General features: G+C 46.6%; 1 protein-coding gene across 1 annotated transcript; it reads left to right on the top strand.

Annotated features, from left to right (window-relative positions):
- Positions 1-63,687: 63,687 nt before the first annotated feature.
- Positions 63,688-124,900, top strand: LOC147667238 (uncharacterized). Its single transcript, XM_086948822.1, has 2 exons — positions 63,688-63,824; positions 121,248-124,900. Exon 2 carries the CDS (start codon positions 122,150-122,152, stop codon positions 123,890-123,892), a length of 1,743 nt encoding a protein of 580 aa, XP_086804948.1. The 5' UTR covers positions 63,688-63,824; positions 121,248-122,149; the 3' UTR covers positions 123,893-124,900.
- The last annotated feature ends 19,279 nt before the right edge of the window (positions 124,901-144,179 follow it).

Genomic DNA, 144,179 nt, shown 5'->3' with positions numbered 1-144,179 from the left:
ATAGCGGGCGATAGGACCTCACATCCGTTGCGTCCCTGCCAGGCTTTAGGAGCGGTACAATCAAGGCCTCACGCATGGACCCAGGCAGTCCCCCTGCCTCATAAGCTTCCGTGTACACCACCAGAAGCCTGGGGGCCAGGCTGTCGACATACTGTTGATAAAATTCAATTGGCAACCCGTCCACCCCGGGCGTTTTATTACGAGCCATATGTTTAATGGCCACCCGTATTTCAGTGAGCGTGATCGGGCCGCCCAGCTCCTTCGCGTCCTCTTCGTCTAGGACCGGAAGCTGCCTCGCCCCTAGGTACTCTGCTATTTCCTGGACCTCCACTCCCAACTGACTCTGATATAGTTCCTGATAGTACACCCGAAAACACTCCAACACCGCTGCCTGGGAATACACCATCTCCCCCCGTGCATTGCTAATGCTAAGGATCGGGCAACCCCTAAGTTCCGGGTTAGCAAGTCTGGCCAAGAGGGTGCCCACCTTGTCCCGTTCTGCATGTGCTCTGATGACATACTGCCTGTAGTCGTAACACCTCAAACGTTCTGTCTCGGTGGTGACCGCTTCCTTCGCTTCCAATAACTGGGTCTGTAAGTCCGGCCTGGCCGGCCTGCGGCGCTCCAAATCCCTCAAAGTCTCTTCCGCTTTCATGAGTGCATTCAACACAGTCGTACAAGCATTCGAAAACCTACCCAGACACACCCCTCTCACCACCACTTTCATTGCATCCCATTCAGTGGACCTACTCGTGGCCGTGCCCTCATTCTCGCCAAAATAGCGGTCAATGCCTTGCTGGACCGCGTCGCTGAATACTGAGTCCTCCAGCGTCTCCGGCCGGAGCCGCCATGTTGGTATCGCTGAGCGCTCCCGCTGCCACTGAATGTGTACCAATAGGGGGTTATGATCCGAGACGTCCTAGCCAGGTACTCCGTATGGGAAATCAATGGGGCTAGGGACCCACCGCAGAGCACCGAATCTATCCTGACATGCAGATCGTGGAGAGCAGAGTAAAAGGAATAATCCCTGGTGTTTCTGTGCTGCTCCCGCCAAACATCCAGCAACCCCCATCTGTCCTGCCAATCCTTCCTGTGCATGGCCAACCTGCGCACCGGGGAGTCTACCAGGGGGGGATGGGACCTATCCAGAGCCACATCCGTGATCGAATTAAAGTCCCCCCCTAACACTATCGGGCCCGCCAGGAAAGAGGCCAAGGACCCAGAGAGGCCATCAAAGTATCGAGCCTGATCAGTGTTCGGCGCATACACACAGCAGAGAACCACGTCCCTTCCATACAGCCTCCCCTCCACCGCTACGAACCGACCATCAGGGTCCACCACTTGATTCAGCACCTGGAATGGTATCCCCGCCCTCACCCAGATCAGCACCCCCCTGGCATACGCTGAGTAAGTGGTGCTGAACACCTGGCCCCGCCATCTTTTTTGCAATGCAGCGCACTCTTTTTTGGTCAGATGAGTTTCCTGTAGCATAGCAATCTGAACCCCCCTACGCACCAGGTATGCGTGTACTTTGTGGCGTTTAACCATAGTTCGCAGCCCCTGGACATTCCACGTCAGGCATTTCAAGTTAGGTAATGTCCCCATACCAACATCGAGCAGTCCGATCCAAATAACAAAGGTTCACAACCCCCCCCAAAGCAGTTGCCCCCCCCGAACACACCCTGAACAGAAAAACACCCCAAACCCCACTCCCCAGGACAGAGCCTACGAACCCAATGTCAGCCCCCATCCAAACCTTGAACCAACTTCTCACTCTCCTACCCTGTGGTCTCCACCACAGTGGCCTTAAGGGCCCAAGGGGGGTAAGTTACCGCCGACCCCAGCTAGCGGAGCCCGCGCCCCGCGCCTTCATCCCCTACTATGCACTCAGCCCCCCCTCCCGGCAACCCGCTCATCACCAACAGGATACCACCCTACCATTAAGTCTCGATCAAGTCCCAATACAGTCTCAGCCGCAAAATATCCCATCAGATGTCTGGGGGGTCACCACCGGCCCCTTCGAGCTTTCCGCTTCTGAGAGGTCTTCTCCCGTTCTGCTGCCTTCCCCGCCCGAGTCCGTTTCTGCCAGTTCACTGTTCTGTTGCGACCCCGTAATGGCCGCCGTCGCTGCGAGCGCATCCCTCTTCTCCGCCGCCATTTGAGCCTCCCGTTTCTCTCGCTGGCGCCTGTTGCGGGACCTGATGCGCTGCGATTGTCTGATCCGGGGTGGCTTAGGCTGATCTCGCCTACTTTTATGCGACATGTCCGTCCCCGCTCTATATGACTCCAGCCACTGCCAAACTTCGTCCGGAGTCTGAAAAAAGTGCGTAGTTCCATCCAGTATGATCCGCAGCTTGGCCGGGTAGAGCAAGGAATATTGGATGCCTTCCTCCCGGAGCTCTTTCTTCACCGCTAGGAACGATGCCCTGTTCTTCTGGACTGCCTGGGTGTAGTCCGGGAAAATCGTGACCTTACTGTTTTCCACCTCATACGGGCCCGACATCCTAGCCCGCTGGATGAGGAGATCCCGGTCTTTATAGTGGAGGAGCCGCACCACCATCGGTCGGGGGGGCGGCCAAGCCCTGGCGGGCGAGCAGGCACCCGGTGGGCTCGCTCCAGAGTGAAGAAAGGAGTAAGCCCCTCCGGCGCCACCACTGTGCGAAACCAGGCCTCCATGTAGGCCACCGCATCCTCCCCCTCAATCCGTTCCGGCAGGCCTACGACCCGCACGTTGTTCCGTCTGTTGCGGCCTTCGGCATCCTCCGCCCGTCGTTCCAGCGAGTCCAGCCGGGCCAATATGTCCGTGATCTTGTGTTCCGCGGTCACCACCGATGGCTTCAGGTCCAGTAACAGCTGATCATGGTCCTTGACCCTATCCGCCAGCTTCGCGTGGTCAGCGCCTCCTTGGTCGAGGTGATCGCATCGAGTATGGCGTCCAGACGTCGGTTCAGCCGCTGCTCCTGGTCCAACTCCGGGGAGGGAGTCTCGCCCATCCGAGACGATGTCGCTGGGTCCCCCTCAGCGCGCTCCTCAGCCACCAGCCCTCCAGCCGCCGCCATTTCAGGGTACTGCGTCACAGGCCCAAGAGCCCGTCTAGTTTCTGCACTCGTAGTTCAGTGCCAACTCCCCGGCACTGAGCAGGGTCAAATGCCGCCGCCGATGCCCTCAGGACCAATGACCAGCGCAGCGAGCACTGTTCAGCCGACCCCCTCGGAAGCCTGAGGGGGGAAGGAAGGATGTAGAGATGGCGGCCAGCGAGGGTCCCCAAGGTCTGGGCGGGGCGAATCACTGTCCCCCGATCACTGGATGCAACACCGCTGGCCCTAGTGTCTCGATCTATCGGTTGGAGGACCTCCTGCCAGTCGGCAACAACTCGGCCCAAAGCTGATGTCCGGGGCCGCCCGACCTCCTCGCCGCCATTTTCTTCTCACTCTCGGCAACACCTCGGCCGTCACCCAGCTCAATCTCCTCGGGGCCAGCAGTCCCCCAGCGACTCTCCATCTGTGCCCGGCTGTCCCCTTACACTTCAGAGGGCAGGAGCGTCGACCTCGGGTCGCCCAGGGTGCAGAAAACAGGAGAATTAGCGGGATTCCGTGCGGAGCTGCGAGCTCACGCCGCCATCCCGATCGGCGTCCAAGCCACGCCCCTTCAACAGCAGTATAGACAGCCTTTTTTAGAGAGCGGCCGGAGAGGCCGAGGCAAAAGGAGAGGCAACACCAGAGTAACCTGGCAAGAGGACGACTCGGTAGCGAACCACACCGGGAGCAACCAGCAGCCGGGCCCGAGCGGAGTATGAGGCTAGTGACTAATCTATCTGCTAGAACACTAACTCCCGCGGAGATCCAAGTATTGGAAAAAGGGTTAGGTTTTGTACCTACAGCTAAACCTGACAAATTTAAGTTGCACTGCGAACTGGCTGGATTTTTCCGCAAACTGAAATTGAAAGCGTTTTTTGATGGAAAAACGGACCCAATGGAATCAGTTAGGAAAGGTGACACAGGATTGAGACCTAGTTCTACTTTCATTCCTCCTCCGCACACAATACTAGCGGCCATAACTGCTTTTGAGCAAGCCGTTTTCAAAGACCTAGAAAATTGCCAGAACCCGAGAACATTCGGAAATTTCAGTACATCTGAATTCCAGGCATTACAACAATTAAAAAACGACACCTCCATAACTATAAAGCCTGCAGACAAGGGCGGAGGGATTGTTATCCAGAATACAACCGACTATGAGAACACCTGTAAAAATCTACTTGGGGATGTCAGAAATTACACTCCACTGACATCGGATCCAACTGCTGACCTCAGAAAAAGGATCACCTCCCTGGTAAAACAAGCAGAGGATCAAGATCACCTATCCAAGAATGAAGCAGCATTTTTGAACAACACGAGTAGTGTTATACCCTACTTTTATACGTTGCCGAAAATGCACAAGAACAGACTACCACCACCTTGACGTCCAATCGTCTCAGGGATCGGTTCGCTTCTAGAGCCTTTATCACAATTCTGTGATTACTTTCTAAAACCATTGGTACAGTCTACACCAACCTACCTTAAAGACACAAAAAGCTTGTTGCGTCTGCTAGCGGAGATTACCTTTCCTGAAAACTCAATCACCCTTGTGACATTAGATGTAGAAAGCCTCTACACAAGTATCCCACAGGACGACACCATCGAGGTCCTTACTAAAGTACTTGATTCAACTGCCTGGCAATACCAGACACCGAAAAAGTTCATTATTGAGTGTGCCACCATAGCACTGAAAGAGAACTTTTTCTCCTTCAAAGACCAATTGTACCTACAATGCTCTGGTACATCTATGGGCAGTACTTTTGCGCCAAGCGTGGCGGGGTTGTATGTAGCAGACTTTGAAGCCAAGCATATTCTGCCATCCAATGCAACCTTCTTTTCGTCAATGCTTCTGTGGAAGCGTTACATTGACGATATTTTGCTCATCTGGAATGGTAGTAATACTGACCTGGAAAATTTCCTTACATGGATTAACACCCTAGACCACAACCTAAGGTTTACCAACACCACGAGCAGAACAGACATTGTGTTCTTAGATGTGGTCATCTCAATTAGTGGAACGACACTTACCACTAAAACCCACAACAAACCAACCGCAAAGAATAACCTCCTGGAATTTAGCAGCTTCCATCCTCGCCCGCTGAAGGAAAACCTCCCTTACGGACAACACCTCAGGCTAAGAAGGAACTGCAGTACGACCACAGACTTCAAAGATCAATCAATCAACCTCACAGAAAAACTAAAAAATAGAGGCTACCCGATATCTACCCTTAACAAGGGATTCAAAAGAGCCAAAAATCAACCAAGGGAGGCACTCCTTGAAGAAAGAACTAACAATCCAGAACAGATCCCACTCACCTGTGTCACCACATACAGCAGTCTCTCAAACATCATGAAAAAGAGCATAAACAAACATTGGAATATTGTAAAAACCTTGAAAAAGGATTGGGAAAAACCCCTCTTTTCATTCAAAAAGGGACGCAGTTTAAGAGATGCCCTGGTCCACACTCGCCCAAAAGAGAAACCACCAAACACGATACCGTTAGTAACGACATCATGGGGCCTTCCAAAAATTACCGGACACTACCCCTGCTCGGACTGTAGTGTGTGCCATTTAACACAAGCTACTAAAACATTGACACTGGAAGAAGGTAAAGTGTGGACCCAACGTGAACACACTAATTGCAACTCGAACAACGTGATCTACCTCATCACCTGTCCCTGCCAGCTCCGTTACGTAGGTATGACCACAAGAAAGGTAAAACAACGTATCTGCGAGCACCGGAGCAACATAAGGTGCAAAAAAGCAACAACGAAACTGAGCCGCCATTTTCTAGAAAAAAACCACACTACCAATGATATGAGGTGGACTGTCATTGAAGCGATCGATGGTACTAAGAATGTACAAAACAGACTGTTCGAAAAGGAACAGCGCTGGGTATATCGTCTGGGGACCAACACCAATGGCCTCAACGACGATATCCCCTGGAACACAGTCCTATCATGAACCCCATGGCTTCCATCCTCATATTTCTGAAACTGTATCTGAAAACAAAATACAAAGGTGGTCTGAGTAGATCTGCTCTGAATACTGAAAAAACCGGTGCATTTTTACTATTAATGCTTCATTATTGGATCATGTCTGATAGCCAAGCATAAATGCTCTTGAATTTCCCCAATAGTCTGTATATTTTACACCTAATGCCTCACAATTATCCCCTGAATCATAGCAGTGCTAAGTTCTTTTCTAATCTCTCTATAGCCAAAGGTACTTGCACATCTAAATATCATCGCTTCACTATCATCATCCGTTGTAAGGAAACGAGTGCTTTGTTGCCCCAGCAACTGTAAGCTTGACAAACACTGACATGTAAACCTTGAACGATAGGCCCGCTACTCCAAGCCTCGCTTTGAAAGCTAAACGCACTCCGCCCACATGGGCGTGTGCGTCCCAAGCCTCGCTTTGAGCGAGACACGCCCAACCCGGAATCGCGCGCTGAAACGAAAACACCGCGCTTTTAAACGCATTCACCGGCCCCGCTCTCCATCGTCGGGGTCCGGTTTTGAGGATTCTTGCAGGTTGAGAAGCGGGTTGAGAGCGCTGAGGGCGTGAGTCTCCATTCTCAGCGGAACGATTTTTATGATCGCCACAAGCTAAGTAACTGTACGCTTAGGTTGCAATGACATTTAACTCTTTCCTTTCTTAAGATGTGCCAGGCGCGCTCCAATCCTCCTCCCAAGACCCATGGTGCTAGTAGCGCCCTATTTTAAAGTGAGATACCCTCCATATTTACCATTTTAGGGGGGTCACCGACCCTTTGGTCAAATTGATCCCTCCTTATGGAGAATTCACATCGTGTTTTTACTCCCCCCTCTACAATTGTAGTTTTAAACCGCCTCTAGCACTTCACCTCCTATGGTATAATACTACAACATCCCCAAGGGCTACTTGGATGGTGCATAACATATCATTTATTGTGTGCACACAAAAGTTTGCCACCATCTTAGGAGCACTATGATAACTTTACCCTAGCATATACTAATTGTGTGTATGTCTATATTTGTTTGTCTGTATATTCTCTCTTACAGGTGCTGATACACCCCTGAATTTGGGTTTTTTTTAGAATGAGCATTTGCTCTTCTATTTTTTAAGCACTTTTTTCACTTTTCTTTTTTCACTTTCACATCCCCAGGTTAGGGTGGACTATTAGAGTGTCCATACCGCCGGGGTATAGTCCTGAAGAATGCCTTGGTGAATACATACCACTAGTACGGCAGAAACATGTTGACTGATTAATTTAACCACGTGGTATTTAGCTGAATTTAACCAAATCCTAACAACCTTGGCACTTAAATTCAGACACATATACCACCTACACGTGTCTTAGGGATCACTCATTAAAGTTTTTTTGATACCCTGTTAGGCACTCTTAATCTCTATTTTTCACAACACGTCCTCCCCACACGACCAGCTCCGCAGTCTTTCTGGCGTCGCAGCACACCGAAGAGACACTCGGTCTCTTCGGTGGGGCCCGATGATGAAGCATGACACTGACCAGGTCGGTGTGTGAGGGCCTTCCTACTCAATCAGAGTGATTGTGTTAAAACCCTCCTATCTTTTGCTCCATATTCCTGGCAGTCTTGTGACTGACCAGACCTCTCTTCTTTTGTTGTATAACATTTAACCGGGGATTAAGAGAGTGTCCTTGATTCTCCCTACCTCTCCCTTTGTTGACATATATGGAGATTGAGAGGAGCAGCACCCACAACTCACCCTGCAGAGCCTCCACCTTCATGTCTGGAGATTGAGAGGAGCAGCACCCACAACTCACCCTGCAGAGCCCCACCTTCATGTCTGGAGATTGAGAGGAGCAGCACCCACAACTCACCCTGCAGAACCCCACCTTCATGTCTGGAGTTTGAGAGGAGCGGCACCCACAACTCACCCTGCAGAGCCTCCCCCTTCATGTCCGGAGATTGAGAGGAGCAGCACCCACAACTCACCCTGCAGAGCCTCCACCTTCATGTCTGGAGTTTGAGAGCAGCGGCACCCACAACTCACCCTGCAGAGCTTCCACCTTCATGTCTGGAGTTTGAGAGGAGCGGCACCCACAACTCACCCTGCAGAGCTTCCACCTTCATGTCTGGAGTTTGAGAGGAGCGGCACCCACAACTCACCCTGCAGAGCCTCCACCTTCATGTCTGGAGATTGAGAGGAACGGCACCCACAACTTACCCTGCAGAGCCTCCACCTTCATGTCTGGAGATTGAGAGGAGCGGCACCCACAACTCACCCTGCAGAGCCTCCACCTTCATGTCTGGAGTTTGAGAGGAGCAGCACCCACAACTCACCCTGCAGAGCCTCCACCTTCATGTCTGGAGATTGAGAGGAGCAGCACCCACAACTCACCCTGCAGAGCCTCCACCTTCATGTCTGGAGTTTGAGAGGAGCGTCACCCACAACTGACCCTGCAGAGCCTCCACCTTCATGTCTGGAGATTGAGAGGAGCGGCACCCACAACTCACCCTGCAGAACCCCACCTTCATGTCTGGAGTTTGAGAGGAGCGGCACCCACAACTCACCCTGCAGAGTCTCCCCCTTCATGTCTGGAGTTTGAGAGGAGCGTCACCCACAACTCACCCTGCAGAGCCTCCACCTTCATGTCTGGAGATTGAGAGTAGCGGCACCCACAACTCACCCTGCAGAGCCTCCACCTTCATGTCTGGAGATTGAGAGTAGCGGCACCCACGCCTCGCCTTGCAGAGCCTCCACCTTAATTTCTAGAGATTGAGAGGGTCATCAGAGCTCCTTCCAGCTGCTAACAGAGGTGATCGATGGAATTTTATCAGCTTGTTGCCCCTCCACCTAGTCAGCCTATTCTGGAAGATAAAAAACATACATCGTCTGGAGTGTTGATCATCATGTTGACCCTTCGAAGGCTCTCCTTTCCTTTGTGCCTGCCCTAGTGAATGCTGGCTCGGCCCGCCGTTGGTGTGTCTGATGGCCGAGGCCCCATCTCCCAAAGAAGGGTGTGAGCACTGTAAACAGAGTGCTCTAGAACCAGTTCTTGCTGGTCCCCCCAAGCCCTGTGCTTTGCAGATAAAGAGATGTTTAATATAAATATAGGGGCTGTGACCCCATGAAAAGTTGTGCTTTTTGTGCTTCTTTGGGACCTGTTGCTGCTAGGCCCTAGGTGGAACCGCCACAAGGGACTGCCTCCCTGCTGGAGGGCCCTGTGTCCTGGCCTGTGGGGGAACCGCTTTGTCCCTTGAGGAAATCTTTGTGGGGGCTTAAGCGCCTTGTGAGCGATGTGGCCATCTCCTTCATTCTCCCAGGATAGGAGAAACTTTGGTTGCAGGCAGCGCTGGGCTGCCTGCAGGAAGAGAGTGGGAGCCCACCCCGCATTTGTGTGTGTCTTGAGGCGGGAGCCCAACCCGCCTTTATGCTGTTTACCGGAGCCTGCCCTGCTGATTTATACTTAAAAACTGTGAGCCCACCCTGCATCAGTGCCATTAGTGCGGGGGCACACCTCGCAATTACCTTTATTATTTACTGCGGGAGCCCACCCCAGTTTTCAAGGGAAGAGCGGGTGACCACGCCACAATGGCTTTATCTGAAGCGGGTGCCCACCCTGCACTTGGCCGGGAGAAGACCGGAACCGCCATGGCCTGGAAGCCAGGCAACTTGCCTGGTCAGGACGGTGTCTTCCAGAGACATTGGCGGCGGCGTCAGTCCGGCGAGAGCCCACCCCGCCTTCTGGAGCCGATCGGCAGAGGTCCCATCAGCAGGAGGAGAGGAGCCCCGAGCGGAGATGGAGCCTCCAAGCCTACGCCAGTGAGAGGAGACCGGGAGAAGAGGCCCGAGAGTAGGGCCGATCCCAGCACACTGCCAGTGCCCGTCCCCAAACCAAGTGAAGTCCCGAGAGAGAGCCCGGTTCGAGAGAGAGCCCGGTTAGTGGGGCCGAGTTGAGAGTCCGGAGGGGAAGTGTATCGGGGCACATTGTCGGTGCCCTCCCCCTGTGTCGTTCCTAAGGCACTGTGGTGCCCGTGCCTCTATTTTCCACAGCTGCACGGAGAGTGCCAGTGCTTATTTCTCTCCTGGGCACAATTGTTTCTGAGTCCAAGTGGGGGCTCAGAAGGCACAGTGGTGCCAAGCTTAATTCCCCAGCTGCCCTGCGAGAGCGCCGGCAGCTGCAACCTGGGGCACATTTGTTTTGCCAAGTCCCAGTGAGGACCCAGGCGGCACAGTAGTGCGAGGAGTCAAGCCATCATTTCTTTGGGGGCATTTTGGAGACAGGAGTGAGATACACTCCTTCCACGCCCCAACGCAATTGCACACTTTGATTTCGCTGCCTTTGCAGCTAAACACTAACATTCTTGACAAATGGCCTATTGAGCCTGGGGGTAATTTTTAGAGTGATATGCCCCATGATTAGGGCATACTGTGTTTATGCTTGTGAGGTTGGCGCATAATGTGTTTTACGCCGAATGTGATGCTTATTGCATAATGTGATTTATGTTGCAGGATATAATGCTGAGTACAGTATTTTGCCAGTAATTGCTGGTTGTGTTCTACATTTACTATTTGTGCTTTTTGATGCTTCTGGCAATGGCCCAATTGGCCCTGTCATGTGTACATAATCCCCTGTAAGCATTGCATAGTGCCGGTTGGCACAGTGTATATGATGTGATTACTAGTCTAATGTGTTTTGGATAATACAAAGGCTATTTTAATATATAACCTTGTGTGGAGTTTCTTTTGTGGTGTGCCTAGTGTGTTACTGCTGTGTGTGTGTTGCGCAAACACTTTTCATATTGCCTCTGGGATAAGCCTGACTGCTCATGCCAAGCTACCAAGGGGGTGAGCAGGGGTTATCTGCCGTGTGTAACACTCTTGCCCTGACAAGAGTGGTGGTTTCTGCCTGGCTTAGGCACAAGCCCAAGCAAACCAGAAATCCCATCATTAACAGACTTGGTCTAACATTTCTGAGCCCCTCCACAATTACCAGCTTTGCTCACTGATATTGTAAACTGTTTTTTGTTGCCATTATTTTGATGATATACAACAAACAACAATGCTTTGCTGTAGACTTATTCTGAACTAAGACAGTTTACAAACCATAGAATGAAATGGAGTGTCTATATCGAATGGAAGTCCCTCAAGGAGTCATGTCATATGTCTTCACTTTGTCTTGATGCACTGCTCGCTTCTTTATTCACATGAGCACCTTTTCACTTCTTGCGCACTTTATATCATGATTATTGCTGATCTCATTTGCTAAATTCTGTGTTGTCCAAGTCAAATTAGGAAATGTTAAAATTGTACATTTCTAGTAAATGGCCCGCCTGTGGAGAGCGGTGACATCCACACAGTCATCGAGTTGGTATTTTTCTGAAATCACTCTACAGTGAGGAGTTGTTGCTTGTTATCTGCTGTTTCATCAAGTTCCGGGTCTAACACTTTGGGCATACCTTTGTTGTCTTTATGTGTGTAACAATAAAGGGTATGGCTCCAATAAAGGAGGTCATTGTTCAGTTATTTTAACCCTCCCCCCTGGGGTGAAACGTTTAATATTTCATCACCATGCTTTGACCAATATGGCCAGAGGGCCTTGACGTTGAGAGATGCCTATGTGAGAGTAAATTCCTTGCCAAGGACTTCCATTCCCAGAATGCTCATTTAATTATACAACTTTCTGTCCCGTGGGCAAACAGTTGGAGCAGTAAAGTCCTGTTCATTTTTATTATATACATGTCCAAGTACATAGTTCAATGTCATGAGACTAGCTATAACAAGGCACCTGGCCGTCTTTATTCCTCGAGTCTGTTCCGTGTTCTCAAAGAATTACTAACATCCAGATAAGGCAGATTGGGAGTTTATACTTTGGGATGGACTTCCACTCACAGAATGCCTAAGGAACTACAATACTTTGGATTCCATGGTAACAGACTCTAGCATTTCAGTCCCGTGAATTTTTATTTATTGAATTTTTATTATTAACACACAACTCAGTGTCAAGAGACCATCTAAAACACTGGTCCCTCCTGGTTCTTCCTTCACGTCTGCTCTGTGACCTCAAGGAACTACAATACCCAGATATGGCAGGTACGATTGGATGTATTGACCTCAAGGAGCTACAATCCCAGATACGGCAGGTACGATTGGACGTATTGACCTCAAGGAGCTATCGTCCTCAAGGAGCTACAATCCCAGATACGGCAGGTACGATTGGACGTATTGACCTCAAGGAGCTACAATCCCAGATACGGCAGGTACGATTGGACGTATTGACCTCAAGGAGCTACAATCCCAGATAAGGCAGGTACGATTAGACGTATTTACGCTCAAGATCTTGGCTGGCGTCTAAATGTCGGTGAAATCGAGTTTCACGATCGTTTTAGAAAGGGAACTTTTCTTCATATTACGGTAGGCGGAATTGTCGCGTTTAATGGCTTGGGACTGGAGAGCCATAAGTGAACGGACGGACTCTGAACGTATCTCTCTTTTTTAACAGCACAGAACTTTGTTGAAGCATACACTCGAGAAAGGATTATATGAAGCAAGATTTGTCCAAGCGCCGGCTGGCGCTGGAGGCATGTGAAAGCTGTCTCGCATTTGGGAAGATCGAGAAGGGGTGTGCTTTTCAGAAATTACAAAGGGAGTTAAGCCTGTGAGTTTGTTTTTGGTCCATGAACAGGATGCCGCCATCATCCATTATTTGAATATTGAGTCAAGCCAGTCATGAACTGCTAGAGAGGGCATTTATCAAGTAAGTGTAAACAACATTTGGAATCTTTCTTAGGTGGCTGACTGATCCATTCACGATATGACAAACATGTGCGTCTCTCCCTCTTTCTCTTTCCTTACAGTATCCTCCTTATTGCACTACAGGGACTTTTGACACCTTTACTCCTTTGAAAACAGACCTTGTGGCTTTTTCAAAATAGGTAAGGAGGCACTGAGGTGATATATGAGATGCGAGCGTTCTTTTGATTTGAATAGGCAACTATCATATTTTTCTTTTTTGTTTTGCAGTGGTTTCTGGTCCTGAAGAGAATCCCAAGAATAAAGGGATTTGAAACGCGTAGACCATGTTTTTTTTTTGCCAAACAGTGGTTTTGTAGATTAGGCTTGTTTGTGTTGTGCCCAATTAATGTAAATATTCCATTGGTTGTATACTAGTATAAATGTTGTACAGGGTACATATATAGAAAAAATCTTCTTATGAGTCAACCACAGTTTTGTTTGGCATGTTAGGTGCTTTCTAGTTGGAGTATTTGTCTCACTCTTTTTTGCACCAAGTCGGTTGAATGTGTATGGTGTTGCATTGAGTGAATGTGTTTTGCAAGTGTGTGAATGCAAGTGTATTTATTAGTAGTTTTTGTGTTGAATTTTACCCACAATGTATTTCTGTTCATCACATTGAGCCATGTGTTCCCTTTTGGATAAAAAAAATTGAAAATATTATGTGCTATTGAAATAAAGGCTACTAATGAGCTTTCGGGTGTATTGTTTTATGGTTCTTGCACCTTTGGTTGAAATAATCTAAATAGTGGATCAGTATTGGCATTTTTCTTGTTGGTTGTTTGTTGTCTTAATAACATCACTTTGTTGAGGTGCATCAGTGAGTTACAGGCACTTAGCGTGCGGCCATCCTTCACATTATTCTTCCTGGAGGAATTATTCCTCCGAACTACATCGCCCCTCCTTCCCAAGGTAGTGACCTCTTTTCATCTGAAGCGATCTGTCCCCCTTCTCACCTTCTACCCCCAAAGGAGGCAAGATGATATCAGTAAGAGCCCCAAAAGGAAGTCTTTTTTTATTCTGACCTTAGGTGTGGACTGTAGAGGCTGCAAGAAGGGCACATTTGCCCAGAAGAGGACCATATCTCATTGCATCATCTTGTGCATCACAAAGGAACTGACTGAGGGATGACGTCGAGGAGATGGGGCGTCAACGACGCTGCATCTCCTCGACGCCGCAAGCTGTCTTTATTTTCGCTTTTCCAAGGTACTGTTCTTTGTGGGTCTGTTTTGAGTCCGCACCCGAAGCCGCGCACCTTGCGATCAATGCCGTACTTTGGGATTTCTTTGACCTCGATGACGTGATAACCCCAACTGGAGTTATCTGTTGCTAAAAACTGCGTTTTAGTGAATAACCTATTTTTGAGCTACTTCTACTATCTTATTTCTGATTACGGTATTGTGGACTTTTGTTATTTGAGTCTTGTGTTAAGTCTATATAAAGAATACTTATTTTCATAAAACCTGTGTGGTGTCCATCTGTAGTGTTTTCACTGTATTACTGTATGTGTTCACAAATGCTTTACACACTGCCTCTGAGATAAACCTTCCTGCTGTGGAAGTGGTGTGGTGCAGCGGCCAGGGTGCCTAACTCCAGTCTACGGGGTTCACGGGTCGATCCCAGGTGCTGGCGGCAGGTTAGCCAAGCACCCTATGACTCTGGGCAATAGCTCACTTAATCTTCCAGAGGATCCCCAGCGCTGGTACACCACTTTGAAGGTAGCTGTGCGCTTTACAAATACTGGTATTTCATTTCATTACATTTCATACCAAGCTACCACAGGGTTGAGCAGGGGTTATTTTAGGAGGGTAGCCCCCTTCCTCTGACTAGAAGCAAAGGTCCCTATTTGGACAAAGGTGCAAGCCATTGTCAACTAGAGACCCCCAGTTCTAAAACCCACCTTTTCATCTACTATGGTTCTTTTGGCCGTTACCCACAATGGAGTGACCCTTACTTTAAATAAACCCTTCCTTTGAATAAACGAAAGGGAGTTTCACCAGCGGACGAACAAGAAGTGACATATACTCGCTAACTTTCTTCCTCATGGCCAACTCCCAACTTTCACCACAGGCAACAGCTTGTTGCAGAGTCTCTTTAACAAACTTGACAAACCTTTCCACCACACCATTGCTTTGTGAATGGTACAGGGACGGCTTCTTATGCTTGATCACCCGGGAACTCAGAAACTCTTTCATGACTAAGGTTGTGAACTGAACACTATTGTCTGACAAGAGTTAACTGGAAACCCTCATATTCAAATAACTCTTCTAGAAACTCAATCACTCACATTCAGCACATTCACGCACCAACCTCTCTACATGTACATCCATGGCAGGCCACCAATATGCTTACTTGATCCCACTCAGTCCTCCAGAACAGAGTCCTCTGCATCAGCACTTGTCAGGGGTGTTCCTGTGGCTGAGATTTACTGTGCAGTGACATGGGCTTCCCTCCTCCACACCTTCACTAAGCGTTATTCAATGGATTCAGAGGAGAGGAGGGATGGCCAGTGCAGACGTTCAGGGTCTTTAACAGCGTTATTTAACACCATAATGACTCTTGGTGTTATTCCAGAATCATGGAAGTCTTCCATAACTGTACCGATTCACAAGAAAGGGAGGAGTTATGACCCCTCCAAGTATTGGCTATTTTCCCAATTAGACAGCATTGGGAAAATCTTTGGAAAACTCTTTCGGTCATGACTCGAGACCTGGACAGAGGAGAACAATATTCTCCCTAACCTTCAGGCCGGATCCTGAAAAGGTCAAAGTAGAATCGACCAGGCTCTGAGGTTGTACATGATCTGTATGAAGTATGTGTCCCTGGAAACTCCCTGCTCTTCTTGGTCTTTGAAGACCTAAAAACAGGATTCTATTCTGTCGCCGCTCCATCCTTCGGAGTCTTCTGGAGGAAGGAGGTTCCCAAGCAACTATTTGAGTATCCAAAACGATCTGCCCCGCGGAAAACATTCCAGAGTAAGACTCAGTGTAAAAGGAGAATGCACAGAGAAGTTTGAAATAAACATTGGCGTTGGGCAGGGTTGCATACTTGTCCCAGCTTTATTCAAGATTCACATCAATGGAACTGATTCTCTCATGAATCTTGGTCTCCGTGTTCCGATATTGGAGAAGAAGAATATTCCGATGACGATGCAGTAATATTAGAGCGTACTGAAAAATCAATGCATCAACTTTTGGAAGGCTTCGAGCTATTCTGTAAGGTACAGAAGTTAATAATCAATAAAGAGAAAAATATATGATAATTCTTCCTAAATCAAAGTTATTGTTGACATTCAGGATTTATGGTAAACCAACTAAGCGACTTAAAACATGACTACCTCGGCGTACGAATGAATGACCATTTATATTGGAAAGCTCATGTGGGGAAGTTGGAAACACACATGACGCCACAATTCTACATTTTGCTAACTCAAGCAGCGAGAGACCAATAAACTAGCACTGACAAATGCACAGGTGGCCTGCTCCTATGGTGCTAACTGTTGTATTTTACGAAAGTTCAGGCTCTCCATAAACTGGAAACATCTTCTTTGTGTCAACGACGCCGCATCTCCTCGACGCCGCGAGCTGTCTTTATTTTCGCTTTTCCAAGGTACTGTTCTTTGTGGGTCTGTTTTGAGTCCGCACCCGAAGCCGCGCACCTTGCGATCGATGCCGTACTTTGGGATTTCTTTGACCTCGATGACGTGATAACCCCAACTGGAGTTATCTGTTGCTAAAAACTGCGTTTTACTGAATAACCTATTTTTGAGCTACTTCTACTATCTTATTTCTGATTACGGTATTGTGGACTTTTGTCATTTGAGTCTTATGTTAAGTCTATATAAAGAATACTTATTTTCATAAAACCTGTGTGGTGTCCATCTGTAGTGTTTTCACTGTATTACTGTATGTGTTCACAAATGCTTTACACACTGCCTCTGAGATAAACCTTCCTGCTGTGGAAGTGGTGTGGTGCAGCGGCCAGGGTGCCTAACTCCGGTCTACGGGGTTCACGGTTCGATCCCAGGTGCTGGCGGCAGGTTAGCCAAGCACCATGTGACTCTGGGCAATAGCTCACTTAATCTTCCTGAGGATTCCCAGTGCAGGTAAACCACTTTGAAGGTAGCTGTGCGCTTTACAAATACTGGTATTTCATTTCATTTCATTTCATGCTAAGCTACCACAGGGTTGAGCAGGGGTTATTTTAGGAGGGTAGCCCCCTTCCTCTGACTAGAAGCAAGGGTCCCTATTTGGACAAAGGTGCAAGCCATTGTCAACTGAAGACCCCCAGTTCTAAAACCCACCTTTTCATCTACTAAGGTTCTTTTGGCCGTTACCCACAATGGAGCGACCCTTACTTTAAATAAACCCTTCCTTTGAATAAACAAAAGGGAGTTTCACCAGTGGACGAACAAGAAGTGAACATATACTCGCTAACTTTCTTCCTCATGGCCAACTCCCAACTTTCACCACAGGCAACAGCTTGTTGCAGAGTCTCTTTAACAAACTTGACAAACCTTTCCACCACACCATTGCTTTGTGGATGGTACAGGGACGCCTTCTTATGCTTGATCACCCTGGAACTCCGAAACTCTTTCATGACTAAGGTTGTGAACTGAACACTATTGTCTGACAAGAGTGTTAACTGGAAACCCTCATATTCAAATAAATCTTCTAGAAACTCAATCACTCACATTCAGCACATTCACGCACCAACCTCTCTACATGTACATCCATGGCAGGCCACCAATATGCTTACTTGATCCTTTCCTTTGTCATAGCAATGCCTATGTGCGAGATGTGAGCAGTCTTTACTAGCTTATCCCTTAGTGCAAGGTGTGCAATCAACTTACTACCACGCATGAGGAGACCATCCTCCACCTTCAGATCTTCGATAACTCGCCAAAAGCCTTTGAGGACCTCTTCACAGTCCTTCTTCTCACATCAACCAGCTGTGACCATGGTTAGGACTATCCGCAAGTCTAAATCGGTGATGTTCCCTCCACCCTCTCTCGGAAATCAACCCTTCACTAATCACACACACATTAATTCCTTCCTCCAGTTCTTCACCTCCAAACCCCTCAACATCACCTGTCGTTTCACACTCCTCACCCCTGAGTCTTGGCAGACAGTCTGCTAGAACTGTAGAGCCACAACCCACTTCTGTATCCTATGGGAGACAAAGGCAATGCCTGTTAGACCTGGCACCATTGGCGTGGGTCTCCTTTCCATGTTTTTTTTTTTTGCAGAGTTTTATATAGCGCGAACTAGAACCGAACCGAATCGGGTATCAGAGCGCTTCACATAGCACCAGTTGCATTACATGAGGAGACACATTCATTTTTTGTTAGGCACGGGGAGATTAAGTGATTTGCCCAGAATCACAGGATGTTTGGCGTCATTAGCGAGACTCGAACTAGTTGGCCAGGTCCGAGGTCGAATGCCCTAGCCCTAGGCCAACTCCTCTCCTCTAACTCCTCTCCCCTCTCTTTTACTGTTGCCTCATGTTTTTGCTGGTGTTAGATGCTTTGGGCACTGTGCCACTGCAGTCCAGTGCTGCAGTGCGAGTGCTCCCTACTGTAAATTGATGTATTGATTAGTGGCTCCATTATTGGATATTTGGTTTACTTGCCAGATCCTAGTACAGTGCACTGTGTGCGCCCAGGGCGTGTAAATCCAAATGCCGCTAATGGGCTTGTGTCACCCACAGAAGCGGCTTGTAAACGTGTCTAAGGTCTGCCATTGCAGAGCCTGCGTGCAGTCTGGTACTGTCATGCTGACTGGGCAAGTGCACACCACTTGCCAGTCCTTAAACCTTCCCTTTTCTTCATATCAGTCACCCCCATGGTAGGCCCAAGGGCAGGGTGCATTGTAAGTATAAGGTAAGACAAGCCCTGATGTGTGTGACAAGTCCTAATAGTGAGTTACAACCATTTTCGTTTTTCACTATTGCAAGGCTACCTGTTCTCAATAGGCCAGAATGGGCTGCTAGATTATTTCATGTTTATAATCCTAGCAGACTCAGAGAACATGGTAGAAATCCGAGTTTGGTATGCCTGCACTCAGAATAATAAAATACATATTTTTTTTAATTTATTTTTTTTATTAGGCAGCTTGAGGAATACACAAAACAAATTCAAATACAGTACATATAAATTACATCAAGACGAACCTAAAAATCTATTCACAGACGAAAAAAAGAAAAAGAAAGAATACATTGGGAAGAAAAAGATGAGTGTGGAATGAGTTTCGAAAAGAAAATACATAAACCTCAAGAAAGCAATTATCAATAATAACCCTGCAAACACATTAGCTATTTAACCAGTGCTTAAAGGGCCCCCAGATCCTCAAACCCTTTTCACGCCGCCTCTTACCCCCTCTCAAAAACACTGCTGATTCTAAATTATGAAGGGCTAGTACCCCAGCCTTCCAATTTATAAAAGTAGGTGGAACTGGGTTGGTCCATTCCGAAGTTATGCATAATCGAATAAGTGACATAAAAATACACGAAAGCGCTATCTCATGAAAGGACCTGGATACAGACATATCTGACTCACAGCCCATAATAACCAATTCTGCAGAATGAACCACATGTATTTTAAGGGATATGTTAATGAAAGATTGTATATCTTGTATAAATAAGTCTAACTTGGTACATGAAAAAAACATATGTGTGTCGTTAGCTGCCAAGAGACCACATCTCGGACACCCCTGGCAATTAGTACCTCCCCATTTTGATATTTTGACAGGAGTGAAATACAAATCGAATAGGGCCATATAGCTTTGGGAACGTAAGGACCCAGAAATTAACACAGAGTTAGAGAGTTCTAATGCGTAAGCTATGTCTAAACCACCCTTCCCTAACTTAGCTTCTAGTTTTGCATTCTGTGCAGCAAGGTCCTCAGGGAGGGTCAATATTAGAGTTTGGTACAGATCACCAATACGAGCCCTCCTTAAGATCAAATCCATCAGTAGGCTTCTAGATGGCACAGTTGGAACGGTACAAAGAAGCTGGGTTAGATAGCTACTAACCAGAAGGTCCTTAAACAAGCATTTGCAATGCAATAGGTCTCGCATTAGGAAAGTGTGAGCTATTCGAATTGTTAATTGAATTTTTTTTATTTATGTGTTGTTTTAGAAAATAGATAAATAATAGAAAAGGCATTTATAATGCCAATAGCTTAAACTTTAATGTGACAGGTATGTGGAGCGTATGTATGTTTTATAGAGTACAGTAAATGTGTGATGTGTAATTATGTGTACAGAGTGGCTTTATGTTGAGTGCATGTATGTTGCATTGAGTAGAGTGTAAATATGTGGAGAGCAATTTTGTGGTACCGAGTGGTATTTTTGTGGTAGTATTTATGTTGTATTGAGTGGAGTGTAATAATGTGGCTTGTAAGTGTGTGGCACTGAGTGGTTTTAGGGGTGTATTTAAGTTTTTATTGAGTAGAGTGTAAATATGTGGTATGTAATTATGTAGCACTGAGTGTTATTATGTGGGGTGCATTTCTGTTGCATTGATTGAAGTGTAATTATGTAGCATATAATTATGTGGCACTGGGTGGTATTGTGTGGAGTGTGTGTTGGATTCAGTAGAGTGTAATCATGTGGCATGTAATAATGTGGCATTGAGCGGTATTATTTTGAGTCTATGTTGCATTGAGTGTAGTGTAATTATGTAGCATATAAATATGTTGCACTGAGTGGTATTGTGTGGAGTGTGTGTTGCATTTAGTAGTAAATAATAATGTGGTGTTTAATTATGTGGCACTGTGTTGTATGCTGTTGCATTGAGGTGTGTGTAAACATGAGGTGTGTAATTATGTGGCACTGAGTGGTATTATTTGTAGTGTATTGTGGATTGAGGCAGTGTAATTATGTATTATATCAGTATGTTGCATTGAGTGGTATTGTGTGGAGTGTATGTTGCATTCAGTATAGTAAATATGTGGTTTGTAATTATGTGGTACTGAGTGGTATTTGGAGTGCATGTTGCATTGAGATCACTGTAATTATGTAGCATATAATTATGTGGAACTGTATGTGATTATATGTAGTGTATTTATGTTGCATTGAGTAGAGTGTAAGTATGAGGCGTGTAATTGTATGGCACTGACTGTTATGGGTTTTCAAACCGTTATGTACATAAGATGCATATGTCTGCATATATGTATGCATGCATGTATATTTGTATTTATAGTGTTATGCAGATGTATATATATATGTATGTATGTACACAGCAGTGTGTGACTGTGCAGTGTGAGACATTGCTGTGTGTGTGTTACATTGCTGTGTGTGTGTGACAGCGCAGTGTGTGTGTGACAGCGCAGTGTGTGTGTGAGGCAGCGCAGTGTGTTTGTGAGGCAGCGCAGTGTGTGTGAGGCAGCGCAGTGTATGTGAGGCAGTGTTGTGTGTGTCTCACAGTGCAGTTTGTGTATGATAGGACAGTGTGAGTGACATATATGTATGTACACAGCAGTGTGTGACTGTGCAGTGTGAGACATTGCTGTGTGTGTGTGACATTGCTGTGTGTGTGTGACAGCACAGTGTGTGTGTGAGGCAGCGCAGTGTGTGTGTGAGGCAGCGCAGTGTGTGTGTGAGGCAGCGCAGTGTGTGAGGCAGCGCAGTGTGTGTGAGGCAGCACAGTGTGTGCGTGTGAGGCAGCGCAGTGTGTGCGTGTGAGGCAGCGCAGTGTGTGCGTGTGAGGCAGCGCAGTGTGTGTGAGGCAGCGCAGTGTGTGTGAGGCAGCGCAGTGTGTGTGAGGCAGCGGAGTGTGTGTGAGGCAGCGCAGTGTATGTGAGGCAGTGTTGTGTGTGTCTCACAGTGCAGTTTGTGTGTGATAGGACAGTGTGAGTGACACAGCAGTGTGTGACTGCCTAGTGTGAGACATTGCTGTGTGTGTGTGACAGCGCAGTGTGTGTGTGAGGCAGCGCAGTGTGTGTGTGAGGCAGCACAGTGTGTGTGTGTGTGAGACATTGCTGTGTGTGTGAGACATTGCTGTGTGTGTGAGGCAGCGCAGTGTGTGTGTGAGGCAGCGCAGTGTGTGTGTGTGAGGCAGCACAGTGTGTGTGAGGCAGCGCAGTGTGTGTGTGTGAGGCAGCGCAGTGTGTGTGCGTGAGGCAGCGCAGTGTGTGTGTGATGCTGCACAGTGTGTGTGTGAGGCAGTGCAGTGTGTGTCTCACAGTGCAGTTTGTAACAGAGCAGGGTGTGTTTGTGTGAGGCAGGGCAGTGTGTGTGTGTGTGAGGCAGGGCAGTGTGTGTGTGTGAGGCAGCGCAGTGTGTGTGTAAGGCAGCGCAGTTTGCGTCTCACAGTGCAGTTTGTGTGTAACAGCGCAGTGTGTGTGTGTGATAGGACAATGTGAGTGACACAGCAGTGTACGACTGCGTAGTGTGAGACAGCGCAGTGTGTGTGAGGAAGTGCAGTGTGTGTGTGTGTGTGTGTGAGGCAGTGCAGTGTGTATGAGGCAGCGCAGTGTGTGTGTGAGGCAGCGCAGTGTGTGTGTGTGAGGCAGCGCAGTGTGTGTGTGTGAGGCAGCGCAGTGTGTGTGTGTCTGAGGCAGCGGAGTGTGTGTGTGTGTGAGGCAGCGCAGTGTGTGCCTGAGGCAGCGCAGTGTGTGTCTGAGGCAGTGCAGTGTGTGTGTCTGAGGCAGCGCAGTGTGTGTGTCTGAGGCAGCGCAGTGTGTGTGTCTGAGGCAGCGCAGTGTGTGTCTGAGGCAGCGCAGTGTGTGTGTCTGAGGCAGCGCAGTGTGTGTGTCTGAGGCAGCGCAGTGTGTGTGTCTGAGGCAGTAGAGTGTGTGTGTCTGAGGCAGCGCAGTGTGTGTGAGGCAGTGCAGTGTGTGTGTGTGTGTGAGGCAGCGCAGTGTGTGTGAGGCAGCGCAGTGTGTGTGTGTGAGGCAGCGCAGTGTGTGTGAGGCAGCGCAGTGTGTGAGGCAGCGCAGTGTGTGTGTGTGTGTGAGGCATCGCAGTGTGTGTGTGTCTGAGGCAGCGCAGTGTGTGTGTGAGGCAGCGCAGTGTGTGTGTCTGAGGCAGCACAGTGTGTGTGTCTGAGGCAGCGCAGTGTGTGTGTCTGAAGCAGCGCAGTGTGTGTGTCTGAGGCAGCGCAGTGTGTGTGTGTGAGGCAGCGCAGTGCGTGTATGTGTGTGATGCAGCGTAGTCTGTGTGTGAGGCAGCGTAGTGTGTGTGTGAGGCAGCGCAGTGTGTGTGTGAGGCAGCGCAGTGTGTGTGTGAGGCAGCACAGCGTGTGTGTGAGGCAGCGCAGTGTGTGTGAGGCAGCGCAGTTTGTGGGTGATGCATGGCAGTGTGTGGGTGATGCAGGGCAGTGTGTGTGAGATGCAACGCAGTGTGTGTGTGAGGAAGTGCAGTGTGTGTCTCAGTGCAGTTTGTAACAGCGCAGTGTGTGTGTGAGGCAGTGCAGTGTGTGTCTCCAAGTACAGTATGTGTGTGAGGCAGCGCAGTGTTTGTGTGACAGCGCAGTAGGAAACCTTTGACATTGCATAGGAAAGGCTCTGTGTGAATGTAAAAGGTTTTTTAAGGGTAATGCGTGCGAGCCAGGAAGTCTGTGGCTGAGATGCAAACAGTTTGTGAGGCTCAGCAGGAGCAAGTGGGAGGAGGGAGTGGGAGAGGGGAGTGATATAGATCAAAGCACTCTTCTGCTGTCAGTGGCCGCAGGCTGCCAAACGGAGAGCGCGCCCGTCACACTTGAACTGTGTGTGATCCGAGACCTAAAAATAAGTCATGGAGTGGCAGGGAACTACTTTTACTTCATGGGGCCGTCAAGTATTTTTTAACAGTGGCATGTTACTAAAGGCGGGGGCTGAAATGTTCGGACAGTGACCCCCCACTGATGTGACAAACTGCAGCAGCTTGGTAGCTCTGATCACCAGAGTGAGATGCTGCTGACAGTTACTGCCACTTTGCTATGCTCCATGCTATATACAAAGAGTACTTAGTTATGCTTCTTTGTCCACGGTCCTTTTAGGCCCCTACTCACTTTTTTGTTCAATTTATGACACTTTTTAGCCCGCATCAAAGTGGGTACTTTGCAAAACAATCTCCAAAAAATAGAGAGTTTCCCAGAGACCAGAAAGGACTGGGTATCAAGTATTTATCAAAAGAAAATCCTTTCTGTGTATTAATCTTTCCTTTGGTGACCAAAAGGCCTACACATTCAAATCAATACCAGTTTTATAATTGTGGTATTACAGAGATATTAGGTAAATATTCGTACTCCACACTAGAAAATCATTTTTTTACTCTCAAAAGTTTATTATACAGGAACATTTATATTAAAAACCATTGTTTAAAATTTCAGACAATTAGTGTTATAAGTAGGGTGCTCTGGTACATCTTAAATACTGTCTAACAATTCCGATTTACGGTATCTACCTCAGAGTCACTCCACATTAAAAAATCGTGCATTTTTATGTTCACAAATTAAATACGAAATACATATAAAACATATACATTTAAAAGTCCCACTGTCGACGCGTTTCGGTGCGTTGGTTACAATTATGGCACCTTCCTCAGGACGGACGAGTTTAAAACCAAAGATTATTTTACTTCTTTCTAAAAAAAAAAAATACATATAATTAATACACTGTTCCTACAGAGAGTTTATTCTAGTTGTGGATAGGTCTAATAAAGTTTACTCTTTGTATGTTAACTGCCCTTACTTGAAGTATAGGGATTGAGGTCCTTCTATTGATTTTCAGGATAGCTGTATCTCCTTGTATGGTTGCGAATAGGTTCATTCACTACGAGGTCTTTTTGGGTCATTGACTTCTATATAAGCATGGGCGAATTTTGTGAATCTTGCGTTCGCGAATTTTGCGGATTTGCGAACTCGCAATCCGCAAAATCTGCGAATTCTCGCGAATTTGCGGATTTTTTTTGTTTTGTGTTCGCACGGGTTTCTGCCAGTTCGCGAGGGTTTTTGTACAATTTCGCAAACGCGAACTTACCTGTCGGGTCGCAAGTTTTGCGAACTTGTTGTTTCTACGTGTCCAGCCTGTTTGGGACACTCTTCTTCATCACTGCCACCCTCTGTCACCACTGCCACTCTCTGACTACTCATGCCACCCTCTGGCCCACCCATGCCACCCTCTGTTTCATCACAGCACCCTCTGGTTGTCCAGTGTACATTATTGTGGCAAAGCAAAGCACACCTTCCCTGCCTCAAGTGACCTGAATTAATTTGGGGCTGATTAATGTGTCACAGAATATTTTTTTAGCTGGCACCTGCTTCCTTAGTGCTTCCTGATTAGTGATATTTTGCACTTGCTAAGTGCTTTCATTGTTGCAAAATTAGTTACAACACCTGCCCTGCCCCAACTGACAATAATGAATTAGGGGCTGATTAATGTGTCACTGGATTTGAACTTCCAGCCTGGCTCCTGCTTGTCTCCCTTAGCTGTAATTCAGGACCTTTGTGGCATATGTGTAACTATTCTGAGGGTCAGAGCAGGGTCACAAAATAGTTGCAAGTAGGCAACTGAACTCTGGAGGGGCCCCTCAGGAAGCACTACAGGAAATGGCTACTAATGATGAGCTTGAACTTTTGAACCTGGTAAGTAGTTTCATTTTTGCTAAGATCGTATTTCTGCAATTTAGCGCTTATTCGCGGGGCGCGAAGTTGAACTGGGAAGCCGCGAACTCACGCGAACAGTGCGAGCAAGCCATAAAATCCGCTGCTCGCGGATTTGCGGATTTTGCGGGAAATTCGCGAATCTCGCGGATTGCGAATTTACCGAAAATCCGCAAAATCCGCGAGCGGAACGGATTTTCCACCCATACTTACTTCTATAATAAAAGATCATGGAATTATACACCATACTACAGAGACTTGTGGCCTATTTTTACATTTATCAGGGGCCACTTACTCATAGGGTTCTGGTTGACACTTAATTAAATGGTGTCTGTCGAGCAGGTGCGTTGTATTGATGTGCACCGTCTGTATTAGGTTGTCATGCCGTGCCAGTAAAGTACACGTGTGTCAATGTATACTTTAAATAATGGGTAAACAACTGGCGGGTATATATAGGGATAGACTGATACATACCAATAGCTTTTGCGTCTAATGCGGACAATCAGGCTGTTGTTTCTTTCACCCCTCCCAGTGGTATCTTTGTACCTATGCCAGATGACATGACATTGTGATTTAGTGCATGTATATGTGGGGATTATAGATTGTCGATTCCCTGTCTACTGGTTCATTGTTTGAAAAATAGTACATACTGATTAAGGGCTATACTGTCCCTTTTTCGCCTGATATGCAGCGTTCTCTCCTTTTCATTGAGCGCTGTAAGATGCACTGTGGGGTGGGGGGATATTTTCAGTACAGTCCTCTCCCAACCTAGGCAGTAAGTAAGTAGTATTTAGATTAATGTCATGGCCCATACCCAGATACAAATTTATTATTAATAATATTATTCTTTTCATTCCCCTGGTTACCAGACTAACTGCCAGCAAAAGTGATTTCGCCTAATGCTGGTGTCTGCTCGGTGGTCTAATTCACTTGACTATGCTGTTTAAGCTAGGTGCCTCTCAAAGCCTTAAAGATGCATTGCCCCGTTTGTTCATTTAATATATCATTTGCATTTATTCACACTCCTAGTCTCAGCAAGCACTTAAATAAAGTACCACATTTTGCCCCTTAAAATTGTGACTTAGAGTCTATTCTAATATAGCGTAGGGTTGTTCTTGCTACTAATTACTCAAAAATTCTAGCCCCCTCTATAGATTGACTACCAACAGCCAAGTCCTCACCTTCAAAAACGGACACTCGGCGAACCTGCTCCTGACGGCTTCCTGCTTTCACCGCAACTGACGAAAGCAGTGAAACGCGCGGGCCGTAAATACCCTTTTGATTTGCTAATTGGATTTTGTATTGTCTACCTAATTGGCATTTATGCAATTAGCGGCGGAACTATTATGTGAGCGCCATTTTAGTAGTTCTGAATATCACTCTATACGAACTACAAAAACACGGGTTCGAAACTTTTGCCCAATGATTTTCTGGGAATTCCGAGTTGCGGTCCCTCCTTCCTCGTATTTAATATATTTTATTTATTGCCAAGGTTCATACATTCTTTGGCGTTTCGTTAAGGGTAGAGGTGCTGAATACGAGCTTTGCGCCATTTTAGTAGTTCTGAATGTCACTCTATAGGAACTACAAAAACGCGGGTTCGAAACTTGGGCCGAATGATTTTCTGGGAATTCCGAATCGCAGTCCCGCCATCCTTGTATTTAATATGTTTTATTTGTTGCCAAGATTAATACATTCTTTGGCGTTTCGTTAAGGGTAGAAGTGCTGAGTACGGGCTTTGCTACTTAATAGCAAAGCCCTAGTGTAGGTGCCATTTTAGTAGTTCTGGATGTTAATCATCCAGGAACTACCAAGACGCGGGTTCAGGCCTCGGACTGTCTATTCTATGACTTTCTGATTTATACAGCACCATCTATATAATTATTATTTTTTATATATTTGTTGTCATTTGTTGCCTAACCCTTGCCTATCTCGGCATTTCGTCATTGTTTGCATGCATTGCTGTTTGGATATGTAAAGCACATTTTTTCAGAGCCATTTTCATAGTTCTATTCTCCCGTGTTTTTAATTAAAGGATTACTGGATTGCCAGATGAGTCCTCGCTTTCTATTATGGTGCTTTTGGTATTTATGGTATTCCTAAAGCTGGATTTTTGTTGTGTTCCTCGAGGTGCTGTTTAGTAAGGGAAATCTGACATACAGGTATAGGGCTACTGGCAGAACGTTATATATATTGTTTAATGACCATATTGCTATCAAGTTACAAGGATGTATCTTTTTATGATCATCGAAATAATGGCTATCTCTCATCCCATCTTGTACCTATACACATGAACAGTGACCTTAATATAGAGCAACACTGAATTACAATTTTTAATCTCCAAATAACAAATGAATTATTTTCACATTTCTTATTATCACATCTTACAACAATTACATTGGCATCTTACTCTTCTAAATAAACGTATGCTCAAAATATAATTACAGTGATTTTCAGTGGGAGTGGTTCTCAGGCATTTAATCGCTTATTATTTGTTTTCAACAGTGTATATGCAGGAGTCACTAATTTTTAGTTTCAGATGATATACATAGGCAAAGATCTACAGTGTTATCTAATCATTCTATCCCATTCCTCACTGCCATTTAATCCTTGGTAGTATGATTTGAATTTGGACATATAGAACTGTTCTCTTTGTTTTCGTTTTTTATTTAAGTCGCCTCCTCTTATTGAGATTTTAATCTTTTCCAGAATAAACCACTTGATTTCATCAATGTTGTGGTTTTCGGCTATCCAGTGCTCCACCAACGGAGTGTTTTTTCTTTCCTTTTTTATTGCAGATCGGTGTTCCGTGAGGCGTAGACGCATTTCGCGTCCCGTCTCCCCAATGTAACATTTGTTACATGGGCACAGCAAAAGGTACACTACATTGGTAGTACGACAGTTGACGTGTTCGTTCATCCAATGGGTTATACCATTGACTTCCAATTTATCGGTCTTCATAATGTTCTTGCAATGTGAACAAGAACCACAAGGCAACTTTCCCCTGATAGGACTGTTGTTCACTACATTTCTTTGTCCTCCACTTTTTGGTTCTTTGAAGGTATGCACTAGATGATTCCTTATGGTCTTGTTTCTCCTATACGCATATGTTGGTTTAGCTATAGGTGTTGTCCCTGCTTTGTTTAGTATACCGCAATTTCTGTTTATCAGATTTTTTACTTTGTTACTGAAACCGTTGTAGTCCGATACCATAATGATGCCATCATTGCGGTCATTTGTTTTTGAGGGTCCCTCAAAAAGACTGTCACGGTTGTTGTACTTTGCGCGCTTATATGCTTGTTTTATAAGGCGCTTAGGGTATCCTCTCTGAGACAACTTGGTTTTTAGGACGGCTGCATGTTTTTCATAGCTGGCTCTATCACTGCAGTTACGCCTGACTCGTAGGAATTGACTAAAAGGTATCCCATCTTTCTGACATTTGGGGTGGTAACTCGTGTGAGGAAGTAGAGTATTACGGTCTGTGGGTTTTACAAACAATTCTACATTGAGGGCTCCTTCTTTTTCATGGATTTTAATATCTAGAAAGTCTACTGATACTTGACTTTTGTTTGAGGTGAACTTAAGGTTTGGATCCCCACAGTTGATCCATTCTAGAAAGGTATCTAGTTCCCTTTCATGTCCATTCCAGATAAAGAAAATGTCGTCTATAAATCGAGACCAGCACTTCACATTCTCGAAGAAAGGACACATTTTGTTGTGAATGTGCTGAGTCTCGAATCTCCCCACATATAGGCATGCCAGGCTGGGAGCACATGTGGCTCCCATACTGGTACCCTTGATCTGGCAGAGGTAATCGTTTTTGAATAGGAAGATGTTTTTTAAAATTATCTCTATACATTCTATAATGAAGGTATTTTGTGCAGTCAAGTCCCCATTATCATTACCCAAAATATCCTTCATCATTTTGACAGTATCTTCTTGCGGGATATTCGTATATAATGCTTCAATATCGAGGCACACCAACCATTGGGTGTCTTTATTGAATGCTATCCCTTCAATTTTGGAAATCATGTGGGTAGTATCTTTCATATATGAGGGTAGTTGTGTAACCAAAGGCTGAATAAAATGGTCCACATATTTACTGAGAGGCTCAGTCAGGGATTCAATTCCAGACACTATAGGGCGCATTGGGGGGTCTTCCAAATTTTTATGCACCTTAGGCAACCCATATAGTGCAGGGACCTTGGGGTTCTCATTTAATAAGAATCGATATTCTTTTTCACATATGATGTTGTCTTCTTTAGCGAAATTTACAACATCACTGACCTTCTTCTTCAGACTGTTCCATTCTCTCACATTACTAGATTTATAGTGTGACTCGTTATTCAGGAGTTTTAGCATTCTTTTTTCATAGTCTTCCGTTGTTAAAACCACTATGCTTCCACCCTTGTCTCCAGGTTTTATGGTGATTTCATCACTGGATGACAGGGACTTTAATGCCTCTCTTTCCTGCTTTGATAAGTTGTTTTCAGTCCATACCTGTGTATCTAGTAGTTTCTCTAAACCAATGGTCACTGCTTTTTCAAAGGTATCTACCTCTGATCCCACCATAGCTATATTGGGTGTCCATATGGACGGTGGTTTGAGGCCTGATTTATTGGTGGTTTCTCTACTCTCTTTGCCTTCAAAAAATTTTTTAACTCTGATTTTTCTAAATAGGTCCCTCACATCCCTTTCGATATTGAATCTACAACCTGTTGTGCTGGGGGCAAAGCCTAAACCCTTTTCTAAAACACTAGTTTCGTGTTTAGTGAGCGTTTTTTTGGAGAGGTTTATTATTGGGGCTTTTTGGGCTTCTCCCTCTATTGCCCCTCCTTGTTTTGGGACAGGCACCTAGCTTAAACAGCATAGCCAAGTGAATTAGACCACCGAGCAGACACCAGCATTAGGCGAAATCACTTTTGCTGGCAGTTAGTCTGGTAACCAGGGGAATGAAAAGAATAGTATTATTAATAATAAATTTGTATCTGGGTATGGGCCATGACATTAATCTAAATACTACTTACTTACTGCCTAGGTTGGGAGAGGACTGTACTGAAAATATACCCCCACCCCACAGTGCATCTTACAGCGCTCAATGAAAAGGAGAGAACGCTGCATATCAGGCGAAAAAGGGACAGTATAGCCCTTAATCGGTATGTACTATTTTTCAAACAATGAACCAGTAGACAGGGAAACGACAATCTATAATCCCCACATATACATGCACTAAATCATAATGTCATGTCATCTGGCATAGGTACAAAGATACCACTGGGAGGGGTGAAAGTAAGAACAGCCTGATTGTCCGCATTAGACGCAAAAGCTATTGGTATGTATCAGTCTATCCCTATATATACCCGCCAGTTGTTTACCCATTATTTAAAGTATACATTGACACACGTGTACTTTACAGGCACGGCATGACAACCTAATACAGACGGTGCACATCAATACAACGCACCTGCTCGACAGACACCATTTAATAAAGTGTCAATCAGAACCCTATGAGTAAGTGGCCCCTGATAAATGTAAAAATAGGCCACAAGTCTCTGTAGTATGGTGTATAATTCCATGATCTTTTATTATAGAAGTCAATGACCTAAAAAGACCTCGTAGTGAATGAACCTATTCGCAACCATACAAGGAGATACAGCTGTCCTGAAAATCAATAGAAGGACCTCAATCCCTATACTTCAAGTAAGGGCAGTTAACATACAAAGAGTAAACTTCATTAGACCTATCCACAACTAGAATAAACTCTCTGTAGGAACAGTGTATTAATTATATGTATTTTCTTTTTTAGAAAGAAGTAAAATAATCTTTGGTTTTAAACTCGTCCGTCCTGAGGATGGTGCCATAATTGTAACCAACGCACCGAAACGCGTCGACAGTGGGACTTTTAAATGTATATGTTTTATATGTATTTCGTATTTAATTTGTGAACATAAAAATGCACGATTTTTTAATGTGGAGTGACTCTGAGGTAGATACCGTAAATCGGAATTGTTAGACAGTATTTAAGATTGTACCAGAGCACCCTACTTATAACACTAATTGTCTGCAATTTTAAACAATGGTTTTTAATATAAATGTTCCTGTATAATAAACTTTTGAGAGTAAAAAAATGATTTTCTAGTGTGGAGTACGAATATTTACCTAATATCTCTGTAATACCACAATTATAAAACTGGTATTGATTTGAATTTGTAGGCCTTTTGGTCACCAAAGGAAAGATTAATACACAGAAAGGATTTTCTTTTGATAAATACTTGATAACCAGTCGCTCAGTGATAAAAAACGAACTGCTCAGTGACTTTCACTGTGGTTTTTAAAAAATATTTTTGTGTGCTGCTGATTTTGATTGTTTGCCTAGCCCTAGCCGTAAATAATTAATTTGAAAGCACTCTTCGAGTAAGCCTAAAACAAGCAATGGGGGAAGAGGAGGCAGCTGAGAAATGAAGCAAAGGGCAGCTGGCAAAGAGTGCCTTGGTGGAATTCAAGCGCACCCTAAAGACATACACGAAGGCAGACTTTGGCACTAGGATGGGATGAACACATACATTTGTGCGCGTTAATAGAGGGATAATAAAGGAGAGCAAAGCATGTGAAACCTCAACGCGCTCACACCGGCCGGCAGTGCAAGAATCCAACGCTGATACATGGAAAGTCAAGCGTGATGGTCACTAATTTTCACTTAAGAATGTCTGCTGCTTCCAGCCTTTCTAGTCAGTCTTGTGAATTCTGTTATGTACTTACTGCATTAGATTTCTGCAGTTAGAGGAAGCGACTTCGAATGAAGAAACGTCCGAGGAGCTTAGGAGTGGGGAGGAGGCAGAACAGCCTGGGAGGGCTGGTGTTGAGAAACAAGCAATGTCCTGAGCAAATAGGGGCCTGAAGCAGTGGAGTGGGAGAGGTGAGGGGGGAGTCACGGGGAGATTAAGGGACAGAAGGCAAGCGGCCATGAAGTGTAGGCGGGGGGCGGGGAGCAGAGCCTTTGAAGAGCCAGAGAGAGTGAAGTGAATAATTAGGGGAGGAGAACTGGCAGGCTGATAGGCAGAACATTGAGGCCCACTAGCACGGTATTTTTAACACTCACACACACATCCACTCCACTTTCTCTCACCACACATAGTCCTTCACTTAACAGTGCTCCTTCGTAGCTCGAGAGTCGCAGCACGCCCCTTTTCGTAGAGAACTGGGATGACCCCGATGATGAAGCATGTCACCGTGAGGAAACTCCGGTGAGTGAGGGGAAAACAAGAAAGAATATTTCTCTTTCTGAACGGCTACATCCACACACTGCTGATAGGTAGCCCACACACAAGACAGGTCTCTGAACCCAGATACTGGCTTCATTTCTTGCCATTATCCTTAGGAGGACGACCTGGTCTGTAGAAACCTCCTTCTCCCTCTACTCTGGTGTGATAGGCAGAAGGCTCAGGCAAGCTCGTGCATGAGGCGTGCACTTCCCAAAATCCTCTGGGGAAGAGCCCTTGGCCTTAAGAAATGGGTTGGCTGCATTAGGGCTCTTTTCCTATTCCTACGGAATAGGAAAGGCGAGCCCTAAAAATTCATGGGTGTGCAAACCATACTTATCTTTTAAAAATGAAAAAGAAGCTATTTTGCCATCATAAGCGAGATCACCTAGTACTTCAATACCTAGGGAGTTCCACCTAAATGTAACAGAGTCCTGAAAGATAGATGGCAATAGCGTAGCCGCAGTCAGAGGTGTATAAAAATTAATATTCGGAATAGAGCAATAACGACGGACCTTCCTCCACACTGAAAACATTGTTGCAATAACCTTGAACTTTGTTTTTTTGTAGTAACTAGGTTCTAGTGCTGAAAGAAGAGTCCCGTTGGCGTCAGCCCCTAGACCAATCTCAAAAATAGAAGGACAACAAGCCAGTGGAAGTGGAGCTCGTGTAGCAAATAGTGGAACAACCAGATGTTGTATGAGAGCAGCCCAATTATAAAGCAGTAAATTAGGGACTGACCACTCACCCCTATCTAATGGAAGACACATCCATTTAGCAGCTCTCTGCTGAGACGGATAGCGCCAAAGGAACCGATTACAGCATCTTTGCGCGCTGGAGAGACTAGATTGAGAAAATTCCAAAGGAATGGTCCTAAATAGGTACAGAAATTTTGGCAACACCAACATCTTCAGTACATTCCTCCGTCCAAATAAAGACAAATGGAGATTATCAAGCCTTTGTAGAGTAGACTTTACTGTATCTATAATTGGCAAAATATTCATTTCCGGCAGGTGTTCAATTTCAGCGGTAATCTTGATACCCAGATAGGTAGCACTTTGTACTATTGGGACATCGGAAATTGGCTGTGAGGTGGTCCAAGAGAACCAACTGCCCAGGAACACTAAGAAATATGGGCAGTGGGTGACCATCAATGGCCAAAAGGTGAAGGCTCTTAGAGACACAGGAGCCGGTGTGACAGCTGTCAGGTGTCACCTGGTGTCTCAAGACCAGGTTGTCCCACATGCATTCTGCCGAGTTGTTAACGCCGACAACACAGAGAGTCGTTGTCCAATGGCTCAGGTTCCCTTTGAGTGGGGGGGTCTCTGGTACTCTTCAGGTAGCTGTGAGGCCCGCCAAGCCTGTTGACTGTTTGTTGGGGAACGATTTGGAGAGCTCACCTTTGGAAAAGGTGGAGAAGAGTACTCACCTGAGGATGGTGGGTCTGTCTGACTGGGTGTGCGTGACCACCCGGTCAATGGCAGCCAAGAGGGGTGTTCAAGAGGACTTGGAGCCTGAGAGGAAGGCCCTGGAACCTGCCTTAGAGAGAAGAGGCACGGGGTGCGTAAAACCGGCCCACGAAGTTCTCATGGCCCAGGAGGAGGTAGACCCCTAGGGGGATGCCTTGGAGCCTACCGGGGAACAGGTGCTGAACTGGGGTACCTGCCTTAGCTGACCCATTGGCAGCAGGAAGGAGGCCCCTCCAGGGAAGAATTCTGCAGGGAGCAGAGAGAATGCCCTTCTTTTAAGGGCTTGCGGCAACAGGCTGCAAGCCAGGCAGCAGGTGATCAGTCTGGATCACATTGGATCTACTGGGAGAATGGTCTCCTGTATAGTGAGCCTTCGGCCTCCTAATGGGCGTGCAGCAGGCGAAGAGTAGCCGTGCCCTAAGCCATTCCTGGTGCTGCTGGCAGCGCCAGGATTGGCTGAGAGGGACTGTAGGCGCCAACGGACTCGGGGCGGCGCGGACCTGCTCAGGATCTCAGGTAGGATTTAAAAAATGTATTTTAATAGCCCCCACCCCACGTGACACTCCCTCACGCCCCCTCCACGAGCCCGACTGCCTGTGTGCAACCCAGGGCTGGAGGCTGGACCGTGTCTACGGCACCTGCTTCTGTGATGAGGAGTGCACGCGGGCCAGGGACTGCTGCTATGACTAGACCTAGGCCTGCCTAGGTAGGTGGATGCTGTTTGTCACATACACAGGGTACGCAGGGGGCTCATTCTGGGCCTTCAAATACACAGGCGGGTTGGTCAAGCAGAAGATGAGTGCGTTGTTGCAGATCACACAAAGTGTCAGAGGTCAGTCATCTATAGCTCCTCTCTCTGAACTTATGCATGCGCACCATATATATATCACATTCCTTTACACAGGTGGCATGCCTTTTGGCATCAGATATGTGATGCCGGACCTCAATTTCTCATCTTACTTTTCCCCCTAAAGGCATCTACAGAACAGCTTTGCGCGTGCCCCTTGGTCGACCGGCCGTTTCACCACTCGTTCGTTTCCGAAGTAGGTTTCTGCTTTCAGAGCCCGGTGAGGTGCCATGCGCAGCCATGCCACCTTGGTTGGATTCTGGTGGTGGCCTCCTGTAGCACGGGGCTGGTTTCAAAATGTGCCCAGGGCTGATTTCCATTTCCAGAGCGTCTCTGACGGGTTGTTTTCTTCGGACCATATAACACTGGAGTTTTTGTCCTGACATGCCTCTGATGTCCTAGATTTCCCCCAATGATGACGCTACAACCTTGGTGCTCGTTAACTATGCTTTATTAGATAGGTCAGTCCCTAAAGAGTGCCGAGCCTCTACTGCCCGTACCGGCTCTTCGCGCCCTTGGTTCACGCAGCGCGCGCAGACTTACGCGGGCGTGGCACGTCACGTGGCTTACGTGACGTGCATACACTAGAGCGCGCAACTACATATCTCCCCTTTTTTCCAACGCAACAGCAATAACTCACAGTCCACTGTTAATTTCATAGTCTCTGAATCTGGCTGGTTTGACTACCACCCTACCCCGGCGGGTCAGTCTTACCGGGGTGTTGGTGGTCTCACTTTCGTAGCTTCCTTCACTCGCCTGCGCGGCCGCGCTTCCTTCTCTCTCGTTCCGACATCCTCCTGCCATCTGCTCCTGATCATTCACTACTGTCTCTAATTCTTGTGGCCCTTCTCCGCCCCCCCCAGCCAAGGTCTCTGGGGGCTCCTGCTCTGCTGATTCAGTCCCTTCATCTCCGAAGTCTGTAGCGCTTTGGTTCCAATTTAGGATCTTGTTGCATCTTGCCAAACGGTCCTGCGACCACACGCTCCCGTCGCTCAGTAAGGCTGCTCTGCCCAGGACTTCTTTCACTTGCATGGGCTTGCTATATTTGCTCTCCCCCTTCCTCTGCGCAGTGGCTAACCTTACTCGTACCCATTCTCCTTTTTCCAGGCCAGTGCTCCTTACATTTCTTCTGTTGTCGTAGTGTTTGGTGTAGACTGCCTGAGCTTTCTCCAGGTTGGCTCGCACCACGGCGGGGGACCATTCGCTCGTGACTGTTTTTTCTTTCCACACTGTGTTGTCTTGGGTAAACGGTTCACGTCCTCTCAATATCTGGAACGGGCTGTAGCCCGTGCTAGTGGTAGTGATCCTGTAGGCCCAGACCATGTGCCAGATTTCCACTTCTGTGGTAAATAAAATTACCGTATCATTTTTCCATACAATTATAAGTCAAAAGGATAGCTCAATTAATGAGAGGCAGAGTCCGTGGAATCTGAGTCATACGGGCTTTAATGAAATACCTCGAGGTATGGACATCGAGTTCCATCACCACTAAGGTTCAGGAAGGGATATTCAACATTTTATTAACATCACACATTATATATAGTAAAACAGTATACTTGAATCGAATACAGTAGGCGTAACAGGTGAAAAGAGAGAGATAAGAACACATGTGCGTAACAGGAGGCGTGTAAGAAGGCGTACACATGGGCGTGCACTGGACATGTCAGAGAAACGTCACATGAAACGTCACAAGTGGGAGGATGCTTTAGAGAAAGTTTGCAGGATCAGCAGAAACTCTTGACCTATATGCGCGCGCAATTGAGCATAACGTGTAACTGGGGAAAGCTGGGGGCTTTGACTTTTGCACGAGTAGAGGAGACTAATGTTTGGGGTGTCAGAACGACCTGCACCTATAGCATATCTGGTATCTTATGTTTGGAGGATGTAATGTCTTGAAGTAAAAGGTCTCTTGGGCAGAGGCCGTTCATCACTGAATACTAGTGCGTGCATATGAATCTTCATGTAGAGTGCGGGGGCCATGGGCCTACCATGGAAACAGGAGCAGTAAATTACTTGCATGGAGACAGGAAGGCAGGGCCCTTTGCTCTGCAGCCGGGAATATGTTTACCTATTTCACTAGACTGGAATGTGTTTTCGAGGAGGCTGAACAGATAACTGTAGGCAAAATAACGTTTTGGCAGGCAAGCAGGCCGAGCCAGGCACCGCTCGTTTGTGCAGGATGTAAGGTAGAGGTCAGGGATGCATACCTAAACTGCAGCTTTCAGAGGCAGAAAAGAACTCGGAGTCTCGTTAAGGGCCTGGCTCGACTGGGCCAGGAAACATGGAGAAAACGTGTGCTTTACTCAAAAGTGTACCATGTAAAAACGTTGGCACCATAGGCCTAGAAGCCTATTTAACGTGATTTTCTTGGGGAACTGTATAACTGACATGTTAACGTTGGACGCAAATGCATATGCGACTCTCTAGCATGCACAGAAAAGGAATTACATGGCATACATGGAACACGTGTGTTTGAATGGGGTGCGATTTGGGGACACTTGAGCTACCTGAAAATTTCTATTACCTCATTCCCTCCTTGGCCCCTACTTCACCCTTTAGGATATATCTATATTCATGAGACCATCTATCTGTTCATATAACATCATTTGTTCATCTCTCTTCATTCGAGAACGGGAACGTGTACTTGGACGGGGAATACAAGCTGTGGCGCACAAGCCGCAAATCGCTGGCCCACATTGCAGACAGAGACAAGAACTGAATAGGATAAGCAGTATTATTCCTAGGAATGATAGCAATTTCCATCCCCAGGCGGACATCACACTCCAGAGCCAACCGGACCAAGTCCAAGCGCCTGGATTCTGGTGAATCAGGTGTGCTATTTCGTGAAGCCTTGTTATGGCCTTATACACGGATGGCGCGTTATTAGGAATGAAAACACAACAACTGGATCCGATCACTCTACAAGCCCCGCCCCTATCGGCCAAGATGACGTCAAGGACAAGGCGATTTTGAAGAACAACAATCCTCATAGCAGATTGCTCTTCAGTCAGGTTACCTAAAGCAAAAGTAGTTTTGTTCACTACCACTTCAAGTGTTCTCGTTAACCTACATATTATTTTACTGTTCTGGACAGGACCTATGAACCAGAAGTATCCTTTAACATAATCCTTATACTGATCCCATGCTGATTCGGAATAATCAATAACGGGAGGAAGGTCTCTTCTGTGTCTGATATTCACAAGGCGTGAATTTCGATGATAATCAGGCGGGGCTAGAAAAACAGGTGGCAATAGGAACGCAATATAACACGTCCCATCCCAATCAGGGGGCAGATGTACATAAGCTGTCTGACCACAAATAAAATAAGAATGGCGTGAGGCTTTGAAAGTAGACTTTCCTTTATCACTGAATTCGACCACAGTATTACAATCACTGTGTCCTAGATGAACTGAACCATTCTTTCTAACGCATAATTCACCTTTCACTGGCAAAACTGTTATAAATGGCAAGTTCGAATTAGTCTCGGACTGGACGTTCAAGATCATGAGATTGAGGGAAAAGTTACCTAATTCATACACTTCATTTTCCAGGTCGGTCCCTATCCTTTGAGGGAGACTGTCTGCGTCTGGGAAACATGCTTTATTCATAACTGTATTCAGGTTCCCCATATCCAATTGCCTTGGGAAACATGGGACTTACTATCTAAGGAAGACATTAACGCAAACCATGCTCCACATGAACCATTATGTGTAAACGGGTAAGGAAAGAGGGGCAGAGCTCCCTTGTATTTCTGATAAGGTGGGAGTCGGCCACATACCCAGCAATTTGTGGCATTGCTGGTCTGGTGAGTATGGTGTAACATACGAATGAATGTATTGTTGCGCATTGCTAGTCGATAGGACAATTCATGAGGGGGCAGGTCGCTGAAAGAGTGTTCTGCAGAATCATTAGAGACATGTGAATTGAAAGGAGGAAAGAAATCATGTAACAAAAAGCTTACACATATGATCGAAATGCTCAGAATAAACATGAAAATTAATGTTATAATGCATCGACTAATCAAGTTCTTACGATATTGTTCTCTCTTTTTGATACGCCTATCTCTCTGACTACTTGGGTCTATCTTATTCATGTCAGAAACCTGTCTAACCGCTTCACCCGAGGGGGACTTAAACAATTAAACGCTGTCTGACTTACTAGACCTCAACTTGGCACGATACTCCTGTTGGGGAGTTTTTTCTATCAGGGGAAGTTTAGAGTCAGTGTCCGAAAGGGGGCAGTCCTTAATCGAAGTCTCTGGACACAGTCCGTGAACTTTTTTAATATGGCTGGAGTGTAACCACCCCTTGCGTCCTTCCAGCTTTACAGCGGTCCTCGTTGTCATCAACACCAGCTTGGGCTGCTTCCATCTGGGTTCCAGCGGACTTGATCTGTCGAAATTTCTGACATAAACATACTCTCCAGGAACGACTTCATGCGGTTTCACTTGGGTGTTGTCCGGGAAGGCAGACGCAACCTGTGAACGACAAGATTGTAGTGCAGACATCAAGGAAGCTAGGTAATCTGTCAACATATTACTATCGACATCAGTAATCTTTTTGGGCATAGGCGTACCCCACATATTGGGAGGCCGCCCGAAAACTACCTCATAGGTAGATAGTCCGGTTCTGGAATGGGCTACCATGCGCATATAGAAAAGAGCAACTGGCAGTGCTACGATCCAATCTACACCTTTTTCTGCACAGATTTTAGCTAATTGTGTTTTCAGGGTCTGGTTGTGTCTTTCGACCAAACCAGCTGCTTCGGGATGTCGTACACAGTGAAATTTCCACTGGTAACCTAACAGGAGCGATACCTATTTCATAAGTTCGGACGAGAATGGCTGTCCATTATCTGAGTATACGACACGGGGCAAGCCGTATCGTGGGAAAAATTCACGAACCAGCTGCTTGGCAGTGGTCGTGGCAGTGTAATCTGGGACTGGATATGCTTCTGTCCATCTGGAAAGGGTGCATACAACTACAAGGACATATTTGAATCCTCTACATCGGTCCATCTGGATATAATCCATCTGGAGGACTTCAAAAGGATGGTCAGGAGGATGAAATCCACCTTGTTCCACGGGAACACCTTTGCCTGGATTGAACTGACAACAGATCATGCAGGTACGCACTTTCTGTTTTGCTGCTGCTCGTAAATGCTTGTTGAACCATAAATTCTGAATGCTGTCTAACATGGCTTTTTCTCTAAGTGTGCTGGACTATGTGCTGTGTTAATGATTACTTGAACCATAGAGTCGGGGAGGAACCATGTGGCTCTTCCCTTCGTCATCCATCCCTGATCTGTTTGGATCCCTCCTTGTTCAGTCCATTTCTTGATTTCGTCTGGAGTGGCATGTGTCTGTATGTCGAGTACATTTAGTGTGGGATCCTTCACTGTCATACAATGTGTCAGTGTAGTTACTTCAGTCTTTGTCGGATCTGTCGGTATGTCTGTCTGATTCTGAGCTGTGAATTTAGCTGTTCGATCTGCCAGGTCGTTACCCTGGGAAATAGTATCAGTGACTTTCGTATGTGCCTTGCACTTCATGATAGCAATGGATGCAGGTAAGTGTATTGCCTCTAACAGAGCTTGAATAAGGGGACCATGCTGTATCTTGGCTCCATGAGAAGTTAAAAAACCTCTTTCTTGCCAGAGGATACCGAAGTCGTGAACAACTCCGAATGCATACTGTGAATCTGTATATATGTTTACTTTCAGGTTCTTGGCTCGGATGCAGGCTTGGGTCAGAGCGATGAGCTCTGCTGCTTGGGCAGACAACGTGTCAATACGATGTGTTTCTATAACTTCAGTTTCAGTGGTCACTGCATAGGCGGCCACTAACTCTCCTGTGCTTGTTCTCATACATGAACCATCCACGTAAAGTGTCAGGTCTGGATCGGGCAATGCAATGTCTGTTAAGTCTTGTCTGGGCTTCGTTACAGTATTGATGACTTCTACGCAGTCATGTGGTGTCGGGTCAATTGTACTCGAGGGTAACAATGTGGCAGGGTTTAATGTATTGCAACGTCTGATCTCTATGTGTGGCTGAAACAATGTCAATTCGTATCCTGTCAGTCTTGCTATGGTCAAGTGTTGAGTCTGGGTTTGGTTCAGAAGAACTTCCACAGAGTGTGGAACTTGTACTGTCAGGGGATGTCCTAAGACTATTGTGTCGCTTTGTCTGATTGCTAGAGCTGTTGCTGCAACTGATTTGAGGCAAGCAGGCAGAGCCTGGGCCACTGGATCCAATGTTCTAGAAAAGTAAGCACAAGGCTTGTGTTTTCCTGCTTGATCTTGTGTGAGCACAGATAATGCTGCGCCGTCGCGTTCAGTAACAAAAAGTGTAAAAGGCTTGCTATAACACGGTGTCGCTAAAACAGGTGCTTGACATAAGGATTTCTTTAACTCGTCAAAAGCTTGTGTGTGTTCCTGAGTCCAAGGGAGGACAGTCGAAGTCGCTACCTCCTGTGTTGTCAACTGTATGAGTGGTTTGGCTAGATATGCATACTGAGGAATCCATTGCCTGCAGTACGAGGTGAGGCCAATAAAGGCCCGTACCTCCTTTTGTGTCTTGGGTTGTGGCGGATGTGCAATTAACTGGATGCGTTCTGGTGTCAGTTGTCTCCCCCATTTGGACAGCAAGTGCCCAAGATATACCACTTGCTGGGCACAGAATTGTAGCTTCGAAGGGGACACTTTATGCCCCTTTTCGGCCAAAAAACATAGGACAATCAGTGTTGCGTGCTCGCAGTCACGTTCGGTCCGTGCAGTAATTAACAAGTCATCAACATATTGGAGCAGAGCAGTGTCAGCAGGCATGTGAATACTGTCTAGTTGTCTTTTCAGGGCTTGACTGTAAATACTGGGACTTTCCGTGAACCCTTGAGGTGCACGTGCAAATTTAAAGCTTCGGCCATTTAAAGAGAATCCGAATAAATATTGGCTTTCCGGATGAATGGGAACACTAAAGAAAGCGTTCTTGAGGTCAATTACGGTAAAGAACGCTGCTTCGGAATTAATGGCAGTCAATAAGGAGGATATGTCTGGCACTACTGGGTACTGGGGAATGATGCATTTATTCAGTTCGCGAAGATCAATCACCAATCTGTAGACTGGTGGTGCATTTGGGTCAGTTTGTTTAAGAATCGGAATGATTGGAGAATTACATACATTGGAGTCAGTTTCTACAACTACTCCTTGGGCAATCAGTTCGTCAATAATTTTCAGTAAGGCTGCTACAGCCTCGGGGGGCAATTTGTATTGTCGGATTCGGGGTAGTACAACTCCTTGCTTGAGAGTGACACGATAAGGGGTAATGTGCATACAACCTACATCAGTTGGACCTTGTGCCCATAAATGCGCTGGTACATTTTGCAATCTTGGATCAAAATCTCGTAACACATAATGACCTTTGAAGTCACGTAAAAATAATCTCACTCCTTCCGGAGAACAACATATTACAGCTCCTAATGCTTTAAACGTTGTAATACCAAGCAGATTTTCAGGACATGCTTTCGTAAGTAACAAGTCTGTAGTTCGGGACAATGGACCAACTTCAAGGGAAACTGGCTTTGACACTTCGTTAACAATAGGCTTTCCTGAAAAACCCAGGGAAACATTCTGTGAGCCTGAGAGGGGTGCCCCTGGAACCTCGTCATGACTGTTGGTAGTTCTACTTGCCCCTGTGTCAATCAAAAATTTTCTGTCTTTCCCTAATACCTGACTATGTACATAGGGACCCTCTTGATCTACAGGAACCTCAATAAGAGGCAAGCCAACCTCCCTCTCTAGGCTGTTTCATGAGTACTGCTGGTAATCGGGGTAATCTGTGCATACTGGTACATTTGTTGCGTGACATGTTGCGTGGCAGCAATAGGCTGGGGTTGGGGTACAGCTACTGTCTGTTGTGCTTGCTGTGGTGGTTGCGTATTCTGTGGAATATGCTGTGGAACATGTTCTTGTCTAGGAAGACGCGGTCTTTCTTTCGTCCTGCCGGTAGCAATATTGTGTTTCAGAACCAAACATTCATTTATATAGTGACCTGGCTGTTTACAGTAGTTGCAATTCCCTTTAACGGGAGCTGCAGAATGACCTGGAGGTACTGTACCCTTTTTCTGACAGTCTGCTGGAACAGACTGAGCTACGAGTACTTTCTTTTTCGTATCTTTCATACGTCTCTGTTCATGATCATGTTCCTCTCTAATACGGTTCTGGTGGTACTGTAACATTTGTAACATTTGGGAAGGTGTATTTGCTTGCCATGTGCTCTCGACTTTCAGGACTCTATTCTTAACTTGAGGTAAGGAATTCTCGACTAATTTGGTCACAAAAAGATGTGGATATGATTCACTACTTGTTTTCAGGCCGCTATTGATAATAAAACATTTCTCAAATCTGGAATAAAAATCACTAGTGTCTTCATCTTGTTTCTGTTTGCAGGCTGAGATTGCATCCCAGTCTTCCTTTTTAACCGCCAATAACCTCGGCAAAACCTGTACTAACAATCCTGGTAATGCTTTAGTTTTGGTCCTGAGACCAGTACCTGGAATTCGTGTATTTTCTTCGTCTTCTAATTCAGTCCAGATAATCTTTTTATCTCCCACCTCCCATTCTTTTTCTTTAAGTTTTTCGTAAATACCGGCTGGTAACAGTACTTTTAACATTTTAAGAATATCGGGATATGTGTAATCTCCCATGAATAACATGTCTTTTAATTCACGGTGAAACCCTGCTGGATCTTTATCATGACAAGGCACTATTTTCTTCATTTCCAATAATTCCATTTTGCTTAAGGGTGTATATACGAATACGCGTTGAAGCGCACCCCCTGGAGTCTGGACGGGATGAACTTCTCGTAAGGGATTCTGTCTGTCTATGTAAAAGGGTTTCCTTACTGGGGGTGGAACAGGAACAAAATGTGGAGTCAGAAATGTTCTGTATTTATGACGTTGTTCAAGGATCACATTAATTAAATCAGTACCTAGGCCTCTCCATCTTTTCAGGAGTAATTCTTCCAGAATATTATATAGGGGACCTGGATCAGAATGCTGACTCTCATATAGCATAATGAGATGCTGGATCATGTACATACCAGCTAAACGCTGTTCAGTTGGGGAAAGGCTCAAAAATGTTTGTGCTACTGAATCATCTTTATATACGCTGTTATTATCAGCCCACTGTACTGCGGACCAAGCTAGTTCTTGTTCACACATGGTGTTAAGTTCACTGTAACCTATTTGTTGTTTCAGTACTTTATCAGTGGTTTGAAATAGATGCTCAAGAGAACATTGTTCTGGTATGGGAGAAAGAAAACGTTTCTTGTTTTCTGGACGTATGGGTCTGTCAAAAGGTCTTGCTCTACCTACGTACGCTATCATCTCTTGGCGTTATTCTGTCTCTTCTAACTCGTCCTCTTCCTCGGTTTCATTCTCTTTCTCGACCTCTCTTTCGTGTAGTAATACTATTTCTTTGCGGATCTTTCTGTACATGGCGTCTATACTACCTTGTGTGTTATGTTTACCATCGGCTATGTTGTTACTCCAATCAATCAAACCATCCATTTCTTCTTTGCTTGAACCTGGACGATCTTGTTCCCTTATCAAACAATTTATCAAGAACTGTAAGATCATTTTCTGTGTCTCAACCTTCTGGTGTGCCATGGCCTCGTGAATGCATTCTGGTCTCTCCCCTGTCCTAATGAAATGGAATATGTTATCTAGATGTTCTTCCATATGTGGTAGAAGAACCAGATAATTTGTGACTCGTCGTAAACGTAGTGAGAATAGTATCATGTCTTCCTCGCCTGGTACTGGATCATATCTGCAATCTGTAATGTACTCTTTAAGTTTTTCGAACGTCGCTGCTCTAGGTGTACGTTGTAAAGCTATCTCTCTAAGCGTCATTCGTTTTGTTTGAGGCGGGGTGTGAAGATGACCTCCTGCTGCGCCTCCTGAAGCGGAAGCGAGGGCATGGACTGACTGGGCAGTAGTTACTGGTGTCCTAGCGAGTAAAGGTGTCATATGTAATGGAGGTGGACTCTGGGTTACAGCTGTCGCGAAAGGATTATGAGGACCAGTAGTAGGTGGGACAGTTACAGTAGCGGCAGCAGTAGCAGTAGGGGAAGTGACAACAGGTGCAGGAAGCGTGACTTGAGAACGTGGAGGGGTCGTGGCTTGAACAGGCTGAGCAGACTGCTGTACATTGTTTACGGGTGGTACGGGTACATTAGTATATGCTGGAGCAACATCATCTAAATAGGAAGAAAGGAAAATGTCTGCTGCGGTTTGTTTATGACGGAGTTTAGTCGGAATCAATGGTGGTGGCAAGTTACGTGATACTTCCGGGGTCGCCTTGGGCAAGCCCTCGGCAAGAACTGGATACAGTCCTGTAATAAGGGCATTTCTTTGTCTGTCTTGTTGTTCTATTCTGGCTCGTTCTCCTTCTTCTAGTAACTCTTTTTCTCTGGCTTTTTCGGATTCTTCTCTACTTCTCTCTGCTTTTCTGATTTCTTTTTCATTTCTTCTATGAGCTTCTTTACGCCATAATTCTATGGCATCTTTCTGGGATTGTCTGGCTTTCTTTTTCCATAATGCTTCTTCTACTCTCATGATGCAATCAGCATCCCATGTCCCTGAGACAGGCCATCTATACTTTTCTTCCAGACCCTTGGTGTAGTCTACCCACAAATCTAGGTACAGTATGGCATCTAAGCCATGCTTATTGTACATAAAATGTCCAGGAGTGTCCCTAGGCGGGACGGGAACTGCTTCTTCGAGTATCCCTTTCCTAGTTCCTATCTGACGTAATTTCGAGAACAGTGGCATATTGAGATTGATTTGAACGTGAACACAATAAACACAGTAATGAATTGCAAACAATCATTCATACCACGACATGAAACACATTAAAACATTTTCAAACAGTTGCTACCTGGTACATGAAACACAATACTAGAAAATTCTCGAGATTCTAGAATACTGGATTACTAGATGCACTGCTAGAACAGTACAGACATACCGGTCCCATAAAGAGACACGTCTTACCGTATTTACCGAAGTAAACACGTCTGGACCAGGTCTGTGTACCCAGACCTGTCTTGACCGGGCACAAATTAATGAACCCGTCTAGATGCGTTCCCAATAACGGTACTCACCGGGAAGCAGAAACTGAAGGCCTCGGAAACCTGGACTGGACTGGACTGCGTCAGGTGACGATTACTCCTACGCATGCGCTTCGGAACAGGTGGGCCTCTGGATACCTCGGACCTTGCTCTCTCAACTAGGGGCTCTGGTCGGGATCCTCCGCATTCCTCACCGCCTCGTCTGGATGCTGGGTCGCAGTCACCGTCTCCTCCGTAGGCTTGAGGGAGATTAGCAGGAAAACCCGCAGGAGTGCACTGGTTCCGTCACAGCTGTAGAAGGGGTCAAGGCCTGTGGTACATCGCCGGCGAGTGGGGAAGGGGGGGAGTACCTATTCGGGTGCCAAATTATGTGGTAAATAAAATTACCATATCATTTTTCCATACAATTATAAGTCAAAAGGATAGCTCAATTAATGAGAGGCAGAGTCCGTGGAATCTGAGTCATACGGGCTTTAATGAAATACCTCGAGGTATGGACATCGAGTTCCATCACCACTAAGGTTCAGGAAGGGATATTCAACATTTTATTAACATCACACATTATATATAGTAAAACAGTATACTTGAATCGAATACAGTAGGCGTAACAGGTGAAAAGAGAGGGATAAGAACACATGTGCGTAACAGGAGGCGTGTAAGAAGGCGTACACATGGGCGTGCACTGGACATGTCATAGAAACGTCACATGAAACGTCACAAGTGGGAGGATGCTTTAGAGAAAGTTTGCAGGATCAGCAGAAACTCTTGACCTATATGCGCGCGCAATTGAGCATAATGTGTAACTGGGGAGAGCTGGGGGCTTTGACTTTTGCACGAGTAGAGGAGACTAATGTCTGGGGTGTCAGAACGACCTGCACCTATAGCATATCTGGTATCTTATGTTTGGAGGATGTAATGTCTTGAAGTAAAAGGTCTCTCGGGCAGAGGCCGTTCATCACTGAAACTAGTGCGTGCATATGAATCTTCATGTAGAGTGCGGGGGCCATGGGCCTACCATGGAAACAGGAGCAGTAAATTACTTGCATGGAGACAGGAAGGCAGGGCCCTTTGCTCTGCAGCCGGGAATATGTTTACCTATTTCACTAGACTGGAATGTGTTTTCGAGGAGGCTGAACAGATAACTGTAGGCAAAATAACGTTTTGGCAGGCAAGAAGGCCGAGCCGGGCACCGCTCGTCTGTGCAGGATGTAAGGTAGAGGTCAGGGATGCATACCTAAACTGCAGCTTTCAGAGGCAGAAAAGAACTCGGAGTCTCGTTAAGGGCCTGGCTCGACTGGGTCAGGAAACATGGAGAAAGCGTGTGCTTTACTCAAAAGTGTACCATGTAAAAACGTTGGCACCATAGGCCTAGAAGCCTATTTAACGTGATTTTCTTGGGGAACTGTATAACTGACATGTTAACGTTGGACGCAAATGCATATGCGACTCTCTAGCATGCACGGAAAAGGAATTACATGGCATACATGGAACACGTGTGTTTGAATGGGGTGCGAGTTGGGGACACTTGAGCTACCTGAAAATTTCTATTACCTCACTTCCCAGTCCTTGTCGTCGGATATGGCAGCTTGGATCGACCCCATCACCACCCTGTTAAATCGCTCCACTAGGCCGTTCCCGGCGGGGTGGTATATGGCTGTGTGTTTGGCTATAATGCCGTTCCTGCACATGAAGTTATTCCACCTCTCTGACTTGAACTGGTGTCCATTGTCACTGAGCACAGTCTTTGGGATACCTTCCCTCACAACGTTTCTGCCAGGAATTTGATGATGGTTTCTGCGTCCATGGTCTCTCCTATCATTAGTTCAGGCCATTTCGAGTACCGGTCCACCATGACACACACATACTTTTGGATTCCTCGTATGTCCAGAATTGTGCCCAGAATGTCCACACTCAACTCCTCCCATGGGTTCCTTGGCAGCTCAAATTTCCCCAGTTCTGGTCGGAGTGGCTTGAGGGCTTTGTCGGCCCCTTGGCATCTATTGCAGTTCCTTAAGTGCCTTTCCGCTCTCAAGTCCATTCCCGGCCACCAGTAGTCTTGTCTGGCCCTCAATCTCAGTTTGCAGATTCCAAGATGCCCTTCGTGGAGTATGTCCAACAGCTTGTTGATGATGTTCGTTGGCGGAATTACTTTCTCCCCCCTATGCACAAACACTCCCTTGTCATCCGTTGACAGTTCTTCTCTGATTTCAAAGTAGGGTTTGAGTTCCGCCTCGATTAGCCTCTTCTCAGGCCATCCTTGGGTGACAAACTTCTTTACCTCCTTCAACGCCAAGTCCTCCTCGTATGCCTGTCTCCATTCTTGGAGGCTGATGGACGCCTCCTGATCTTCGGTGAGCGCCACCCATTCTTCAATTCCTGCATTGTTCTCCTCGCTTGGTTCCATGGCGGCCGCCCTGCTTAGATAGTCCGCCACTCTATTCTTGTTTCCGGGTATGTACTCCACGTCGTACCTGAACTCTAGTAGTTTCAGTGACATCTTGGAGATCCTGGGTGTTGCATCTGCATGCCCACTCGACGTTAGCACCTTCAGCAGAGGCTTATGATCCGTTCGAGTAGAAACCGTGTGCCCCACAGAAATTGTCTGAACTTCGATGTGGCCCACACCACTGCCAACATCTCCTTTTCGATCACGCTGTACCTCTTCTCTGTGTCAGACAGCGTGCGGGATGCGAAGCTTATGGTGTCCATTTGACCTTGACCCCTGTCCTGCATGAGGACCGCCCCCAGTCCTTTATCGCTGGCATCCGTGGTCAGCACTGTTCTTCCTTCGGGGTCGTACCCTTGGAGTGGAATGGCCTCAGCAATTGCCCTTTTGACTGCCTCAAATTCACCTTGTGCCTCTTCTGACCACTAGAACTCTGTGTTATCTCATGTCAGTTGCCTCATGTGGTGCGTCTTCGAGGCGAAATGTTGCACAAACTTGCTGTAATACTCTGCCATGCCGATAAACGACCTGACTTCGTCTTTATTGGCAGGTGGGGGTGCCTCGCATATTGCCTTAGCATTTTCAGCCTTTGGGGTCACTCCTTCCACCCCTATTTCGTGACCCAGGTATGTCACTGATTCCATTCCTATGCGGCACTTGGACCATTCCGCCGTGAGGCCTTTCCCTTCCAAGATCTGTAGCACCTTCTCAAGTTTTGCGTCGTGGTCCAGCTTGTCTCGGCCCATCACCAGAATGTCGTCCTGGAAGTATTGGACTCCGGTAGTTTTCTGAAAGAGCTGGTGCATTAACTTCTGAAAGACCGCTGCCGCTGAGGCCAACCCAAATGGTATGCGACGGAATTGATAACATCCAAATGGGGTAATAAACGATGTGAGATGGCGGCTCTCCGGATGTAGGGCAATCCGGTGGTAGGCGGAAGTCAGATCGATGGTGGAGTACCATTTGATGCCCCGGGTGCTGGCCAACATCTCCTCGATTCTCGGTAGGGGGAACTTTTCCACCACGATGTTCTTATTGAGCTCCCTGAAGTCAACGCACAGCCTGACCTTGCCGCTAGGTTTCTTAACTACCACCAAGGGCGCCAGCCATTCCGCACACGTGATGGGCTCGATGATTCCTTTCCTTTCCAGGTCCTGGAGTTCTTCCTGGACTGCCTCCCGTACAGCAATGGGGATATTCCTGGCCTTGTGCGCCATCGGCACCACCTAGTCTTTCAGGATTATTTTGTATTATATTATTGTATTTTGTGTGAGAATTTTTCTAACCTCCCCACCGTGCCTCCGAACACCTTGGGAAACGCGTTTCTCCATTTGTCCAGGTCTGGCCATGTTCCTTGTTCCGTTAGCAAGATCTGTTCCTTGCCTCCTGGATCCAACTTGATGCCTAGGTCGCCCTGGTCCTGCCACCCCAGCACAGAGGGACCTTTCTCCAACACATAGAGTTTGCAGTAGGCGGATCGGCCCCGGAACTCGAATCTCAACGGTCGAAAGCCCGCCAGTGGAATGCGGTCCCCATTGTATGTGACCAGGCGGATGTCTAGTCTTTCCAGGTCCGGACCTAAGTGAGGTGCGAATTTCTCCTCCCATACTGCCCTCTGGACGATGGTGTACGGTGAGCCGGTGTCGGCCACCACGCTGATCGTGATGCCTCCTATGGCCATCTCCAAGACGGGTTTCATAGTTCTTTTGCCGTCGATGCTCATGATTTGTCCATCCACACCCAGTACCTGGTCATATATGCATAATACCGTGACCACATCTTCCTCCGTTGCCTCCTCCAGGGTGTCGCTGTCTTGGCCAATGTATCTCACCGTGCCTTTGGAGGCCTTTTTTCTGCACACCTTCTCATAGTGTCCGATTACTCCACAGTACATGCATTTGGCGCGAAACGCTGGGCATTTTCTATCGTGTGCTTCGTGTGCCCAGTTTCCGCACCTGTAACATGGCTTCCGGTTGCTTCCCACTTGCTTTCCTTGTGGACTCCCATTGCCATTCCACCTGGTGTTTCCTCTGTCCACTGTCTTCTTGTTCTGGTGATCCTTACGGGGCTCCTCATCGTCCACTTTGATGATCATGGCGCTGGACGCTGTCTTTTTCTTCGTTGCATCCGCACACCTCCTTGCCAGCTCTGCCCTCTTAACGATGACCATTACGTCTTTCAGGTTGGTGTCTCCGCTGGCCCACAGCTTGTCTTGCACGGATGTGCATGTGGTGTGCATCACCACTTGGTCTTTTATGAACTCTTCCTCCCAATTGTCGCACTTGCACGTGGCTGCAAGACGTTTTAATGCTGCCACATACTCTTCTACTGTCTCTCCTGGGTGTTGTTTTCTTTGTGTTCGTTGAGGTCGTCGATCGCATGGGTGTACACGTCGTCGTCTGTGCTGGCTCTTTGCTTTGGCACCAAACTTTTGTAGACCCTCAAACCTTCGGGGCCTAAGTTCAACAGCAAGATGCGTTTCTTCCTCGATGGTTTAAATATCTCTTCATTCTCATCTTCTAGAACTCCGATGAAGTTGTCAATATACTCTTTCCAGTCCTCCCACTTCATCAGCGGTTCTCCCGGTCTGGGTAGAAACTGCACTGGCGCCATCGCATATCCTGTTTGCGCACTCATCCTTTCGCTCTTGACCGTGGGCTGGTGGCTCGGTTGGCCCCTGGGGCTCCCCGGCGCGCTGTCTTGTTCTTCATTGTCTGCGTGGTTCTGGGGACTATCTGCGTCAGCCCCGTCGCTCTTTACTATGGTATCCAGCTCGTTCCTTTGACTGGGTGGACGCTGGCCCGATAAGGCACGCTTCTTGCAGTTTCTTCTTCGGGTCTGTCCCCTTCCCAGGCCGTTGTTCGACCTCTTGGGATACTCAGGGCTGCTTGGCTCTGCCGCGCTCTTTAGGGTACCTGTTTGGTAGCCGTTGTTCTGCTCGGCTCTCTGGTTTGCGGTGTTGCTGTTTGGCGTAGCGCGTCTCCTGTTGCCGGTGTTTCGCTGTGTCCCTCGGCATGATTTTCTTGCTGTGGGGGGTTTGGGGATCGGCTATCCCACCCTCGTCGCCATTGTGATGTCCTAGATTTCCCCCAATGATGACGCTACAACCTTGGTGCTGGTTAACTATGCTTTATTAGATAGGTTTTTCCCTAAAGAGCGCCGAGCCTCTACTGCCCGTACCGGCTCTTAGCGCCCTTGGTTCACGCAGCACGCGCAGCCTTACGCGGGCGTGGCACATCACGTGGCTTACGTGACGTGCATACACTAGAGCGTGCTACTACACTGCCGTTCTTATAAGCTATGAATTTTCAAGTACGGTGTTTAGAACATTGAAAAAATAACAACAGAGTCAAACCGGAACGTAAGTAGTGACTGTGACTGAGCACTGCAGCGGGTGCATGGCCAGCAGAGCAAATGCCGGGGGAACCGGACCTTGAGGGCCGCTATTATAGCAGGGTGCGTTTTCTTTGGGGTGATACTAACGGCTCAGACAGTCTTACAAACGAGAATGCACGCCTGCAAGCTGCCCGCCTAGACACTCTGCACAGCGGCACTGGGAATCAGAAGATGCAGGCACACACCATGAAAGCAGCAGCCAGAGGGAGTTTTACTTTTACACTGTGAGGGAGCGCGACATGATGAGAGTGAGACGGGGGGTTGGGAGGCTAAGCATGATGAGAGTGAGATGAGGTTTGGGAGCCTGAGCATGATGAGAGTGAGACGGGGGGTTGGGAGGCTGAGCATGATGAGAGTGAGATGAGGTTTGGGAGCCTGAGCATGATGAGAGTGAGACGGAGTGGGTTGGGGGCAGAGCCTGAGCATGATGAGAGTAAGACCTGGGGCCGTCCGTCACCCGAGTCTTGTGGTCATGGATAAAATGTAAAACTGAATGAAAGTCGGTCGGAGCCAGTCACCGAGACTGTGACCGTGACGCAGCGTTGCAACAACTGTGCTCATACCCGTACCATCTCACTGACTCAATCCAATTTAATGCCCGCTGGCATGTGCACATACGCAGAGGGCTTGCTCCTTGCTCGAAGTCTTAATCTTCAATCGACTCATGCCAGGCCAGCTGTAAGGCATGTGTTTCACTTTCACTTTGGTAGCTTAGATTGCATGAACATCTGTTAAAATTAAGGTTGAGTGGACCAAGAGACGTCATTGTGTCATGTGCCAATATTGTTGTTAACTGAAATGACTTGCTCTAACGTGTTCTCAGATTTCATCATTAAATTGAGGCATAGCAAAGTCAAGTTTTTTGTCTAGGGCTAGAATCACATTTTGGTCGAGCAAGGAAGCCGTGATTTGAACCCAGACTCTCTGGGTACACACTATGACATTAAGCCTATAATGGATGCATTTCTTCAGTGAGCCTCATTTTCCATGGTGGACGATGCTCCATTTTCAGTAATGTATTTAATCAGTGGAGTGTATTTTTGTAAGTGCTTGTTTGGGCTCTGTGTGTCCTCTCCAGACAGCATGGTCCGTTCACCTCACACAGAAGTGAGCTCTGAATGTTAATTGCTGGGGGCAATTTTAATAGTACCACTTCAGTCAGTCAGTCTGTAATACAACTGGTGCTCAACTCATGTAAGTAAAGCGCCCTGATACCTTCGGGTCGAGTTTGCGCTATTAATTAAAACTGCAAAAAAACAACTCAAGAGTGGTAGGGTTGGGTCAGCCCAGGCGTGTAACAGACCAGCAGGAGGGCGGAGGGACTTCACAAAAGGGCATGCGGGGAGGAGGGAGGTTTACAAACAGCATGGACCTCGCAGGCAAGGGGTTGGTAACTAAAGGACAGCAACAGGAAAGCAATGAAGTAAGGCCATATAGTGTTACTGTTTTCAAAGCTTGCCGGGTGCATCGAGGGGTACTGATATACACGTGCTGTAAAAGAACGGTAGTTTCAAAAAGAAGCCTTATCATTTTGTTTTTATGTAGCACACATACCGTTTCTGGGCGGTATATATAAGAGAAGTTGCTATTTCTGTAGGTTTGTGTGTGTCCTGATACATTTGTGACAGGAGGACCCTCTTCCGTCCTAGGTTGAAGCATTGCTCATTTATTATATATTAATTTATGTACGTCAGTGACACCTCAATGCATGTCGGGAAGAGGAAGACATGAAATTTATGTAGCTTCTTGCTTCTCAAATTTGCTTGAAAATGCACGAATTGCCCACTCATTTTTCAAAATGTTCTCGGGGTAGAACCACCCCCCCCCTTTAATTGTTCGGGCTTGTGATCATACACAGAAACTTTACTCCCTACCACTTTCAAATCTCACCAGTCACCACTGCATGCGCAACAGGTTCATCCTGGTCTTGGTGGACCATGCCACCCGGTACCCGGAAGCCATACCTCTGAGGACAGTGGCGGCCCCCGTGGTGGGACGAACACTGATGGGAATTTTCTCACAAGTGGGATTCCCTCGAGTGGTGGTGTCTGACCAGGTCACCAACTTCATTTCCAAGTATATGAAGTCCCTGTGGCAGGAGTGTGGGGTAACTTACAAGTTCACCACTCCTTACCACCCCCAAGGAAACGGGTTGGTTGAAAGGTTCAACCAAACCCTGAAGGGCATAATTATGGGTCTTGAGGAACCCATGAGGTGTAAGTGGGACATCCTCTTACCATACCTGTTGTTTGCACACCGGGAGGTGCCACAGAAATCTCTAGGGTTCAGTCCCTTTGAGCTTCTATACATAGCTACATGCTGGCCTTCAGGAACCAGACTAGGCGTTTCAGGCAGTTCGCTGAGGCGAATCTGGAAGCCAGCAAGGAGGAGATGAAGCTGTGATATGACCAGAATGCCACTCTGGTAGAGCTTCAACCTGGACAGAAGGTATGGGTCAAGGCCCCAGTGGACACCTGTGCGCTCCAAGATAAGTGGACCAGACCTTTTGAGGTTGTGGAGCGCAAGAGTCCAGTTACCTACTTGGTGAACTTGCGGTCTCCTAGGAACCCCATGAGGGTCCTACTTGTCAACCGCCTTAAGCCCCACTTAGAGAGGTCAGAAGTGGGCATGCTCTTGACAACAGATGCTGGGATGGAGGAGGAGATTGAACCTCTTCCTGACCTCCTGTCAGCCTCAGAGCAAGATGGGTCAGTGGATTGTGTAAACCTCTCTTCCACCCTGACTCCTGAGCAACAGAATGACTGCCGCCAGTTGCTGGGACAGTTTTCTGATCTGTTCTCCCTGGTTCCTAGTATCACAGATTGGTGCATCCATGATGTGGATACAGGAGACAGCTTGCCTGTGAAGCACAAGTCTTACAGGGTAACTGACAGGGTAAGGGCTTGCATTAAAGAGGAGGTCTCAAAGATGCTTGCGCTCGGGGTCATTGAGTCCTCCAGCAGTCCTTGGACCAGCCCAGTGGTCTTGGTCCCGAAGGCTGCGGCGCCGGGTCCCTCACCCGAGCTCCGGTTCTGTGTGGACTACCAAGGGCTCAATTCGGTCACGAAGACCGACCCGCACCCCATCCCCAGAGCTGATGAGCTCATTGATCAGTTAGGGGCTGCACGGTACCTCGGCACGTTTGACTAGACGTCTGGGTAATGGCAGATCGCCTTGACTGATGGGGCAAAGGAGAGGTCAGCATTCTCCACACTAGATGGGCACTTCCAGTTCTGTGTTATGCCCTTTGGGATGAAGAATGCCCCTGCCACCTTTCAGAGGTTGGTCAACCAGGTGTTGGTTGGACTGGATGAGTTCAGTGCTGCCTACCTGGATGACATCGCAGTGTTCAGTGTCACTTGGGAGGAACATCTGCTCCACCTCAGAGAAGTGTTGCTGGCGCTGCGGAAGGCAGGCCTCACGATCAAGGCGAGTAAATGCCAGATCGGGGAGTGTTCTGTGGTGTACTTGGGACACCAAGTTGGGAGCAGCCAGGTGGCGCCCCTACAATCCAAGATTGACACCATCCTGGCTTGGGAACCCCCCAAAACCCAGACAGAGGTGAGGGCCTTTTTAGGACTCACAGGGTACTACAGGAGGTTTGTCAAGGGGTATGGCAATATTGTTGCACCTTTCACAGAGCTGACATCCAGGAAGCAGCCCAAGAAAGTGATTTGGACTGACACATGTCAGAACGCTTTTGAGGCCCTGAAAGCTGCCACGTGCACGGCGCCCATGCTCCTGGCACCGAACTTCTCCAGAGAGTTTATCGTTCAGACAGACGCTTCAGAGCATGGTGTGGGAGCTGTTTTGTCACAGATGAATGAGGAGGGCCTAGATCAACCTGTAGCCTTCATCAGCAGGAGGTTACTTTCACTGGAACAGAGGTTGAGTGCAATTGAACGTGAGGCATTTGCTGTGGTCTAGGCACTGAAGAAGCTAAGACCCTACCTGTTTGGGCAGATGAGGGGTGAAAATCCAAAGCTGTTGAGGTGCTCCATTTCCCTACAGGGTATGGACTTTACGGTGGAACACCGCCCGTGTACAGAAGATGCCAATGCTGATGGTCTGCCTAGATTTTTCTGCCTTAGTGCTGAGAACTCCCAGGAGTTAGGGTAGTTCTCCCCACATTTCTGCTGGAGGGTACACGTGTTAGACCTGGCACCATTGGCATGGGTCTCCCTTCCATTTTTGCGGTTGCCTCATGTGTTTTTGGTGGTGTTAGATGTTTTGGGCACTGTGCCACTGCTGTCCAGTGCCACAATGCAGGTGCTCCCTTTTGTAAATGAATGTATTAATCAGTGGTTCCATGATTGGCTGGTTTGGCTTACCTGTCAGACCCTTGTACAATGCACCAGGAGCGCCCAGGGCTTGTAAACCAAATGCTGTTGGTGGGATTGCAGCACTGGTTGTGCCACCCACAGAAGCAGCTTCATAAAGTGGGTCTAAGTTCTGCTATTGCAGAGCCTGCATGCCGTCTGGTACTGTCATGCTGACTGGGTAGGTGCACCCACTTCCCAGTCCCTAAACCTTCCCTTTTCTTCATATGAGACACCCCTATGGTAGGCCCAAGTGCAGGGTGCATTGTAAGTATAAGGTAGGACATGCCCTGGTGTGTGTGGCATGCCCTAATAGTGAATTACAGCCATTTTTGTTTTTCACTATTGCAAGGCTGCCTGTTCTCCATAGGTCAGAATGGCAGTTAGATTATTACATCTTATAATCCTAACTGACTCAGAGAACATGGCAGAAATTCGAGTTTAGTATGCCTGAACTCAGAATGATAAAATACATCTTTTAGTGAAGTTGGTTTTAACATTCGGTGTTTGACAATACCACTTTTAGAAAGTCTAACCTTCCAAGCCTGCCTTTGTTAGTTTGTGTATTCCTTGTCTGTAGTTTGTGAGTGACATGGCTGGGAAATTCCAGAAGACAGAATGAGTCAGCCCAGTGGTGAATATAGAGATCTGCATCTAGATGGGATGGAGGAGTAGCACCTGATCCTTGAATAGGGCTGTGCCTGCCTTCCACAATGCTGGCTCCACCTCCTGAGGTGCGGCTGATGTCTCTGCCCTGCACAGTGAAGAAGAGAAGCAATCATGTCAGCAAAGTTCTCCAAGGCTGTGCTATCCCACCACAATGCTGGCTCCACCTCCTGTGGGGCATCTGATATTTCAATCAATCAATCACTCATTTGTAAGGCACACTACTTACCTGCGAAGGTCTCAAGGCACTGGGGGTCTTGAGTATCCTCCTGAAGGTCAGCAGGTCTTGGGTCTGTCGTAGGCTCAGTTGGAGGTTGTTCCATTTCTTGGCGGCGAGGTGGGAGGTGGTTGTTCTTCAGATGCGTGGAACGGTGGTGAGTGAGAGGTCAGCGAAGCGTAGCTGACGGTTGGGGATGTAGAAGGAGGGCTGTCTATTGAGGTAGGCTGGGCCAGTCTTGTGGAGTGCCTTGTGTGCATGGGTGAGGAGCTTGAAGGATATCCTCTTGTTGACGGGGAGCCAGTGCAGGTTTCTCAGGTGGGGGGTGATCTGGCCGTGGCGTGGTATGTTGAGGATCAGTCGTACTGAGGCGTTTTTGTTGCATTGTGGTCGTTTGATGAGCTTGGTCGGGGCTCCCGCATAGAGGGCATTTCCGTAGTTGAGTCTGCAGCTGACGAGGGTCTGGTGACCGTCTTTCTTTTATGTGTCAGGATCCATCTGTAGATCTTGTGGAGCATGCAGAGGGTGTTGAAGCAGGCGGAGGAGACGGCGTTTACTTGCTTGGTCATTGAGAGTACTGAGTCGAGGATGATTCCCAAGTTGCGTGCGTGGTCGGTGGGTGTCGGGGCTGCCCCCAGTGCCTCCGGCCACCAGGAGTCATCCCAGGCTGAAGGGTTGGAGCCGAGGATGAGGACCTCCATCTTGTCCGAGTTCAGCTTCAGACGGCTGGTCTTCATCCAGTCGGCGACAGCCTTCATTCCTTCGTGGAGGTTGGCTTTGGCGGTGATGGGTCCTTGATGAGGGTGAGCATCAGCTGAGTGTTGTCGGCGTAGGAGGTTATGTTGAGGTCGTGCACTGTGAAAGGAAAGAAGGAGTCATATAAACAGAGTGCTCCAGAACTGGTTTGGACTGGGCAAAGGCCCCTCTGCCTCAGAGGACAAAGGATTTTGGGGTATAAATATTGAGACATTAATCCCAAGAAATTAGATCACTTTTGGACTACAATAAGAGACCTTTTGCTGAGGAGAGGAACCTGAAGAAACTGAGAAGAGACTATCCCTAAGCTGAAGTGCTGCTTGGAGGATTGGCCTGCAGTGGTTGCCTGACTGCCAAAGAAAGGAGAAAGAACTTTGTGTGCTTTATTTTCAACTTGTGAAGGATCTCCAAAGGCTTGGAAAAGAGCTTGCCTCCTTCTGACGTCCCAGGGACAACAGACTTCAACCCCCAGCTCTCCATAGTTCTTTGGAAGTGACTGCTGCTGTTTTGGGGCCTTCTAAGGGACTGCGTGTCACAAGGTGCTGGAAGTGCAACTCATCGAGGAAGATGTGTGTCTCCGGCGCTGCTGCTGCCGTCGCATCTTGAATGTCGACGCTGCAGCTGTCATTTTGCACCGCATAGAGAGAAGTTTCTTGCAAATAGGAAGAAGCGTGTCGCCGTCACTGCTGCTGCAGTCGCATCGTGAATGTGGGCACTGTAGCTGTTGTATTGCACCGCTTCGAGGAAAGCGCCTCTTATCCCCCGGAGAAGCGCACCGCCGTCGGAGCTGCTGCCGTCGCATCTTGGATGTCGCCGCTATAGTTGTCGTATTGTGCGGAAGCCTCTCGCAACGTCTGAGAAGAGTGTCGCAGCCGAGGCCGATGCCGTCGCATCGCTGAACAAGGGTGTCCCTGATACAGCTGACGCATCGAATCAAGACTTCTCGCATCACGTCTTTATTTCTTTGCACCCGAACTTTGCCGCATTTCCCTCGCTGCAACATTGCTTGTTGTGGAATCTCAACGCATCATAAGGTACATTGATGTAAAGTGTTGCATCTTAAGAACTGAACTCAACTAAGCTAAAACTACAATTTTTAAGTACAGTATTGGGGTTTTTGTCGTTTATGGTCTTGTGTTCAATCTATATAAAGAATACTTATTTTTTATATAAAACCTGGTGTGGTGTCCATCTGTAGTGTTATCACTGGATTACTGTATGTGTTCACAAATGCTTTACACCCTGCCTCTGAGATAAGCCTGTCTGCTCATGCCAAGCTATCAAGGGTGTGAGCAGGGGTTCTTTTACCCTGACTGGAGGCAAGGGTCCTTATTTGTCACAAGTACCCACCTGTGCCAACTAGAGACCACCAAATCTAACAAGCAGGCTCTAATTCATCGGAATGTTTCCTATCACTCCCAAATGCTTCTCCAGTAAATGACTGTGAAATATACCTGCTCTGACTCTGGCCATTGCTGAACATCTGCTATAATGTCCGGAGCAGAAGCGTCACCACGAGCTGCTTTACGAGCACACCACACAACAATGGCGCCTCAACAATTGAGGCACAAATACCTCTTTCTCCGTGTAGTGGAAAACCATCTGCGTTCTATCTTAGGTGGGCGCCGTCTGTCTTAATCGAAACCAGTCTCCTAGTCTTCTTCTCTGCGTGGCAAGGGGTATAATCTCCTCACTCAACACAAACTGCTATATCGTTCGCCGCAGCCACCAGAGTGTGTCAGCCGCGGCACCATAAGCCTTTTGTTCTGGTCGCTTTAAAATGATTAAAGTCTTATTACCCTTGTCCTGAGGAGGCCAAAGAAGAAAAGGCTGAAACGTGGTCACGTCAACACTTCTAATGAGGAGTCCTTGGAACTACAGTTTTCCTTGGAATTGTGTAGTGACACACTAGAGCTAGGAAAACAAGTCCCTAGGTCGTAGGTGTTTCACACGGACTACCTCTGAGCGGTTCGCCCAGAATTTATGGGTGGACACTAGTGAGAATAATATTCTAGGGTTTCCGTGTAATGTATAACTGTGTTAATGTTTATGTATATAATGTTGTGGTATATGTTATTTTCTGTTTTCTTCATTGATTAAGTGCCACTGTTTATGTGTGTTGTAAATACATTGTGATAGGTACATTACGAATAACAACATTTTGGAGAGGGTAATTAAATGTGCTCTTCTCATAAACATTTTTGTATCTTTTCCTTCATACCATTTCTTCTTGTATTAAAGTACGTCCCATACCCAGGTATAGGAGGGTAATTTGGGTATACCCCTTTTGTTTATGTTTGCAAGCCCACTAGCAGCATTTGGTTTACAGGCCCTGGGCACACACAGTGCACTGTACTAGGGACTTAACAGTAAACCAAATATGGAAACACTAATCCATGATAACAATTTACAGAGGGAACACTTGGACTTTGGCACTGAACAGCAGAAACCCAAGGGATCTAGACCAGCAAAAACAAAATCCAACACACAGTAAAACACAGGAGGCAAAGGCAAAAAATTCAGGGGAAACCCATGCCAAGGCTGCCAGCTCTAACACTCTCTCTTCCAATTTTCAGGTTACGCCTAATCTGAGGCATGGTATTTCCTCTAGTCACTACCTTGAATGCTTCCCAAACTGTAACTGCTGTGGGTACAGAACACGCAATAATGTCAAAATAGTCTATGATCTTATCCCGCAGATGTTTCACAAGAGTATCATCTAACAGCTACCAGGCATTCCAACACCACATACCCTACAACTCGCATTGTCGATGTCAGAGGGTTAGTTGGACGGGTGAATGATGGGAAAGCCCGCTGGAGAGAATAACATATTTACCTAGGTCGTCTACATGAACTGTCTATACTGAAAATGGGAAGGACCTACGGAGGCGAATGGAGAATGGCGACCCCTTGTGGACCACTTAGTAAATACTGCATGATAGACACTGGTGTATGTGTACTGCCCAGGAACACACACTTTGTACCTAGTAAATGAGTTTCTTGAAGTAACAGGATAGCAGGGGTGTGATGTTCAACAAACAACATAACAGCCCCCTCTTAATTATCAAACTATTATCATTCCATGACTTTATGTTATATCCCATTCACTGTCTGCTAACAATTCATTAGTCATTAGAATCAAATTGATCCTGTATAACTCGCGGGAGCATGTGCCTGGTAACATGAACAAAATGAAACCCTGAAGAATCTAAACTAAAATCCATCTCCCTAACGTCCCCACCCTATATTTCCATCCTAGAAGCATCAGTCTCCCCAAATCATGTGTAATAATCAACTGTGAAACTCAATGGCAAAAAGTGAAAATAGAAACAAGCAAAAGGAGTGATGCACTTTGAATGAAGAGTCCTTTTTCTTGTAGAGTCCTTTTTTCTTTTCTCTTTCAGGGGCTTTGTATTGTGTAGAAAAGCTGAACATGAAGTCAGTCCTTTCATAATGGTCTCTGTTGCCACATGGGTGTTATTTCTCCTGAACCCCTGGGTATGGTGAAGACTGTCTGCAGCAGGAGTAACCTCTACCCCCAATGACTTAAGGTGTGCCAGATTATTGGATGCCTCCTCGGTTTATGTTGTGTTCTTTGTGGGATGAAGATATTTCATCAGACGCCCTTTGAATCCCCTGTATGTGTCAGTGTGAACTGAAGGAGGTTCAAAGGCAATATCTTGTGTGCCAGACACAGCCCAGTGGAGCAGAGGTCCTATCCTCCAGATCTTAGCCAAGGCACTGAGAGCATCAATGTACATGTTGAAGGGATCCTCTTAGTGAACCCACCCAGGCACAGAATGTGTAACTCACTTCAGTCAAATCCAGGAATCAGCAGAATCATAGACAGTGCCTTTAACCACTTTCACTAGAAAGCATAAGTGTGACTTCCCTCTCAGAAAAGACAGCATTGTCTATCAAAGATAATTTAATTGGAAACACAGCACAGTGTGAAAGTTAAGAGACTAAAGGTTCTCGTAGGAACTCAAGCGAAGAACTACTTTGTGACCATTGTAAAGTTGAACAACATTGACATGAGGTGCAATTACACTGAAACAAACATTTCATTTCTTTTTGCAGAGATCAGCACTCTTCTGGCCTGAATGCTGATAGCACAGCTTGGCAGGAACGTGTCAGAGTAGCGCCTGCACTGCTTCCATGCGCTTTCATCTCTGAGAGAAAAGCATGCTCCTTCCCCCTTACTCCAGATGAGCGCACATGTATGGGCTTCACAGAGCTCAAGGTTTTGATATTCTTAGGAGCCAAAACAAACTATCCTATTGATGACCTCACAGGAAGTGATGTAACATAACATTTGACTTTTATAATGTCAGAGGAAGAGACAATAGTGAAATTATAGAAATGATGAGTACACAGGTAACATCCAAATCATTAATACAGACATCCAAATTAACATTACACCGAAAGCATAATATGTGCAGCGTCAAGGTGAAATATTGAAAATGTAGTGTTATCAAAATGTAGGACAGTGGGTTTGCTGAACTCTATGAAGTGAATAGTGTCTCCCTCTTTAGTTGTAAACGGCTACTCTGCACACTGTAGAAGTACGAGCAAAGTCACATATGGAGTACTAGGACCCCCCTCCTGTCTCCCAGTTATAAGATTCAGCTAGGTGTGAGTGAGACTTCCGCACGACCTCTAAATGTGTGAGTGTCGCTCATAATGAGTGAGACTTGAAGGATCTGATGTGTGTGCATGTCGGATCTGATGTCACTGCCGAGGCAACAAATGCAACTTGCCTGACAGTGCTACGAAGCCCTCCTGCACCTGCACATTGATAGTGCGTGGATGAAGAGTGTCTTATGATAGGAGAGAGGGTTACCACCTGGCCGGTCTTTTATAGGCGTGGCATTGCCTGTATTTTCATGTCCCGGCCAGTAAAAAAGTAGGAAGATTACTTAAAGCTGGCATTTTTCCTCTAATCAGTGCAAACTTAAAATATCAAATATAAGCAGAAATCACTTTAAAATGTGTTCTAGAGCTGCCTTAATGAATCCTGACTGAGGGTTAAAGGAAATAAAGACAGCAAAGCCATGTTAAAAATGAATACAAACACTGTTATTCAAATTCTTATTGAAGAATAATATCCGGGCCTTTGCAAATTCCTAAAACATGACCAAAAGGCAGGTGGTAACTCTAATAAGAGCCTGTATGCAGAACTCTGACATTTGTTAGTGCTGGAATACCCTCTCATCCTCAGACCCGGCACCGGTCACTCACTGCCATGACACCATCCACTGAGGGATAAATCTGTGAGAGTCAAACCCGATTGTTCTGTCTCATGAATGTATTGAGACTGCAATCTACTTTATTTTGTTTTATAAGTGAAACTTTGGGGGGAGAGAGTGGGTAAAAAAATGCAGAAAAATGCAAAACTTAATTTGGGGCAAATCGTTGGAAAGTTGTTTGAATATACACAGCCCTATCAATTATAAAGAATTACCCACAGAAACAGGGAAAATAGAAAAACAGAAAAACTTTGAGTAGTTTAATTCTAGCAGTTTTCTTACATTTTCATGTATTTAATGAAATTCAGGCTGTCATTTCCAATTCACTCTTAAAGACTGGAGGCGGTGGTTCTGTCAGCGGCCACCAGAGGGCGCTCCTCGCCTGCTGATGAAACCACTGAGCTGCACATTAGCTGAAAGGGAGAAGGGTTTCCTCTTCCGGGTCAGCGGCGGCAGAGACAGCACCAGCAGCGGTGGTGACATCCCTTTCGGCCTCTCCTGGTGTGTTGCAGAGGAGGAAGGAGCCCTGTCTGGTGGGCAGTTACCTCCATCTACAGACCCTCACCGACCCCAGATCTGCCCCCCTCCCTCAGACCCCAGATCTGCCCCCCAGGGGAGGAGAGAGCCTGGACACGTCTGCACAGGTCTCTGCTCAGGTAGGAGATTGTCAGAACCTTCTGCTGTGTTTGTAGAAATAGACTGAATATTCCTGGAGGGAATCTCTGCAGGAGCCGGACTGAGCTGGGCTCTTCTATCCGGGGCCCCTGGGCTGAGCTGGGCTCTTCTATCCGGGGCCCCTTGGGCTGAGCTGGGCTCTTCTATCCAGGGCCCCTGGGGCTGAGCTGGGCTCTTCTATCCGGGGCCCCTGGGGCTGAGCTGGGCTCTTCTATCCGGGGCCCCTAGGGCTGAGCTGGGCTCTTCTATCCGGGGTCCCTGGGGCTGAACTGGGCTCTTCTATCCGGGGGGCCCTGGTGCTGAGCTGGGCTCTTCTATCCGGGGTCCCTGGTGCTGAGCTGGGCTCTTCTATCTGGGGCCCCTGGGGCTGAGCTGAGCTCTTCTATCCGGGGCCCCTGGGGCTGAGCTGTGCTCTTCTATCCAGGGGCCCCTGTGGATGAGCTGGGCCCTTCTATCCGGGGGACCCTGGGGCTGAGCTGGGCTGTTCTATCTGGGGAATACTGGGGTCTTTGGGGCTGAGCTGGGCTCTTGTATCCTGGGGCCTGGGGCCTCTCGGGCTGAGCTGGGCTCTTCTATCCGGGGGTCCCTGGGGCTGAGCTGGGCTCTTCTATCCGGGGGCCCTGGGGTTGAGCTGCCCTCTTCTATCCGTGGCCCCTGGGGCTGAGCTGGGCTCTTCTATCTGGGGGCCTCTGGCGCTGAGCTGCCCTCTTCTATCCGTGGCCCCTGGGGCTGAGCTGGGCTCTCCTATCCGGCGCCCCTGGGGCTGAGCTGGGCTCTTCTATCCGGAGGCCCTTGGGGCTGAGCTGGGCTTTTCTATCCAGGGGCCCCTGAGGCTGAGCTGGGCTCTTCTATCTGTGGGCCCTGCAGGGCTTTCCTTCTGCCCTGGGGGTTGTTTGTTGGCATCATGTGTGTTAAAGAGGGGATCTGTGCACTGCACTGCATCCTACTGCACTATCAATAATATGCGCACACTGCAATGCATCTCACTGCACTATGAGAAGTCTGTGCACTGCATCTTATCGCACTGTGAGGAATCTGTACACACTGCACTGCAACAATCTGACTCACTGAACGATGGAAATCACTGCATGCTGCACTGCATTTTACTGCATGAGGAATATGCAGCACTGTGAAGAATATTTGCACTCTACACTGCATCTTACTGCAATGTGAGAAATCTGTCCACTCAGCCCTGCATCATACAACACTGTAAGAAGTCTCTGTACGCTGTACTGTATATACTGCACTCTGACCAGTCTGTACATGCTGCACTGCATCTTACTGCACTATGAATTATCTATGCACACTGCATTGTTTCTTACTGTACTGTGAGGATTCTATGCGCACTGCACTGCATCTTACTACACTGTGAGAAATCTGTGCACACTGCATCCTACTACTATAAGAAATCTGCGCACAGATCACTGCATCTTACAGAGCTATGAGGAAACTGTGCACATTGTACTGCATCTTACAGCACTATGAGAAGTATGTGCCACTTCACTGAGAGAAATCTGTGCACACTGCACTGCATTGTACTGCAATGAGTAATCTATGCACACTGCACTGCTGTTTAGTGTTCTATGAGACATCTCTTCACACTGCAGTGTGATGTAGGACACTCTGAGAAACCTGCTAATGGTTCACTTTCTCTAACTGCACTATGAGAAATCTGTACAAACTGCACTGCATCTGACTGTATTATGAGGAGTCTGTGCAGTGCACTGCATCTTAGTGCACTATGTCAAGTCTATGTCAGTGCACTGCACTGTATCTAACTGCACTGTGTGAAATCTGTGCACACTGCACTGCACCTTGCTGCACTATAAGGAATGGTGTCACTGCACTTAGTCTTACCGCACTATGAGAAATCACTGAAGGGGTGGACTGAGCTGAGTTCTTCTACCTGGGGACCTCTGGGAGGGTGAAGGGGCTTTCCTTCCGGTCCTGGGGACTTTTGTGGTCATTATGTGTGTTTAAGGGTGGATTTATGAACACTGCACTGCATCTTACTGCACTATAAGAAACCTGTCACACTACACTGCATCTTACTGCACTATGAGAAACCTGTCACACTGCACTGCATCATACTGCACTATGAGAAACCTGTCACACTGCACTGCATCTTACTGTACTATGAGAAACCTGTCACACTGCCCTGCATCTTACTGCGCTATGAGAAACCTGTCACACTGCCCTGCATCTTACTGCACTATGAGAAACCTGTCACACTGCCCTGCATCTTACTGCGCTATGAGAAACCTGTCACACTGCCCTGCATCATACTCCACAATGAGAAATCTGTGCACACTGCACTGCATCTTACTGCACTATGAGAAACCTGTCACACTGCACTGCATCTTACTGCACTATAAGAGACCTGTCACACTGCACTGCATCTTACTGCACTATGAGAAACCTGTCACACTGCACTGCATCTTACTGCAATGTGAGAAATCTGTCACACTGCACTGCATCATACTCCACTATGAGAAATCTGTGCACACTGCCCTGCATCTTACTGCACTATGAGAAACCTGTCACACTGCCCTGCATCATACTCCACAATGAGAAATCTGTGCACACTGCACTGCATCTTACTGCACTATGAGAAACCTGTCACACTGCACTGCATCTTACTGCACTATAAGAGACCTGTCACACCGCACTGCATCTTACTGCACAATGAGAAACCTGTCACACTGCACTGCATCTTACTGCAATGTGAGAAATCTGTCACACTGCACTGCATCATACTCCACTATGAGAAATCTGTGCACACTGCCCTGCATCTTACTGCCCTATGAGAAACCTGTCACACTGCCCTGCATCATACTCCACAATGAGAAATCTGTGCACACTGCACTGCATCTTACTGCACTATGAGAAACCTGTCACACTGCACTGCATCTTACTGCACTATTAGAGACCTGTAACACTGCACTGCATCTTACTGCACGTTGAGAAACCTGTCACACTGCACTGCATCTTACTGCAATGTGAGAAATCTGTGCACGCTGCCCTGCATCGTACTGCACTGTGTGGAATCAGTGCATGCTGCATGGCTATTTGCACTCTGAGCGATCTGTGCATGCGGCCATGCATTGTACTGCACTATGAGTAGTCTGTGCACCCTGCACTGTGAGAAATCGGTGCACATTGCTCTGCTTTTTACTGCACTTTTACAGAAGAAGATGTCTGTGAAAACGGCACTGCTTTTTGCTACTTTGTGAGAAATTTGTGCTCAGCTTACTAATAATCTCTGAGAACCGAGAAAATCTGTGTATTGCATTGCTTTTCCCTGCTTTATGAGGGCTGTTGACAGGAAAGCTAATGTGCACACATTGCACTGCTTTTTATTACACTGTGAGGGGGTTTAAAATAAAAGAGGAAATCTGTGCAGACTCCTCTGCCTTTGACTGCTCTGTGCAGGGTGTTTAGAGCCCATCTGTGGTCTGCAAACGGAATCACTTTTTACTACAGTCCGAGGGGCGTTTAAAGAAGAGAAACTCTGGGCGCGCTGCACTGCTCTTCACTCTTCACTGGGAAACATACGTCTATACTGCACTTCCTTCTACTACACTTAGGGGCACGCACGCAGCTCAGCAAGTCACCTAGCTGCGCTGCGTGATAGTGAAAGGGCAGGAATGCGCTGTATCTAACACTCTACAGCGCAGTCCTGTCTTCCCTGCCCTGGCGCTCAATGTGCTCCCAGTGCCAAAGTCGGCACCCCTGCACCATGGTGCAAGCGTGCGTGCCTTGCAAACAGGATTGCTTTTGTGCAGGAAGTGGTACCCTCCTGCACAAAAACAATCCCTTGAGGCATCTTGCTGTGTGTGCCACAGTATCCAGGACACACAGAAAGAGGTGGCAACAAGGAGGAATAAAGATACTTCTCTTTGCTCTGCCGCACCTGGGAGACTTAGCATTTTGACGCATTCTCAAGTCTACCAGTGTTGCTAAATGTAGGAATGTGCCAAAATCCATGGGTGGATGTGTGGGAACAACCGTGGCCTGGCATGGCTTGATAAATATAACTTAAGAGTTGCGTCTCTCTTGCGTTCCATTGCATGGGCCGCGCAGGGCCGTGCAAGGTGGCCTTGCAAGGCTTGATAAATATAACTTAAGAGTTGCGTCTCTCTTGCGTTCCATTGCATGGGCCGCGCAGGGCCATGCAAGGTGGCCTTGCGTGGCTTGATACATATAACTTAGGAGTTGCGTCTCTCTTGCGTTCCATTGCATGGGTTGCGCTGGGCAATGCAAGGTGGCCTTGCGTGGCTTGATAAATATAACTTAAGAGTTGCGTCTCTCTTGCGTTCCATTGCATGGGCCGCGCAGGGCCATGCAAGGTGGCCTTGCGTGGCTTGATAAATATAACTTAAGAGTTGCGTTTCTCTTGCGTTCCATTGCATGGGTTGCGCAGGGCCATGCAAGGTGGCCTTGCGTGGCTTGATAAATATAACGTAAGAGTTGCGTCTCTCTTGCGTTCCATTGCATGGGCCGCGCAGGGCCATGCAAGGTGGCCTTGCGTGGCTTGATAAATATAACTTAAGAGTTGCGTCTCTCTTGCGTTCCATTGCATGGCCCGCGCAGGGCCATGCAAGGTAGCCTTCCGTGGCTTGATAAATATAACTTAAGAGTTGCGTCTCTCTTGCGTTCCATTGCATGGGCCGCGCAGGGCCATGCAAGGTGGCCTTGCGTGGCTTGATAAATATAACTTACGAGTTGCGTCTATCTTGCATTCCATTGCATGGGCTGCGCAGGGCCATGCAAGGTGGCCTTGCGTGGCTTGATAAATATAACTTAAGAGTTGCGTCTCTCTTGCGTTCCATTGCATGGGCTTTCAGAATTCATGATCTGTGCGCATTGCTATTTACTACCTTACGAGGGGCGTTTACAGAAGAAGAAATCTGTGCCCTGCTCTATTTTCTAACTGCACTTGAAGCAGTGCTTACATCTACAGCAGGAGATCTATTTTACAACAGAATGAGGAGTGTTTACAGAAGAGTAATTCTGTACACACTGCACTGCTGTTTACTACAACATGAGGGGCCTTTACAGAGAGTTTGTGTAAACACTGCACTGCTTTTACCTGTACTATGAGGGGCCGTAACAGGAGGAAATCTGTGTGCAGTGCTTTGCTATTTATTATACTATGAGGGGCGTTTACGGATGAAAACTGAACACTGCACTGTCTTTTTCCAACACAATGAGAAGTGTTTACAAAAGAAGAAATCTGTGTACAAAACATTTCTTTTTACTACATCATAAGGGGTCCTAACTGACCTGTAAGGTGCCCTGATCTGAACTCGCACTAAGAGAAGTGTGTAGAGTAGAGAATATCTGTACACTGATCTTCACTCACACTCCGAGGGGCATTTACTGTGGAGCCTTTTATAAACTGCACCTCTTATTACTGAGACTGTGGAAACCCTCCAGGATTGTATGATTTGCAAAACAATCACGATACCAGCAGTTTTGTACAAAGGCTGTACTATTTACAAAAGTGGCAGCAAAATTCCTTTTATTGGCCCAGCATTGACCCCTGTGCCAACTCCCTTGCAGAATCGTGTTACAATATAGAGGGTGAGTCGTGAGGCCAAGTGAGTGAAGTCAATGCAATGTGCGACGAAACTCATACTCGCAGGTCTGCCGTGACTTGCACTCCGGTTTAGGTTATAAAACCAATCATGTTTGTGATAGGAAGTAGAGCTCCTTCTAACCTACAGTAAGTGACTGCCTATCAGCGGGGTTGTGTATCGTAGGAACAGGTAATAAACCAAAGGCAGCCCCCTGGCACCACTGCACGCCAGCAGACTCAACAGGGAACCAGCAGACTCAACAGGTAAACAGCAGACTCAGCAGGGAACCAGCAGAATCAGCAGGGAAGCAGCAGACTCAACAGGTAAACAACAGACTCAGCAGGGAACCAGCAGACTCAGCAGGGAACCAGCAGACTCAACAGGGAACCAGCAGACTCAACAGGTAAACAACAGACTCAGCAGGGAACCAGCAGAATCAGCAGGGAAGCAGCAGACTCAGCAGAAAGCCAGCAGACTCAGCAGGGAACCAGCAGACTCAGCAGGGAAGCAGCAGACTCAGCAGGGAACCTGCAGACTCAGCAGGGAACCAGCAGACTCAGCAGGGAAGCAGCAGACTCAGCAGAAAACCAGCGGACTCAGAAGGAAAGCAGCAGACTCAGCAGGGAACCAGCAGACTCAACAGGGAACCAGCAGACTCAACAGGTAAACAACAGACTCAGCAGGGAACCAGCAGAATCAGCAGGGAAGCAGCAGACTCAGCAGAAAGCCAGCAGACTCAGCAGGGAACCAGCAGACTCAGCAGGGAAGCAGCAGACTCAGCAGGGAACCTGCAGACTCAGCAGGGAACCAGCAGACTCAGCAGGGAAGCAGCAGACTCAGCAGAAAGCCAGCGGACTCAGAAGGAAAGCAGCAGACTCAGCAGGGAAGCAGCAGACTCAGCAGAAAGCCAGCAGACTCAGCAGGGAAGCAGCAGACTCAGCAGGGAACCTGCAGACTCGGCAGGGAAGCAGCAGACTCAGCAGGGAACCAGCAGACTCAGCAGGGAAGCAGCAGACTCAGGAGGGAACCAGCAGACTCAGCAGGGAACCAGCAGACTCAGCAGGAAACCAGCAGACTCGGCAGGGAAGCAGCAGACTCAGCAGGGAACCAGCAGACTCAGCAGGGAAGCAGCAGACTCAGGAGGGAACCAGCAGACTCAGCAGGGAACCAGCAGACTCAGTAGGGAACCAGCAGACTCAGCAGCTAAACAACATACTCTGCAGGGTAGCAGCAGACTCAGCAGGGAAGCAGCAGACTCAGCAGGGAGCCAGCAGACTCAGCAGAGAGCCAGCAGACTCAGCAGGGAACCAGCAGACTCAGCAGGGAAGCAGCAGACTCAGCAGGGAACCCGCAGATTCAGCAGGTAACCTAGAGACTCAGCAGGGAACCAGCAGACTCAGCAGGAAAGCAGCACACTCAGCAGGGAACAAACAGACTCAGCAGGTAACCAACAGACTCAGCAAGGAACCAGCAGACTCAGCAGGTAACTAACAGACTCAGCAGGGAACCAGCAGACTCAGCAGAGAAGCAGCAGACTCAGCAGGGAACTAGCAGACTCAGCAGGTAATCAGCAGACTCAGCAGGAAAGCAGAAGACTCAGCAGGGAAGCAGCAGACTCAGCAGGAAACCAACAGTCTCAGCAGGGAGCAAGCAGACTCAGCAAGGAAGCGGCAGACTCAGCAGGGAACCAGCAGACTCAGCAGGTAACTAACAGACTCAGCAGGGAACCAGCAGACTCAGCAGAGAAGCAGCAGACTCAGCAGGGAACTAGCAGACTCAGCAGGTAACCAACAGACTCAGCAGGAAAGCAGAAGACTCAGCAGGGAACCAACAGACTCAGCAGGGAACCAGCAAACTCAGTAGGTAACCAACAGACTCGGCAGGGAACCATCAGAGTCAGCAGGGAAGCAACAGACTCAGCAGGGAACCAGCAGACTCAGCAGGGAAACAGCAGACTCAGCAGGGAACCATCAGACTCAGCAGGGAACCAGCAGACTCAGCAGGGATCCAGCAGACTCGGCTGGGAACCAACAGACTCAGCAGGGAACCAGCAGACTCAGTAGGGAAGCAGCAGACTCAGCAGGGAACCAGCAGACTCATCAGGGAACCAGCAGACTCAGCAGGTAACTAACAGACTCAGCAGGGAACCAGCAGACTCAGCAGAGAAGCAGCAGACTCAGCAGGGAACTAGCAGACTCAGTAGGTAACCAACAAACTCAGCAGGGAAGCAGAAGACTCAGCAGGGAAGCAGCAGACTCAGCAGGGAACCAACAGTCTCAGCAGGGAACAAGCAGACTCAGCAGGGAAGTGGCAGACTTAGCTGGGAACCAGCAGACTCAGCAGGGAACCAGAAGACTCAGCAGGGAACCAATAGACTCAGCAGGGAACCAGCAGACTCAGTAGGTAACCAACAGACTCGGCAGGGAACCATCAGAGTCAGCAGGGAAGCAACAGACTCAGCAGGGAACCAGCAGACTCAGCAGGGAAACAGCAGACTCAGCAGGGAACCATCAGACTCAGCAGTGAACCAGCAGACTCAGCAGGGAACCAGCAGACTCGGCTGGGAACCAACAGACTCAGCAGGGAACCAGCAGACTCAGTAGGGAAGCAGCAGACTCAGCAGGGAACCAGCAGACTCAGCAGGGAAGCTGCAGACTCAGCAGGTAACCAGCAGATGCACTGTTGCACTCTGCAATGACTAACCGCGGCGTGAAAGTTCTAGTTAAGCGTCGTAATATAAGACAAAAGGATTTAGAAGTAAAAGTGGACCATTTATGCATGCTGATTGGCATGGAATTATTATCATTGCGTATTTGCAGGTGTGCGAAGGCAGGTATACTGATGACCATTTCCATAGCACGCAATACAAAATAAATAGTTTAAAAAAAAAAACTTTATTGTGTAATGCAAGTACGGTTACAAATACGGGCCTACAACCACAGGGGCTGGCCGCTAGAGCATTGAGAGCAGTCGTTGAGCATCGCAAAGCAGCGTTCGATACCCTAGAGGCCCGGCAAAATACAGGATAGAATTCTCTGCAACACAGGATGGAGTCAGGATATAATCATTTTCGTTTTTTAGAAAAGAACAAAAAGAGAAACAAACAAACAAATCTCAAGGCGGAGAGCATTGTAGACAAAGTTGTGCTCCGACGGGGGGACCCTCAATACAGGATAAATAACCAGGTAAGCGATGGAAATGGCAGGGGGGAGGAGTCAGTGGGAAGTCAGAGAATCAGGAAAAAGAGTAGATTCTTCCAGGAATGTCGGATCAGGGGGATAGAGAAATGTCCGGATTTTCTTCAAACGGGGGTGTACAGATGTTCCCTCGATAAGCGTTCCAAATAATAATAATAAAGAGCTTATAGAGCGCTCAGTAACGCCATCTCGGCGTGTCCCCGCGCTAAGAGCTACTAACGATCACCATAAGAGCCGATGACCCTACACAGTGTATAGTTGTGTTTTGAGCTTAGCCCTGAACAGCGCTTCACTGCTCTCCAGTCTCAGAGCAGGAGGAAGTTTGTTCCAGTGTTGAGCTGCTTGGAACGCAAAAGATCGTCCACCCATTCTGGCCTTCCTTATCCTGGGAACTGTCAGCAGCCCGGCACCCTCCGACCGGAGGGTCCTTGTTGGTTCGTAGCGGCTGACTAAATCCCTAAGGTAGGCGGGCGACCTGCCCCAGACAATTCGGTGACAGAAGAGGAGGCACTTGAACAGCACGCGTTTCTTCACAGGCAGCCAGTGAAGCGCATCCAGCGCCTTCTGAGAATTTGCTCTCCTGGGTCTTCTTAGCACCAGTCTAGCGGCGGAATTCTGGATAACTTGCAGGCGGCCCAGGCAGCCCTCGGTGGACCCTAGGAACAAGATGTTTCCATAGTCCATCCGAGAGGTCACCAATGCCTGCGTCAGTGTCCTTCTGGCCGCTATGGGTAGTAGGTCTAAGGTTTTGTTTAGGGTCTTCAGTACTCCAAAACATTTGCCCACAAGACGCCTTATGTGGCCATCACAGGAGAGAGAGGGGTTGATCCAGACTCCTAGATTCTTAGCCTCCTCACAAGGTATGGGGGTAGGGCCAAGGCACGGAGGCCACCACTCGGCTGACCAGCTTTTGCTTTTTCCCCCCACTACCAACACCTCTGTCTTAGAGCCATTGAGTTTTAAGCAGTGGGAGTCCATCCACTAAGCTAGCGCCTGCATACAGGACTTAAAGTTGGTGGGGGTGTTGGTGGTGTTCTGCGATAGAGAAATCAGCAGCTGGGTGTCGTCGGCGTATGACACCAATTCCACCCCAAATGATTGTACCACCTTCGCCAGGGAGGCCATGTAAAGATTAAAAAGAGTAGGGCTCAAAGCTGAGCCCTGAGGCACTCCCTGGTCTAGTGGCATCTCTACCGAAGGACATGTCCCTTGCTGTACCTGGAAACATCTTTCTGTGAGAAACGACTGTAGCCAGTACAGCGCAGGACCAACGACCCCAGCTTCACTCAGACACCGTAGCAGGATGGAATGCGCTACGGTGTCAAAAGCCGCGCTGAGGTCGAGCATGATCAGGGCCATTGTATGTCCTGCATCCGCCCCTGCTCTTAAAGTCTCAGTGGCACGTAGGAGAGCTGTCTCAGTTGAGTAGCCCGCCCTAAATCCTGATTGTGAGGGATGAAGTAGGTTCCCTCTCTCCAGGTGCTCAGTGAGCTGAGCATTGACCACCTTCTCAGCCACTTTCGCCACATACGGCAATAAGGAAATAGGTCTGAGGTTTTCCAGCACCTCAATGCTTACATTCGGTTTTTTCCTTATTGGCAGTACTATGGCCTTCTTCCACTCCTCAGGGACTCGTTGAGTGGAAAAGGAGGTCTGTAAGACATGTCTGATGTATCGTTCCAGGGCTACCAGACCCTCTGAGATGACCCAGGCCGGTGCCGGGTCGTTGGGGGAACCGGACTTCACGCTGCAACAGATCTTTATTAGCCTATCAGCGGCAGGTACCTCGAAAGTTTGCAACGAAGAGTCAGGAGCCACAGGCGAACCGCCTGCTCTAAAGTCTATGCCCTTTCCTGGTTGTTGGGTGAAGGAGGCATAAATAGTTTTGACTTTGTTGGAAAAGAAGTTAGCGACTCTATTGCATCCCTCCACGGTGGCCCTTAGGGGGGTGTTAGAGCTGGAGACTAATGATATTTCCTTGTATATTTTAAACAATTCGCGTGAGGAGCTCTCGGCGGCCTCAATGCGTGTCTGGAAATATTTAGCTTTAGCTCTACGTACCGCGTACTGATAGCTTCTGTGTGCTAAGCTATAACTGTTTTTACCTTGTTCGCTCGGGTTCCTTCTCCAGCTCCTTTCAAGTTTTTTACAATTAGACTTGATTTGCTGGAGTTCTGGAGTGAACCACGGGGCAGTGCGTTGTCTACCTTCTCTGGCTTTACCCTTACTCATGGGAACTAGCTCATCCAGGGTGGCAGTCACAAGCTGATTAAATTCATTATTCGCCTGATCACTGTCCGTGGCAAGCGATGGTTGCGCTTTCTGGATGGCGCATATGAAGTTCTCTTGAGAATATTGTCTCCATTTACGTCTCATAACATTCTCCATCCCATTCTCAGTGGCCCTAAATGGCTGGTAAGAACATTGGAAAGGGACCAAGAAGTGGTCGGTCCAAGGGAGCTGACAGGGGGTAAGTGCCTTTATCATGTCCCAACTGGCGAAGATAGGGTCCAAACAGTGACCCCTCTCATGTGTATCTGCAACACTTAGCAAGTCCAGTTGTAGTTCTTGTAGGACTAAACGGACGTCCTCTGCCTCCTTCTGTAGGGGATCTTCTAGATGTAAGTTCAGATCCCCCAACACCAATACTTTATTGTGTTTGATCGCAGTCTGAGTGACCCCTTCCAGTAAGCTACTTCGGAAGTTGCCCAGAGAGCCTGGAGGTCTGTATATTAGGATGCCCGATATTGCCTCGTGTTGGGTCAGTTTGATGTTAAATTCACCCGCTTCGCTGTTATCAATTTTTACTGGTTTTAGAACACACTCAAAAGGGTGTTTGACAATGATGGCAATGCCACCTCCCCTTCCCTTTTCTCTATCAAGTCTATGGAGGGTGTAACCTGGCGGAATTGTATCCACTATGTCTGGATCAGAATGTTCTCCTAACCAGGTTTCAGTTAAAAATAGTATATTCAGGGCCTCATCTAGTAAGAGATCCCACAGCTGGAGGGAATGTTTGCTGAAGGATCTACAATTTAAGAGCCCCCCATTAACAATAATCGCTTCAGGGTCAGGGACGACCGGCGATAAACACCTCCCTTTGGATGTACAATGAGGACATGGACCCAGGTCAAGTGGCTCCATCAGGTGGCGACAGGCCGTGAGTGGAGGGGGGCATAGGTCTCTCAGCCTCTTACTTGTGTAGGACTGCCCGTGGCACGCCCGAGATGTAGGGGTCTGGGCCCCTGGCCCCGGTCGGCCGCGGACGGGCGCAGACGGGCTTGGCTTAGGCGCGGCTTTGGGGCGCGTCCGGCGCGCCCGCTGCGCCAGCCCGCTGCGCCGTCTGGTCCCTACACACATATTATAGGTGGAGAGGAGGGCGTGAGGCCGGCGCCACTAGAGCGCAGCCCCAGCCCACACCCAAGATGGCGCCCGCCGCCGCCTCAACCGGGAAGTAAAAACGGCTGGGCGAGGCTGTCAGCGAAGAGAATAGCGTGTGTAGGGGTGTTAGAGTTCCTAAAAACAATTCCCACTTAACTCTGAGAATAAAAGCCCCCCTCAGAATAAAAATGCATCAATTCACAAATCGCGATCTAAAAACACATTGACCCCAGATTCTATTCCACGCCCTAGGTTTGCCCCTAGCCAAATACACAGTCTTCTCTCTAAACATACACCAGTCCATATTCTCCTTCCATACTGACACGGTGGGGGGCCGTCGGAAACCCCACAGCAGTGCAATGTCCCTCTTTGCTATCATGTTCCCAAGGGCCGCCCACCGGGCCTGAGCAACGTTGTAATTATTCGGCTCCCACACATTCAACAAACATCTCCGAGCCTCAGGCAGCAGAGCGACCCCGGTGACACACTCCATTACAGCATGCACACGAGTCCAATACGCAGCCACCTCCCGACATTCCCAAATGATATGAAGGAAAGTAGCACTCAAACCACATCCGCGCTTGCATAACCCATCCGAGGAGAAGCCCATGGCAACCAAACGAGGACCAGTAACATAGACCCGATGAAGAATTTTAAGTTGGACGAGACGGAGACGGGCGGGAATGGCGACCTCTTTCGGGGAAGACGGCGCTGACTGCCAGTCTTCGTCATCCAGCTCCAACCCGTCTCCAGTCCAGGCCTCCCTGAGACGCACAAGGAGATCTGCCAGAATGTTGATTAACTTCTTATATATTAAGGAAATCGTACTATCGGGCAGGTGACCATCGAGTATACGGTCCTCAAGTGCGGAGGACTCAGGAACATTAGTGCCGGCAGCGAAGACCGACGTCAAGGCATGGCGGACCTTTGCATACCTGAAAAACTCTCTATCACTCAACTCATACTCATTCTGAAGTACCTCAAAGGTCTTAACCGCGCCTTTCACCCAAAGGTCACCAACTCTGCTTATACCGATCATATCCCACTTCTCAAAACCTTTCGTTGTCCAGAGGCATCCCAGTCTTTCCGACGCATACAACGGGGTCGCTCGTGTCAATCGATCGTTCCATCCCATGGCCGCATTCGCATCCTTCCACACACGCACAGCAATCTTGGTGGGCCCACTCAGATTCCTCCCCGCTGCCCGAGAGTAGAGTGCCCTGTTGTAGTTACCGCACGGAAGCTGATGCATGTACATCTCGAAAGCCGGATTTGGGCTGGGTGCATACATTGTGTAATTGATTGTGGACAACTGGGAGGCCCAATAGTACCGCCTGATATCCGGGAGCACCATGCCCCCGTCATACCAGGGGAGAGTTAGCTTTGCAAGAGCAATTCGTGCACGGCCGTCCCAAACGAGCCGCCTCTGTAAGCCTTCCACCTCCCGAAAGTAGCTTGCCGGAATGACATCGAACGAATTCTGGAGTGCGTATAAAAACCGAGGCAGAGACATCATTTTAAAAAGTGCGGCGCGGCCGAGCGGCGATAACGGCAATCTACGCCACTGAGCCATGTCTAGTTTCAACCTTTGGAGAGGAGGAAGGAGATTATGCTCATAGCGGGCAGCCGGATCTAGCGATATAAAAATCCCCAAATATTTGAAGCCGGATTGAGAGATCTGAATGGGAAATCTACTTGGTAATGGGGGAAGGCCGCCCGAGATGGCATATACACAAGATTTGGACCAATTTATAATCAAGCCTGAATTCTTGCCGAACGAGGTGAGAACATCAAACAAGACGTTAAGGGATTTACGAGGGGAGGTAAGGTACCAAAGAATATCATCGGCATACAATGAGACTCAATCCTCAAAATCGGGGGCCCACTGGATGCCCTTTATCGACGGCTCCCATCGGAGCCAGGCTGCAAGAGGCTCTAAAGCAAGAGCAAAGAGCAGGGAGGACAGCGGGCACCCCTGTCTAGTACCCCTTCCGAGGGCAAAGGGCTTGGACACTCGACCGTTGACCACCACCTGCGCCAACGGTTCCCTATATAAGAGCTTCACCCACCCGACAAATTCCGAACCAAAACCAAATTTCGTGAGGGTGGCCCAGAGATAAGGCCATTCTATTGTATCAAAGGCCATCGTGGCGTCCAAGGAAGCCAAGATGGCCGGCTCCGAAAGAGACCCCGGGGAGAACACCGTGTAGGCGCCGCAAGTTGAGAGCAGTGTTCCGATGAGGGATAAAACCTGATTGATCCGGATGGATCAGGTCACAAATCACTGAAACCAGACTATTGGCAAGAATCTTGGCAAGAACCTTGGGCTCAGCGTTCAACAGGGAGATGGGCCTGTACGATGCGCAGCGGTCCCGAGGCTTGCCCTCATTGGGAATTACCACGATTGTTGCCAAACGCTGGTCACAAGGGAGAGTGCCCAGGTCACGTGACTCCATAAACATATCACGAAGATATGGTAAGACTTTATCAGGGCGCAGTTTGTACAGCTCAATAGGCAAGCCGTTCGGGCCCATAGCCTTGCCCGAACGGAGAGAACGAATCGTGGTCGCAATCTCGTCTACGGACAATGGAGCCTCCATGCACTCTCGATCTTCCTCGGAAAGGCAGGGCAGCGCTATGTCACGCAGTAATGAATGGGAGTCGTCCTCATCTCTATCAGACACCGGGGAGTACACAGCACGAAAATAATCCGCAAAACACTCCACAATCTCACTCGGGTCAGTCACACTCACACCATCTAAAGTCTGAATCACAGGGACCACATGACTCGCTCTCTCCTTCTTGTCAAGCCACGCAATCAATTTACCCGCCTTATCCCTAACATCGTACAGTCTACCCTGCTGCTCCCTGTACATCTTCTTGGCAGCATCAGTAACAAGGTATTTATAGTCTAGCTGCTTCAGACCAAGGGCGCGGAGTCAGTCATGGGTAACGCCGGATTCTAGGTCCGCCTCCAATTCCAATATTTCGGCCTCAAGACTCACCACCTCCTGATTCCTAGCTTTCTTAGTTTCAGCAATTAAGGATAGGGCCTGTCCACGAATAACAGTCTTAAAAGCTTCCCACAGTGACACAGAGGAGGAAACAGACCCCTCGTTCTCCAGGAAATAGTGGTCTAGGGACTTTATCAAACTGTTACGGGTCTTGAGATTACGCAAGTGCAAGGGGTTGATAGGGGCGACCCGCCCCGCAGCGTTCACCACAGTGTCCATGCAGAGCCACAATGGAGAGTGATCCGAAATGCCCAGGGCCAGGTGTCTGATCTCCCTAACAGAAGAAGACTGGACAGCGGGCATAAGGATGTAATCAAGTCTGGAGAGACTCCCATGGGCCCCATAGTGAAAGGTGTACCGACTCTGTGTCGGATGTATCAGCCTCCAGCAGTCTACCAGACCAAAGGTGTCCAAGAACCCACTAAGCCATGACTGGGAATTAGGAAGATCCCTGGGGGGTGACGATCCATAGTGCCAGAAAGCACCGAATTAAAATCCCCACCCATGAGGAGTATGCAATCAGGGAGCTCCAGCATCACATGACCAATGTCTGAGAAGGTAGAGGTCTGGAGACCCGGGGGAACGTATACAGTGAGCAGTGTAAGAGTCTTACCCTCCCACCTACCAGTGAGGGCAGCGTAACGCCTTGTTGTCGAGGATTACGTCATCAATCTCCAAAGGGAGAGAAGACTGAACCAGAATACCCACCCCTCTAGAACCAGAGGTGAATCCGAGTGTGCGACCAGACGATAACCCCACCTATTCATAGTATGACCTATATTTCCCACCAAATGCGTCTCCTGCAAAAGTACCACATCAGGAGACAAGCGACACAGATACTGCAGTACCACACCCCGTTTTATGCGATCGCCCAATCCATTGACATTCCAAGATATTAACCTCAACCCACTACCCCCCATCCCAACAAGTGATGCATGAGTCACCCCACAAAGAGCAGAACATTTGAAGCTTGGAAAAAAACAATACGTCGCCTTGAGAAAGAAAAACAAACTCACAAACACCCCTTCCCACCCCCCAACCAACTCCCGTTACAACTCCCCCCTCCCTGCACCCCTGCAGTAGACTAAATAGCCACCCCAACATGCAGTGTGCCTGTCGCCCTAACATTTCCCAATCTACAAAAAGACCCCGGAGGAGGAAAGAGGCCCATCCCCCCCGCCACCCTAGGGAGAACATCAGTGAAACACATGCGTATGAAAAGTATAGAACCCAGCTGACCAGTGTCTAGTATTCGGTGAGCAGGGGCTGAGTCAACATTTTTGTTCAGGCTCACCACCCTCGGCACCACCAGGGTGCTCAGTGCGGTCGCACCGGGCAGGCAGAGACTCCAGCCAGTCACTCACAGTCTCTGGCCGGTCATAGGAAAATGTCCGCTCCTCATACTCCACACGAAGCCTGGTAGGGAAAAGCATCGCATATTTCAGGCCTAAGTCTCTGAGACGTCGCTTTACACCCTGAAAGCCCATCCTTTGCCTCTGGACGAGCTGAGTAAAGTCCGGGTAAAAGTTGACTGTGGAGTTCTCGAATTTCACCGGGCCGCTCACCCTCGAAGCCTGCAGGATAGCATCACGGTCCCTGAAGTGAAAAGGCTTGGCTATGATAGGCCTCGGAGGGGCGCCCGGTTTAGGCTTTCCACCCGGAAAGAGATGGGCACGCTCCACTGCAAAGAACTTGCTCAGTCCAGAAGGGGCAAGATGGTTCAGGACGAGATCCGCAACCAGGAGATCCATCGAGTGATCCTCGGGGTTTTCCGGAACACCTATGACGCGAATGTTGTTGCGCCTTGCCCTGTTCTCAAAATCCTCCAGCCGATGAGACATAAGATCATTAGCTGATTTCAAATGACCAATTTCGGTTTGAAGTTCAGACACAACGGCCGTGAGGCTAGAAGTCTTCAAATCCAGCGATTTCACCTTCTTGTTGGTTTTGGACAGGTCGGCTCTGATCAGGGTGACATCAATGGCAACCGTGTCGATTTTACGAGCAAGAGCCTCATACTGTTGGCCGATGGTCTCCTTCATGTTGGCGATGGTGCCCATGATGTCATAAAGAGATGGATCCGTAGGGGCAGTTGAGTCTTCCTTGGGGTCTTCCGGGGTACGGCTGGCGCCACCAGGGGATCCTTTAGATTGAGTGTACCGGTCCATAATGTTGGTTTGGACCGGTCCCCCGCGGAGATGCGTCTTAGTCTTCCGTTTCTCGGCTTCGGTCCTGGCAGCCATGCTGGAAGATGCGCCCCGGAGGGGCCCGTGAGACCTACTGAAAATGGCCGCCTGCGGGCAAGGCACCAACAGTCCACAGAAACAGGCTCGCGTGGCCGAGGCGAAGACACAGTTCGACCCGACTGCGTAGAGGATAGAGTCTCACTCTAACTGAACCGAGGCTGGACAGATCTCCGACCGATCAGTATTGCCTCGCAGTCCGACAATGCCAGGACCCAAAAGTGAAACCGAAAGTTGAAGTAGGGCTACTGGGGGAAGACCCCTCCGCCGTTGTTATTCAACTTCGTCCCGGCGTCACAATCTGCCAAGACCCCGGCTTATCGCCGGATGGGCCTCAAAAGTTCAAATCGACGTAGTTTCGGTTCCCAAAGTCCGAATCAAAATGTTAAAAGAGTTATGACATCAGCCAAGGTTTCTCTTCAATAATCCGTCAAAAAATTCAGGATGTTGTCAGGATAAATTGCAAAGAGTGGCGAGGGTCCGGGGAGCTCTGTGCTCACGCGGCCATCTCGGACGCTCGCGTAGCTCCTCCTCAATAAATAGTTTTTGGGCGTTTTTTAAGATCACCATCCAACCCATTGTCATTGATTTTATCAATATCCTTCTAACAATAGAAGGTTGATGAACCCTGCGAGTATTTAAATGTATGCCAGCTCGGTCTCATGCACGTTTATAGCCAGCGCATAACCCGCTGAAGGGGTGCGGTCCCCAGGGTCTAAGAATGCTTGGGGAGGGGTGCTGTGCGGCTCCCAGGGCCTAAGAATGCTTGGGGAGGGGTGCTGTGCAGCCCCCAGGGCCTAAGAGTGCTTGGGGAGGGGTGCTGTGCGGCCCCTAGGGTTAAGAATGCTTGGGGAGGGGTGCTGTGCGGCCCCCAGGGCCTAAGAATGCTTGGGGAGGGGTGCCGTGCGGCTCCCTCTTACCTCTAATTACAAAGAAAATCGCCCTGGGGATTGGGATCACCGAGCCCAGGCCCTATGGCCAACCCTATTGGCCTTGCACAGGAAAGGGTTGGCTGTATGGGGGGAAGTTGGTTGCGGGCCCTGAAGCCAACCCCCTGCCACGCACGGCCGAAGACTGGGCGCAGCGGGCGCTTGCATTTACATACAGGATTTATTCATTTATTTTTTACTGCAAAGGTTACAGTAACGTTGTAGTTAGGTGAATATGTCAATGATAACATTTTGAAGTAAAAAAGAAAACCAGAAATTCCCCAGTTAAAATTATCAGGTAAAATTATCAGTGCTAACTATAGCTTTCACCCTGCCATTCACTGCTAATGACCTCACATATGACATCACTCATGACATGTTCAATGACATAATTTGTGACATCAGTGATGAATTCTCACATGACAGGATTGATGAGATCACTGATGACATCATCCAAGCTTCGTTTTCCCGCATATTTATCTATAAAATACTATGGCATTAGAGGCCGGACTGTAAGTACAGAATAGCTCAGGAGACTATCAGCCATCACTACTGCCATCACGATTCAACTGCCTTAGGTGTAGAAAGCAAAGCATCATTATGTGCTACCTTGACCCTGTATCATACACTTTACAGCTAGAATAGTTCACATTAACTATCAGCCACAGGTATATAGGAAACCCTCCTTGAGTACAGTATACGATCTGTATAGTCAAAAAGAAAATCCCCTTGGGTAAGGTAGCAATAGTACAGAAATACTTTCAAACAACCATTTACGTCACACAAATATAACGTGGAAGCAATGTAGACAGATGAGACCAACAATACATATGAAAACAATCTAAAAAATGTGTTTAAATTATAAAAACAATTTATTAAAGATCCATTGTATTAGATAAAAACAGAATACGAAATTGGGAAACACATAAAGACGGTACAATAATCAATAAAAACCACATTCAAATAAAAAGGAGTGTCCAGGGAAAAAGGATAGAACTCAAATAGAAAAACACAATTTTGAATTCCTCCTTGTTTAGTTTTCCCAGATTGACTCCTTAGGCGTCGACGCGTTTCGGCGGAGTGTTCATGTTAATCCGCCTTCATCAGGACAGTAATAACGTTTCCCAAATAAATTCTGAAATTAAATAAAACCAATCTTAGGCTTGCTTGCTAATGACGGAGGATCCATTAACACTATAGACATAAAATAGCATTTTCTTAAAAAACCGTGATGTTTCCAATCCACTTTGTTAACACATATGTACACATTGCTTCCAGACAAGAACACATAATACATAAAACACGCACATATAATGTGCATAATTTGGCACTATTTCTATTTCATTTCTAGTGATAGTCTCATCATTAAGGACATAGACATGTACATTTCTTAACCTTTTAGCAAGATTTCAGGAAGACTTCAGGAACACTTAATTTCCATGAGTATTGGTATATTTAAGCGACCACTGCTTAGCATGGTTGAGGGAGCAAAATGGTACATCACCTACCTCAGACACTAGGTTGGTCTAATGGATATAGTAAGGGGTTTTCAGCCTCCCTGTTGACAGCTCAGGTATATATTCACCAAACTCATATATATAGAGAGAGGGACACCTATTTAAGAGAAATGAATATTTTGATGATTGACTCTCTCATATCATAATTTAGGGTTTCCAAAAAGCTAGGCTTATGTATGTCTATATAGTCGAGATACAATCATTTGTCTATTTTATAAAATACTCGGTTAACTTGTAATTCAGTCATCCTTATCTCTATATAAATGTTCTTTTAATACATTTATTCTCTACAGCACATATAACATGTATATGCTGAGATATTGGTCCAAAAAAATCTTTTTAAAACCAACTGGACTTATGAAAAGAGCTTAGACAAATGATTGTATCTCGACTATATAGACATACATAAGCCTAGCTTTTTGGAAACCCTAAATTATGATATGAGAGAGTCAATCATCAAAATATTCATTTCTCTTAAATAGGTGTCCCTCTCTCTATATATATGAGTTTGGTGAATATATACCTGAGCTGTCAACAGGGAGGCTGAAAACCCCTTACTATATCCATTAGACCAACCTAGTGTCTGAGGTAGGTGATGTACCATTTTGCTCCCTCAACCATGCTAAGCAGTGGTCGCTTAAATATACCAATACTCATGGAAATTAAGTGTTCCTGAAGTCTTCCTGAAATCTTGCTAAAAGGTTAAGAAATGTACATGTCTATGTCCTTAATGATGAGACTATCACTAGAAATGAAATAGAAATAGTGCCAAATTATGCACATTATATGTGCGTGTTTTATGTATTATGTGTTCTTGTCTGGAAGCAATGTGTACATATGTGTTAACAAAGTGGATTGGAAACATCACGGTTTTTTAAGAAAATGCTATTTTATGTCTATAGTGTTAATGGATCCTCCGTCATTAGCAAGCAAGCCTAAGATTGGTTTTATTTAATTTCAGAATTTATTTGGGAAACGTTATTACTGTCCTGATGAAGGCGGATTAACATGAACACTCCGCCGAAACGCGTCGACGCCTAAGGAGTCAATCTGGGAAAACTAAACAAGGAGGAATTCAAAATTGTGTTTTTCTATTTGAGTTCTATCCTTTTTCCCTGGACACTCCTTTTTATTTGAATGTGGTTTTTATTGATTATTGTACCGTCTTTATGTGTTTCCCAATTTCGTATTCTGTTTTTATCTAATACAATGGATCTTTAATAAATTGTTTTTATAATTTAAACACATTTTTTAGATTGTTTTCATATGTATTGTTGGTCTCATCTGTCTACATTGCTTCCACGTTATATTTGTGTGACGTAAATGGTTGTTTGAAAGTATTTCTGTACTATTGCTACCTTACCCAAGGGGATTTTCTTTTTGACTAACGTCGATTGTGGAACCCCATCCCTTTGGTTTCGGGGTCCCTCTCTCTTTTATTAGAGATACGATCTGTATAGAACTGTTCAGAGAAAGCCAAGTTTAGAAAAAATAGTGAAAGTCAGTTTCAAAACAAATGACCTACTGCGGACAAACACCTGTGTATCAAACACCTGAAACTCACCAAACCTACATTGAGACCTGAAGGTGATATCAGTAGAGAACTGGGTACTGTAAACAGATCCTACTCGATAGACGGAGTTTACTTTATACCACACTGTTTGCAAACAGTGAAGCTTTCATAACAAACACACCCGAGTATTGAAAAGTATCAATTTTGTACATTGCACAGCTGTCAAAAAAGCCACTATTTGCTCAAATTGACCAATATCTGAAGTGCTAAACACCCTTCAACTCGCACCCTTTATACTGTCTTTAGCCCATTTTCTCAAGCAAAACAAGCATTGGTACATAGGTTAGTACCTGGTGCACAGAGTCTTCTATGTTATGTAGAAATTGTCATGCTGATACAGTTCTCTCTAATAGTTCAAGGTTTCTTATAAAAGTTAGTATCTACTATGTAGAATCTTACTCCTCTTTCTGAAGAACCATAAAACGTGTGTGGAACTTAATGAACACTGTCAGCTGTTACCTGCACAGAGATTTACTCTTCAGTACCAAGATTTATAACATATTCCATACCTCCCCACACCTAAGATGTGTAGGAGCAGATGTGTTTTGTAAAGACTTACATCCATTAGCTGGACCGAGTGTACAAAATAGCTAGACAATATGGTACTGACGCACCACTATGTAAACTATAAAACAAACAAGCACACTCATTGGATGATGTCATCAGTGATATCAATATTATCATTTGAGATGTCATCAGTGATGTCATAAATGATGTCATAGAACAAGTCATGAGTGATGTCATATGTGAGGTCATAAGCAATGCAGGACAGGGCGCAAGTTATAGTTAGCGTTGCTAATAACCGGTGAATTTCTGTTGTTTTTCTAGTTCAAAGTATTAATGTTATCACTGACATACTCACTTAACTGTAACATTACTTAAACCTTAGTTTGTCAGTAAATATATATATATATATATATATATATTCCCTCGCAACTTGCCTTGTCGCAGGGGGAGCACTGAAGTGCTGGTGCCATCGTCGGGATCAAGGCAGTATCCCGTCAGACATCATTGCACAAAGTTCCAAAAGAATGATGGCACTCCACTCGGGGAATTTTAAGGATTTTATTCCATCAACTGTGATCGCATACGCGTTTCGAACTTAGCGTTCTTGATCACTGCAAGTTTTCAGACAGTTAGTCCCTTTTCCATTTCACATTAAATACACATGTGACACGCGCTGCATTATGGAATTCGTAGTCAAATTCAATTCATTTAACTAACTTTGTGTGATGATATATATATGTATATATATATTTATATATATATATATATCCGCAATAGACTGCTCCCGCAACTTTCACTCCCCACACAGCGGCGACGAAGAAGGAGGTGCAGACCCCACAGGACGTCAGGCAAGATCTTTCTTTATTCAACCGTTTACACAACGCGTTTCGAGCAGCAAGCCCTTGTTCACGTATATATATATATATATATATATATATATATATATATATATATATATATATATATATATATATATATATATATGGATTAAGTTCTGTTACCAGGATGAACCCACAGAAAATACGGACCACCACACGAGTTGCAGAGTGTCACAGCAGGCGTTTATTCAACCATTTTGCAGCTTAAATTTGGCATGACGCGTTTCGGGCAGGGTCTGCCCTTGATCACCATATATATATATATATATATGTGTGTGTGTTTGTAGTGTTTGTATTCACTGGAAAAACCATAGGTTACAGGGACGTTATAGTTAGGCTCAGAGTCACCTGAGCTAATTATAAGTTACGCCCCCACAATACACTGCTTATGACCTCACATATTGCATCACTTATGACATGGTCAGTGTCAGGTTCAGATTAGTCAACAGCACACCAACCACTTACCTTCCGGAACAGATCCCTCAGGGGTGATGTACAATTCCCAGTTCCCCCTTGCACTACCTCCTAGGGAGTATACAGCACCCTACCCTGCACGGAAGTACCCAGGGAAAAGAGAAAGTGATAAAACAACAAAAGGTAGCGGTCCACTACCACAGGGTCTCTTCCGTCTCTTCCTTATTACGAGAAATCTTTCTTTCTCAGTATGCCCTAAAACACTAGTAAACCCCTGTATGTAAGAGAAAGTACAGCCATAATGACTTCGAACACCTCACTATGCACTACACTGTAGATGGAAGCTGTAAGTAAACCTCCCCGCCTCTATGACAATCTTACATGCATTCGTACTGGGAAGAACTGAACCACAGATTAGTATCACCACAGAATAAACACCCATAAGGGCTGTACTCATCTGTTGTCGTCCAGATGGGTTGGGTATAAGTCACAGCAACCCAATGATGGCATCTGATAGAGTAGATAAGAGGAACACCTTTAACCCAGGAAGAAATCCATACAATGAAGATTATGCATAATGGAATCTGGGTGCAGTTACCACTCTCGGCCTGAGAGCATGCGCTGGAACCACAGTAGAAGAACAGGCCTGAATACATAAACCCTGCTAAGGGCTTGCATTAGCAACATGTAAAAAGAAACAAAAAAAAGTCACAGTAATGAGAACGTGGATTTTCACTCTCTACACCACTCTCCATCACACCAGAGAGGGAGTGTGTTTACTAGGCACGGCAGGAGGTGACACCGAAGGGGTGGCCCTTACAAAAAAAAGCGTTCAAGAACTGAACGCACAGGAAAGCTCCTTCACCGCAGAGCAGCAGAATCGAATCCATTCGAGTCTGCAGGAGAGCTTCTGTGTTCAGCAGTGATCTTGCCACTGAACGACCTGGAAGTGGGAAGGCACTCCGTATCAGCGGCTGCTTACAAAAAGAAATTAACTGACAAAAGCTCCGTCACAGCAGAGCTGAAGAAGGCTGAATCCAATCATTCAAGGATCTCTAACGATTGACAAGCACCAGCTCTCTCCAGGGAAGGGGTTTATGTAGGCAGTCTCAAACCCATATGTTAGCTGTGATTCTCCCGTTGCAACATTCAATTCACAATCATACAACATTTTCTGTCTCTCAGCATTCCTGTTGTGGATCTTCTACCCCTTTCCTCTTCTGCTACGGAGGACCATAACAGTCAGTGACATCATCCATGACATCATCCAGTGAGTGTAAGTGTTTCGTAAACATTTCTGAGACTTAAAGATATATACTAAGCGACAGCTTAAGTTAAATTACTATTCTTTCTGTACTAGTAATTAGTCATACTATTTCTAACATCTCATCTGAGTGGCTGTGTGACTGTATCAGTGTGTAAGTGGATATCTGAGTGGCTGTATGAGTGTGTGAGTGGCTACATGGATGTATTGGTGGGTGTGTGAGTGGCTGCATGGGTGAGTTAGTGGCTGTGTGAGTGGCTGCATGGGTGAATTAGTGGCTGTGTGAGTGGCTGAACTGGTGAGGGAGTGGCTGTGTGAGTGAGTGGATAGCTGTTTGAGGATGTGTATAGGTAAGTGATTGGTTGTGAGTGACTGTAAATTTTTTTTATACACACTTTATTGATTTTATCCTTTTTTTCCCCAATACAGAAAATATATTTGCATTCAATGTTACAGTATATTTGGAATAATATATCACATTGTGTAACTTCTTGCAGTTACTCTGTAGATGTTATGAGATTTTACATAACTTGTACAGTTTGATGTATATGTACAGTCTCTCACTCATACCAAAGAGAAAAAGGCTGTATATACTAGCTTGTGTAATTGTTGACCATCTAAACTATACCTCACCCCTTTCTATTGGCTCACCCCATCTGAAATTCTCAGTTATATAGTCCATCCAGGTTTCCTCGCTTTGCCCGTCATTGCGTGTGTAGTGTATGGGAGTTGGAGAACACTACTACTCGTATATATTGTTTTGGGTCCGACATTATGAGGGGATGGGTTGCATACAAATGATGATTACCATATTATACTTCTTGCTCTTAAGGGGTGGGTGCTGGTTCAATGGCCCTGAGTGCTTCTAATAATATGTCCCATTCCATTGATATTGGGGTCGTACGTTGGCCTTGGGCCTCCTCTTGTCTAAAGGCAGCACTCTCCGCACTACCCCATCTCACCACCTCATTGTATCAGCTGTAAACTGTTGGTGCCCTCGCCGATTTCCACAGCATGGTGATGGCGCGTTTAGAAATTAGTACCTCCAAGTCAGTGAATCGCATTTGCATCTTCTGCGACTTAGGGCGGTGGCGGAGGCCTAGTATACAACTGTCCTCTGTTTGCACTATAGGAATCGCTGTTGTGGTGTTTATACTTTGGATAACCCTGTCCCAATATCCAGTTAGTGTAGGGCATGCCCATAACATGTGTAACATATCAGCGTTTTCCAGTCTACTTCTAGGGGACTGGTGCTGTGTAACTGGAAACATACATTGTAAGCGATGCGGAGTGAGGTACGCCTTATGCCACACCATATACTGTATGAATTTGAACTTGGATTCCGGGACACCTTTTTAGGGTACTCTAGCAGTGGAACCCATTCCTTATCTTTCAGTTCTTTCCCTAGGTCTACAGACCATTTGTTTCGTAAAACAGTGAGAGAGACCCCAACTTGCGCCCTAATGGCGTGGTACAGCCACTTTGTGAGGTGACTCCCCCTTCCCATGAGATGTAGTGCATGTGTCAGTTCATGTGGTTGTGGTGCCTCTCTGGTGGGTGCCCAGTGTTTTTTAACATATGCAAGGATTGCTGCATGCGTCATGTAGAGGTTGCCCATGACTCCATTTGTCCTGATAAAGATTCCATGGTCCATGAGAGTAGAGTTATTGAAAAGCGCCCCCACTGTGGTGACCCCATCCTCAACCCTGCAGAGGATGGTTCGGGTTGTAATTAGACCTGTGGTTGTAGGGATGCCTAGTAATGGCACAGTTGTTAGCGTAAGACATACTCTGACATGTGTATTGTACCACCCTATGCCTGTATAGGAGTGCTGTGTGTAATAGCATCGGGCGTTCTGTTGAACTTTCGAGTGAGGCAATACCAAGGTGTGGAGAACTCCGCTGGCTATATCGAGCTTGGTGTATCCAACCTCATGTAGATTGCGGCCTGCCAGCCAGTATTACAGCCATTGTAGTTGGCTTGTATAGCAGTATGCATGAAAATCAGGTGCCCCCAAATAGCCCTTATCTGTTTCTAATTGCAGTTTAACTAGGCCCACCCTTCGCCGGCCATTTCCCCAGGTTAGGTCGGAAAGTATTGTATCTAGCATTTTATATATGGGAGTAGGAATTATCACCGGTAGGTTAGTGAAGAAATACAGCAGCCGCAGGAGGACTACCATTTTTGAGATAGCTATTCGGCCCATCATGGATAACGGCAGCGAAGTCCACAATGTCGTCTGGGAACGAATTGCCCTAATAGCCCTATTCAGATTGCCTTCTATTAGGTCTTGTGATTTTCTGTAGACGTCTATACCTAAATATTTAAACGTGTGTTGTGCTACCGATAGGGAAAGTTGTCCAAATTGTATGTATCTGAATGTGCACCTGGACCAAAAAAGCACGTTTGTGATTTTGCCTCGTTTATAGCCAGGCCAGAGACCAATTCAAATTGTTTGAATATACCTGGGGTGGGTCCTAGGCCATCGACCATGTCCTTATCGTAGATGATTATGTCATCTGCAAATGCAGACAATACATGCGTGGTATGCCCCAGCCTAATACCCGCTTGTTCTGCTTTGGACCGTAATTTAATGGCCAAGGGTTCCAATGCAAGACAAATAATAGAGGTGACAGTGAGCATCCTTGTCGAGTACCTCTACCAACAGGGTATGTGCGGGAGATATGACCTCCCGTGCGGGCCCTCGACATGGGGGTGGTATACAGTAGTTGAATCCACTTCAAGTAGGCCAGTGGTATGCCGAATTTTCCCAGTGATTTTACCATGTAGTCCCAACGGAGTGTGTCAAACACCTGTTTTAAATCTAGTGTGATGCAGCCTGCGTTGTGATTTGTTTTAGAGACGGTCCCCATAAGGTGGTATGGTTGGCGAATATTCAGTGAGGTAGTGCGTGTGGCCACGAAGCCACATTGGTCAATATGTATTATTATTTTTATTTTTTATTTGAAGAGTTTTATATAGCGCTGGCTAGACCCGTAGATATCAGAGCACTTTACATGAGGAATCGTTGCATTACACGTTACAAATTACAACCGAGCATAGTAAAACACAGGCAAAAAACAATGTTATAGTCATTCGTCGAAGGGAGGGGGAGGAAGGAGACGCGGCGTGGAGACGGGGAGAACAGTGCCTAATGTCCGGTTGGGTAGGTGACAGCCGAGGTGGTGAGCCAGGGCAGATCTCCTCTATAGCTGTCTAGCAGCTCCACCGGGCATCAGCCATGTTGCTCAGGTCTCGGCCGTCAGGGAAAACAAGGCTACATTAGTTATGGTTGCATAGTCAAACGCAGAAGAAACAAGTCCCCAATAGAGGAATTGATTAAATTCTGTAGATATGGGAGGAGGCGAAGTGCCAGAATTTTGCTTAATATCTTGTATTCTGTGGCTAGTAATGAGAGGGGGCGATATCCTGAAACGTCTGTGGCAGCTCGGCCTGGTTTAGGAAGGCATACCACCAGAGCCTGCATTGTAGTGGAGGGACCCAGTTTCCATCGCAGAGTTATATAGCTGTTCTAATTGGGGCACCATAATATCCGCAAAGGTGTCAAATAATTCCATCAGGAGACCATCTAGGCCTGGGGCCTTATTTCATGGCATTGCCCAAATAGGGTCCCTAAATTCTGCCCTTTTGCTAGGGCCTGATAAAGCATCCTGAGCTGTACAGCCTAGTTAAGGAAAATGTAGGTCCTCAAAGAAGGCATCTATGATGTCATCTGTCCGTTGCGGCGGGGCTTGGTATAGAGTTTCATAATAGGTACAAATTGCTTCATTTATATCTCGCTGAGTGGTTACAGTGGCCCCCCCTGGTGTGATTATCACGTGAATCACGTAAGATGCGCTCCAGCAGCGCCACTGATTTATCCGCCTCCGTATGTTTTAACTGAGTGTATGACATATAGTCTATTATTCGGAGTCTTTTCAGCAGTTCAGCGTGTTTTATAAGCGCCTCTTGTAATTCTGCTGTCTGTGTGGGGTACCGTTTCACTTCTTGTTTTAATGCGTACATGCTGTTTTCAACAGTTTTAAAGTTGTTGTGTATTTCCTGCCGTGCCCCAGCTGAAGTACTAATAGCTATGCCTCTGATCATGGCTTTAAACGCATCCCATTCTGCGTGTCTAGTGGAGGGAGGGTTGGCATTTTCTGTGAAATATTTTTGTATACCGTCCGACATTACATTCTTAAAGATAGGGTCTTCTAACAACTGAGGCCATAATTTCCAGGTTGGGACCGGAGTGGCGGGTGCTCCCCAGGAAATGGTTAGTTCTAATGGGCTGTGGTCTGAGAAGGTTTTTCTCAGATAGGTAGTGTGTGTGACTTGTGCTGTGAGGGGAGTAGAGCAAAATACGCTGTCTATCCACATGTGCAAGCAGTGGGTTGAGGAATACAAGGAATACTCTCCGTTGGTCGGATTTTTGAGACGCCAGACACCTCCCAACGCACAGCCCTCCGACCACCTGGCCGTTCCCTCTGCCTGCTTGATGGATCCCGCTCCTGGAATCAGGGGATGTGAACAGTCAATGTTAATATCCATGACCGTGTTGTAGTCTCCACCCAGTATCCATGGGTTCCCTGCCCAGTCCGCTAGCACTTCATTAATAATCATGAGGAATTTATCTTGATCAAAATTAGGGGCGTATATACTTCCCAGTATCATCAGCGCGCCATCCAGTGTTCCCTTTACTAGGGTATATCAGCCCTGTGGGTCTATGCATTGTTCAAAGGCTACAAAGGGAACCCCGCCACGCACCCAGGTGGTCACCCCCCTGGCAAAGGCAGTGTATGATGTGGAGAATAATTGGCCTCTCCATTTCTTACACATCTTGAGGACTTCAGAATTAGTGAGGTGGGATTCTTGAATAAAGCCTGCATGCCCTGCGTCTGTTGAGCTGTGCATATATTATATGGCGTTTGTGTATTGACCCCAATCCCCGTACATTCCAGGTTATAGTGTAGACGTCTGTCATTTGACCGTATATCTTAGTGTATTATGTTTAAAAAGTCGAGGTAAGGAGGTGTATACTAGGAATTGAGGTGCATGGGGTGAGCCCGTAACCCTAAATTCCCTTAAACTAACTAGAAATACTGGGCCCAGCGCTTAAACTACACTGGTCCAAACTAATATCACAACATTGTGAACTATGATCAGGTTATAGGGTTCATTCGCATTCTTGGGGGTGCTTCCTGTGTTATATAGCGATGCATGTGACGTGAGAGTTTATAGCCAGTACCTTAACCAACGTGCATGTATTGAAGCTGGGATAATGTCATGTGTGGCTACTTTTCTGATTCCTAGTTCAAAGTGCTCGGATTGGGCAGTTCATATCAAGACATATTAGATCAAACCATTCGAGTCCCTTTATCCTTCTGCATGCTAGCCCAGCAAATCATCCGCAGTCTGAGGAGTTAAGTTGAGGAACAGGGCAATACTGTTGTCGGAGTTATAATGTGCTGTGTTCTCCCCTGAGGAATCAGATGCAGATTGGAGGTTAGTGTCTCTAGAGGTGCTTGCTGCTGCTATTGCCTTTCCCCATCCTCGAAGGGCCTGTTCTGGAGTAGGGCTACCGTTCTGGGAATTCTTTGTGGGATTATTATGGCGTGATTTAAGAGAAGCCGTCATTTTCCAATTTGGAGGACCCTGATGCTGTTGAGGGGAACATAATCTCCAACCATTCATCTGCATCTTCCGTGGTGTCGAAGAAGTTCGCTTTTTGATCATATATGACTTTCAGGCAAGCAGGGAAGAGTAGGGCATACTTCAGATTAAGAGTTCAAAGCTTCTTTTTTGTCGCCTGATATGAGGACCTTTCCGCTGTACTTGCATCGTGTAATCAGGGTTTTATAAGATCCTCTGATTTTCATATTGTATTCGGGATCCCTCTCTGTCCTTTTGAAGCTGCGTGTCTCGATCCCTGAAGTTCAGGATCCAGGCAATTATGGGACAGGGTATGGCCCCTGCTGTTGGACTGCCTGATGGAATTCTGTGTTCCCTTTCCACACAGAAGAAGTCTGAGAGGCCCTCCGTGGCCACATGCTCCCTGAGCCATTGCTCCATAAACTTGGTAGTGTTGGGCCCTTCACATCATTCCGGCAGACCTTTAACGTGAACATTATTTCTCCGAGCTCTTCCCTACGCATCATCAATCCGTTCCTGTTGTCCCAACACTTGGCGCTATAGCTGTGTCAGTTGCATTGCTACTCTTTATGCTTTATGCACCAGCCAGTATATTATCTTTAACGGTGGTGGCAAGTTTAGTATGGTCTGCTTTCAGAAGAGTGAATCCTGTTGTTAGGGAGCCGATTTGTTGCTCTATGCATTTTTTGGAGTCCCAAACTTCCTGTAGGATTACATCTAGTTTGTCGGGTTCTGAAGTCATATTTGTTGGTGGGACACAGCTCAAGAAAGGCTGATGAGAGGCGGGGGTCCGTATCCTCCGTTTGTAGTTTGCCTGTAGTTGAGGTCGTCTCTGGGACTTTAAATTTGGGGCGTCCCATTTTATTTGTTTCCCCGCACAGCACCAGCAGGCCACACAGCGGGCCTATGGCTAGAAGTTTCTATTTGGGCGCAATGTCTCTGTTATTGCACGGAGTGATGCACTGACGTCAGCAGGCAGCTCAGTGTGGTCTGTCGTACGTTTGGTTCTAGCCTGAACCAGTGGGCCCCAGTAGGCGATTCTGTGTAGTGTCTTCGGTAGTTTCCTCCAACTCAAAGCCCCCCCACCCCACTGTGTTGTTGCACAGGTAGCTGATAAATTACGTTACCCAAGTGAACCCTCTGCTTTTAAGTTGGTGAATTCTCTTTCAGGCAGTTAGCTCGGTTCCATTCTCGAGTTGCCCCTTGTTGTATGCGGAGTCCACTCTGTCCCAAGCCTGAACTACCTCCTGGAGCCCCTACTTTCACCCTCCAGTGTCTGCGTCCTGCAATGGGGGAGGAGCACAGTGACTAATGTTGGTAGGTCCAGCAGAGTGTCTTGCTTCCCTCAGTAGGCCATATGATGTGTAACTCTTCACACAGTGGGGATTCCACCGCCCAGCGTCAGGGAAAGCCCATGTTTATGGGCAGTATCCTGGGGCCTACTCAACCTCTTTGTGTATATAAAGTAGTAGGAGGGTGGATGGGGGAGCACCAAGAGTCTCTACTCACCGTTTTTCTTTTGTGGTCTAGCACAGCCACTGCATGTGTGTTTGTCCAAGGCCAGTCACAATGTAGGACTGTGCCCAGGTGCCGCCCAAAAGTGCTGCCGGGCCGCCGTTAGTCCTGTGCAGAAGGGGTGTTTGGGCATTTCACATACCCAGGGGGAGCTTGCAGGTCTTCGCTCACCCACTGGAGATCGCAGCCAAGTCTGGTGTTGCGCAGGGGCGAGGTTGTGAGCTGTACCGAGCACTGTGCCAGTTTACTGGCCTCCGTTGGCGGCCATCCAACCCCCTGGGCCCCACTTAGGCCTGCCTCCACTCTCCAGCCCCCTGCTCGTTGTCTGTCCAGTGGTCCCAGGGTTCAGTACAATGCAGGTTTGAGAGGGGGGGAGGAGTGGATACAACATTCCGCAACCGAAGCGGGAGAGGCGAGGGCTTGCTCAGTGCGTCATGCCAGGGATGGGTCCAGAGGCCTCGGTGATGCAGCTTCCAGGGTCCTAACCCGCACCCAGGGCTTTCCCAACAACCCCGTAATGCAGGGGTCCCATGTCGGTCTGATTGCCATATCTTTCTGTGCCATCCTCGCCTTCGTGATCTCTCAGACCGGTGCTGTCTCCCCCATATCTTGAGCGGATGAATTGGTTAGGCCCTAAATGGCGTTGGCACCGGCCTCCATTGCCGGACCTCCATCCCCGGAGCCCTGCACAGGTCTGCCTCCCTCTGCTCATCGCCCGTTTGATGAGCCCGGGAGTTCAGTAGAATGTAGGTTTGGGGGGGAGGGTGGACACAGCCTTCTGCCACCAAAGCAGGAGAGGCGCGGGTTCGCTCAGTGTGTCAAGCTGAGGACGGTTCTGCCGGCCTCTGTGATGCAGCTCTCACGGTCCTCGCCCGCACCCAGGGTTCTCTCTGTAGCCCCGGAATGCAGGGGTCCCCAACTGGTTGGATTATCGTACCTCTCTGTGCCGTCCTCGTCTCCGTGATCTCTCAAACCGGTGCTGTCTCACCCGTATCGGGATCAGGCGAATTGGTTAGGCCTCAAATGGCGTCAGCACAGTCGCTCTGTTTTACTGCCCAGCGGGCCCATCGACTGTTTTGGAGTGGGCATATCCTCCGCCTTCCGCTGTGCAGTCACACTTCTCTCGTCTGGGTATAGGATGCGTCCTAGCAATGCTGGATTTGGCAGCATTAGTTGGTCCGGGCGGGAAGGTCTCTCAGAGGGTATCCGCTATGCATAGCGGTTGGTCACGCCCCCCGGGTTGTGAGTGACTGTATTGGAGAGGGAACGTCTGTGTGAGTGGCTGTAAGGGTGTGTGAATGATAGTATGGATGTGTGAATGGTTATGTAAGTGGTTATGTGGGTGTGTGATTGGTTGTATGGGGGAGTGAGAGGTTGTCAGTGTCAGTATGGGTCAGTGAGAGACTGTGTCAGTGGCTGTATGGGTAAGTGAGTGGGTGTATGGGTGGCTGAATGGGTAAATACGTGGGTGTATGAGTACCTGTATGGGTGAGTGAGTGGCAGTGTGAGATTCTGTATGGGTGATTGAGTAGGTGTGTGAATAGGTGTAAGGGTATATGAGTGGGTGTGGAAGTGTATGTATGTCTGTATTTGTAAGTGGCTGTATTGGTGAGTGAATGGGAGCATGAGTGGCTGTATGGGTGACTTAGTGGGTATGTACGGGGCTGTATGAGTGAGTAGATTTGTGAGTGGCACTTTGGAAGAGTCATTGATTTTGGGAGTGCTGGTATAGGTCTGTGAATGGGTATGTGAGGGGTTGTGTGGGGTTGGGAGTGGATGCATGAGAGGTTCTGTGGGATGGGAGTGGGTGTGTGAGTGGTTGTGTGGATGTTGTCATTAGCGATGTCACTGTCCATTTCAAGAGTTATGCAATATATGAGGTCATAAGCAATGTATTGCGAAGGCATAACTTAGAATTAGCTCAGGTAACTATAACGTCTGAATTTCTATGTTTTGTACAAGTGAAATTTGAGCCTAACTACAACATCCCTGTAACCTGTGTTTTTTTCAGTGAAATATATTTACATATATATATATCTGTGACCAAGGGCGGACGCCCGAAACGCGTCAGATTTGATGAACTTGCCTTTCCATTAAATATTGCCAAATGAAGATTGGGACTCGCGTGGTTTTTCTGCTCAGCTGCCTTGCCGGTGGTTTGTGATGAAAAATTGCGTTTGTTATATATATATCGATGCAGGGGTTCTAGAAGGGGTGATAAACCATTTAAGCCTCATATATATATTACCTACTGGCGTGTCGCCAGTAGGTATATATAGTTAGGATTTTTTCCCTATGGGATTTTTGAAAATTCTATGTCTAATAACTTTGGCGTTTGTGGATGGAATCGGCTGAAATTTTCAGGAAAATGGCACATTTTGTTTCTGAGCAGCCCCTGAAAATTTGGGGGGGTTTTGTCAAGGGGGGGCTGAGAAAAAAGGGGGGTCCCAAAACGCGTTTTTCCCATTCATTTTTCCATAGGGCAGTAGGACTCACTTTTAGCTCGAACGGCTGAATGGATTTGCACAAAACTTGGCAAAATTGTAGGGACTGTTAGCCCGATGTGCCTTTGCTAGGTCTCAATATATGTGCTCCAGTAGTTTTTGAGAAATTAACGTTCAAAACAAGATATATATCTGTAACAGCGCTCCGGGCAGCGATCCGGTCCGCTTACTTTTCGCGAAACGGAACTTTGCGCGCAGAAAGCTGATTGGCTCTCCGGTGTCTGTCAACATTCTAAACAGTCCGGAGCGGCCGCCATCTTATCTCTCGGTAGGATCGAGAGAGAAGAAGAGGTGAAAAACGAAGAGGGAATTTATTGAAAGGGGGCAAGGTATACCCCTCTTGACCCCCTAGGAATGTTGTTGGGGTTATTAAAGGGTCCCGTGGGGAAAATAAAAAAAAAATGATTTTTCACGGTAGAAGCGCTTCACGGGCCGCGAACTGGGCCGCAAACTGGTAGCGAAACGGGAATTCGCCATTTTGTGCTTCGTTTTAATTGTTTAGAGACAAAAATTATCGCCGCACATCGGCCACAATGCATGAATATCGCTGAAAAGTCAGCGATATTCATGCATTATCCAGCAAATGCTCTTAGCCATGTTATCCACCTTCCATTGGATAACATGGCTAAAAACTGCTCTGTGCGTGAGCTTTTTTTTTTTTTTTGCTGCGTGACGTTTGTTAACGTTCGATTCGATGGAAATCAGGAAGTGTTGACCACCATTTTGTCACTGCGAGTAAATATTTTGTTATAAATGAATCCTTATTGATAAACATTGTCTGCGCCATCTTGCGTTTTTGTCCAATGCCACAATTTTGTCGTGCACGGCAGCCATTTTAGATGCCTTGACCAGGGCCACTCTCTGCACGCCGCCGATCCTCAGCATGGCTCCCCACCCTCGCAAGCATCTCCCCCACGCACTGGTCACCCCCGCTCTTTCTCTCATGCATGGGCCATATACTTCCCCCCATCTGCGCTGCTCTTCTCTGAGAATCACACCCTGTGCCCGCCCGACACCTCCCTTTCACCCTATTCACTACCGCACCCTCTGACACTCCTCTTCCTCTGTGTCCGATTGTCCAGGCTGGACCTAGGCTATCACCTAGCCCTGCGGATGTAGTTTATGGCCCCAGCTGTAGAGTATCCAGACTTGCCAACCCTCCCGATTCAGGCGTGAGACTACTGATTTCAGTGCTAGTCTTTCGCTTCCCGATTCCTGCAAGGAAAAACCCGGGGGCATATTACCAACAACTAGCGATAATTTTTGTCTCTAACTTGTTTAGAGACAAAAATTATCGCCGCACATCGGCGAATTTTATCGCACATAAACCTTGCTATTAGCAAGGTTTATCGCAAATGCGATAAAAAACGGCCGCAATGCATGAATATCGTTGAAAAGTCAGCGATATTCATGCATTATCCAGCAAATGCTCTTAGCCATGTTATCCACTTCCCATTGGATAACATGGCTAAAACTGCTCAGGGCAGGTGTTAGGTTTTGGAGATATTCGCGCTTAGCGCGAATATCTCCAAAAGTTGGTAATAGGAGATAGCGATGGTTAGGGACTGTTTCCAGTCGCTAAAATCTTGGCACGCCCACTTTGCATGTCATTAGTGATAAATATCACTGATATGCAAAGCGGGGCCCAAGATGGTCGCTATCTCCTTTTTGCTGTCACTAACTGGTGTTAGCGACAGCTTGGTAATAGGGAGATAATTTTATCTCTTTTTTTTTTGGCTTTTAAAGCCAAAAAAGCGGAAATAAACCCCCTTGATAATATGCCCCATGATTTCTCGGGGGTTTCAGCTGACAGGGCTTGGTATTGTGTTACGTGCTAATTCTTCCAGGAAACGTCAGAGGGTCGATGCAGGGGTTCTAGAAGGGGTGATAAACCATTTAAGCCTCATGAACAAGCGCATGGTCTTTTAAAGATTTGTGAAGTACTCGGGGCGGCGGTGTGTGTGTGCCCTCTTTCAGGAGCGGGCGGGGGGGGGGCACTGCCAGCAACTTGCCAGGCCAGGCAGTGTTCAACACGTGCATCACCCTTTCTCTGCCTGCTATTGCGCTCCATGCTTCGGAAAGGTAAGAAAAAGAACGTGCATTTGAGTTTGAAATGTCCGATCTTGTAGCAGTACACTTGCAAAGCCCACACATGACAATAACCCGATTCAAGGCCCCATTCACCCGATTTTTTAAACATATATAGCACTCCAACAAAGTTAGATTTTAAAACTTTATTAACTTTTAACTATAATGAACGGAACAAAAACTGTAAAAACATTTAAACATTTTTCACCCAAAAAAGCAACAATGGTCAGAAGCTGTCTTTTGTGCGAATAGTCCCAAGGCAGCACAACGTGCAGAGTTCTGGACGGCACCCAGGTGATGTCGCCTGGGTGCCGCACTGGTTTTGGGATCCTACAATGCTGCTCCGAAAATTGGCGTGGGGCGTCCCGGGTGGTGCGGGGGGAGGCCTCGTCAGTAGCGGTCTGTTGTGCGAATAGTCCCAAGGCAGCAGAACGCGCTGAGATGTTGATGGCACCCAGGTGATGTCCAGTAAACTGCCGCACTGGTTTTGGTATCCTACAATGCTGCTCCGAAAATTGGCGTGCGGCGGCCCGGGGGGGGGGGGGCGTGGGGGAGGCGGCGTGAACGGGCCTCCCCAGGTGGCGGCCATCCAGCTGAGTTGCGCCCGCTCTTGCGGCTACAGCGTCTCGCTCACCATGTTGTTGAGTTGCTCCCACTCTTGCAGTGCAGCGATAGGCGGCTGCCACATGACTCTTAAAATGGCGGACGGCTCTTCGGTTTTGGGCCTGGTCCACTGAAATGGCCCTGGGACACCTTGGAACTCGGACGCTTGCCTGCTAGGGCTTGGGCTCCATTCTCGAAAAGCGTCCCCTCAGCCGTGAAGATTCTACAAAAGTCTTGGGGGCCCCCGACTCCTGCAGGCTTCCGGTGGGGAGCGGCTGCCATGATTGCTCGCGGAATGACCACGACGGAGCCACGAGATGGTGGTGCTCTCATGCTGACGCCAGCTTCAGTCTGAATGATCCAGAAACAAGGTGGGGCTTTCATCGTTTGGGAAAAAAAAATGTTCTAAACCAATGAAAAGTGTTATTTTTAGGTCATATGACCAAGCCTTCCATCTTTAGGAAACCAAAAGTAAAATGAACCAATGAAAAGTTTTATAAACAAGTCACATGACCTGTTATGCGGCATAGGGCTACAAAAAGCGTAGAAAATCCGTTGGCACGTGAGGCGGCGTCAGTAGCGGACCGATGTGCGAATAGGCCGAAGGCAGCACAACGCACCGAGATCCGGATGGCACCGAGGTGGTGTCCAGCAAATTGCCGCACTGGTGTGGCCATCCTACAATGCTGCGCCGAAAGACGGCGTGTCCAGCTGAGTTGCGGTCACTCTTGCGGTACAGTGACTCGAACGCGCCGAGATCCGGATGGCACCGAGGTGGTGTCCAGCAAATTGCCGCACTGGTGTGGCCATCCTACAATGCTGCGCCGAAAGACGGCGTGTCCAGCTGAGTTGCGGTCACTCTTGCGGTACAGTGAGTTGAACGCGCCGAGATCCGGATGGCACCGAGGTTGTGTCCAGCAAGTTGCCGCACTGGTGTGGCCATCCTACAATGCTGCGCCGAAAGTCGGCGTGGGGTGCCCCGTTGGCTTATGAGGTGATGTCAGTAGTGGACCGATGTGTGAATAGGTCGGAACCAGCACAAGGCGCCAAGATCCGAATGGCAAGTCCTGGATGTTGAGTGCCTCAGTTGAGAGTTCTGAGCAGTGCTTGTAAGACTGTCTGAAGCTTATTTGCACCTGCTGCAGCTTCACTATTGCCCTGGTGTGGCCAAAGGTCGCACATGACATAGGCGGCCGGCTCCCGAGGTCCGGCGGAACTTTTTTCCTTTTCCTTTCTGCTTCTTTTCCTACAATCCGTTTCATCTGAAGACACGACCAGGTCCCTGAATGTGTGCAGGGGGACGCTATTGATTGAATGAAAATGGCGGCTTGACACAAAGCTGACTCAAGCGTTGCTGTTGATGCTATACAGACAAAAATTGGTTTTCAGTTTGTACATTCTTCAGGATTTTTTTTTCCATCCAAGTCTGATTGAGAGTTTGTAGAAAAATGGCTTCAGATTTTCCACATACTACTCTTCAACATTCTTCCTAAATGTAACAATGTGAAACTCACTAGGAGAACGGCTGTTTCTGTTTCCTTTCAAAATGCTGCCAACAATATTTTCTGAATGGAAGGCACCATCTTGTAGCATAAAGGGCCGAAAGGGGTTCTGGTCTGGCCGATGGTTGGTGGAGACATTTTGACTATATCTTGGACCTGCCCGGCCTCGCCCAAAATGGCGCCGGTATAAATGGGACTCGTAACTCCTTGCCCGCAAATGTATATCTAGAAAATGTTATTGTAAGTGGCCCTGTCTTATTTTAATTACAAAATGTACGTCCACCGATTCCGCAACTGTTAGACACCTTTGTTCTTGCAACCTAATGGCCCGCTCGTTACGTTCCTCTACAGTGTAAATGTCTCCTCATCATATACGATTTCAGTTTGCTCCGTGGCCGGCCCACGTGGTTATAGGCCCGTATTTGTATACTGACATTTTCACAATAAATGTTTTTAAAACAAAACACGGTAGTAGTATTTACATTGGTAAAGTTTTTACTTTTAGTCACTGTTTTCGAATCAGTAAAAGGCAAGTGAAATAAAGCAGTCCAATTACATGACGGATAAAAGGTATAATATGTAGGAACGCAGTAAAGATAAATGGTCAAGGGCAGTTGTGTTTTTCATTTCTGCAACATAAAGTGATCGATAAGAATCTGATAATCAGGCGTATCGGCGACTAAGACAGCAGGCCGAATCTCTTTTACTCAACGGCTCCGTCATGGAAGGAAGAAACGCCCTTTTTCTCGAAAAAGGAATATATTTTACTTGCAGGACAGTTGTAAATTTTCCGGGAAAGTACATTAGCCTGGAATATTATAACATATGTTTAAAAAAAAATAATGTTCGAAAACAATAAAAAGCGTAATTTTTAGGTCATATGACCAAGCTTTTCATCATTAAAATAACAAAAGTAAAATGAACCAATGAAAAGTTTTATTAACAAGTCACATGACCTGTTATGCTTACGTTACGCGCTGCGCGCCGCGCCTCACTTCCGGGTGCGCTAACGCGGCGTGTCATATAACGCATTACGCGACAACGTAGGTCAAGAATATAGTCAAAATGTCTCCACCAACCAGCGTTCGGAACACAACCCCTTTCAGCAGTCCAAAAAGTTCTGTTTGTTAAATGACAACAGAGGGGACAGGCAACAAGAACCATCAGTCAAAGAGGGGAGGGCAAGTTCTTCTCTTCCGGGTCATGTTGGGGCGCTACCGGAACTGATCGAATTGGTAGTCTACAGTGTTTCTGGATGTTTCAGACTAAAGCTGGCGTCAGCATGAGAGCACTACCATCTCGTAGCTCCGTCGTGGCCATTCCACGAGCAATCATGGCAGCCGCTCCCCACCAGAAGCCTGCGGGAGTCGGAGGCCCCCAAGACTTTTGTAGAATCTTCACGGCTGAGGGGACGCTTTCGAGAATGGGACCCAAGCCCCATCAGGGAAGCGTCCGAGTTCAAAGGTGTCCCAGGGCCATTTTAGTGGACCAGGCCCAAAACCGAAGAGCCGGCCGCCATTTTGAGAGTCCTGTGGCAGCCGCCTATCGCTGCACCGCAAGAGCGGGAGCAACTCAACTACATGATGAGCGAGACGCTGTAGTCGCAAGAGCGGGCGGTAAACAGCTGAATGGCGGAAGAGGCACAGTGTAGCAAAAGCGGGCGGAATGGCAACTGAAACGGTAAAGGGGCGCCCCACTACAGCGTGTCTTCAGGTCAAACGGATTGTGGGACAAGGTCCAGAATTGAAGAGTCATCAAAAGGCAAAAAGTTCCGCCGGACCCCGGGAGCCGGCCGCCTATGTCGGGGGCGATCTCAGGCTACACCAGTGCTATAAGACTTGGGGAGGGTGTCGGAGCCAAGCGTCTTCTCCGAGTCCATGGCCATCACACCGCCCCTCAGGGGCCTCCGTCAAGCTGTTTAGGAAGGTAACATATCACATTGTTTTCTAATGCAGTCAGGTCCACAAACGACACTCACTTACTTTGAGAATAGTGAAGCTGCAGTAGGTGGAAATAAGCTTCAGACAGTGTTACAAGCACTGCTCAGAACTCTTAACTATGGCACCCAACATCCAGAACTTATGCCATTTGAGAATGGCAGTGACATTGAAGCAACTCAGGGACCAAAACCATTAACGTACTTTCACGTATAAAAATCTTACTTGGGGAGGGGGCAGGAGCGAAGCGCCCCCTCCCAGTCCGCGCCACCACACCGTATGTTGAAAATCTGAAGCCATCGTTCTACAAAGTCAACCAACCTTGGATTGAAAAATCTAGAAAAATGTACAAACTGAAAACCAGTTTTGGTCTGCATAGCATCAGTAGCAACGCTTGCTATCAGAGTGCATGAGTTTCATGCTCGATCGATTGAGCTAGCCGGATCGGGCAATAAAAAGTATAAAATAGTTATGTAAATAGTTATTTAATAAAATGTTTTACCCTGTTTCTTTGCTGGTGTGTTGTCTATATTTTTAATATTTGCATAGGGTTTGTCGTTATTTTGGGCGGGGTGGGTGACGGAGTCGAGCTGTCTTGCAGCCCTCATGGTGTGGAGCTCAGTTCATCTCACTATTTTTGTATTTCTCATGAAGGGTTGTTCCTAATATTTCTATTTTAGCGAGGTCAAAAAGAGATCCCATTAGTGGCCTACTGATTTTGCTCGATGACTTTTATTTTTTTACACGATTTTTCACTATCTGCAAAGACTAAACAGAGTATTGCGACTTTGTGCTTGTTTGTAAATAGAGAATGATCCAAAGAGAACCAATTCTAAAACAGTAAATGCTTGGATAACAATCAATCAAATGGAGAGACAAGCACGACGGATTACAACGGGGGCAAAGGCCTGCGTTAACTACCGTTCACTATCTGCAAAGAGAGAGTACTACTAAGAGAAAAGAGGGGAGGGGGGGGGTGCAGCGTTCAAAGCACATCAGCGTGCATAAATACGAAAATGTTTTTATCTATCACGTACTTGACATTTTAAAGCTTTTCATATTTGCTATTAAAAAACCAATGAAATTCACAGAAAAAACCATAGGTTATAGTGGATATATAGTCAGGAATTTGCATTTACAAAACCTTGAAAATTCAATGAAAAAACCATTGGTTTTAGGCCATATATAGTTAGGGATTTGCATTTACAAAACCTTATTTTACTCGCATAAAACCATTGAAATTCCATATATAGTTAGATGCGTTAACTATATATCGCGCACCCGCAATCCACTGCTGATGATGTCACATATTACATCATTCATGACATCATGAAGATGTCACATATTACATCATTCATGACATCATTCAATGCAAATCCCTAACTATATATGGCCTAAAACCAATGGTTTTTTCATTGAATATATATATATATATATATATATATATATATATATATATATATATATATATATATATATAACACTAGCTGTCGCTAGTAGGTAGTTATAGTTAGGAGCTAGTTTCCGGAAGAAGTTTTTTTTGTTTTGCTAATAACATTGGTTTGTTTGACGAGTCTACAATATTTTTAAAGATAGTATATCATTCAATTTAGCTGCTGTGTGAAATGTTTTGGGGTCCTTCGTCAGTGGGGGCCGAGAAAAAGCGTGGTCCCAAAATACCTTTTCCCCATGCAATTTCTAATAGGGGTTTTAGGCATGACTACAGGCCGGACCACTGAACGGAATTACACCAAATTTGGCAGAAAGCTAGCTCTTGGTCCAGAAAGATCTCTTTTTGTAGGTCTTAAGTAATTAAAAAGAAAAAGATTTAGCAGCATGACCATCTCGCAGCAGCACCTTGCAGCTCTCCTCCATGGTCAGCGGACAGCCCTGCCTCAGCGCCTAGGCCCCCGCTGCATGCTGTATTCTAAAGAAACAATTGCTGGACGGAATGCCAGACACTGGAAACATTCACCCCCAGTCACAAGGATCTGGGTTTAATCCATTAGTTATTTTTCCCACCACACCACCCCAGTTTCGACCCATCCATATGCAAATCAGTCTCAACCCTGTTCCTTGTGGGAACAGTCCAGCCCGAACTGCCAAGCCAGATACACCCTGGACTGGAAACAAGCATCCTGGGACCGGTTTCAGGGCATCACCCTTCATCAGCCAGGCTAGCTTGAATCCTGTGGAGTGGTGAGCACAGGACCCACGTCTGGGCATACCCTTCCCACTTAGGGTGACATATTCAAAAGAAACAATTTATGGACGGAATGCTGGACACTGCAAACATACACACCAAGCAACAAAGATCTGGGTTAAATCCATCCTTCTTTTGCTCACCACCCCAGTTTGGACCCAGCCATATGCAAATCAGTCTCAACCCTGTGCCTCATGGGAACAGTCCAGCCCAAACTGCCAAGCCAGGTCCTCCCTGGACCAGAAACAAGCATCCTGGGACCGGTTTCAAGGCATCACCCCTCATCAGCCAGGTTAGCTTGAATCCAGTGGTGTAGTGAGCACGGGACCCGCGTCTGGGCATACACTTCCCACTTAGGTTGACATATTCCATCAATTGTTGTTGGTGACGGCGACCTCTGTGCTCTGCCATTGTGTATAGTCAAAGCTCTGCTCAGTGATCTCTGTTGAGGGGCTGTTGGGGATAGATGTGATTATGTCAGTGATCCTTGAATGCTAATCTAGTTGGCAGTAGCCCATTTTTGGGACAAGGTCACCTTTCTACTCAGTGGCTTCCTGCCTGTTACCGACCAACTATGTCTTAAGTTATCGCGTCGCCGTCCCTCATCCCTGGCCAAGCAAGATCGGGCTGAAGATTTAGTGGGAATGGCATCCCCTAGAGCACCAGGTCAAATTAGGCTACAATCCTGTGTGCTGCTGTAGAGATGCTAGTACTTGAAATTTTACATAATTCCCAAACCAGTGTCATTCTCTGCCAAGCCAGCAGGGACGTAGCTTCCGGGGGTGGCATTTGGGGTGTTACATCTCACTAGTAAGTGTATTTTGAGCTAAATAGTTGGGCACAGATGCTTTCATTTGGGTATGGTGAGATGGCGTATTTCAACAGGAATTTTTATCGACCCACAGACACAGACGCGCGCACACACTTTTCCCCTTCTGTTTTGAAAGTCTTCAACAATGTTGGTTGTATTACAAAATAACGTGTTTTCTCTCACTCCGCGTGTGTCTCCTTTCCATTGCCCCTCTCATGCGCCCTGCTTGTCATATAATGCGTTTTAACATGATACCTCAGCTCCATTCATGGAAAATCTACAGCTCACCCCTCCAATCTTACTGCCCAAGCCATGCTCCTGCCTGCCAGTGTCTCATTATTACCTATTTACTTCAGTGTCAATGAGGTGTGAGCTGGTGTACGTGTGTGAGTGTCTTCTAGCCTGTGTGTTTGCTTGTGTGGGCATGTTTGTGTGCGTCTGTTTGTGGCTGTTATTTTTTTCTATTTGTATTTATGTGTTTGTGTGCACCATTGTGGGTAGTTAGGTGTCTGTGTGTTCATGTTTGTTGTGTGTGTTTGTGGGTCTGTGCATCTCTTTGTATGTGTATTTCTTTGTGGGAGCACACTTTTATGTTTTTACCAGTGTACTTAACCTCTTCCTTAGAAGATAGAAATCCTCTTTTAATTAAGTTATCCCTATGCCTGCCCTATACATTAAAACACACATTAAATTACATTAGCACACACAATTTTCTATGTATTCACAATCAATTATTAGGATAAGATTTTCAGTGTAACAACAGTACTTCTAAATCATTATTTTTATCTCAACACAAATTGCCTATCCTCCACTCCTACTTTCGAACACAACGCGTAAACTAGAGGCGTAGCTTCCATTAGTGCAGGCGGTGCAGTGGCACCAGGGCCCACTGAACTCTAATTATTGCTGTATTTCACAGTTCAAACAGGGACCAAAGAGGGAGTTTCTTTCTTGGACTAGAGCCCCTGACACACTGACACACTGGCTCCTGCTGTCACCTAGCCTTGCTGGAGGAGAAATATTTATTTGTGAGAGGGATGCTGTATGGAAGAGTAAAGACTCGTTGGATATTGTTGGATATTGTTCTACTCGTGAAATACACCTGCTTTAGAGTTGGAAATGATTATCAGCCCCGTCAGTGGTGGGAAGTTCCATCGGGGAGCTTGGCACTGCTTAACAGGACTGAATGTGAGCCCAGCTAAGTACAGGAGGCTGCTCGGTGCATTACAGGTGCCTGTATTCTAGGCCTTGTCATAACCTTTGGACAACTTAACTAGATATGGTGATTTCCTATATGTGGTGCAAGTTCACCATATTAAGGTGTTAAGAGCCCTGTTCCTTGGGGAAGGTTACTTGCGAACCATAGAGACTCGAAGGGGGAGCAGCCATAAAGACAAGCCCCAGGGCAGTCCAGAGGTCAGCCACCATGTACCCTCATGCCCTCATTACAAGAAGCCTCTTTGGTTATTATGGGAAATATGAAATCCTGAAATACAGAGAATCTATTTACTTTATCGCTGAAAACTGCCAACATTTCTGTGTGAAAATATGAGAGAAAAGAGGAATTAGAGTAGGATATCACAAAATGTGTAATAGGCGAATATATATATATATAGAGAGAGAGAGAGAGCGAGAGAGAGAAAGAAAGAGAGAGAGAGAAAGAAAGAAGAGAGAGAAAGAGAAAGAGAGAGAGGAAGAAAGAAAGAGAGAGAGAGAAAGAAAGAGAGAGAGAGAAAGAGAAAGAGAGAGAGGAAGAAAGAAAGAGAGAGAGAGGAAGAAAGAAAGAGAGAGAGAGATATTTTCACTGAAAAAAGCAAAGGTTACAGGGACGTTATAGGTAGGAAATAGCATCAAAAACTTTAGAAATTCACAGAAAAAAAGGGTACAGGGACATTTACTTAGGGTCAGATTTCACACACACAAAACCATATCAACTCAGCAGTTATCGTTGCATGGGCTAACTATCACTTACGCCACCCACAATGCACTGCTTATGAAGCGGGCAGAGAAACACATGAAAACATTGCTCCTGCCCGTAGAGCTGCTCCCTACGGGTAGGAACAATGCTGGCTCCCGCTGGCATCACGGAGGCTTAGGGACCCCCTCTGGCCCCCAACAATAATGATGTGGGTGCCCTGGGTGGGCTCAAGGGCACCCACCCTTTACTGTCAGGGCCATTTTTGTAAATCTTTCTTTATGCGTGGTCATAGCAAATGCATAGTAAACACTTGTGTGGTAAAGCTGTTACGTGGTCAAGTCAAGTCAAGTCAAGTTATAAATTTGTATAGCGCGCTACTCACCCAGAGGGTCTCAAGGCACTTAAGGGAAGAAGGGTTCGCTACTGATCGAACAGCCAGGTCTTGAGTTGTTTTCTGAAGGAGAGGTGGTCCTGTGTAAGATGGAGGTGGGTGGGGAGGGATTTCCAGGTCTTGGCCGCCAAGTAGGAGAAGGATCTTCCTCCCATGGTGGCTCTTCGGATGCATGGAATCGCGGCGAGGGCCTGGTTGGACGATCGTAGTTGGCGGGTGGGGGTGTAAAAGGTCAGACGGGTGTTGAGGTATCTGGGTCCTAGGTTGTAGAGGGCCTTGTGTGCGTGGGTAAGGAGACGGATCGTGATTCTCTTGTTGACGGGGAGCCAGTGCAGTTCTCTCAGGTGACCAGATATGTGGTTGTGGCGAGGTATGTCTAGGAGGACTCTAGCGGAAGCGTTCTGAATGCGTTGAAGTCTATTCTGTAATTTGGCTGTGGTTCCGGCGTAGAGGGTGTTTCCGTAGTCCAGACGGCTTGTGACAAGTGCTTGGGTGACCGACTTCCTTGTTTCGGTGGGGATCCAACGGAAGATCTTTCGGAGCATGCGTAGGATGTTGAAACATGATGATGAGACGGCGTTGACTTGTCTGGTCATCGAGAGGGAGGAGTCTAGGGTGAATCCCAAGTTGCGAGCATGGTCCGTTGGTTTGGGTGTGCTGCCTAGGGCCGAGGGCCACCAAGAGTCGTCCCAGGCAGAGGGGGATGATCCTAGGATGAGCACTTCCGTCTTGCCTGAGTTCAGTTTTAGGCAGCTGTTCTTCATCCACTCGGCTACGTCTTTCATCCCTTCGTGTAGGTTGGTTTTGGCGGTGGTTGGGTCGTTGATGAGAGAGAGGATCAGCTGGGTGTCGTCTGCATAGGAGATGATGTTGAGATTGTGTTGGCATGCGATGGATGCTAGGGGACTCATGTAGACGTTGAAGTGGGTGGGGCTGAGTGAAGATCCTTGTGGTACACCGCATATGACTTCGGTGGTGTCTGATCTGAAAGGGGGAGGCGGACTCTCTGAGTTCTTCCGGCTAGGAATGAGATGATCCAATCCAAGGCCTTATCTTGTATTCCGACGTTCCTGAGGCGTTGCACAAGGGTGCGGTGGCAGACTGTGTCGAACGCTGCGGAGAGGTCCAGGAGGATGAGGGCCACTGTTTCCCCGTTGTCGAGCAGTGTCCGGATGTCATCTGTGGCTGCAATGTGGGCGGTCACGGTACTGTGGTTGGCTCGAAAACCGGATTGTGAGGGGTCTAGGGCATTGTTAGATTCAAGGAAGGCGGCGAGCTGACTGTTGACAGTCTTCTCTATGACTTTGGCGGGGAATGGGAGGAGCGAGATGGGACGGTAGTTCTAAAGCCCGGTGGGGTCCGCTGTAGGTTTCTTCAGGAGGGCACTAAGTTCGGCATGTTTCCAGCTTTCCGGCAAGGTGGCAGTGTTGAAGGAGCAGTTGATGATGTCACGGAGTTGGGGGGCGATGATGGAGTCGGCCTTGTTGAAGATGTGATGGGAGCATGGGTCTGTTGGCGATCCTGAGTGGATGGAGTTCATCGTGCGGATGGTGTCTTCGGTGCTGATCGGGGTCCAAGCGCGGAGGGTGGTGGTGGGGGGCTTCTGTTCTGTGGTTGGGGGAGTGCTCAGGTCGCCGAAGCTGTTATGTATGTCAGCGATCTTGCTGTGGAAGAATGAGGCAAGAGAATCGCAGAGGTCTTGAGAGGGAGTGATGTCGTTGTTGCCGGCGTTGGGGTTGATGAGCTCTTTGACAATGCTGAAGAGTTCTTTGCTGTTGTGGGCGTTGTTGTCTAGTCGCTCCTTGAATGCTAATTTTTTGGTGGTGCGGATCAGCTGGTGGTGTTTGCGGGTGGCGTTCTTGAGGGCGGTCATGTTGTTTGTGGTTGGGTTTCTTCGCCATGCTTTCTCGAGGGTGCGGCAGTTCTTTTTGGAGTTCTTGAGGTTGTCGTTGAACTAAGAGGCTTTTTTGCTTCCTGGGTTGTTGGGAGGGTTTTTCAAGGGTGCTAGTTCGTCAGCGCAATGGTTGATCCATTGTGTGAGATTGATGGCTGCTTAGTTTGGGTCTGTTGATATGGCAGGAGGGTTTTGGTTTAGAGATGTGGTGAGGTGGTCGGTGGTAATTTTGTTCCAGTATCTTCGGGAAACTTGTTGCGGGTGGTGGTGGGTTGTGGTCTTTCTGAATCTAAAGTGGACACAGCTGTGGTCGGTCCAGTGGAGTCCCGTGGCGTGATTGAAGGAGATGTGCGTGCTGGAGGTGAAGATTGGGTCGAGTGTGTATCCGGTGTAGTGGGTGGGGGTGTTCACCAATTGTTTGAGTCCAAGATTGGTGAGGTTGTCCAGCAGGGTGGTGGTGTTGCTGTCGTTGTTATTCTCCAGATGGAAGTTGAGGTCTCCTAGGAGAATATAGTCCTCGGAGGGGAGGGGGTGCGGGCTGACGAAGTCAGCGATGTCTTCGCTGAATTGTGTGTGGGGTCCTGGGGGTCTGTAGATGAGGGTGCCTCTAAGTGTGGTCTTGGGGTTGGTTTGTATCTGGAAGTGGAGGTGTTCAGTGGCTAAGAAGGTGTCGTCGGTGCTGGTCGTGATGCGGATGGTGTTCTTGTGAACGATGGCAATATCTCCTCCTGTTTTGTTGATGCCGTCTTTTCGGATGATCTTGTATCCGTCCGGGATGGCTATGGCGATGTCGGGCGCTGATGAGGCGTTCATCCATGTTTCCGTGAGAAAGGCGACGTCCGGAGTTGTGGTGTCGAGTAGGTTCCATAGTTCAATGGCGTGTCTGTGGACCGAGCGGGTGTTGAGCAGGATGCACTTCAGGTGATTGTTGTTGGTGTTCTGCTTGGCGTTTGTGGATGCAGTGTGGGATCAGATGCAGCAGAACTTGCAGATTAGGCAGGTGAAGGGTCCGTGGGTGCGTCCTGGGGCGGCTTGGTGGCAGTCGGGGAGTCGGCCGGTGTTGAGTACAATGAGGGACGCGGCGTCGTACGTTAGGCGGGTGGAGTGGTTTTTGCGGGGGCCAGAGGGTATGGCTCTGGGCGCGGTACAGGCGCGGACGGGCGTAGACATGCTTACCTGCGCGTAAGTGCAGCTGTCATAAGTGGAGAGGGGAGGGGGCGGAGCGAGGGAGGAGCAGCTGGGAGGTGGGAGCGGGGTGGCGATGTCCAAGGCATATGCATGGTAAAGGCTTGTGTGGTAAAGGTGTTACGTGGTCAAGGAATATGCATGGTAAAGACTTGCGTGGTAAAGGTGTTACGTGGTCAAGGCATATGGATGGTAAAGACTTGCGTGGTAAAGGTGGTATGTGGTAAAGGCATTTGTTGGAATGTATGACATTATAATTAGTCTAATCCTGCACAGTCTCTTGACTTGAAACTAAACCCTGGGCCTTGATAAACTGGACAAAGTCAGCCCCAAAAAAGTGCAAAAGAACATGTAGTGGGAATGTCATGTGACATTGTCATCACATGCCATTTTCCCAGTGCATTGTACCATTTCCCCAGTTTTGCCTGGATAAATGGTGCTATGAACCGCATAGCACTACTCGCCACCACGTTTAGAGGGTGATCCATTTCTCTTCCTACCCTGGAAGGAGAGTTACTCCCGCATTTTGTTGAAGTGAAACTCTAACTGTTTCCAGTGTCAGAGTCAGATTGGGGTCTGTGAATTCTCACTTATTCACAAGTTAGTGGTCATTCACAAACTGACACGGCGAAGCATCAGTGCGCTGCATTTACTAGTGTGTGATTCTACACATTCAAAACATGTACACCTGGCAGAAACCATCGGACTAGTTTAGTTTTCAAACATTGTTGAAAGAGCTGCTTAGTCCTAAAAACTCCAACTCTTTGAGCATAAATAAGATAAGCTGTAAACAACTATTCTGGGGACACAGATAAGCCCACTGACACCAAGAGAGAAACAGTAATAACACTTATTCACAGGCCCTGGAAAACCCCTAGTCCTGCTCATCATACAGACCCATCTCCCTCCTAACCGCTCATGCTAAACTATTCACAGGCGTTCTGGCACACAACTTAGACCATTCATAATGGCCTTATGACTGCAAGTCACAGCAGTGGTGAGATAATACTGTGCCGTTAATAAAATGGATGCTTTCCAACACTGAGAAGACACTGGACACACTGTCCGCCAAGGGCCCGATTTATATTCAGGTGAATGGTTTATTCCGTCATAAATGTGGCAGGTGTCCCGTCCACCCTATTAAAAGTGCATTATATCCTCTGGCATTTGTAATAAAACAGACGGGATCTGTTGTTATGTTTGACAAAATACCTGTCCGATAAACTCTAAATCAGGCCCCTTGTCTGCAGCAAGTGCTGTAGAAGGAGCAAGAGCCAGCATTATAGGAAGAGGGCCTAGAAGCAGATATAGTCCCAGAGGCACTGAAGCACCTACCCTGGAAAACCCTGGAAGGAACTGCTGATTGAAATACAACAGGATCATAACTTTACCTACTTTAGGAAGAACCAAAGACTCACTTTTAAAGTTGTCTTTCAGGGCAGAATCAGTCAATAGTTCAAGGGAGATGGATATATATTACGCTGATAGAAAATCCACCTCAACTCAGGATAATGCTCCAGTCTTGCAGGTTAGAAGGATCCAGAAATGCTTGAACTAGGAGGGCTGTAAAATGTGTTGAAGGGGACTTAGGGGCTTATTACGAGTGTGGCGGTCTTCCAATGGGACTACCACAGCGGCGGTACCAGGCAGACTGCCAAACCCATTGAGTGCCCGCCGCCGGATTATGACCTAAATCCAGGGTGGGTGGGCGGTGCAGCAGCGGTCTCGCGGCGGCTGTATTAGGCTCATTGGAGAACCTAAACAGCATATAACCACCTTAAGAGTGCCTGCAGCACGTTCCTGCACCATGTCATGCATGCCACACTGTGCAGGAACAAGGGCGCAATTCCATGGGGTGGCACAACATGTGCCCCCTGCATGCAACCACAGGAGCAGAATCGGCCGGGCCCTGTGAGGGCCCCCTTACCTGCATGTCCTTTATCCTTTTCATGGCGGGGTCCCCGCCAGGGAAAAGGACGGTGGATATGCAGACCGTAATATGATCGGTGATGTCGGAATCAGCACTGCCAACATATTTGGGGTGTTTGCAGACCGCCTCCACAGCGGGATCCTTGATCCTGGTGGGGGGGCGGTCCCACCACCACGCTCATAATATGGTGGTCAATTCGCCTTGATGGTGGCAGTTGGACCGCAACCGCGAGTACCGCGATCATGAGGACCGTCGCACTTATAGAAAGACTCTTAATAAGCTGCTAGGTAAAGGCGGGAGTTGACATTTGAGCTGATCCAGTGTAAACAGGAAAGCATTGTGGAAAAAGGTGTCTGACACAAAATACCTGCTGGTGCTGAAAGCCCTATCGAATCTTTGCCGGACATCGGGGCCACACGCCGAGTTGCCGCCGCCGCCGCACCCTGGACTACCAGCGGCCGTTGAGCGGACTCGGTTACCCAGGGGGCCCTGCTTCGACGCACGCTGTGCGCGTCATCACCCTGCGCCAGGAAGCGCTTGAAAGCCCGGGTTCTCCCGACCATATTGTGCTGACACAAAATACCTGCTGGTGCTGAAAGCCCTATCGAATCTTTGCCGGACATCGGGGCCACACGCCGAGTTGCCGCCGCCGCCGCACCTTGGACTACCAGCGGCCGCTGAGCGGACTCGGTTACCCAGGGGGCCCTGCTTCGACGCACGCTGTGTGCGTCATCACCCTGCGCCAGGAGGCGCTTGAAAGCCCGGCTTCTCAGACGAAGCCCGGACAAAGGGCGGACTGCCTAAGACTGTCCGAGACTGGATGTGACTGGACTGGGCACAGAACTCTGCTTGAAATATCATTGTGAGTCGTCTTTGTTAAATACTTTGCTGCTGTATTCTAAGTAGAGTGTGGGAGTTAAAATCGTAACAAGCTTTTTTGATACAAGTTTCTATTTTCTTGCCACCTATTGCGAACATCAGGTTGAGGGCTATTCTCTGTGTTTAGGCACTATGTCGAAGACAAAGACCCCTGTAGTATCAAATACCATGGACAACTATCTGGTCCAGGTGGTTGCTAAAATTAATAATGACAGAAGGTCCTCCGTGGGCCTGAGTTTATCCCCCACCCCTACCATGCAAGACATGCCTGTAAATACATTTGAGCCAGATATCAGTAATGATCCCCCGTTACAGGACCAGCCCGATAACAACACACTAACACAACTTATAGTGGCAATAGCTGAGTCTGACACGGAGATTAAACCCGAAGAAGAGCTAGTAGTAATTGAGGATGAGCCCCCGGTACCTGTACCTGCACCAAGAGCATCCAGAGGGGGGGACAAGGGGGATAAGGGTCAACCCAAGTGTGGTGGGCTGCGTTCAAGTAAAAAAAAAAAAAACAGCCCACCCCCTAAAAGCGATATAGTAGATGGGCGGGGGCCAAACGGGGGAAAATCACTTTTGGACGAAGACTATCTGAAGAGAATAGCAAACATGTTGGATACCAAGATAAAGGTCATTACAAAACCATTGCTGGCGAAAATTGAGCAACTAACAGAGGAGGTGCATAGATTAGGGGGGCTATTAAAGCAGACTCTAGAAGAGGTGGGAGACATTCCAAACCAAGTAGTATCCAGAATAGAGCCCAAAATGGCCCCAACAGTTCACTTACCAGGGGGCAGAGAGAATGTAACTTCCCTCCCAACTACAATAAATCACCAGGGGGAAGGGGGACAACATTTAGCTGAAGAGGATTCCTTGAGATCAAGGGATAAGTACATTGCATCTTGCCCAGAGAAAGGCCATGTAGAGCTAATTGTTGAGGCCTCCCCCCTGGTCTTGGTTTTGGCTAACGTTCCTCATTTGAAGCAGGGGAAAATAGAAACCACACCTTCCCTGATGAGTAAGGCACTGCATTGGCTGGCTCAAAATATGGCATTCTCACCGGGGGGCATGCAACAGTTGGCAGATGAGATAGTTTTAGGCAAGGAGAGTTGAATGGATAGGGAGCAACCACAAAAAATTTAGGGGAGATTGTGTGGTGTTGCACCTTTCAGGCCCGGACGTTCTCCCGAACATCTTGGCTAACATATACCCCCCCCCCCCCCAACGTAGAACAGCTGAGATTATTCCATTAACCTTGGACTTCTTCTACAAGAGACGAGGTAACATCTTGAATCCAACCATACCAAGAACTAAATGGAATACTGTGGCCCACAAGGGTAACAGGAGCTGTTCGAATAGTAGCGGGCGTGACTCTTGAAAATAGGTTCTCGGCGCTATCAAATCTAAATGAATGCGACTGACTTCATGGGGCTGAAGTTGCCGAATTCCCAAAAATAACTATTGGTAGCAAAAGTTCAAGTAGCGACGAGAGAAGGCCAGAAAATGTAGCCTTGTCCGGCAGCAGGGTAGAACACTATGTAAATGAGCGAGGGATTGAACAGGATGCCTTGGCAAAGAGGATTCCGAACATAGTGGCTGGGGATCCCGGTGGGATGTCCAAGTCCTACATTAGTAAATCTGGCAGTAGGACATACAGTTCATCATTAAATACAGGGTTGGAGCCCGCTAGCTGTGATTTAATGTCAATTCAGGATCTAGCTAATCCAGACTTAGATAATGGAAGTTTAACCCTCCTTTCATGGAACCTTGCTGGAATAGTAAATAAACAGGCCTCCCCAGAGTGGTGTGAGTTTATCGAACACTACGATATAATTTTGTTCCAGGAATATTGGGCATTGAACCCAGTTCACCGGCTTGGATTCCTAAACTTTTATGTCCCGGCAAAAAAAAAACCCAAAGGGCAGCCATCAGGAGGATTGATAATTTGGGTACGACAATCACTGCATTGCAAAATCCAGGAAAGATCTCTTAAATCCAGTGATATACTGTCAATTACGATCACCTGGGCAAATGGCCATGGGACGGCCCTTTTTAATATTTATGCCAGGGGAGTTGCATGGGGGAACACCTCGGAGGTGATAACATTACTTGACAATGATCTTGAGCATCTCCCACCGCATCTATCCATTATGGTGGGAGGTGACATGAACACTACCTTCGAACCTCTGGGACAGGAGGATTGTGCGTTGTCCTCAGAAGAGGATAGTAAGTGGGGAGTCCCACAACTGGAACTACCGTTGGTTAGGAGATGGACGGATGTAGCAATCCAAGTTAAGAGCAGGTGTTTGTCAAGGGGACTTAGAGCAGCAAATTGGCGTACCCCGTCGGACCGACAGGGGTGCTGTACATTTGATAATGGAAGGGCTAAGAGCCGCAGAGATTATATTCTGGTGGATGTGAGGGATTGGCATAGGCTCCTAGACATGAGCATTAAACCTAGATTGGAAAGTGATCATAATCCACTATGCATGGATTTACTACTTAACAAAGGACAGCGAGCTCCAAGCATGGAGAGGGGCGCAGTGACTCTGGATATAGTTTCTACTACTGATCAGCGGCACGTAAGGTGGGGCAGATTGGTCGAAAGGCCAGAGATATTAGAGGACCTAAAGAAAGTAGTAGTCACTGAGGTTGCCACGATAAAACAACATTGTTCCAAACCTAATTTCATTAAATTCATGGAAGAAGCTCATGCCGAGTTCTTTGCCAAACTGCAAGGGTTCTTTTTAAAACCAGCAGGCCAAAGGAAGGCAGTAAAATCACCTCCCAGGCAGGGGTGGTATGACCAATCTTGCAGAAGTGCACGACTGAAACTTACTTGTGAACTCAGGAATAGAAACATTGAAGGGGTGAGGAAGGCAAGGGATGCATATAGAAAGGCCCAAATTAAAGCGAAAAGGGAATGGGACGAAAATCACTGGCTTGACTTAAAACTTGCATGTGCTGCCAAGAACCAAAAAGAATTTTGGGCAATCGTTAAATGGGACAGAGGGGGGATAGCAGAGCGCCCCCAAAATAATGTCGCAAAGAAATTATGGGTAGACTTTTTTAAGCCGCAGTATGCATATAAATTAGATCTTTGCCATTATGCACCACCCCCCATGGTCTTCTCAAAAGGGGAATTGTTTATCCTAGGTGATGTGAATATAGCATTAGATGGGGTGACCAGGGGGAGAGCGCCAGGTATGGACGGAATTCCGGCCGATGTATTTCTAAGCGACCGGGATACATGGTGCCAATATTCTGTTTGGCTAGCCAATTCGCTTGCCCCGGGTGCTCCAATACCAAATTTTTGGAAGAGAGCGGAAATTATTCCAGTCTTTAAAAAAGGTGATAAGGCACTACCCAGCAATTACAGACCCATCAGTCTTATTGATTCTGCTCAGAAGCTGATGGGTCGTCTAGTACAAAACAAATTACAAGCATGGATTACCGAGAAAGATATTTTGTCTCCTTTTCAGGCTGGTTTCCGCCCACTAACAAGCTCCATCAATCAGGTCTTTTATTTTCTAGCTTTATACTGGAAAAAACGTTACCTTGAGTGATGGCCCGTTGTATGCTGTATTTGTTGACCTGAAGTCAGCATTTGACTTAGGTCCACGGCAAAAATTATGGAGTGTACTTGCAGAAGCTGGTATCAGCCCCGAATTACTGACATTGTTAGTTCGTATGCATGAAAATAACTATGCCAGGATCAGATGGGGGGCCCAGGGCGAAGTAACTGATCCATTCCCCGTAGAGCGTGGGGTTAGACAGGGATGCTTCCTGGCCCCCACCTTGTTTTCAATATATATTAATGGCATAGTGGACTACCTAAGGAAATCCCCTACTGATGCTCCAATACTAGACGGGGTTCGTGTGCCAGTACTTATGTTTGCTGACGATACGTTGTTGGTTTCGCTAACCCCTAGTGGCCTCCAGAAGGCGATTAATGCATTTGGGGATTTCTGCCAGATTCGGGGCTTAGAGTTAAACACTTCCAAGACTAAGTTTATGTGCATGAACTCAGTTAAAGCTTTTAAGGGCAAAATCACCTATAATGGGACTGCTTTAAAACAGGTCGACGCTTTCACATACTTAGGGTTTTCCCTGCAGGGCAACATGAAATGGAAGACCCATATAGACACCGCAGTCTTAAAGTTTCATCAACTAGCAGGTGCTGTAGCACTCAAATATAAAACTTCATTAACTAAACCTGTATCTCCAGCTCTAGAGATTTATAGTATGAAGTGCTTGCCTATATGGCTCAGAATTGTGGGGTTTTGCCAACCTGAGGGAGTTGTCTTTAGCCGAGAGCAAGTTCCTGCGGCGCCTGGTTGGTGTCCCGCAGAGTACACCAATTGTTCCCCTATTGTTCGATCTGGGAAGGAAAAAGATTGAGGACCTGGCTCGGCTGCGCCCACTACTATTTTGGAGACGGATTATGTCAACACCGGAGCCAGGCCACTATGCTGCTGCACTTATGGACATCATCAAGTCGGACCGATTTCATACAATCGTATGGCTCAAAGAAATTCGGAGCATGTTGGCAAAACTCCACCTTGATCACCTTTGGGCCAACACTGATACAACTGCTTTTCCATCTAAGGAGACTTTAAAAAAATTGTATTGGGATATGATTTGGCAATCTGTCTTTTGTTCCAAACCAATCACCAAGTTAACCTGCCGTTTTTTGGAGATTAAATCTGCTCCATCACGCGAAACATACTGGGACCTCATTACAAGACCCATGGACAGAAAACTGTACTTCCAACTTAGAATTGGAACTCTGCCCTTTAATGCTTTTACACAAAAGTGGTTGCCGAATAAGGACAATAAATGCAACCATTGCAAAGACATAGTTGAGGATGTTTCGCACTTTTTGTTTGTTTGCCCTCTTTATGTCCGCCCAAGAAAACGATGGTTAAAACCAGCGTGCCAGAATTTAGGGACACGCAGGTGCCTTGAGGCGCTTAGAATATTGGAAACAGACTGTACTCCTCATTTAGCGATTGCAGTAGCAAAATTCTTAGGATGGGCGTGGACCATACGCACTCGCACTTTAGTTGGCGGAGATGTAGACAATGTGATGTGATTTTTGTGCCCCATATTAATTAATCATGAACAATGGATGTAAAGTTCTTCTTTTTAGTACTAATGTTTTTATTCTTAATCATGAAGTGACAGCATAACTAGTTTAATGTGAGTTTTAATAATTGAATGAATTTTAAGCTTAGTATTTATTGATGTAATGATAGGGTGTTTAATGCTTTTATGACAAGTTGTCGAATAAAGCTTTTGAATTTGTTTGTTGGAAAAAGGTGTCTGGAGTTACCTTTGTCATATATACTTCCTAAAGAGCTACCTTTGTCATGTATACTTCCTGAAGAGTTACCTTTGTTATACACTTCCTAAAGAGTTACCTTTGTCATACACTTCCTGAAGAGTTACCTTGGTTAAATACTTCCTGAAGAGTTACCTTTGTTATACACTTACTGAAGAGCTACCTTTGGTAGCTTCTTTCTGAAACTGAATTAACGGCAGCGCTTCCTGATTCCTCTCTTTTTCCACAATCTGTTCTGTTTAAATGAAATATTGTCCATGTACATCTACCTAAAACTCTACCTGTAGCACATGAGTGCTCTGTAGCTGCCCTTTCTTTAGTAAGTTACTCTGTGAATAATGGTAAATCACCGCCTTTTCAGAAGTAAGTACAATGTGACATGTTCAACCACAGTTTTAATGAAATATCCATGTATGGTAAAATGTTCCTTACTAAATTTCAAATATGGTAGAGAAGAGATGTCTTCTACAGCTGGTTAAATATTGTGTATTCACATTCTTTACATTTATATTTAGTAATATTGCATTTCTTTACATCCAACAGAAAATAAGTCTTAAATGCATGGATTGATTATGAATAATGAAGATAACGCATCAAACCAGCACGAATTGTCAAAAATAAGGAGCTCCAAAAACATCAGTGCAATCAGAGGCAGAGGACAGATCCAGGAAGAAGCAGTCAAAGGCAATTCAGTGAGTGTACGAGTCTGAGCTCTGCACCTCGACACCCCAAGACGAAGAAATAACCTCAACAAAACTAAGACAACAAAACTGACAAACCACCTGCTGACCAGCTTTGACCATGAGGCCGGTATGAGAGTTGGAGGAAGGTCTCGTGTCTATTTGGGATCCATAGCTTGGAACAAACTCCCTCTTCAGCTTTGAGCTGTTAGCAACATGATAATGTTTAAAAAAAGGTTGGAAACTTGGCTTTTTGTCCATGTTTGAAACAAACTGATTTACTTTCTTTTTGTGACCTGTGCTTTGCCCCGGGACACTCTTTGGAGTAGCTGTACACATTACAAGTCGCTTCACCATCATGATGTGGCTAGAGTAGTGCTTTGCTATTGAAACTGGCAACAGACCAGCATTCAGTGCTCTAGGTGTATTGCAAACTCTTTCTAGCCAAACCACAGGCACCAGGGAAAAGCACAACGAAGTGGAGCCGAACAACTGAAGGCTAAAGGAAAGCGGAGATCTGCTCTCTGAAGTACAGAGTATTGTCCCAATTTGCACCTACCGGAACGAAGATTAAGCTTTACCCGCAAGCATGCGAAGCCATTATCCATTCTAAAGATGCAATCACCCACAAGGAAGCCTTACTGATATTACGAATGTGGCAGGTATTTAGTGAGTCTTGTATTTTATTGTTAAATCGGAAATCAAGCGTCCACAATATCACACACATACAGGGAATGTGAAAATAACGCAAGTGGTTTATTAACTATGCTGACCCTTCAGGAAACACGGTCAGGAGAAAAATCGTGCAATTCCACTGAATATGTCAAGAACTTTAGCCAATTAGAAACCATAAAAGAGCATCAGCGAATACAAACAGGGGAAAAACCATACCATTGCAATGAATGTATAAAGAGTTTCAGTCAAATTTCAAACCTCTACACACATCAGAGAATACACACAGGGGAAAAACCATACCATTGCAACATATGTAAAAAGAGCTTCAGTCAAATTTCAAACCTCTACACACATCAGAGAATACACACAGGGGAAAAACCATACCATTGCAACATATGTAAAAAGAGCTTCAGTCAAATTTCAAACCTCTACACACATCAGAAAATACACATAGGGGAAAAACCATACCATTGCAGTGAATGTGTAAAGAGCTTCTGTCGGTTACAAGAACTCCAAAAACATCAGCGAACCCACACAGGGGAAAAACCATACCATTGCAAGGAATGTGTAAAGAGCTTCAATCAATTATCAAACCTCCATAGACATCAGAGAATGCACACAGGGGAAAAACCGTACCAGTGCAGTGAATGTGTAAAGAACTTCAGTCAGTTAACAGGCCTCCAGAGACATCAGCGAATACACACTGGGGAAAAACCATACAATTGCAGTGAATGTGGAAGTAGTTTTAGGGTACAATCAAACCTCCACACACATCAGAAAACACACACAGGGGAAAAACTGTACCAGTGCAGTGAATGTATAAAGAGCTTCAGTCAGTTAACAGACCTCCAAACACATCAGCGAACACACACAGGGGAAAAACCATACCATTGCAATGAATGTGTAAAGAGCTTCAGTCAAATTTCAAACCTCCACAGACATCAGAGAATACACACAGGGGAAAAACCATACCATTGCAGTGAATGTAAAAAGAGCTTCAGTCAAATGTCAAACCTCTTCACACATCAGAAAATACACACAGGGGAAAAACCATACCATTGCAGTGAATGTGTAAAGAGCTTCTGTCGGTTACAAGAACTCCAAAAACATCAGCGAACCCACACAGGGGAAAAAACATACCATTGCAAGGAATGTGTAAAGAGCTTCAATCAATTATCAAACCTCCACACACATCAGCGAACACACACAGGGGAAAAACCATACCAGTGCAGTGAATGTGTAAAGAACTTCAGTCAGTTAACAGGCCTCCAGAGACATCAGCGAATACACACTGGGGAAAAACCATACCAGTGCAGTGAATGTGTAAAGAGCTTCAGTCGGTTACAAGAACTCAGAACACATCAGCGAACACACACAGGGGAAAAACCATACCAGTGCAGTGAATGTGTAAAGAGCTTCAGTCAGTTAACAGACCTCCGCAGACATCAGCGAATACACACAGGGGAAAAACCATACAATTGCAATGAATGTGGAAGTAGTTTTAGGGTACTATCACACCTCCACACACATCAGAGAACACACACTGGGGAAAAACCATACCAGTGCAGTGAATGTATAAAGAGCTTTAGTCGGTTAACAGACCTCCGGAGACATCAGCGAATACACACTGAGGAAAAACCATACCATTGCAAGGAATGTGTACAGAGCTTTAGTTGGTCAACAGACCTCCGGAGACATCAGCGAATACACACAGGGGAAAAACCTTACCATTGCAGTGAATGTGGCAGTAGTTTTACTTACTCTTCAGCATTAAGAAATCATCAGCGAGCTCACAAAGGGCAAACAAATCTTTTAAATGCCATGAATGCTTGAAAAGCTGAAGTCCATTATCACTCCTAAGCAGGCATCAGCGAACACACGCAGAAGAAAAGCCTTCAAGTGCAATGAATGTGAGAAGAAATGTAGTCAATTATCAAGCCTATGTAGACATCAGCTTACACCCACTCTGTAAATACCGTACAACTGTAGTGAGTGTAGAAGCACCTTTAGGAAATCTTTTGCATTAAGGATTCATCAGTGAATGCACACAGAGAAAAATCCTTTCAGGTGCAGTGAATGTGTGAATATCTTCTGTCCCTTATAAAACCTACGAATACATCAACTAACATACACAGAGTAAAAATGGGCATTGCAATGAATATCAGAAGTGATTTTGTCAATTGCAAACACACCTGGGGTAAACCTTACAATTGCACTAAAAGTGTGACGAGCTTTTGTCAATTTCTGATCCTACATAGCCTCAGCGAACACACACCTTCATTTAACTCACTTAGAAATAATCCTAGAGATGCAGTGAATTTAAAAAGAACTTAAGAACATTAACAATAATATTGACTCATCTGAGGACATAGACAGGAGCAGAACAGTGCTGTTATTGTGAGATGAAGGAATTACAGGAACAAGTATATAATTATGTGGGTTATTCAAATACCAGATGAATGAAGACTCGACTAGAAGAAATGAAGAAAACCAAAGATTTGTAGAATATTGAAAGTGTCTGTTCCCAGTGATTGTTCACTTCGGTGCACATAAAAACAACAACGCTATATAACAGGAAATCCACTGGGAGACTAGCTCAATGTGGAATAAAAGAAAAGAAACACTGGTGGTTTTTATTTGGCGATGAAGATTTACAAAGAAAAACATCCAAGTGTTCCTGTTCATGCTACCTGTAAAAGTGTAGGGATGAATATGATTCTGCCTGCACACATTGCTATATTAGCATAAGTGAGTTAGTTGCGAAAACGCCATTTTGCTGCTTTTGCACATGACACTACATGTCTCTGTTTTTATAAAGACAAACTGCTTGCTTTTCCTTCACATGAGAATGGTCTGTTTTTCATATCTCTAGACTCACACTGCAACCTCAAGTCTGCACAAAGTGTTCAATGTTAAAATAACAATGTATGCTGTTGATGCAGGTTGATCGGTCCACGCTCTAGACACAACACAAACACAGCTGCTCATTTCTGAAACTCAGGTGCTTTTAATATTGCACTGCATGCATGAGACTAGCACTTGGAAAAAACCTTTCAATCGAGAAAGAGCTGTGCTGATCTGGGATGTGATTCACTTCACCTGACTTTGGAGGTATGGGGTTCCCGGTTTTAACCTAGAGATCTTGTATTATTATAATACCTAGCTCCTAGCAAGGGGAGGGTGGTACACAAGGCGCTATAGACCTGGTTCCACTATCATTATAATATGATTTCTCCCTTTGTATTTCATGGAATTGTAACAATGTTGATAGTATTGATTTTATGCATCTTTTTACTTATGTTAGCAAAGATACTGCATCTTAGAGCACGTAGTTGAAATAAACATTTTAAACTATACCGTGTCTCTGATTGCTCATGTTGTGGACATTTATGAGAATAAAAACAAAAGAGTGTTCTTGATTCCCACTATTCCTGAGAGGTCCCAAAGTCGCTTTTTCATTGGTAGCTTCGCTGTAGTACGGAGAATGAATGAGACACTGTTGTTAGTCGGAAAAGGGTTCTGGGCACTGAGGTGGATTTTTGGTACACCACAATACACTGAGTTCCTGGTTTCCTGCGCATAGTTCTGTGCATGAGCAGAATTCCCACAACATGGCGCCCAAAGTCTTGATTAGTGCTTGTATCTGTTCACAATACCCTCAACACCTTTTCCGGTTAATAGGCGTGACGGATTAACCTACCTATACGAATGTGTTATAGATTAATTCAAGCATGAGATTAATAAAACCGTTCACATTTTGAATTACTACTCTTTTTTGTTGTACTGCAATTTATATAAATTGTTTTTCTTCTCTATGTCCTCATGAGTGATATTGACATAGCTCACCATAGTTGGGCAGCGCTCCGGCGTCATCTGGCGCAGTTTGGAGTACCAGACGATGGTATGTCTGTTATCTTTGTGGTGATTGCTGAGTCGGCATTCCCCTTTGAGCTTTTCTACTCTTTGGTCACGTTTCCTGCAATAAATGCGGATGAGGATACGTTTCATACATACACTCACACTGCGATTCCTGTGAACTATACTCCATATAGGACACAAGAGATTCCAATTTCGGCATGGCAGCATCGTGTTTGGTTTAATGGCACCCTCCCCCATACCGTAATTCCGGTTCGGTTAGGTCCCTTGTCAATTCCTGGGGCCACTTGACCAGTCTTAGGTGGGTTCACACCATATCCACGTTATCTCAATGCTCCGATTGACGACTTGTGTCAACTTTATATCTTTTTTGTTGGGGTACATAGGGCTTAGGTTCAATATGTTTCTTGCAGCGGAACAAGTTTTAATAAATATTCTTTAAAAATGCCGACTCTGTAAGCGGCACAACGTGTGTGAATTTTAAAGCTACACGCGGTAAATAAGTCTTGTTATAATTTTAGGAGCCGTGCGATAAAGACAAGCTATCCCGGTTACACCTTTAAAGAAAAGAATCAAGTGTGTACAGCCCACCTCATGTAGGAAGCCGTCCGTTTGGACTTAGACGTGTTGCTCAGGTCGGATACAAATGCATCGATCTTTTCTCTTGACACAGGGAGCGTGTTCCCCTGCCGGGCTTGGTGATTGATGGTAATCAGGATATAGTAATTCAATCCAGTACCTACGCATCGGCAAAGGTACGTTATATAGCAAACTGGTGGCAACAAACGACGCTGGTGTTGGGTACACAAGATTATGGGTCCAATATTGTTACAATTTCTTTTATCAGAACCTGCTTTTGAAAACAGAAGAACAGGCGAACCATTTGCCGCTATTAAGACTCTGAGCCTGGAAAAGAGGTAGGAATGAGTAAGATTGTATCTTCTTCCTCCTCCCCGCTTCGTGTACATAAATGAGTGGAGAAACTCAGACTTTTTCCTTCTATCACAGGCAGTCAACATAAAATGTCCTGTTTCACAGCTTGAGCCACTTCCTTGAATACAAAGATTCATAAAAAAGTTTTCCCTAAGCCTGACGATACCGTGAGAGGCCAGGACATCAGAGACACACAGGTACATATTTTAGATTGTTTAGTGCAATACCAGGAAGAATAGAGGCTTCACGCTAGATAATTAAAACTTTATTGTTTTTCTGCATTTTACACAGAAAAGTGACAAAGCGCTGATGACAGTCTGGGTACTGGTTTCCTCGGACTAGAAACGCGTCGGCACATCTGAGGGAGCAATCAATATCACTAAGCGTTTGAACTAGCTCTGGCTGGTTGTAAAAGTCATCCTTATTTTAGGACAGGCTCCTTCCTTTTGACTTTGTCTCTTCATTCTTTATGAATTCAGATTCACTTTTTTGAAAATTTCAATTTTTTGTGTTTGTATAGTGAATTTTTTGTGGAATGTATGATACATGTGTTGGAATTTAAATGTATTGAATGTAAAGTTTTTTCCTTTTTTGCGAAACTTTCAAAAGAAGAATGAATTTTTTTCTTCGAAATAGACAGGTATAAATAAAAATACCAGGTCAAACTCAATAAGTTTGTGTTTCTCCTATGATCTGAAATAAGTTTTTGAAAATTAATTGGGTGTAGACATATTCTTGTGTTTTCTGGTTTTGGATTATCAATATTTAAATTCACATTGTCGTACATGTGCGGTACAGAACACCCACAGTTCAGCTCTCGTTAACAGTCTGATGCGAAATAGATTTAAGATCAAACGAGACATTTCAAATGGCTTTTTTTAGTCATAAGCTGTCCTCCGTTAGTAGTCAATGGACTGCGTTCACTTGTGGTGGCAAGCAAAAACATTTTAAAAGATTGGCCATGGGCTATAAAAACAGCCCAGGTGTCTTTGCCACACGTGTCGTCTCTTTCTTAGATGGCATTGATCCTGATGCGTACTCGTACATTGATGATATTTATCTAATGGATGACAAATTATGGCTGTATCTGTGTCGCATTGAGCGCATCATAGTTATGTTTGCGGACTTCGGTTATAAATTTATCTTTGCAAAGTCAGACATTGCGGAGTTCACAGTGTTGTTCCTGGGCTCAACAATGAAGGTAGAGGACTTGCACCTCACTTCCTGGAGAAATGCGCATGTTTATGGTCTCCTACAACTCTGAAAAAACTACAATTCTTGCTGGGATTTTTGAATTTCGAGCGTATTTATATTCCCGATTATGCAACCGGCGATAGGATCTAAGCATTCTTATTCAGTGGCCTGCGTAATCATGGCTGGTACCATGGTGAATGGAGAATTCAAGTCCGATGTCATGCACACGCAGACATTAGGTGACTGTACCGCCCAGTTGGCAGAGCTACGTGCTCTAGTGCTGGGTTAGTGAGAATGAGGGGTAAAAGGTCCCAATCCCTTACTAGCCGTTTATTGAGCAATGGTCCCTCTTTTTTGTCAAGCTTGCCCTCGGCATGGGGAAACCCCTAACCTCCTATTATAGCAAAGTTTGAGAAAGGTGCGTCAGGGCAAGCTTTGTTTTTTATAGTCTATTATGGAAAAATTCCAATCGCACGAGACTACTCGTACCGGCATTACACCAAAATCAGGGAATCCCTATTAAAGAACGTCTGCCTCTCGTAAATGTTATTCATACTCTTGGTCACCAGCGTGTAGGAGTACACGCTGTTGGCAACAGTCTTGCTGATGAAGCAGCAAAGACCGCAGTAGCAACATATGTAGTAGCAGCAGTTACAAGATCCAACAGTAAGAATGATGAAGACATCTTGGCAGCTATAGCTGCTACAGAGATCGGTGATAATTACCCTAAGGGTTTCCCTTCTAAATACCCTTATCATTTAAGTCCTGATAAGGTTCCCTATGTGAGAATTAACAACGTGACAGGCTGATTCCTGACGTGGACCGCAGGTTACCCTTGATAACCGTCGCTCGCGAAGTCATAGCCTCGGCTCATGCCGACGTTTCAGCGTATGTCTCTATCTTACAGAAGCGTTAGTGGTGGCGTGGATTGTATAAATAAACCTGTGAATATGTCCTTTCTTGTTATGTATGTCAGCAGATTAAACCTTCAACTGCTGCACGGCCGCCACAAACTCCGCAGTACATATCTAATAGACCACTTGGTTGTGCTTATTTAATCACTGCTGACCTATTTCTGCTGATACTGCGTATAAGTATATCTTAGTTGCAGTGGACGTTTTCTCTGCATTTGGCCACAAAGGAGTGCTGATGCTTGAACTGTCATCCGAGATTTGCATGTCTTTGTGGGAATTTTTGCATGTGGCACCTTCCATTCTGATCAGGTCCAGCATTCACCTCTAAGGTGTACAAGGAAGCCATGGGGTCTTTGGGGGTGCATGTGAAATTTTTGTCTCCATACCGACCTGAGAGCATTTCTGTTGTGGAGCGAATGAACCGTGACTTAAAGCAATCTTTGACAGCTAGGGTTTTAGGTACTATGTGCACTAAATAATCTTCCTAGAAGATCTCTGGGTGGGCAGACCCGCACAAAAGGCTTTTTGGCATAAAAATGTTTGTCCCGGACCTTGATGGTCTAGACATGGCGGCGACCGAGTTCCCATTAAGACTATCAAGCTAGCGAAGGAATCGGTAAGCGGATACATTGTTGCTGTTTACGCTTCCTAGAAGCACTGTAACCAGTTTTCTTTAACACGATTTTTTCACGTTAAACAGTGCAATTGTGTTAATAAAGGCGACCTCCCCTCTGTATATTGACGAATCCTGGTCGGTCTTCTTTTATTAACAGTACAAAAAGCATCACCAGAGGAATTGGCCATTTATCCAGGGTGCAACCACATATACTGATTCAACAATTGGTAAGATGTACAGAGTTTAGAAGCCAATAGAATTGAGATTAGATTGTGGCCCTTTTACCTTTCATATAAAAGACAACCAAATGCTTTCATCTATCTCCTTTTCCAGCGCCAAAATCGCTACGACTCGCTGGCATAAATTAACTGAGGAAACATGTGTCTAAATCAGCAATTACTTGATATACATCAATCAATTTAGGTAAGCAATACCTAGCGATCCAGCATCCAGGCACTGAATAAATAGGATATGTACAGACTCCCTTAATAGATCGTGAACATATAATATTTTGATCACCACAGATTAAGACTTGATTGAAGTAGAAAGTGACTGAACCTACTTGACAAGCAAGAAATATATCCTTGTCTTATCCGTGACTCTTCTCCATAAGAAGACAGTGAACATTTTCACCCATGTTCCTTTTGGTCAGGTAGGTCTTTAGTAAAATAAAAATACCCATAGTGGTTTATCATTGGATAATGAATAAAGGTAGTCCCTTATGTGATTGAAATCTAATGAAGGCCCCTAAATTATGTCCTGTTCTGCCCAATTTATATGACACTGCTCAAATATAAATTATCTAGGTTGTACATTGTGCAGTTAGATTCATTAACTGCATAAGTAGGGAAGAAATGTTTGGAAGCACAGTTTTGGGTTTAGTTCCTTGTATAAACATTGATATATTGACGATAGGAGTGACAATACTCCCTCAATGTGTTTTTAACTTACTTTATATATGTTTTACAGATTTTAATGTGGCTCCTGAGGAAGGCGTTCTTGTTTAAACGCCGAAACGCGCGTCGATGATTATTTCTGCCACCCTTTTACCAATTTTTGCGTGATTGTGTTATAAAGAGAATTTCTCTGTATTAGATTTACTGATTTTTTAATTTGTTGTCATCTTTTTGTATTTTTTGGAATTTCAAATGTTTTTACCTTAAATATGTACATGTATGAATACATTCAATTTTGCACTTTTTAATTGGTTTCTGTGCTTCCTGATTTTTCTCCCTGCTTTATTATCTACTTGTTTTCTGTTATTACATTGTCTATTTTCCCTGCATAACATATCCAGTTGTCCAGCAGGTGGTCCTTGTTATTTACCCCATTCCAGTGCTTGGCATGCAGGTCACAAGAACATTCATTTTACCACCACTTCCTGGTCGCAAGGGAAACAGGTACGACTCCATTGACAATGTCAAACTACAACGAGTGGCCGATTCTTCTTAGTATGACTCCTGCTGTCTCTTGTCCAGCACTGCTGAGAAATTCTGTTTTGGGCTCTGCTGACACTAACATCCCTGACCTTGCTATAGAGATGTTCACAGTCACTAATCCATTATTAAATTTGCCAGCTGGCGATCCACATGAAGATACTTTTATAGCGCGGGGACACGCCTGTAGGCATACACCAGGCGCTTTACAAATGCCCCTAATAATAAATAATAATACTGAGTATACATATCCCACAGATTTGTCATTGCCTGGTGTGTAAACAAGTCTAGCTGACCAGTCACTTTTTTCCTTTGACTCTAACTCTATAACATCGAGTGTACCATTGAGGTTTTCTATTTTTGTTACTTGGTTTAAAAGACATTTTTTGGTTCCACCTTGGACTTACATGTGGTTGGTTCTCATCTCCTTTTTTTTGTTCATGTCGATTGGATTTGTGATGGTATTTTTCCGTCTGGTAAATGGACACTATATAACTGAATGATCAAAAATCTGATTAATTGATGGAACTTTGGCCCCACACTCCTCATCACACATCATGAAAAGAGACCAAACTTTTGTCAACATCACAGTGTAGCCCGTGCTAGATGTTATTGAATGAGATGCTGTAAAATTTCAAATTCATGGACCCACAGAGGTGGTTAATGTTCCTAATGTACTTCGTGTTTCAATGGGAGATGTTGTGAAACACAACATACGTTCTGATGATTGAGATGTTCAAGCCATTGAAGCTCTCTTTTCCGATTTGAAATATTATGCTGCCTTTGATGCTGAGGATTTATATTTAGACTCCACAAACTACGCCGGAGTTGTGGAAAGCACACAGTATGTGTTGTAAAACAACACCGCTATGACAGAAAATTAAATGTTGAAAGAGAACTGCCCACAGGGGGCAGAACGTAATTTATTGGTGCTGCAATTATTTAGTGCTTGGAATCCCACTTTTGGAAATATCCCTGTTTGCACCCACTGTTTCGAGGAACTCAACACACATAAGTAACTGGATTGTAACCAGCAATCTTTACTGTTTCTTCTTACCTGACTGGCGGATGGTTGGAGCCTGCTGAAAGTCCTGCGGTCACCTGGGAAGCTGTGCTGGCCCTCTGAGGAGTTCGAGTCATCTGGAGTCATCCCCACCTTCACCGGACTGCTGCTGGCCATAGGTGGAGTCCGAGGTGGATGGTTGGAGCCTGCTGAAAGTCCTGCGGTCTCCTGGGAAGCTGTGCTGGCCATCGGTGGAGTCCGAATCGTCTGGAATCATCCCCACCTTCACCGGACTGCTGAAGACCAGGTCTGCACTGAGTCTGCACTTGGAGTGCTGGCGTCGATGCCCAGGTGAAGTGTCCGAAGTGGAGCGCTAGGGGCGGACTGGGCAGAGCCTCAAGGAGCGGTCCTGGGGCGCTCGCGGCAACTCTTATCGAGGCAGGCTGGGCAACTAACCCGAACCCCTGGGTGTGTCATCGCACTGCCTTGACAAAGGCTTTTGCTCCCGACGACGGCATTTTCACCTTCGTCCTGGCCCCCAGCTGCCGCTGCCCGCATTGGCGATCCTGGTCTTTGCTTCGTGGATCTGCCCGCTGCCCGCATTACCGATCTTGGTCCTCGCCTCGTGGCTCTGACTTCCCAAGGCCCCCTTGATGTTCCCGGGACCTTTGGGAGCAGACCCGCAGACTGTGCCCGGCGATGCACACAACGATCCCGGTGCTCTCTGCTTTCCGAAGTTCTGGGATCATGGAGAGCTGCATTGAAGCTTAAAAAAAAAATGCTGATGACACCGATGATTGCAATGAAATGCCGATGACACCAGCGTACTTGCTACAGGCTACACAGTACGGAAACAGCTATGACACACATAATTGATGACGCCCTCCAAAACCTAGATCAGAACAATACCTGCCTCCTCATCCTACTTGATCTCTCTTCAGCATTTGACACTGTCAAACACGAGAACTTACTCGAGCTGTTAAATATCAGAATGGGTGTATCAGCGACTGTACTCAAGTAGTTTACTTCCTTTCTGCATAGCCGGTCTCAGAAATTCAAGAGCAACAACTTGATGTCCCCACCTGTGCCTGTAACATTAGGCGTCCCACAAGGATCTTCCCTATCCCCAACATTGTTCAACCTAGTCATGGAGCCACTCACCACTTTGTTACAAGCATCTAATGTACACTTTCACATGTACGCTGACGACACCCAACTCTATCTCAAATTACAATCCCCCGAAGACATCAAACTTCTGAACTCAACGCTCAGAAACACCCAATCATGGCTAGCCGAAAATCACCTCAAACTCAATGCTCTGAAAACTGAGTTCCTTCTGATCTCACCTCCCGCGAAAATCTCCACCACTCAAACTTGGCTTAAGCACCTAACTGCACTCAATGTCCAACCTACCATCGTGGACTCCGCGATACCCTTAGGCATAACTCTTGACACCAATCTCAATATGCAACATCATATCAGCAAGGCTACTAAGGGAGCTAATTTCCAAATCAATACTTTGAGGAAACTTAAACCCTTCCTCCCAGCTAAGGACTTCCAAACTGCTGTACAAGCCCTAGTCATTCCTCGGATAGACAACGGTAGCGTTGCCCTCTGCGGACTCCCCCTATCAATAACCGCACCCCTAAGAGCCTCTTTGAACGCTGCTGCGAGACTTATCACTGGATCAAAAAAACTATTTAGTACCATTAATAAAACGCTAAACTCGCAAACTCACTTTTATTAACGGTACTAAATAGTGGAGGCAGACAGCGTATTAGCATTTTTGAATTCTAGTGATTTCGTGTGTAATGCGTTTAAATATTGCTGTGCGTTTGGCATACCAGTGGTTCTCCACTAGCTGTTGCGCACATGGCTGTACATCACAACTCGCCCAGCTACCTCACTCAGAAGCTGACAATCTCAGGTGGCTCAAGAGCCACCAGAAGCACAAAAAATCTTCTTCTGAAACCTCGAAGATTCTGGAAGGAAAATACTTATAAACGCTCCTTTTCAGGAATGGCACCCAGGATCTGGAATGCACTCCCTCCAGAAACCAGACTTATCTCCTCCACTGCATTTTTCAAGAAGGAAGTAAAAGCTATCCTCATGGCTAAATTCACCTGAACATTTACCTTGGATTTATTTGAGACTCTGCACCTACTTGTACTATTTGTTTTGTCTGATCGACTATGCTCCTTGATGTACCTACCCTATTTTGCTACCCATTTATTACCTACAGCTATTCTGTGCTCAAATAGTCTGTTAAACACTCTCTTGTTTTTCTTACCCCTTGTTTTGTAAAGCCCTCTGATATCTGCAAAGATCTTGTTCGCGCTATATAAAATTTTCAAAATAAAAAAAATCCTCCCTCATGCGAGAACTGCATTGGTTGCCAGTTAAGCAGAGGGTAATGTTTAAAGGGCTGTGCATTGTGCACAAACCCCTTTATGCTAGGGCGCCAAGCTATATGAAATCCCGCCTGACTCCCTACAGGCCGGGCAGGGCGCTACGATATGCAGAAGCTACCCTCCTCACTCAACCACGCTGTAGACTGGCTACAAAAGGTGGTTGCGCCTTTTCCTATACTCTCCCAGCATTTTGGAACAAGTTGCCAATGGAACTGCGGAAGGAAACCAACTTGTAGTCCTTCCGAAAGAAATTAAAAACAGTGCTCTTTCAGCAAGCGTGGGGTGGCCTTTAATTTATGACCAGCTGCTTTCTGTACTCGGCTGTGTGGATCATGACAAAGCGCTTCGAGACCCCTGGGTTATAACGCGATATATAAATCAAATAAATAAATCAAATAAATAAATAAAATAAATTAGCTCCGGCCTTGTGACCTCATTTCAAACTATATTTGGTGTGATACTGGCATTTTTTCAATCTATTTTTTCCAGCATCTTTGGCGGCTTCCCCATGTTCCATTGCCTGGATTGCCAATGCGAATGGGCCTTAAAACTCTGTCTCTCAAATACGGTGTCTCCTGCTCCAGATTTCGACCATCTATTGAGTCCCTTAGTGGCTCATGAGTTTGCCTGTTCTGGAATCGGGATTATGGTCTGTACAGCAGAACACTGAGTTTTGCCAAATTGGGACATATATGCGGCTGCGCATGACTTCCTGCAACGAGGTTATCTTGAAGAATACGCAAGTTGTCCTCTGATTGTGCTAGAGGCTCCTGCAATTGAAGAACATGTATGTTCATTTCCGTTACTAAACTGAATGGTGGACTCTTTGCTGACAATAACAATGGCTTCCCTTTTGGAGGCTGTTGCGACATACTGTGCATACACGCTGATGGATTCGATTGGCCACGATCCAGCATGCGATGCATCACTCAAGTTTTTTGCTTCTCCCCGTGGTGTTATTTTTTTTCTATCACTTGCATTTTTTTTTCTTTTTTAATAGACATTCTTTTCTTTTTGCCCCTTTCATTTCCTTGTGACCCCTTTTTTGACAAGAATGAACTTATTTCTGTCTCGGATGAATTTGAACTCTGCATTCTTCTTATGTTTCTTTTCGTGCATTGGTCCGATCAAGGGAGGGTGTATTCAGGATACGGTTCTGCCTGCACACATTGCTATGTTAGCATAAGTGAGTTAGTTGCTCAAACGCCATTTTGCTGCTTTTGCACATGACACTACATGTCTCTTGATTTTCCTTCACATGAGAACGGTCTGTTTTTCATATCTCTAGACTCACACTGCAACCTCAAGTCTGCACAAACTGTTCAAGGTTAAAATAACAATGTGTGCTGTTGATGCAGGTTGATCGGCCCACGCTCTAGACACAACACGAAGACAGCTGCTCCTTTCTGAAACTCAGGTGCTTTTAATATTGCACTGCATGCATGAGACTAGCACTTGGAATAAACCCTTCAATCGACAAAGAGCTGTGCTGATCTGGGAGGTGATTCACTTCACCTGACTTTGGAGGTATGCGGTCCCCGTTTTAACCTAGAGATCTTCTATTATTATAATACATAGCTCCTAGCCAAGGGACGGTGGTACACAAGGCGCTATAGACCTGGTTCCACTATCATTATAATAGGATTTCTCCCTTTGTATTTTATGGAATTGTAACAATGCTGATTGTATTGACTTTATGCATCTTTTTACGTATGTCGGTAAAGATACTGCATCTTAGAGCACGTAGTTGAAATAAGCATTTTAAACTATACCGTGTTTCTGATTACTCACTTTGTGGACATTTATGAGAATAAAAAGAAAAGAGTGTTCTTAATTCCCACTATTCCTGAGAGGTCCCAAAGTCGCTTGTTCTGGTTTGTCTAATCATTGGTAGCTTCGCTGTCATACCAAGAATGAATGAGGCACTGTTGCTAGTCAGAAAGGGCTTCTGGGCACTGATGTGGGTTTTTGGTACACCACAATACACTGAGGTCCTGGTTTCCTGAGCATAGTTCTGTGCATGAGTTAGATAGATTGTATACAACAGAGGTGTTTATCATTTATTTTGTTTATTTTTTATATTTTGGTCATTTATTGGGTGCAGCGAATCATCCCAGGGGGATCTTTCGGCGCTTGAGAAGAGAACAACCTATTGACAGTGGGAACCAGATTAGAAAAGCCAGGTTTCAGCAGTTTCTTAAATTGAAAGAAACTGGAACAGGCACGGAGCTCTTCGGGGATAGAGTTCCAATAACTGGGTGCCAGATAAGAAAAGGCTAGCCCACTCATTTTGGTCTTCCTCATTCTCCGAGTAAAGAGCAGGTTGCGGTTGCTGGATCGAAGCTGTCGTACAAGTTGACAACAATCAATTTTTTTGTCAGATATGATGGGCCCATACCCTGGAGGGCCTTGAAAACCATACACAACAGCTTAAAGATGGCTCGTTTTCTAATAGGGAGCCAATGCAGTTGGTGAAAGAGAGGTAAAGAGGGGGTTCGAGCAGGCTTATTGAGGGCAAGACGGGCTGCTGTATTTTGAACCACTTGAAGTTTGGTCGCCAAGTCCTCTCTTACTCCCACCAACAAAGAGTTGCCATAGTCCAGTCGACTAACTAGGAGTGACTGGATAAGAGTCTTTCTGGCATTTAGCGGGATCCACTGAAAGATTTTTCTGAACATCCTCATGGTTCCAAAACACGTGCCTGACACAGTCTTCACCTGCTCTTCCATGGATAATTTGTTGTCAATTTTGATACCCAGGTTCTTAGCCCATCCTCTAGGGGAAGGGGATTCTCCTAATTCTGCTGGCCACCAATCTGGGGTCCATATCTCCTCCGCCTTGCCAAACAGTAAGATCTCTGTTTTCGAGGAGTTGAGTTGGAGGAAATTCTTCTTCATCCAGCTTGCGATGCTGATCGTGCAGTTTATAAATATAAGTTTGGTTACTGAAGGGTTAGCCTCAAAGGGGACTATCACCTGTGTGTCTTCTGCAGAGGATATAGTTTCAAAACCACAATTCCTAATGGTGGCAGCTAAGGGGGCCACATATATATTGAACAAGGTAGGGCTCAATATTGAGCCTTGTGGGACTCCTTTATCTACCAAAGTGGTTTTTGACACAAAAGAGTCCAACTGGACACTCTGTGTTCTATCAAACAGATAGTTCTGTATCCATTTAAGGGCCATGCCTCTGACACCAATCTCTCGAAGCCTGTCCAACAGGATGCGATGAGAGATGGTGGCAAAGGCCGGCGACAGATCAATCAGCACTAACATCAAAGGCATATCCTTGTCCAGAGACATTCTTAAAGTGTCAGTAACCTCCAAGAAAGTGGCCTCCATGCTATAAGAAGCATGGAAGCCCGACTGGGATATGTCCAGTAAATTATTCTGTTCCAAGTAGCAGGAAAGGTGCCAGTTGACTAGTGTCTCCATAATTTTTTAACAGGGAAGCAGGGAAATCGGTCTAAAATTCTGTAAATCCATAAGGTCCGCTAATGCCTTTTTAAGCAAAGGTTTAATACGAGCACATTTCCCTTTCCCTGAGCAAGCACATAAGATAAGACTGGGGTTAGTTCAGACATAACAGCAGGCGGCACCGGGTCTAGCGGGGAACCGTATTTCACCTGCGTTAATAACAGGCTTACTTGTTCCCCAGAGATGTTGGAAAAAGATTCTAGGCTCGAAGGACAGTGGTTTTCAGGCACAGGGACCTTTTCAAGAGCTACTTCTTTAGGCCCAAAGGCGCGATAGATCACGTTCATTTTGCTAGTAAAGTAGCGCCTTAGATCCTCACATAATTCTTGGGTGGGTGGCAGGAGTGGGTTGTTAGACCTCAGGTTTGTGAATTCCTTTAGGATAGAAAAGAGCTCCCGAGAGGAATTCCTAGCTTCCATGATGCGGGAACCTAGGTAGGATCGCCTAGATATGTTACAGCTGTTTAGATAGGCTCTATGAGCCACTCGGTAGCGCGATTCCTCATGCTCCGAGTTGGATTTCCTCCATTTTCTTTCTAACACCCTGCATGAAGCCTTTACTCTCTTAAGACTATCTCAATACCAGGGGGCTGGAGCTGCCCTTGCCTGAATATTCACCCTTTTTAAAGGTGCAATAGAGTCGAGGCCATCCGTTATAGAGGCCTCAAACCTTTCTAAGGTAGACTCACAATTGTCACAGTTCTCAAGTATGGGAGGGATATAGACCCGACTAAACGCAGCGGAAGTTACCTTTTTCCGGGATCTACGCAAATCCGTGTGAGTGTGTGGGGGGCCGGGCAGTTTTTTCAACGCCCAAGAAAAATGTAGTGCCAGGTGATCAGTCCAGCCTTACTTTAGGGGGGGTTCGGCAACTAACTCAGGGATGCTGGTGAAAGTCATGTCCAACACATGTCCAGCCACATGTGTACGGCTAGTGACTCTAGGGGTCAGTTCAAGAGTTTCCATCACTGCCAACAGACAGACAGAATCTGTATTGGAGAGAACCTCCAGAGGATGATTGAAGTCCCCTACCAATAGAAACCTGTTGGTCTGTAACGAATAAGGGGCCAGCCGTTCTAGCAGTGCTGAACAAAACTCCTTCCTGATACCTCCCGGGGGGTGATAAGCTAGAGCTCCCCCCCACTCAATCTCTTGGCGGGGATGCACTCTGAAGATCAATAGCTCGATATTGGGGGAAGATAGTGCATCAAGAGTCTATATGATAAGGAGGACGAGTGGCAATGGCTAAACCTCCACCCCGTTTTCCTGATCCATCCAGCCGGACCACTGCATAATCTTCTGGAAAAGCCATTGCCAAAGCTGGCGTTGCTTCATTATTCAGCCAGGGTTCCGTGAAAAGGCAGATGTCTGGCCAGGTCTCGTCTAATAGGTCCCAAATTTCCACCAGATGTTTTGGGATAGATCGCGCATTCAGATACAAGCCCTTAAAAGATAATGCTAGGCCCATCCCGGTCTGTCTCTCCCTTCCAGTGTCCTGACCCCTGCCAGTAGGACTGGGGATGGAACATAATTGTGGACTAAGGGGAGTGTGCATGACTTCCCCCTATGTTTATCCACAATAGGGGCACTTCTCTAAGGTGACAGCATCTACTTCTTGCATCTACTACTTGCAGGTTAATTTTTTTCCCCGTGCACCAACCTCTCCTTAGGGTACACCAGCCTGGGAGCCTGAGGTCCCTGTGGAAAAACGGGCAGCATCCCCTGGCAGCAGGCAGCATCCAGGCGCGGACGGTCGCAGACGGGCTTGCCTTAGGTGTGACTTCGCTGGGCCAGTGGCACGCCTGCTGCGCGCGGGCAGGAAATGCAGTGATTTTATACCTGGGAGGGCTGTCCACTAGAGCGCTAACCGTTGAAATGTATATAACAGAGGTGTTTATCATCGAGCTGGTTCTTGACTCACCCAGCGCTGATTATGAAACTGATTCACGGTTAGATGGATTGTGTACAACAGAGGTGTTTATCATCGAGCTGGATCTTGGCTCACCGCTGGCTGTGTAAGTGATTCATGGTTAGATGAATTGTATATAACACAGGTGTTTATCATTGAGCTTGATCTTGGTCACAGCTGGCTGTGTAAATGAGTCCCGGTTAGATTAATTGTATAAATATATGTTTTGAGTTTCTTATTTACAGAGATTCATTCAACCAAATTCTAACTGGTTTAGGACAGAATCAATGCATGACGGCAAAATATGATAGGAATTATTGTGGAATGGAGGAGCTCAGTACCAAGAGCTTCTCATAAACCTATGAGGACCAAGTAAGGGTGAAGGGTCATCAGTTATAAAGTAATGGTTATTTGATTTTTAGTTTTTTTTGTTGAAAAGCACCTGCAAAGGTCATAATCCAGAATGTTGCTCCTCCTAGGTCTCGGACTAACTCATCGTTTTATACTTTTTCTCATAGTATGAGAGGCTCTTTTTCTGAGCCCCTGTTTGTTCTTACAGTGATAACGTCCTAGAAAAGGCTATCTATGGAGCTACTTCACTGTTATTACTGAGTAAGATCTTCTTACACCTTTGCCAAGTTACCTGAACAAGAGAATTTTATGAGATTGTCTAGGGGCTAGTAATTCCATAGTTCTATAGATGCTAAACTATAAATATTTTATATATTTATTCACTGGAAAAAAATAATTTAGGAAATAGAATTTAAAAAACCTGAGAAATTAGCTAAAAAACAAAGGTTACAGGGACGGTATAGTTCGGTTCACGATTTGTACATAAAACCATAGAGATTCAGCAGTAATGTTTAGAGTTATAGAAATTATAACACATGCCCTCGGGTGACTATAAATTGTGCGCCCACCATGCAGTTTTCTTCTCAATAATTTTACTGCAAATTATATCATCAATGATGGCATAGAAGTTATCATGAGTGATGTAATATGTGGGGTAATTAGCAGTGCGTGGCCAGTTTGCGAGTTATAGTTACCTTAGGGAACTGCTCCAGATGCTCCACGCCTCCTGCATGTACCAGCATTGCTCCCGTTCGCAGGGAGAAGCTAAAAATGCTGCTCTCACGAAGCGAGAGCAAGCACAAATTTTCCGTGTCTGGACCAGTGCGGGCAGGGAAACTGCTTTTCTCTGAGTGTGGGAACCACAGGGCATAGCCAAGCCGGCAATGGAGTATGGGGTCTCCAGGCTTATTAATAGCCCTGGGAGGGGTGCATGTTGCCCCATTCTCATTTGCTTTTACAGCCTGCCCCCAGGATGGGGTCCCTGTGGCTGAAATTGACCTTAAGGAAGGGGCTTTGTGTCCCCCTCCCTCATGATTTTTGCTTCGTGCCTGGGGATGCCCCCCTTTAGATCCAAAATCGGGGAGGTGGGCTGCATGGCTCCCCTCATTACAATTACGGCTGGGCCCCAGGCAATGGGGTTCCCCGGTCTGAAATTGGCCCAGGATGGGGGCATCTGCCCCCTCTCCCCTGTTTGGAAAGCTAGACCCCGGTGGTATTGTGGTCTCCAGGGCTGGAATCAGCCTGGTAGAGGGGCCACGTGCCCCCTCCCCTTATGTTTGGATGGCTGGGGAGTGGTGGTCTCCAGGGCCATAACTAGTCTGGGGAAGTGGGGCCACGTGCACCCCCTCTCTCCTAATTCTGAAGCTAATTATCCCCCAGGATCTGGCCCACCCGGGGGCATTATAAAAAGCAGCTCCTTCCTGGAAAGTTTTGAGGTGATCCATCAGGCGGGGCCGAGAAAAACAGGGGTCCCCCCTTGAATTTTCAATAGACTTCTTTAAACAGTGCTGTAGCAAAAACTGCTGAACAGCATTACACTAAATTTGTCATGAAGCTAGATCATGGCCTGTAGATTTAGCTTTTTTGTTAATTGGTGTAAATCCGATCAGTAGTTTTTGAGAAATGAAGTGTCAAAAATATTTCTATATTCAGGCAGTGCTCTGATTGACCAAATTAAGAGGCAGTAGTCAATCCTGATTGGTTGGTTTCAACTTGAACAATATGTTTTGGCAGCCTTTACCAGACTCAAGGGCATAATAAATTAATTACACAAGCATTTTCAATGCAATAGGTTTCGCATCTGCAAGAGTTCAAGCTATAAGCATTGTAAATGACGTCGCCTTTTATTTATGTTTTAATAAACAAAATGTAAATAAAAGGGATTATCATGTGCAATGCCAATAACACAAACTCTCGTAAATGCGAGACCTAGTGCACTGGGAATGGGAACCAGCAGAGAGATATAGGGAAAGAGAAAGATGGAAAGAGCGAAGGAACGACTACACATGTGGAGACAGAGAGAAAGAGTGAAAACACTGTGACCATAGATACATTTCATTCTACTGAAACTAAACGCAAATGTAAAACTTCAAAACATGAGAAGCATAATTATTCCACTTACCTTGGAGAAGTTGATTGAAGGGGGTAATGAAGCGCATGGCTGACTTGGAGGCCGGTTTCAAACGGAGTTGCAGTTTCAAAAGTGCAGGACACTGTAAACAATTTAGAATTACACTGAAAGCGTGATTTGCGGGAGCTAAAGCAACCCAAGGCTGGGTAACCAAAGCTGTACTCATTGGCCCATATAAGTCCCTCAGTGGAGCAGCGAGGACTAGGATTGGCTGATGGCTTTCAAGCCAATCAGAATAGCTCTCCACAAAAAGTCTGGGGCGACCATTAGAGGGTGAAACACACCGCTTCATTGGCTGTCACCAAAAATAATGAAAATTACAGACAAATGGCTTCGTATACAGGCATTCTTATGGAGAGTCCATGAAAAGTAGGGACGGTTAGTCACCATGGGTGTTGATGGGATTTGTGTAGAGAAATGAGGGATGGAGGAGCAAATACGAAGCACCACGGCCACTACAGTGGTGATGAGAAGCCAGTTGTTATTCAGGATGCGATTGCAGTCGCAACCACCTCTGCTGTTTCTCTCTTTTTTTTTTTGTAAACAGATTTTATTCATTTTCATCTTGTCAATTAGTAGCAGTACATTTCAACAAGAGCGTCTCATCTTAACTTAAGCAGCGGGTGTCAACAAGCTCGGTTGCATCTATTCAGTCCTAATCCCCGCTTCTCGGCCCTTATAGCTGTCACCGCAAGGGCAACCACGCACCAAATTCCAAACAACTCCCGCAACTTTACATTCAAAGTCTTTATATCGGAGATCAGCTTCTCGGTTGTCTGTTCTCATCTACACACATATCTATCTAAACAATTAATAAGTGAACAAACCCCTCTCCCTCTCCCATCCCCTTCCCCCTCTGCCGCCAGGCATGTGGCTCTATCATGTGAAACCACCTCCACTGTTTCTCTTGTGTTGTTTTGTGGCCACAACTTTAGCTGCTATGGTGATGGGAGTGTAAAAGGAAACATGTGATGATTTGTATGAGAGAGGCCTGGGCATGAGTGACTGCATGGTTGTGTGTGGCACTAAATAGGCAACTGTGTTCAAGAAAGCGCGTGTAAGGATTACTAGTGTTTGCACGGTACATTGCGTGTGTGTTACTGTACCTGAAGTGCAAGGGGCGTTGGATTTTGGTGTTCTGCACACATGCAAGAAAGGGGGCAGAGGGGAAGCTGAAAATGACGGAATGCTGGCTTTGCGCTGCCTTTGTCTCGGTCTGCTTCGTGCAGCCCTGTGGGGTGAATGCTTCAGTGCCGCCAGTGCTTCTTGAGCTAGCAGCACCGGCAGCAGGCTCCTGCTCACCTCTCCCAACCTACACCGGCACCACCAGCCTCTATGAACTCTGAAGAGGCGGTGACTAAGACTAGTACAAAACAACACATTTTCAAAAATGCTTTATTATCGCTAAAATCAATTCTCATGTTGTCAGGCTGCACCCAAAATAACTATTTTCTCATGATAACTTGCCTTGTTTGGCTTATATAACACTGTTATTTATTGCTGAACCATCAAGTTACCATCTGATGAGATTAGCAACGGGAATGACGGCCTTGCACAGAGGCAATTTCTGAACCGTAACAATAAACAAAATAAGTAGAAAAGGGTGCCCTGCGAAACATGAAGTGCGGCGCCTGTGTGGAGAAAAGTTATGCACGCGTTGAAATAAAAGAAGTAGTACACAAAGGAGCATATATACAACTACAGCGTAACCAAACTGTAGTTGGCCGTGCTCCTGAGAGAAAACCGGAAGAGATGTTACAGGAGTGCCAACCAATCAGAAGCCAACAAAGAAGAGTGATGGAGGAGTAAACCAATGGCAGGCAGCCAGGTGGGATAACACTTCTTGTAATGATTACAGCAGGTCTTGCAAA

Source organism: Lissotriton vulgaris, unplaced genomic scaffold (genome assembly GCF_964263255.1).
Source record: "Lissotriton vulgaris unplaced genomic scaffold, aLisVul1.2 SCAFFOLD_814, whole genome shotgun sequence".
In the NCBI taxonomy this organism is placed as follows: Eukaryota; Metazoa; Chordata; class Amphibia; order Caudata; family Salamandridae; genus Lissotriton; species Lissotriton vulgaris.
Note: the sequence above shows the minus strand (reverse complement) of the source record. Positions and strands in the feature narration are given on the sequence as shown.

Coding starts and splice junctions, on each gene's coding strand:
- LOC147667238 (XM_086948822.1), top strand. CDS start 122,150: ATGCTGACCCTTCAGGAAACACGGTCAGGAGAAAAATCGTGCAATTCC.